Source organism: Phocoena sinus, chromosome 9 (genome assembly GCF_008692025.1).
Source record: "Phocoena sinus isolate mPhoSin1 chromosome 9, mPhoSin1.pri, whole genome shotgun sequence".
In the NCBI taxonomy this organism is placed as follows: Eukaryota; Metazoa; Chordata; class Mammalia; order Artiodactyla; family Phocoenidae; genus Phocoena; species Phocoena sinus.
The window spans coordinates 61,300-183,195 of NC_045771.1; the positions used below are offsets into that span (position 1 = coordinate 61,300).

A 121,896-nucleotide genomic window follows, 5' to 3' on the forward strand; every position below is an offset into this window, starting at 1 on the left:
TCCCAGCTACCTTTCAGTCAAACGTATTAATATGGAAGCTGATAAATGGCTTAAGGTATTATTCTTTCTTGGAGTTCATGGATTTGAAATATGAATTTTTAAACACAAAATATCTTAAAGTTCAAAAGGAACAAATTTATAATAATCGATAACAGTATAATTTCAGAATGTGTATTACTAGTACATGTATTTGTTGAAGGTCCTGGGGATTATTTTCTAAATATACCTTAGCTAATGCCCTCATTGTGTGCATACCTGCCCCAGGTACATAGTAGAAGCCCTAAAAAGAAGCAGACTTGCTAGGAAACGGGTGCAGAGTGACTCCACAACAAAGAAATGAGGGCTCTGAGCCCCGGGTCCCCCCAAAGTCACTGTCGGCTGCTGGTAACACCTAAACTCACGCTCCAAGATACCTCAGTACCTGGGCATTGCAGAAGGGAGAAAGCGGAGCTAATAGGAGGAAAGGTCCAGAGAATGGAAAGTTTATGACCATAAAAAAGCAATTTTGGGGCTTCCCTGGTGGCGCAGTGGTTGGGAGTCCGCCTGCCGATGCAGGGGACGCGGGTTCGTGCCCCGGTCCGGGAAGATCCCACATGCCGCGGAGCGGCTAGGCCCGTTAGCCATGGCCGCTGGGCCTGCGCGTCCGGAGCCTGTGCTCCGCGACGGGACTGGCCACGACAGTGAGAGGCCCGCGTACCGCAAAAAAAAAAAAAGTGAGTTATGTAAGGAGCTGACCTCAAAATAGTAAGGTAGTTCATTACACAGTGTTTGGGGCTTGTTGACATCAGTGGGCGAGGAAGCACGTGTGCTGAGGAAGAGAAGAGACACTTTGGTTCCTCTTTAGAAGCTCCGTTAAGAAGCCGAGGAGAAAGAGCTTGAAGGCAGCTAGGCTGAGAGTACATTTGAGAATGTTTTACACTTGTTTGATGTCTTATTTATTCCCCCTGGGATGTAAATTATTTGAGAACATTAACAGCCTGAGGTAAAGAGCTAAGAGAAAGAAACGCTGACGCCTCAAGAGAGAAGAATAAAATGAAAATGATGCCAGTAGGCAGGGGAGGTTATGGAAAAGTCAAGATTCCCGAACGAGCTCTGCACACCCCCATCCTCCACGGGCCTCTGAGAGACTCGCTCATCAGCCAACTGTAAATCCTGGGAGTTTACAGCCCTTTTGAGAATTGTAAAAATGGGGAAACTTGGAAAATAGAAAGAACTGTAAAAATGGCTGTTCTTCCAAGTTTGGTATCTGTGACCTCTTTCATGTTTACCATTGCTCATGAGATGGGACGGGTTAGCATAGGTAAATAGCAATTCATATATTAATCTGGTTTGCCTGGAAAAATTCAAAAGTCAGTGAGAACTTTATGAAAATCCTCCTATTTCAAAACCAAATCAGGGACTTCCCTGGTCCAGTGGTAAAGAATCTGCCTTCCAATGCAGGGGACGTAGGTTTGATCCCTGGTCAGGGAACTAAGATCCCATATGCCACGGAGCAACTAAGCCCGTGCGCCACAACCGCTGAGTTCACGAGCTTCAACTAGAGAGAAGCCCGCGCACCACAACGAAAGATCCTGCATGTCTCAACAAAGATCCCGCGTGCCGCGACTAAGACCCGATGCAGCGAAAAACATAAATAAAATAAATTTTTTAAAAAAGCAAATCAATACTTGCTCTATGTGTCCCTTTTTAGGGGATGGCAGCTTGGACACCCTCTACCACAGAGAGTCGACAAAGAAGGGGATGTGGTTGGAAGATACAGTGGAGGCAATACTGAAAGAACATCAGGATCTAAACTACAACCCAGGTTAGTCTCCTTCTGAATCTAGTTGGCTGAACAGCCCTTGCATTTCATTCAATTTTCCTATAACATAAATTTGCCAGGCCGTCTGTTCTCATTTTATTTCAGCGCATATGGCTTAAATAGAAATAGGATTCTCCTTTTTTCCTACATTTCCATCTAAATGAAATTCTATTTTTATTCAAGTGAAAATTCATTGGTGATCAGAGTATGTCTGTTCTAAAGATAGAGTTCATTGCCTAGCGATTCCTTAGGTGGCCTCACCTCGGAGTGGAGCCTTCAGCCGCTATGCATGTGCGACAGTGGGTTTCTGCTGCGGGTCTCTGAGCCATCCAGTGCTACTCCTGAGGCAGACTTCATGGGTCGTTTCATTTTAACAACTGGAAAACAAGAGGTCCTGATTAACAAAACAAAATATTGGGACCACCTGCTTCGTTAAATTTATGTTAACATTGTCTCTATTTTCTGATTCAGCTGTACAGTTTTTCCTTTCAGCAAACATGCTTTCTGTTTGCTACACAACATTGTATGGGGGATTCTCTGGTGGCGCAGTGGTTAAGAATCCACCTGCCAATGCAGGGGACACGGGTTCAAGCCCTGGTCCGGGAAGATCCCACATGCCGCAGAGCAGCTAAGCCCGTGTGCCACAACTACTGAGCCTGCGCTCTAGAGCCCACGAGCCACAACTATTGAAGCCCGTGCTCCGCAACAGAAGAAGCCACCGCAATGAGAAACCCACGCACCGCAAGGAAGAGTAGCCCCTGCTTGCTACAACTAGAATAAGCCCACGCCCAGCAACGAAGACCCAACGCAGCCGAAAATAAACAAATAAAATCTATATTTAAAAAGTCGCACATATAGTCAACAATAACGTCTTGTGCACTTAAAATTTTCTTAAGAGGGTAAGTCTCATGCTAAGTATTCTTACCGCAATAAAATTTAAAACTTTAAATGCTATTTTTTTCAACTCAACAGGAATTTCTACCCTTCTCTGGCTTTAAATTTGTTCAGAGTAAACTCAGGAGCAACACATAGTTTTAGCTATTTTTTTTTTTATGTTCTCAAATCTAAATTTTTAACTCTATCCTATGAAAGTGAGATTTTGTACAATATCTTAATATGACAATTTCTTTAGTTAAGAAACAAGACCTTATTATCATCATTATTAATTTTATAAAATCACTAGGTTTCCTTATCTGCAAGTGAACATGCATTTGTTTGGCGATTCCATGACGAGTGCCTTAAAGAAAAGCAACTGAAATGTTATGCCAGATTGGTAGGAAAGAAGAGTTACTTAAATATAAACTGTGCCTTTGGGGCCCATTATTCCTGCAGTATTTTCTATTTTACAAGCTCCATAGAATGCCGAGCTGTGAAAGTGGCTGAAATGGGTTAACACAGGCTGAGGACACTGTCCTCTCATTGTCCTGCAAAAGCCCTGATGCTTCCTACCCTCCAGGAAGCATCAGCATAGGTGTACGTGTGCGGAATAGGTAACTGGACCGCAGGAGATGTTTCAATATTGGGGGGAAATCTATTGGTCCTCCCAAATCCCAATATTACTTATTAAAATCGTTTTTTGGTTAATGACACATAGCCTAATGACAACTTACATTTATTCAATTTACTCTGTGCCAGACAAGTTAAAGTTCTTTCACAAGTTCTGACTTATTAGTTCTAGTTGAACAGGTAGAGTCCTGATGCCACAGAGTTCTCAAGTGTAGAGACGGAGACAAGGGCAGAGGTCTTTCATGCTCTGCATGAAAAATGAGAGAAATGTAGAGAGACCTGAGGTGTTGGGACTGGATGGTGGGAGGGGCCAGGGGAGATGAAGATGGCGCCCTGTGGGGCAGTGCAGACACAAAGCTCAGCAAAGGGTTTTTCACTCTCCACCTGTGAAATCAGGTTTATTTATGTTAATGGAATGATCTCAAGGTCTTGTTGGGGGGTGCACCTCGTGCTCACAAGGACCAGAAGTCACCTGTTGTCCAAGGAAGCTGGAGTGGCAGATGGTGGACCACTTTGAGTTTTAAATGCTCTGGGCTCTTTACTGTGCATCTCATATAATAAGCACCTAACAATTATATGCAGATTGAATAAATAAAAAGTAAACAAATCTATGAAAAGACTTAGGAAAATGTATATCAAAACATTGCAGATACGATCCCTGAAAGATAGAAATGTAGACAGTTTTAATTTTCTTTGAGTCTACCAAGTTTTCTACAATGAACGTTTATTATTTTCATGATTAGAAAAAAAAAAGATTTAAAAACAGCATCAACAACAAACTCATCAAGTGAAAGTAGCATCAGGGTAAGAAATGATGGCAGGCAGGGGGACAGAGGAGGCACCGAACACACCAGACTCTTGAGCACAGGTGTCCTGGGTGTGCGGGGCTCTCAGGGCAGAAACTCGGTGCTGTGAGGTAACTGCTCCTGGCCAGGTGCAGTTGCTGGGCACTTGAAAATGCAGATGTGCTGTACGTGCAAATTACACACCAGCCTTCAAAGAAAAAATGTAAAGTATTTTATTATGATAATTCCATGCACTTATGGCTTCTTTAATTCTCTCTGCACGTTTTGTAGTTTTCACGATACAAGTCTTTCACCTCCTTGATTAATTCCTAAGTATTTTATTCTTTGTGATGCTATTGTAAATGGATTATTTTGTAATTTCCTTTTCAGATTGTTCATGGTTACTGTATAGAAATGTAACTGATTTTTGTATGTTGACTTTGTGTCCTGCTACTTTGTCGAGTTCATTAATTCGAACATGGGTTTTTTTGGTGGAATCTTTAGGATTTTCTACATATAACAGCATATCATCTGTGAACAGAGATAATTCATTTCTTTTTTTATCTTCTTTTTTTAAATATATATAGCAGGTTCTTATCAGTTATCTGTTTTATATATATTAGTGTATACATGTCGATCCCAATCTCCCAATTCATCCCACCACCACCACCACCCTGGCCACTTTCCCCCCTTGCTGTCCATACGTTTGTTCTCTACATCTGTGTCTCTATTTCTGTCTTGCACACCGGTTCATCTGTACCATTTTTCTAGATTCCACATATATGCGTTAATATACGATATTTGTTTTTTTCTTTCTGATTTACTTCACTCTGTATGACAGTCTCTAGGTCCATCCATATCTCTACAAATGACCCAGTTTTGTTCCTTTTTATGGCTGAGTAATATTCCATTGTATATATGTACCACACCTTCTTTATCCATTCATCTGTTGATGGGCAGTTACGTTGCTTCCATGACCTGGCTTATTGTAAATAGTGCTGCAATGAACGTTGGGGTGCATGTGTCTTTTTGAATTATGGTTTTCTCTGGATATATGCCCAGTAGTGGGATTGCTGGGTCATATGGTAATTCTATTTTTAGTTTTTTTAAGGAACCTCCATACTGTTCTCCATAGTGGCTGTATCAACTTACATTCCCACCAACAGAACAAGAGCGTTCCCTTTTCTCCACACCCTCTCCAGCATTTGTTGTTTGTAGATTTTCTGATGATGCCCATTCTATCCTGTGTGAGGTGACACCTCATTGTAGTTCTGATTTGCATTTCTCTAATAATTAGTGATGTTGAGCAGCTTTTCATGTGCCCCTTGCCCATCTGTATGTTTTCTTTGGAGAAATGTCCATTTATGTCTTCTGCCCATTTTTTGACTGGGTTTTTTTTTTTTTTATATTGAGCTGCATGAGCTGTTTATATATTTTGGAGATTAATCCTTTGTTCATTGATTCGTTTGCAAATATTTTCTCCCACTCTGAGGGCTGTCTTTTTGTCTTGTTTATAGTTTCCTTTGCTATGCAAAAGCTTTTACGTTTCATTAGGTCCCATTTGGTTATATTTGGTTTTATTTCCATTACTCTAGGAGGTGGGTCAAATAAGATCTTGCTGTGATTTATGTCAAAGAGTGTTCTGCCTATGTTTTCCACTAAGAGTTTTATAGTGTCCGGTCTTACATTTAGGTCTTTAATCCATTTTGAGTTTATTTTTGTGTATGGTGTTAGCGAGTGTTCTAATTTCATTCTTTTACATGTAGCTGTCCAGTTTTCCCAGCACCACTTATTGAAGACACTGTTTTTTCTCCATTGTATACCTTTGCATCCTTTGTCATAGATTAGTTGACCATAGGTGCGTTGGTTTATCTCTGGGCTTTCTATCCTGTTCCATTGACCTATATTTCTGTTTTTGTGCCAGTACCATATTGTCTTGATGACTGTAGCTTAGTCTGTAAGCTTAGACTGTAGTATAGTCTGAAGTCAGGGAGTCTCATTACTTCAGCTCCGTTTTTTCACTCAAGATTGCTTTGGCTATTCAGGGTCTTTTGTGTCTCCATACAAATTTTAAGATTTTTTGTTCTAGTTCTGTAAAAAACGCCATTGATAATTTGACAGGGATTGCATTGAATCTATAGATTGCTTTAGGTAGTATAGCCATTTTCACAATATTGATTCTTCCAATCAAGAACATGGTATATCTCTCCATCTATTTGTGTCATCTTTGATTTCTTTCATCAGCGTCTTATAGTTTTCTGAGTACAGGTCTTTTACCACCTTAGGTAGGTTTATTCCTAGGTATTTTATTGGTTTCGTTGCAATGGTGAATGGGATTGTTTCCTTAATTTCTCTTTCTGATCTTTTGTTGTTAGTGTATAGGAATGCAAGATATTTCCGTGCATTAATTTTGTATCCTGCAACTTTACCAAATTCATTGATTAGCTCTAGTAGTTTTCTGGTGGCATCTTTAGGATTATCTATGTATCGTATCATGTCATCTGCAAACAGTGACAGTTTTACTTCTTCTCTCCCAGAAAAAGTAAAAGAAAATCTTTTAGGATTTTCCACATATAACATTATATCATCTGCAAACAGAGATAATTTATTTCTTCGTTTCCAGTTTGGATGCCTTTTTTTTTTTCCCCCTTGTATAATTGCTGTGGCTAGAACTTCCAGTACTGTTTTCCTCACACATTCTTTTCTTGACTTTCTTCACATCTTCTTTTAGTTCTTTGAGCACCTTTAAGGCAGTTGTTTTAAAGTCTTTTTCTGGTGTATCTGCCATCAGGTAAAGGTACAGTACATTCAGGGATGGTTTCTGTTGAATTTTTTTCCCTTTGAATGAACCATACTTTCTTGTTTCTTTGTACGTCTTGTGATTATTTTGTTGAAAATTAATTTGAATCTAATAATCTTGTAACTCTGGAAATCAGATTGTTTTCCCCTTCCCTAAGGTTTGCTTTTTTGTTACTGTTTTTGTATATTGCTTTTGTTTGGTTTGCTTTGGTTATTATAGGCTGTCTCAGTGCCAAAGATCAGCCTGAGGTGTAAACGTAAGATGCTCTCAGGTCTCTTCTGAGCCTGCACCTTTCCCAGGCATGTGTGGTCACTTTCTAACTTACCCTGTATATGCAAGTGTTTTTGAATGCCCTAGTCTTAATGTCTGGCTCCCAAAAAGTGAAAAAGAGAAAACTGCTCAAGCCTTCAATAGGCCCAAGACAGTTACATCAGACAGATTCTGCCAGTTCAGCTGTGGTCTAGATGGGGGACAGCCTCCTGCTGCTCCTGCTTCACCAGTTTCCTGGAACCCCCCTGCAGTCAGCTCTGATGCTATCTGCCTTTCCAGGAACGTGTTCATTTCACCCGAGTTATCAGTTGCTCTTAGTACTTCCTTGTACCGCCTTTCATTTCATGAGGTCAGTAGTGATGTCCCCTCTTTCTTTCTTGGTTTCAGTAACTGGAGTCATCTTTCTTATTCCCCTAGTCAGTCTAGCTAAAGGCTTGTCATATTGATATTTTCAAAGAACTGACTTTTTGGTGTCACTGCTGTTTCTATTGTTGTCCTATTTTCCATTTCACCTGGTACTGCCTTAATCTCTGTCATTTCTTTCCTTCTGCTTCCTTTGGGTTTATTTTCTCTTATTTTCCCAGTGCCTAATGGTGAAAGTCAAGGTTATTGATCTAAGATCCTTCTTCTTTTTTAATATAGACATTTAGTGCTATAAACTTCCTTCTAAGAAGCATTTTAGCGGCATCTCATAAATTTTGGTGTCTTGTGTTTTCATTTCCATTAATCTCAAAGTATTTCCGAATTAACCCTCTGACTTCTTTCTTGATCCATTGGTTATTTAGAAGTGTGCTGTTTCATTTCCACACATTTGTGTGTTTCCCAAATTTCCTTCTGTTAATGATTTCTAATTTGATTCTGTTGTGGTTGGCAAAGATACTTTGTATAATTCAATACTTTTAAATCCATTGAGGCTTGGTTTGTGGCTGAGCATGTGGTCTATCCTGGAGAATGTTCCATGTTCTCTTGAGAAGAATGTGTATTCTGCCGAGGTAAGGTGGAGTGTCTTAAAGATGCTACTAGGACCCATTCGTTTACATTGTTGTTCAAGTTGTCTGTTTCCTTGTTGATCTTCTGCCCAGGAATTCTATCTAGTATTTAATGTGGAATTCTGAAGTTTCCAACTATTATCCTTGAATTGTCTATTTCTCCCTTTAATTCTAACAGTTTTTGTTTCATGTATGTTTGGAGACATGTTGCTAGGTGCATATATGTTATAATATCTTCCTGGCTGGTTGACACGTTAATCGTTATGCAACATCCCTTTTTAATCTCTAGTAACTAGTTTTGTTTGTTTTAAAGTTTATTTCATCTAATATTAGTGTAGCTACTCCAGCTCCTTTATGTTTGTTCTTTGCCTGGTATGGTTTTTCCCATTCTTTTACTCCCAATTTGTTTGTATTTTTCAATCTAATGTGTGTTCTTTTGGACAGTATATAATTGGATCTTGTTTGTTTTTTTTTAATCTAATCTGACAAATTTTGCCTTTCAACTGGATTATTTAATCAATTCAGTTTGAATGCTGTCATAATATTGTTGAACTGACATATGCCATTTTGTTTTTTGTTTTTATATGTTTCATATTTTTTGTTCAAGTATTCCTCCCTTATTGCCTTCTTTGCATTTAGAGAATATAGTGTAACATTTAAATTGTTTTTATTATTTTTAAATATAATTTTTGTGTTATCGTCTTAGTGTTTGCTCTAGGGCTTACAGAATACATCTTAACTCATCGAAATCTACTTCAGATTTATACTAATTTATTCCAATGATGTATAGAAACTTCATTCCTATTTAGCTCCTTTCCCTCCCCTTTTTGTGATATTACTGTTATATATGTTCCAAGTCCAATGATACATTTTATTAATTATTGCTTTATATAATCTTATATCTTTTATCAAAGCTAAGAAAAGAAAGGAGCATAAGTATGCATTTGTAGCATCTGTCATATTAACCTTTTTAATTAATTCTTTTTGGTTTTCTTAAGTTATTTCTGTGGATTTGAGTTAGCCTGGTGTCATTTCCTTACTCCAATGCACTTTGTTCCCTCCCAGTCCATTGTACAGTTATTGGCCAATATATTACATTTCAGTATGTTATTGGCCCCCAAATTTATTATATACATATTGTTTTATGCAATTATTTTTAATCAGTCAAAAGAAAAATGGAGAAGAAATGTGCAGTGTTGCTGTATTTTGTAATTGGCTACATAATGATCTTTTCTGGTGTCCCTTTCATGTGTGCATGGATTTGAATTACTGTTTTGTGTCCCTTGTTTTCAGCCTGAAGAACTTACTTCTTGCAGGCAGGTGTTCTAGCAAAAAAGTCCCTCAGTTTTTCTTTATCCAACAATGTCCTTGTCCTGACTTTATTTTGAAAGATAGTTTTGCTGGACTTTTTTTAGTTTCCACACTTTGAATATGCCATTTTGCCTCCTCTGACCTCAACTGTTTCGGATGAGAAGTCGGCTGTTAATCTGAATGTTTTGGGATGAGTCGGCTTTCTCCTGCTGCTTTCAAGCTTGTGGCTGTCTTCAGCTGTCAACATTTCAGCCATCATGTATCTATTTGTGGATTTCTTGGCTTTTATGCTTCTTTCTTTTCCTTTAATTTTTTTGATGGGTAGATTAATAGTTTTCCTCATGTTTGGGAGGTTACCAGTTATCGTTTCTTTGAATAGTTTTTCATTTTCTTTCTCTTTTCCTCAATTACCTCCTTTGCACATATGTTGTGCACCTAATGGAGCCTCGAATTTGTCTTCAGTTTCCCCCCTCTGTTCTGCAGTGTGTGATCTCTACTGATCTTTCTTCAAGTGTGCTGATTCTTTCTTCTGCCAGCTCAGATCTACTGTTGAGCCTCTCCAGTGAAGGTCTGATTTTGCTTATTGTCATTTTCATCTCCAGAATTTTTACTTTATTCTTTTCAGTAATTTCTCTCTTTATTAATATTCATATCCTCTGTTTAATGAGACACTGTCCTCCGACTTGCCTTGAGTTCTGTAGGCATTTAGTTCTTTGAACATCTTTATTATCGCTGCGTTGAAGTCTCTGCTAAGTCTACCATTTGGGACCCTTCAAAGGCAGTTTCTCTTGCCTGCTTTTCTCCCTGTTTATGGATCACACTTTCTTGTTTCTTTGCATATCTCAGAATTTTTGGTTAAAAACAGGATATTTCAGATAATACATTGTAGCAACTCTGGATACTGATTTTCCCTCCCTGGTGTTGTTGTTTGCTTGCTTGTTTATTTGTTTAGTGCCTTGGCTGACCCAGTTCTCTGAAGTCTATCTCCCCACCAGTTTGCCCCGCTGATATCAGGTGCAACCTCTAATATCTCCAACCAGATTTTCCCCTCATTTATTTTTATTTCTTCTAGTCTGGCTACCTAAGTTTCACCTCTGGGTCAGCACAAGTCACTTTTTTTGTCAAAGGCCGTGTTTAGGCCCCCTTAGGGAGATTTTTCACCCTTTCACATGCTATGTGTGTGGGGCTTGGAAGCAGCTAACACAGCTCAGAAAGTTTACCTTCTTTACCTCCTGTTCATCCAGACAGCGGTAGCTTGTGCTTTCCCTTTCTGACCTCTCCTAAGAGACACTGCATGAGGCTTGAATACAGTCTTTCTACTGCCAGGGTTGACTCACTATTACTTACAGGCCTGGCTCCCTAGGAATTACCACTGGGTCAGAACAGCTTACTGTTTGCAAAGTTTTGGTCACAAGTCCCTTGTGCCTGTGTGACTTTGCCACGTGCTGATGGTCTGTGTGTGGCTGGGAAGTGTTTTCAAGTCTGCTGTTCTTGAGGTGTGCACAGCCTCATCAATGCCCAGAATTGATGTGAGCCCAGCAGAGCCCTTGCTGTCCCTGGTTGTCTCCACGAAACTTCTGGCTGCTCTGCCACTTTGCTTACAGCGTGGAGCTACCAGCCCTCTTCTTAGTTTCTCTCTACCAAGATGTCTATAATTGTTGACAAGGCGCTTGGGCAAGGGGCTCCCGGTGAAGTCAGGCCATCACGCAGGCTGCAGAGCTCCTCCAGGTTATGTCCTGCCTTCCTTCTGCACCACTGCCGCAGAGTGGTGTGGGGAGGGGGCCCTCTTCTCCTGGAGTGACACCCCTGCTCTACAAGTGGGTGCCAGGAGGGGAGAGGGGGCAGCCCTGATCTTCTTGCTTGGTTGCCCTCCCAGCATGGAGTCTCTGCCCTCGAGTGGGCTGGGGTGCAGATCATGGGGCTCAGCTGCTGGGGAAGAGCTTCCCTCCTACAGATGGGAACTGAGGAGAGGAGAGACTGGTCCCTTCGGCTGCACCTGCTTCGGCCACGTGGTGCAGGGGGAGGATGAGAAATGGCGGCAGCTCGTCCTTCCTAGGATGAAACCACAGCCCCAGCCCGGGAGCTGGAGGAGAGGGAGCCCATGTGCTCAGCTGAATCTGCCCAGGATGAAGCCTCTGCAACGCAGAGCCTGGGGGATGGGAGGAATCGGCCAGGTCGTGGCTCAGATGTCTCTACATTAACATGGTAAGAAGCAGGCGGAGAAGTTTTAAATCATCGTGGCCAATGCCAGTTGAGGCTCAATCAGAAATCATGATATTAAGTCACTATAGACGCTTGTACCTCAGCAACGAGTGCTTTTGCAGAGCTTTAGTAAGCTAGTCTCAATTTCCTAAGCAGATGAGAGTTTTTGACAGGCCTCCCAAGAGGCAAGAGGAAACATGCAGGGCAGGGTGGGCTTCCCTCTGGGACAACCCAAGGCCCCCAGGCAGCTCGGTGTGCACAGGAGTCCCAGACAGCTCGGACAGGAAAGGCAACAGAGCCAGAAGTCACGATGACCTGCTCAAAACTGTGCCCACAATTGACTCGAATAAATCAAGAGTCTCCTGCATTCCTGGATGAAAAATCTGCAAACTTTAAGAAGGTAGAATTTCTTCTGTCTGGAAAATAAAATCATAAATCCTGGTCAGGCAGGTCAGTCCACCCACAGGAAGTTCAGAAGCACTTTCTCTGGCTTGGTGTGTAGGAGTTTCTGGCTTAGATGAGGCACCCAGTAACGTACTGCTTTTCAGGGAACATGGAAACTAGCAGGGCCCAGGCCCCTTGTTGTATTAATGAGGCCCAGAGAGGTGAAATGATTTGCTGATGATCCCCCAGGCGTGGGGGCCAGTTCCAGCTGCAGTCCCTCTCTCTGATAGAGGAGCTTGAGAACACAGCATCCCTCCAGCAGCAATGGGCCAACAGGCTTGAAAGTGGAGACGTCTGCTCTCCAGCAGAGACTGTGTTGGACTCAGGAGGGCTGGTTGGTAAGAGAGGCTTTCCAAGATTAAAGTGAAATTTTAAAGCTTAACACATTAGCAAGTCTAGCCTCTCCCATCTCCACTTACTTTCTTCCTTCAGCTTTAATTTTTTAAAACTCACTTCTTTGGGTTAAAGTCTTGGAAGCTGGTATGAAAAGCCAAAAGCAGGTCACCTGAGTGGCTTGCCATTGTGACCACCATTAACAGCTTGATGTTTAATACTTTGTTGGATTGAAGCTTGCCCAGTTGAGGAACATTTGGGAAAAAGCTCAGTGTGAGGAAGACCCAGGCTGGTCAGTCCACATGGGAGCCCCCGGGCAGGTGGGGAGGACGCAGGTGGGGAGATAGACCAGGGCCGTTAACAGAAGCAAGACCACCACGAGCAACTGCTAACTCCTGCCAGGTCCTTACTCTGTGCCTGGCACCGTTCTTATTTATGTTTCATCTTATTTAGTCTTCACAGCAACCTATGTCAGTGATATTATTATTATCTTCATTTTGCAGCCCAGTACCTCTACTGCCTTGTACACAGTGATAGCACTGGGATAAACTCAGGTTACGTTCTGGGTCAAAAGCTATGCTCCGCTCCACTGCCAAAGCAAAGCAAACACGATGATTTTCCCTAACACCATCTCCATGGATTATTGTCTCCCGGGGGTAATCTTTATAAATGACTCTCAATGACATCCCAAGTTACATCCAATGCCATAGGAAAGGCAAGGTGAAGGAGTATTTGACAATGTGCAAATCCATCTCCACCACTAGAAAAGTATACCTAAGTACCAGGCTTAGCATCAGATCCCTGGTTTCATTTAGTAAAGGGTATGGAGCTTTATATGTTCCCTCAAAGTTTATTCCAGGATGTGACAATGTCAGTTTTGAAATAGGCAACGGTAAATCTCCCAGGGCCAACAACTGCATCTCTACAGTTTCCAACCACCCAAACAACTTCTGGAAATTGGCCTGAAAGATGTAAACTTCAGAGCAGTTGCTTGTATTTCCTGGTCTTTTGCTGTTGCTCCGGCTCCCTGCCAGACCTCCTGCGATGAGGGCTGTGGTCTACACACAGCAGGTTTTTGTGGACTGAACTGAATTCTGGCTGTAAGAGTAAATAGAAAAAATTTTTGAAGTGTTGCTCTCTCCTGGAAATAAATAAAACTTGAGCTTTGGAGGTCTTCACGGAGTCCTAACGGCTTCACCTTGTTGTGCGAAGCACTGGGGACTCTGTATGGAAGGAAGACCCTGAGAGAAGCGGCAGACGCGCTCTACACCCCCCACACACACCCCGTAAATGAGACATTCAGGAAAGGACTTCATCTGCACCAAAATCTCTTAATTTTTTACATCAGGAGTAGGGAGATATTACCTGAAATACCTGAGTAATTATCTCCACTTCATTTTAGTTTTAAACCACAAATTTGTGACTTAAGAAAAAGTGACAAAGGTAAAAAGAGGTTTTTTTTGTTTTGGTTTGGTTTTCATGTGGGCCATTTTTAATGTCTTTATTGAATCTGTTACAATACATCTTCTGTTTTATGTTTGGGTTTTTTGGCTGCGAGGCATGTGGGATCTTAGCTCCCCGACTAGGGATTGAACCCGCACCCCCTGCATTGGAAGGTGAAGTCTGCACCACTGGACCGCCAGGGAAGTCCCAAAGGGAGTTTATTTTTATTTTCAGCTGTAACTTAGAAGCAATTCTGATGTCTGAGCACAGGGTGCATTGGAAATTCTTTCACGACCTCAGCATCCCCATCTCCAGGACATGTCCACCTCAGGCAACCCCAAGCCTCCACCTGGGACCTGGGGCAGGGGGAGCCCCAGTGGCACATGAGAACTGGAGGAGAAAGGCCTTGGCATTGGTGTTCCTTGGATGGGACGACCCTGGGGCCTCTCCCAGTCATCCACAGTGATACTCCGCTTATTAGTGACCTTCTCCCCACGGCCCCACCAGTGACTTGGGGGCCACCTCCCAAATAAACCACTTGCTCAGAGTTAGCTGCAGAGTCATTTGTGACATAGAGAAAAAGCTATAGTTTCCTACTGATGGAACCGAGAAGGGCATTGTTAAGAAATAGTGCCTGCTATTTGCTTCAAGAACTGTTTTTGATTGGCTTTTGTAGTATTTTCACTGTCTCTCAAAGCCATGTGAATGTAAAAAAATATTAAAATATTCTTAAAATCCAACTAACTGGCTGAAAAGTATGCAAAAAGTTAAATGTTAGAGTCCTCAGTCCTTCTCCAAGTGGACTTGAGTGGACGCCATGATCTGGGCAATGAAGCCACTTCCCTGTGACGATAAAAATTGCTGCTTCAGGGGCTTCCCTGGTGTTGCAGTGGTTGAGAGTCCACCTGCCGATGCAGGGGACACGGGTTCGTGCCCCAGTCCGGGAAGATTCCACATGCCATGGAGCGGCTAGGCCCATAAGCCATGGCCACTGAGCCTGCACGTCCGGAGCCTGTGCTCCACAACGGGAGAGGCTGCAACAGTGAGAGGCCCGCATACCACCAAAAAAAAAAAAAAAAAAAAAAAAAATTGCTGCTTCAAATTTCTGGAAAAAAGCACATAAAATGAGCAAATCGTAAGTACATAAGTCAATGAATTTTACACACACATACAACCCCATGTATCCAACCCCCAGATCAACATATAGAATCTTTCTGACACCCTCGCCACTCATGACTCTGACCTCTATCACCATAGTTAGGATCTTCTGTTCTCAAACCTGGTATCGTTGGGCTCACCCTTTCTAGACTCTTGTATCTGGTTTCCTTCCCTTTCTGGTTTTCCTTTACTGAAAATTCTTAGGGTGATAAGCTGACAATGATCTGTCCTGTGCCTAAATGATCACAGATGCTGAGCCACTGAGTCCCATCCACGAGAGTTTGCATGAAAATGACACATACGGGGCTCAGCCTGGTCCTACAGCTGTAGAGTCCTTGGTCCTGTCATCTGCGTGACTGCGGTGGGTCACGTGGACATGCAGGCACAGGTTCTGCCTTGTTGAAAGTTCACAGTTCGTGGCTACTGCACTTCACCTACAGACACGAGCTGGGCATCCAGGTGCCCCCCGCTCCCCTCCCGTCCCTTCTGTCTTCTCAGAAAACAGCCTCGACTCCCATTTCCATAGCACCGTGCTGTCCAAATGCAGCCCCATCATGATTTGATTTGTTCCCGTGGTGACCTTTGAGACGGATGATGGGCATGACACGGCTGATCTCCATGATGAAGCCGAGTCAGAAGAAGAGCAGGTTCCTGGCCGACGTGAGGCTGCGGGGCCTGGAGGCAGGGCTGCGGAAGGGCCATGTCTCTAACCCTGGCAGCTCTTCCCTGCCCCACGCGTCACCAGGTGGCACCCACTCCTCCGGGCACCGCCCACCAGGTCACAAGCAATGGAGCCCCGATGCCACCTCCCCTGCTGCTCAGGGGCTGGGAGAGGCCCCAGGTAGGAGAGGTCACGTGGAGAGACAGGGAGGCGGACACACGAGTGAGAAGCCGCGTGAGGAGTGGCTCCTCCGGCCTCAGCCAAGAGGGTCAGACAGCGGCCCCGTCCTTCCTGCACTCCTGACCCAGAGTCATGTGCAAAAGAAAACGGGTGTTTTAACCCCCTAAGTTTTGCAATAGCTTGTTACAGAGCAATAAGTAACCAAACACACCCTGGTGGGGAGGGGTGCTGCCCACCTACGTGCTCTTCTGAGCACCCGATGCAGCAGGGAGCAAACACCCAACCACTGATTTCATCCCAGAAAAGGCACTAAGATCTCTGCCTGGGGCTCAGCGACATCGTGTCTTCTGCGCTCTTCCCGTCTCGTCTTCAGTGACGTAAACCTCAGGAGTGGACATCGTGGAAGCTGAGAGGGGCCTCCGGTCAGGGACCTGTGGGCTCTGTCAGCTCCTCCAGCAAAGTGAAGACAGAGGCTCGAGCCTCCTTCCTTAGGAACAGCCGTGCACGTGTGCAGTGAAGGGCTTGGTAAATGACACCCTGGTAACCAATGGCTCTAATTACGAGCGGGTGAGTCTTCTCTTTTAAGGACTTCTAGCTTGAGGCCTAAGGATAACATCCCTGGGGCTGCGTCTGAATCAGAGGCTGACTGGAAGCCTTCAAGGAAGGTGCTGGGTTTGTGGTCCCCGCTCACCTGGAGGCCCTGTGTTTGAGGCCCGAGCAGGACCCCTCCCTGAGGATCAGGTGAGGAAAGGGATCATCTGTCAAGTTCCTTTTGCAGCTGCAAGATGTTCGACATCACTAGGACCTGTTTCGGCTACTTCTGCAGAACAAATCACTTCACAACTTAGTGCCTTCAAACAAGCACTTTATTTTGCTTTTACACAAATCTGGGGAGCCAGGAATTTGGCAAGAACGTGGCTGTGCCGTTTTCACTTGGGGCCTTTCACGTAGTTGTGGCCCAATGTCAGCAGAGGCCGCAGTTGTCCAAGAGCCCTGGGGCAGGACACCCAGGGGGGCGGGGAGCTCACTTCTGGGAGCACGGCTGGGCACGGAGCAGAGACCCTCATCCACACGGGTAACTCCTCACACAGCCTCCCACACTGGCTCCCCCACTGAGTGTCCCAGGAGAACCAGGTGGAAACCATGGTGACCCAGCTTTTAAAAAGTGAAAAATTCAGAGTTTATTTTTAAGGACAAATTGGAAGACTATATAAAAATACAGTAAATAAAATAAATTTAAAGAGCAAAATATTTCATGAACTTTAACTTCAAAAATAAGTTACAATTTCATTGGTTATTAAATTTACTGTGAAATTATTTCTTCTTGTGTGGAGCTTTGCCAAGCTCATCCAGACCTGCCGGAGGTGCGTCACTTTGCTGGGCTATAACTGCCTGGGGTGCAGAGGGAGGGCAGACGAGAGCAGAAGCAACGGGGCCAGGTGGGCTTGGTCACTACAGGGTGATTCTGAGTATTACTAAGGAAGGAACAGAGAGGAAGGAATGCCAGCATGGGAAATGGCTCCAGAGAAGTTGTGCCGGGTGGGAGTTCACTACTTTTACTTGGACTGAGCAGAGGGTCGGAGTGAGAAGGTAACAAAAATGCGTAGTGTAGTGGAGAAGTCAGGAGAAGAGGGAAGAGGCCAGCTCTTGGCACTGAGCCATGTGGCTTTGGGGAAACACTCAAGGAAGAGCCAGCAGGGCTCCCCAACCCCCGTCCCTCCACCATCACCACACCGACCCCGTGAGTCCCCAGCCTTGGTCTCCAGCTCGAGACATGGCACTTTATTTTTCTATTTTCCTAGGAATTAAATTCTAAGAAGATGGCATTAAAATTGCATTTTCAAAAGAGCATTTCATAAACAGAACTGTAAGGAAATGGGAAATTAAAAGAAACATTTTCTTATTCAAAGGGAAGAGAATGAGAGCAGTGAAACTGCATTAATAAAGGTCACATGGGCCTGTTTCTCATGGATTCTTCAATCTCTTTAATTTGTCCTAACTTACTCTGATTCCCTGTCCAGAAATTAAAGGCTTGCTACAAGCCTTCTGGGTGACTATACACTTTGGCAGCGAAATAAATAATTAAAACTATATATATAGGGCTTCCCTGGTGGCGCAGTGGTTGAGAGTCCGCCTGCCGATGCAGGGGACACGGGTTCGTGCCCAGGTCTGGGAAGATCCCACATGCCGCGGAGCGGCTGGGCCCGTGAGCCATGGCCGCTGAGCCTGCGTGTCCGGAGCCTGTGCTCCGCAACGGGAGAGGCCACAACAGTGAGAGGACCGCATACCGCAAAAAAACAAAAAAACAAAAAAAACAAACAAAAATAACTATATATATATATATTCCTTTTCCACCTAAAAAACAACGAAAGAAAACGGGTCTACAGTATCTGCATCAGTGGCTGGCCTGGGCCTTGTCTCCAGCTGCGCAAGTCACGCGGCTTCTAAACAATAATGACCGTTTCTGGATAACTGAGGTTTTCTTCTTCAACGAACAAGCAAGCGCCCGAGCGTGGAGCCGGGGAACCCTCTCTTCTCCAGGACGAGGCGAGGTCGGCGGCGCGGTGGGCAGCGCGGGGTCCCTCCGCCCCAGCCCGCCTGCTGGCTGCGCAGGCCGGATGCGGCTCCCCACCCCGGGCCGGGCTTCACTCCGGTCCGTGAAGGGCAGAGGCCCAGCTGGTGCCAAGTTAAATCGCCAGGTCCTCCTTTCTGAACCCCAGAAACGAGGGGCCTCAGGAGGAGGAAGCATGAGGCAGACGTTAGTTACAGCCCGAAAATCAGACGCTGGGCCTCCACATGGGGCTCGCCTACCTCCCTTTTGTTTCCTTGTCACTGAAACGGGGCCACTGACGTGGGGCTGAGGGCGTTTCCTAAGACAGTCACCGAAAGTGCCTCACAGTAAATACTAGCTGCGGGCCTCTCGGGCGGGACCAAGGACGGAGCCCTCCCTCGGGAGGGGCCGCCCCCGCCCGGCTCCAGCATCTCCCAGAAGCCGGAGCCGGACTGAACGCCAGCCCTGGGCGCCCGAGGCCTCTCCCTTCTTCCTGCCCTGACAGAGGCTGGTCATCCAGCGCCGTCCTGCCCTCCGGGCTTGGCCCCCAAATCCTTGCAACGTGCGTGGCCTTCCAAGAAGGTTCGACCAGCGGGTCACAGACAGCCACGGCCTAGGAGGCGGCCTGGGGGGCTGCGAGGCCGCTAAGCATCCCCGCCCGCGGGTGAGGCAGGCAGCCCTGCAGCAGGCCGCCCTCCGCCGGCCCCGGGCTGCACACCAGGGCTATCAACACCCTGGTGGTGCCGAGAAAACACCAGCTGCTGCGGAACCCGCGGGTACGCTTACCCGGTGACGACATCACGACGTCCGCCGGTCGCACACAAGCCGGTTACAGCCGCCCACACGCAGTGCGGAAATCGCCTTTCGCGGTCTTCCACGCAGGCGGAGGCGGGCGATGAACCGTCCTGCCCGCATCGTGCCTCTCCGTCTCCTCTTCCGGTTCCCAGCGTTCTCGTACTTTACAAGCTGCAGAGAGAGCGCACTGCAGAAAGAAACGAAGCAGGATGTGAACCTCTGAGAGATGAACACCTTAAAGCAATCAGCTAAAGTGCCCTCAGTTACAACAAGGCCCATTCTCAGGAGAAGCGTGGGTTGCTTTGTGGGTTTAACGCAGCTTCGTTTTCTGCAGTCACATCGCGTCCAACTTGGTTGTTGACTCATAAAGGCATATGAGTTAAAGCTCAGTGTTTACTTCATGTATAATCATCTGAGTTCTCTGTGACGGGCTGGTTGAGTGTACCGGAACAAAGCACAAGGACCGCACAGCTTTTCCCGTCTCCCAGCAGACGGTAAACCCTCCGAGGCCCGTGATAAGTCTCCAGTTCTCAGGGTTGCTTCTCCTCAAAGGTCGAGCGCTGCCTTGCATGCCCTGGGCTGGTTGCTAACCAGGTGGACATTCAGGTTTTCTAAGTTGCATGATCCTCCGAAGATGGGCTGGGGGCAGAAAGTTGCCCATCAATATGCAGCAAATACTGCAACTGAAGGCTTGCCCCTCACCGTGGGGGGTGGCAGAAATGTGGGCCACGGCCCGCCCCTGATGGCTTTTCAGCCCGGCTGAGAGGGGCGGACCTGAAGCAATCAGACAGCTGCGCAGATCGGCGTGTGATTAACTGCCAAAATGAGTGGGACAGACTCCAGCCATCATCTCTGCTGGACGGTCAGTCAGACCAGGTCCTAGCAGTGTTCTCCCTGCTGCCTTGCAGCTTCTGCACAGCTATATGGGGCGGTGAGATGGGACAGTGATGGGAGGGGGACAGCGGAGCCCCTGGGTTCTGGAAATGCCCTTGATCTGGTTCCCCAGGTGTTTACATACGCAAAACTCGTCAGCTGGACACTTGTGCGTTGTGCCCGTAGCTGTGTGTGATTTATGCCTCAATTTTTAAAAGTAAAGAGGGAAATGGTGTTTTTAAAGTACGGCCACGTGCACCATTTAGTTCATTCTGGAAACCTGTATATTCCTGCCACACAAAAGCCTTGCTGGCACCTGGCAGTATCCCCGGGGAAGTGACTGGCCACTGCCATACTTTTTCTCTCAGGTGAAGGGCTGACACCAGATTGCAGGTTGTAGGTCACATCGCACAGTGAGGGTAAGACCCTGCTTTGATAACAGGCTGCTTTCTCTGCTTCCAGGTGTGAAAACAGCCCTGAGCTTTTGTCTTTTAAAGATGCATAATAAAATAAATTATAGTAAAGGAAATTTTTTCCAGCTTTGAAAGCAAAGAAGGTAAAAAGCCTCATTCTGTTCCATTAAAGACTTTAAATAAATAAGAAAATGCAGCTGAATCTAATTTTAAGTATTGGTTTAGCTCACTTCCAGAGTGTTGGAGGTATTCAGAATAACCTATGAGCCTGTCTACCAGCTCGCTGTACAAGTGGGAAGGCTTCTGTCCAAGAGGTAAAATGATGATACCATGGTCACGTGGCAGGACTGAGACAAAATTCCTGGATTCCAAGGCCCTTTTTTCTCAGCTACCACAGCTTACTTAGGGATTGGGCAGCTTTGTCCTTAGTGAGAGGGAAGCTCTAAGTAGCCACTAGCAGTACGAGGTCTCGGGAAAGCCTTATGTAGCTGTGGACAGTGACTGAGAAAATATTCTGTGTTCAGCGCATGACTCGCAGGACCCTCTCCCCTCCCTTTGCCAAAGTGCATCTGGAATTATGGAAAGGACCTCATAACAGGAATTAGAGAATAGGAAAAAAGACTAAACAACAGCAAATATACAGCAATATTTTAATGAAAGGAAGTAGGACCAAACTTTCCGATATTTTTATTAATACCTCTGGTTTTGTGTGTAAAAGGAGTCAGGGATGGAGAACCATTAGGCAAGAACATCCTGCACTTTCATGTGGTGCTTCAGCTGCTCCTGGGGGAACATTTGTAACCATCCAAAGGGGCCTTGAGTCATTAATTACCCTCCACTCTTCACTTTAGAAGCAAACTTTTAAATTTAGTCCCATTTGCCAGTTTACTCCCCAGAGTCTCATTTCTGCTGAATATGCCGTTAAAAACATTTCTTTATTTCGTCTTCCTTTAAACTTACTCATGTTCTTCTCTTCTCCCTAAAAAAAGACGGAAACAAGTCATTCGAAAGGCAGCACCATCTCTCAGATCCTGTGCGTGTGAGGTCTGTCCACGCCACGGTCAGAGCTGCCCCTGTGAAAGAAACACCAGACGGGGCCCTTCTCAAAACCTTGCAGCCCTTTGCCCATGGGGCTCAGCAAATCCCACCCCGCGGTGTGTCCCCCGGGTCCTCCAGATCTGCTCTCCGGTCCCAGCCCCATGCTCCACCGCCCCCGGCCCTTCACTGCCCAGTCCCTCATCTCTGCCCTCCCCATCTCTCCCTTTTCTCCTTCTGGCCCTCCTCTCTGGACCTGTCACCTCGTCGGTGCCCTCTGGGTACCCCCACCTGTCTCCCCGCCAGCCAGCTCTAAGGGAAGGACCCCGCTCTTGCACAAAGCAGACACGTGACAAGCCAAGGCTCCGCCATGGACGTGGATGGAGTGATGAGCATCCCCCCTCCCCACCCCCCAGGGCCCTGCGGCAGGGCGCTCGCTGCCCAGGCTTCTCCTCTCAGAGAGGAAGGGTCTGAGTTACCAATTCATGTTAGACATGGGTGCTTTAACATCTGTCACCTGTGCCCCAAGGCCGGGGCCTGGCGTAGACCACAGCTTCTCCTCGCAAGAGCTGCCAGCTATGCCTCTGCAGGTCCCACCCAGCCTGGTGAGGGAAAGCTGGCACAGGGGACACTCCCCTGGGCCCCCTCGTGCCCAGCTCCCCGCTCTGTTGAGTGAGGACCCCGGCCTGGCCTGGCACTAAACTCTGCTTAGATGGGTGGAGGGTCTCCATTTTTCCCTCAGCAAGGAAAAACAAGATTACTTGCCAAGCCTGGGGGTCGGGGCAGCCTCTCCTGTAGCAGGGACCCTGGAGCTGAGAAGGGAGGAAGGCGAGGTGCTCACCTGGGGCTCGGTGGGACCTCAGATGGCCCAGTCAGAAGGAGCAGCTGTTAGGGGAGCAGTGGAGAAGGGGGTGAGGGTAGGGAGGGGCCAGATCACCTGTGGCCTTAAAGGTAGGGTGACTGTGGAGTAAGTGCAAACCAGGACAGGCCTGAGAATGCAAGGGGCACTGGTAACGGTGGTGCTGGGGCAGCGGGAGGGGCAGGCATGGGCTCAGCTTGCGGTGCTGAAAGGCGTGTAGGTGGGCAGTGTAGAAGGGTGCTGGGCTGGGAGGTGTCGTGCGTGGTCACTGTGCATTTTGAAAGTGGGTTTGGCGGGTGTTCAGCAGCGCCTGTGTCTGCAGACCTCCCCCCGCCCTCCGCCCCATCCCTGCAAGGAGCTCATCATCAGGGCTGTCCTTCGAGCTCTGCAGGGACTCCGGTCTCACGCGCTCTCCTGTCATGGCCCCGACCACCTGCGTGCCCTGCACGGTGCCTCCCCCGGGTCACACCATCAGCACCTCTCACGGTGGCCTCGGGTAAGGTCCCCACGTCACTAGATCTTAGCTTTCTAAGCCGATGATGAGTTTCCGTCGAAGGCTGTGCCTCTCCAGTGGCTTTGTTGACGGTTTTGGAGGGTAGGTCTTTACGGTGAGGAACTGTTTGCTACATCTCAGGGTGCTGTGCCCCGGCCTCACTGCGCTGAGGCTCACAAGCCCCGCCCTTGCTGCACACAGCCTGGCGGGGACGGCTCCACCCGAGACAGCCAGTGGTCTGAGGCCTGCGCCCCCTCCCTCACAGTTCGTCTTCCTGGCGGCCAGCGAAAGCGAATCTGCCTCCCAGGTGGACCCTAGAGCTGGGGCTGAGGAAGAGGGTGCGGGGAGGACGGTGGGCGCGCAGGGCAAGTTCTGCCTGTCAGGACGTCAGCTTCGCAAAGGCTGCCCCGCCCCCGACCCAGCGTCCTGGGTAGAAGCGGCCCTGAGCCCTCGCCGGTCCCTTTACAGAAATATGTGTGACTCAGGCACCGGAGACGCTAACCGCCACGGAGAGGCTTGTGAAAGAAGAGCTGAGGAGATGACAGCTTAACGTGGAAGCAGCTGCCTCGTGTGGCAGTGACCGGCAGGCAGGAGAGGCCCTCGGAGCCCCCGGGGCCCCTCTGACGGTTGACCAGCCTAGGCAGCTCGGGCACGAGCAGGCAGCTGCGGGGCAGTCACGGCACCGTTCGGGGTCATTTAGAGCAAGAGGTGACAAGCACACGTCCAGACTGCAGAGCCTGCGTGGGGAAACCAAAGAGACTTAGAAGGTGCGTTGGAAGCTTTGCTCTGCTCTCCCCCTTCCCTCCCGCTGGGAGCGATGCACAGTCTGCGCTAAGTCCTGAGGATTCGACCAAACGGAGTCAGTGGAGCGGATGCAAAGGGCACTGTTCAGTCGAGGTCCCTACACTCTCCAGGCTCTTAATCTTCAGCTTTTTTCTTTAATTCATCAGCTCTGGAAAGTCAGCCTGCCATGTAAAACGTTAAAGCTACAGCTACCAAGGCTTTCCTGGTCTTAAAAAAGTACAGAATATCTCATCGCTTTGTCACTTAATCTGCTGATTGGTTAATCAGTTGATCCGTTTTCTCTGAACTTAACCAAATGTTGAGTAAATGTTGGAGTCCATCTGAGTTATACTCTGGAAAGCACTTTGAAAGGTAATCCAGTACATTTATGAAAATATCGTGCTATATTCCACCCACCTCTGGCTTCCATAGGCTTCCAGTTTCTAATTCGGGGTGTGGGGAGCTTGGAAGCCATTGCTCCCGCCTGCATAGCAAGAAAGAGCTGAACAACCTGGACATCAAAAACTCATCTTAGACACATCAGAAAATTGAGGTCAGAGGGCAACCACTGGCCCCCCCAGACGAGAGACAGACCTGCTGGTACAGAGAACCACAGCTAACCAGACAAAAGCTCAGGTGCAGACACCTTCGTGGGAACCAGGGCTGGGGTGGGAAAACCTAATCTGTAATTTATTAATTGATGAAGGTTCACTGTGGACAAAGGTGAGAGTTAAAAACTCCAGGGGGGGCCCGGTACCGGGGGGCCTCACACTTTTGTGACTTTTAACTTCAGCAGTGGACCAGGTACTCACAGTGAAAATCCCTTCGTGCTTCCAGCAGCAGGTGGAAAGAAGGGATCATTTTTCAGTACTCCAGAGCACCCTGTTCCTAACAAGGCCTGCCTCTGGGGGAGCTGGTTAACCAGAGCCTGACCTACCTGCAGGCAGGGAAATACTCAACTCCAGCCCCCTCTGGCCGCCCCATCCTGCTTAAGGGGAAGAAGAAAACTGAGAAACACTTGTGAAGTTCAGTCCAGGGACGTGGGCTTCTGTAAAGACTGAGGCCTCTCACAGGCCTGTAAGCCCCCTCCCCACACCTCACCTCTGCGTCATCAGTAGGACCCCTGTACAACAGCGGGGAAGTACACGGAAAGACCTGCACACCTCAGACCTTTTTAAAAAAAGAGATTTCTAAGGAAAACCAGAGACAACAGAGGAGGAGAAAACCAAGGGCACAAGAGGAAATTTTAGCCTCCAATACCTACAGCTATAGCAAACAGTAAACATAGCCCAACTTTTAGCCAGATGATCCTAAAAGCTAACACCAAAGACCAGTTTACCTTAGTTGTTTTTTTGGGTTTTTTTGCGGTACTTGGAACTCTCACTGTTGTGGCCTCTGCTGTTGCGGAGCGGACGCACAGGCTCAGCGGCTATGGCTCACGGGCCCAGCCGCTCCGCGACATGTGGGATCCTCCCGGACCGGGGCACGAACCCGTGTCCCCTGCATCGGCAGGCGGACTCCCAACCACTGTGCCACCGGGGAAGCCCTACCTTAGTTTTTTAACCGAGTACATCATGTCCAACTTTTAACCAAAAAATTACAGGACAAACTATAAGACAAAACTCAAAGTTTGAAGAGGCAAAGTAAGCGTCACTGGAATTATCAAACGTGGAAATTAAGACAACTGTGATTAATATGCTAAGGACTCTAAGAGAGAAGAGGACGACATGCAAGAACACACAGTAATACGAGCAGAGCGTGGAAGCCTGTGAAAGAATCAAAAGGAAAGTCTGGAGAGTTAAACACCATTAACAGAAATGGATGTCTTTGATGGGCTCATCAGTAGTCTGGACATGGCTGAGGGAATCAGTGAGCTTGAAGAAATGTCCATAACAATGTCCCCAACTGAAATGCAATGAAGAAAAAGAATGAAAGAGCTGGAACAGAAGCTCCAAGGACTGTGGGGCAATTACAGCATGTGTAACATGCACATGACGGGAAGAGCAGAAGAGGAAGAAAAGGAAAGAGAGAAATCAACAGGAAATATTTGAAGCAGTTAGGACTGAGAATTTTTCAAAACTAATGATGGACACCAAAGATCCAGGAAGCTCAAGAACAGCAAGCAGAGTGTGTACCAAGAACGTCTGCACACAGACTTATCACATTCAATTGCAGAAAATCAGAGACAAAGAAAAAAGTCTTGAAAGAAGCCACAGGCAAAAACTCTCTTACATATAGAGCAGCAAAGACAAGAATTACACCTGACACATCTTCAGAAACCATGCAAGGGAAAAAGCTTCCATTGTGGACTCAAATCAAGATGGCCGAGTAGGAGGACACGGAACTCACCTCCCCCTACAAACACACCAAAAATGCATCTATGTGTGGAACAATTCTCCGTAAAAACTAACTGGAAACCGTACAACCAAGGCTGCAAGAAAGATCCTCATGGAATCAGGTAGGAAGGGAAGAGAAGCGATCAGGCCAGGACCTATGCCCCTAGAGAGGCTCAGAGGGAAGGGCAATTACTCAGGCAGAGACCCTCCCTGGGGCATGAGCAGATCAAGCCACATATTGAGCACCTCAGTCCTGGGGTCCGACTAAGGAAAGACAGCCCCCTTGGCTAGTTGGAAGACCAGTGGGACAAACAGGAGGGCTGTGGGAAGCCTGGACTCTTGTGAGGAGCTTGTGGCGGGGGGGGGGACATATGAGTGCTGGCTCCTGAAGCTGGGGCCGGGGGGTGGGCAGAGAGGGTGGGTTGAAACAGTGGCTAGCTGACTGCCCAGGCGTGTGCCCCAGCCCGAGCCCAGCAAACACTCCAGCACCGCTTGCCTCACATGGCAGTTCCACACAGCAAGGGCCGCCATGACCAAGGAAGAAGCCTGGCTGAAAGATGCAGGGGAAGCTCAAACCCTATGCGGCGTCTGGGCAGGAAGGGCACAGCCATTGCTGGTGTTGGCACAGGCAGTGACCAGAAGCAGACCAGATCAGTGGGCAGACCGCCACAGCCCATGCCCAGACCCTCGCGGAAAACCCACAGCAGCCCCTCTTGCTCCAGCACTGCCCACCCTGGGCTCCCCTCTGGTGCCAGTGCTGGGAGGGGGAAGAGCATACATTTAAAGGAAACTGAGCCAGCTCAGACCTGAACCTCAGGGCTCCTATGCCAGCAACCTGGAACCTGACCCTAGCCCTGATAGAGTGGCGATGCCCCTGAGCAGAGGGAGAACGCTGCCTCACAGCTGGCCCCAGCCCTAGCCCCTCCTCCCCAGCCCCACCTCCTACCAAGGGAACAGCTGCCAGCACACCCTGAGGAAAGACATGACGTGTTCACATCAAATCCAGCTCTCCCACCGAAGCCACTGGGCACACGCAGACTCTATAGGGATGCTCCCACATAAGGACACCCTTCAAGACTGCCAGAGGAAACTGTTTCACCTAATTTCATAGAGAGAGAAAGATAAGCAAAATGAGAAGAGTGAGGAATTTGCCTCAACTGAAAGGACAAAAAAAAAACTCTGAAGAAACAACAAATGAAACAGAAATAAACAATTTACTAGATAAAGAATTCAAAGCATTAGTAAGAAGAATGTTAACTGAATTAGGGAAAAGACTAGATAAACACAGTGAGAATTTTAACAGGAACTAGAAAATATTGGGTTGGCCAAAATGTTTGTTCGAGCTTTTCCATAAGATGTTAAAACCCAAACGAACTTTTTAGCTAACACAATATTAAAAAGAACCAATCAGAAGTGAGGAATACAATAACTGAAATGAAAAACACACTAGAAGGAATGAACAGCAGATTGGGTGATACAGAAGACCATATAAGTGATCTGGAAGAGAGAATAATGAAAATCCCACAATCAGAACAGCAGAAAGAAAAACAAGTTTTAAAAAATTAAAAGTTTAAGGGATCATTGGGATAGTATCAAGCATACCAAAGTTCACATTATAGGGGTCCCAGAAGGAGAAGAAAGAAGGAGGTCAAAAATTTATCCAGTGAAATTATGGCTGGAACCTTCCCAAGCTGGAAGGAGGAAACAAATATCCAGGTACAGGAAGCACAGAGGGTCCCAAACAAGATGAACCAAAACAGACCCACACCAAGACATATCATAATTAAAATGGCAAAAGTTAAAGAGAGAATTCTAAAGGCAGCAAGAGAAAAACAAAGAGATATACAAGGGAACCCCCATAAGGCTATCAGCTGATTTTTCTGCAGAAACTTTGCAGCCCGAAGGGAGTGGCATGATATACTTAAAGTGCTGAAAGGGAAAAATCTGCAGCCTAAGATACTCTACCCAGCGTGATTATCATTTAGAAAGGAAGGAGAGATAAAGAACTTTTCAGACAATAAAAAATCTAAAAGATTTCATCAATACCAAATCTATCCTGAGAGAAATGTTAAAGAGTCTTCTCTAGGTGGAAAAGAAAAGGCTATAGGAAGAAGTGTCTACAGGAAAGGAAAAAATCCCACCAGTAAAGGCAAGTATATAGTAAAGGCTGAGAATCAACCACTTAAATAAGTTAGTATGAAGATCAAAAGACAAAAAAATGTAAAATCAAGAATAACTACAGGGACTTCCCTGGTGGTCCAGTGGCTAAGGCTCCATGCTCCCAATGAAGGGGGCCTAGGTTCGACCCCTGGTCAGGGAACTAGATCCCACGTGCATGCCGCAACTAAAAGCTCACATGCCGCAACTAAGAGTTCACATGCTGCAACAGAATCCTGCACGCAGCAATGAAGATACCACGTGCCACAACTAAGACCCGATGCAGCCAAATAAATTAAAAAATAATAATAATAACTATCAACTGTAAAGGGATAAACATGAAGATGTATCAAATGACATCAAAAACACAAAGTGTGGGGGAAGGGAGTAAAATATATAGAACTTTCAGAATGTGTTTGAACTTAAAGGATGACCTGTTTAAAACAAATTGTTATAGGTCAGGATATATGAACCCCATGATAACCACAAATCAAAAACCTATAATAGATACACAAAAACAAGGCAAAAAGGAACACAAGCATACCACTTCACCACCAAACCACAAGAATAAAAACAAAAAAAGAAGAAAAGAAAAGGGAAAAACAAAAACAACTAACAAAATGGTAATAAGCATATACCTAGAAATAATTACTTTAAATGTTGTCAACTTAAAAAAAATGCACAACGTGAGAGGTGCGAGTTAAGTATTATTTGGGGCAAAATGAGGACTGCAGCCCGGAAGACAGCATCCCAGATAGCTCTGAGAAACCGCTCCAAAGTGGCAGGGAGAAGGTCAGTATATACGTGATTTTGGTGAAGGGGGAATACATGCAATCAAGCACATATTTTTTACAGAACATTTCTGTTAGTCTCGTGCAGGTTACTGCTAGTCACGAGGACCAGGCATCACCATGAAGGATTTTAGTGCTTTTCTAGATATGAGGAGATACAAGAACTGGGCTCATAAAATTGGCTCCTGAAAATATCTAACTATCTGAAGGCCTGTTCTGCCAGTTTTTCCCAAGCACAGAGGGCCTCATTTCAGCTGTCCACACTGAACTCCTTTCAGGGGGTGTTGGAAGTCAGCAGCTGCAGCAGCACACGATTTAATCCTTGTAGATGAAGGTGGCAAATGCCAATGGAAAATGCCAGTTTGTAGTTGACAATGTCAATGGACTAAAGGCACAAATCAAAAGAGATAGGGTGGCTGATTGGATAATTATTAGAGAAATGCAAGTCAAAACTAAAACGAGGTACCATCTCACACCAGTCAGAATGGCCATCATCAAAAAGTCTACAAGTAATAAGTACTGGAGACTGTGTGGAGAAAAGGGAACCCTCCTACACTGCTGGTGGGAATGTGAACTGGTGCAGCCATTATGGGGAACAGTATGGAGGTCCCTTAAAAAACTAAAAATAGAACTATTGTATGATCCAGCAATTCTCCTCCTGGGCATATATCCAAAGAAAATGAAAACACTAATTCGAAAAGATACAAGCACCCCAATCTTCATAGTAGCATTATTTACAATAGCCAAGATATGAAAGCAACCTAAGTGCCCATCAACAGATGAATGGATAAAGAAGATGTGGTATATATATGCAATGGACTATTACTCAGTTATAAAAAAAAAATGAAATTCTGCCATTTATAACAACGTTGATGGACCTGGAGGGTATTATGCTTAGTGAAATATGTCAGACAGAGAAAGACAAATATCATATAATATCACTTATATGTGGAACCTAAAAAAGTAAAGCAAATGAATTAAAAAAAAAAAAAAACAGAAACAGACTCACAGAGATAGAGAACAAACTAGTGGTTACCAGTGGGGAAAGGGAAGTGGGGAGGGGCAATATAGGGGTGGGGATTAGGAGACACAAACTACTAGGTATAAATTATGATAAGCAACAAAGATATATTGTACAGCACAGGGAAATATAGCAATTATTTTGTAATAACTTTAAATGAAGTATAATTTATAAAAATATTGAATCACTATATTGTACACCTGAAACTAATATGATATTTTAACTATACTTCAATTACAAGAAGAAACCATGCAAGCAAAAAGAAAGTAGAGGGAAATATTTAAAGTTTTGAAAGAAAAAAAAAACCCCACCAATCTAGAATTCTGTTTCCAGCAAATTAACTTTCAAAAGTAAAGGAGAAATAAAGACTTTCTCAGACAAGCAAAATTGAGGGAGTTTGTTGGAAACAGTCCTGCCTTGCAAGAAATGTTAAAATAAATTCTTCAGAAAAAAGACAAATTATAGGTTAGAAATCTGAATCTCCATAAAGAAAAGAATAGTGTTAAAGAAGGAACAACTGAAGGTAAAATAAAATCTTTTAGTTATTTTTATTTATAATTGATCTAACAGGTAACAATTTGCTCAAAATAGTAAAAGAAACAGTGAATTTTGTTATAGCTGATGGATGAGTAAATTGAATGACAAATTATAAAGGACAGAAGGATTTATGTGGGATACTTCGTTATAAGGTACTTGTGTTATTTTTGGTTTACTGTTGGATTTTTTTATATATATATAACTTTGTGAAATAAAACTTACTCAGAAGGACACTTCTATACTTTAACAGTTTCCCCCAAAAGACTTGTTAAAATTTCAAAGTGTTAGAACCAGAGTAGGGCTTGAGAGGTTGTCTTGGCCAACTTTCTTATTTTACAGATGGAGACTCCCAGGCCTGAGAGAGAAGGGCCACACAGTAATGCCAGTCCCCATCTGGGATGCAAACCCAAAGCTCTTGACTTCAGTGAGTTTTCTTTCCCTGTGTGTTGACCATCTTGTGGTTACACCTATGCAGGGATGTGTCCTCTTTCATAATATAGCATTATTTGAAAGTGGACTTGAATAGTTGTAAATGTACATTATATACTCAGGGCTATCACTAAAAAGTAATTTTAAAAATGTATAATTGACATGCTAAGAGAGGATAAAATGAAACCACATAAAATGCTAAAATAAAACCAGAGAAGAAGAGCGTGGAAGACCAAAAAACAAAAACAAAAAAAACACCCAAAAAAGGCAAGGAATAGAAAACAGTAACAAAAATGGTAGATTAACCCAACTATATCAATAACCACTTTAAATATCAATGATCTTAATATACACCAATTAGAAGGCAGAGATTGTCAGAGTTGATTAAAAAACAAGGCCCAACTATAGGTTGTGTACAAGAAACTCCCTGGTGGCACAATGCTTAAGAATCCGCCTGCCAATGATGGGTTCAAGCTCTCGTCCGGGTAGACCCCCCGGGTAGACCTCAGAGCAGCTAAGCCCGTGCGCCACAACTACTGAGCCTGCGCTGTAGAGTCCGTGAGCCACAACGACTGAAGCCTGCGCACCTAGATCCCGTGCTCCGCAACAAGAGAAGCCACTGCAGTGAGAAGCCTGCGCACCGCAACAAAGAGCAGCCCCTGCTTGCCGCAACCAGAGAAAGCCCATGTGCAGCAATGAAGACCCAACGCAGCCAAAAATAAATAAATTTAAAATAAATAAATACATAAAGATACAGCTAGATTAAAAGGAAAAGAAAGGAGAAAGATACATCTTGCTAACACTAATCAAAAGAAAGTTTGAGTAGTTATTTTAATTTCAGACAAAGCAGACTTCAGAGCATGGAAAATTATCAAGAATAAAGAGGGCCATTACATAGTCATTAAAGGGTAAATTCTGAGAGAATATATAACAATCCTGAATGTGTATGTGCATAGCAACAAACCACCAAAATACATCAGGCAAAAACTGATAGAACTGCAAGGCGAAGTAGCTGAATCTGCTATTTCTGTTGGACTTCAGTACTCCTCAGTGAGTGGTTGGCAGATCAAGCAGGCAGGTAATCAGTAGAGACATAGTTGAACTGAACAACACCATCCATCAACTGGATCTAATTGACATTTATAGAATATGCCATTCAACAACAACAGAATACACATTCTTCTCCAGGTTACCTGGAACATTCACCAAGATAGATCACATTCTGGGCCATAAAACACACGTTAACAAATTTAAAATAATAGAAATCATACAATGTGTGCTCTCAGACCACAGTGAAATTAAACTAGAAATCAGTAACAAAAAGATAGTTGGAAAACCCCAAAATCTGGGGAGATTATACAACATACTTCTAAATAACATGTGGATCTAACAGAAGTTTTGTGAGAAATTTAAAAATATTTTGACCTAAATGAACATAAAATCCAACTAATGAAGTTTTCAAGATACAGAGAAAACAGTGCTTAGAGGGAAATTTACAGCATTGAATGCATGCATTAGGAAAGAAGAAAGCTCTAAAACCGGTCATCTAAGCCTGCACTTTAGGAAACTGGAAAAAGAAGTGCAAATTAAACCCAAAATAAGCACAAGAAAATAAGTATAAAATTTAGAGCAAAAATCAAAGAAATGGAATACAGGAAATTGATAGAAAAAAAATCAGTGAAACCCCAATGCTTTTTTTTGCAAAGATCAATAAAATTGATAAACTTCTAGGCAAGTTAACTCTGTGAGTTAACTAAGGAGAGAAGACACAAATTACTAATATCAGAAATGAAAGAGGGGCTATCATTATTGATTCCATGGACATTAAAAGGATAACAAATATTATGAACAACTCTGTGCCCACAAGTTTGATAACTTAGGTGAGATTAACCAGTTTCTATCAAAACTCATATAAAGAGAAATGGACAGGGCTTCCCTGGTGGCACAGTGGTTGAGAGTTCGCCTGCCGATGCAGGAGACACGGGTTCGTGCCCCGGTCCTGGAAGATCCCACGTGTCGCGGAGCGGCTGGGCCCATGAGCCATGGCCGCTGAGCCTGTGCCTCCGGAGCCTGTGCTCCGCAACGGGAGAGGCCACAGCAGTGAGAGGCCCATGTATCGCAAAAAAAAAAAAAAAAGAGAGAGAGAAATGGATAATCTGAATAGGTCTATAACTATTAAAGAAACTGAATCAATAATTAATACGCTTCCAATACAAAAGCACCAGGTCCAAATGGATTGATTGGTAAATTCTACCTATCATTTAAGGAAGACAGTATACAAATATTCTACAACCTCTTCCAGAAAATAGAAGTAGAGGAAATATTGCTAACTCATTCTATGAGGCCATCATTACCCTAATAACAAAACTAGACAAAGACATCGTAAGTAAAGAGAATTACAGACTAATATCGCTCATGAACACAAATGCAAAAATATTCAGCAAAATATTAGCAAATCAAATTCAACAGTGTATAAAAAGAATTATGCACCACAAACAAATGAGATTTATTCCAGGTATGCAAAGCTGGTTCAACATTTGAAAATCAATTAATATAACCTTTCACATCAACAGGCCAAAGTAGAAAAATTATATTCTCACATAAAGTAGATGCCGAAAAAGCATTTAACAAACCCAACTCCCATTCATGATGAAAACTCTTAACAAAGTAGGAATTGAGGAGATCTTCCTCAATTTAATAAAGAATATCTAGGAAAAAAATAAAAACCTACAGCTAATATTATACTTAATGGTCAGAAACTAGATGCTTTCTTGCTAAGCTCAGAAAAAAGGTAAGGATGTCCCCTCTCACCACTCTTATTTAACATCATACTGGAAGTCCTAGCTAATGCAACAAGACAAGAAAAGGTATACAGATTAGGAATGAGGAAATAAAACTGTCTTTTTCACAAGTGACATCATTGTCTATGTAGAAAATCCCAAAGAACCAACAAGAAGAAAAGATCACTTGAAACCAATAAGTGATTACAGCAAAGTTACAGGAAAGAAGCTTAGTATATAGAAGTCAATTGCTTTCTTATATACCAGTAACAAACAATTGAGACTTGAAATTAAAAACACAAAATACCAGTAACATTAGCACAAAAAGTCTTGAACTACTTAGATATAAATCTGTAAATCAAGCAAAATATGTAAAAGATTATATATAAGGAAAACTACTGAATTCGGATGAATGAAACCAAAGGAGAACTAAATATCAGCAAATGGAGTGGTAGCCTATGTCCCTGGGTAGAAAGACTCAATATTGTCAAAACGTCAGTTCTTCCCCACTTGATCTGTAGATTCACTGCAATCCCAATTTAAATCCCAGCAAATTATTTTGTGGATATGGACAAACCGATTCTAACGTGTATATGGAGAAGCAAAAGACCCAGAATAGCCAACACAATACTGAAAGAGAAGAACCAAATCAGAGGACTAATGCCACCAGACTTCACAACTTACGATAAAGCTACAGTGATCAAGACCAGATGATATTGACAAATAATTATCAAATAGATCAGTGGAACAGAATAGAGAACCCAGAAATAGACCCTCACAAACACAGTCAACTGATCTTTGACAGAGGAGCAAAAGCAATTCATGTTAGTCTTTTCAGCAAATGTTGCTCGAACAACTGGACATCCATGTGCAAAAAAGTGATTCTAGACACAAATCTTATACCTTTCACAAAAATTAACTCAAAATGGATCATAGACCTAAATGTAAAATGCAAATCTATAAACTCCTAGGAGATAACATAGGAGAAAATCTTGGTGACCTTGGGTTTGGTGATGACTTTTTAGATGTAACACCAAAAGCACAATTCAGGAAAGAAAAAATTGGTAAGTGGAATTTTATTAAAATTAAAAACTTCTGCTCTGAGAAAGACACTGTTAAGAAAATGAGAAGATAAGCCACAGACTAGGAGACAATATTTGCAAACCACTTATCTGATAAAAGACTAGAATCCAAAATATACAAAAAATTCTTAAAACTCAGCAATAAGAAAACAAATGACACAATTTTTAGAAATCAGTAAAAGATCTGAATAAACATTTCACCAAATTAGATAGACAGATAGCAAATAAGCATATGAAAAAATGTTCCACCTCATATGTCATCAGGGAAATGCAAATTAAAAGAATGAGACGCCACTATACAAACATTAGAATGTCCAAAATCCAGAGCACTGACAACACCAACTGCAGGCGAGGATGTGGGGCAGCCGGAACTCTCATCCACTGCTGGTGGGAACGCAAAGCGGTGCAGCCACTTTTGAAGTTTGGCAGGTCCTTACAAAACGAAACGTACTCTTTGGGGCTTCCCTGGTGGCGCAGTGGTTGAGAGTCCGCCTGCCGATGTGCGGGCCGCAGGTTCGTGACCCGGTCTGGGAGGATCCCGCATGCCGCGGAGCGGCTGGGCCTGTGAGCCATGGCCGCTGAGCCTGCGCGTCCGGAGCCTATGCTCCGCTACGTGAGAGGCCCGCGTACCGAAAAAAAAAACAACTAAACGTACTCTTACCATACGATCCCGCGGTTACACCCCCTAGGTTTTACCCACCCAAATGAATTGAAAACTTTTGTCCACGTAAAAACATGGTCACAAATGTTTTTAGCAGCTTTATCTTTTTTTTTTTTTTTTTTTTTTTGCAGTATAGTTAATGTACAATGTTGTGTTTGTTTCTGGTGTACAGCACAGTGATTCAGTTATACATACATATATATATATTCTTTTTCATATTCTTTTCCATTATACTGATAGTTTATTACAAGATATTGACTATAGTTCCCTGTGCTCTACTGTAGGACTCTGTTGTTTATCTTAGCAGCTTTATTCACAATTGGAAGAAACCCAGACGTCCTTCAGTAGGGGAGTGGATAAATAGACTGTGGTCCATCCAGATACTAGACTATTATTCAGTGCTAAAAATAAATGAGCTGTGAAGCCTCCAAAAGACATGGAGAAAACTTAAATGTATTTTATTAAGTGTAAGTAGCCAATGTGAAAAGGCGACACGCTGAGTCCAGCTTCATGCCATTGTGGAAAAGGCAAACCTATGGCGACGGTAACCACAGACTTTAGTTAATAATAACATTGGCTCATCAGTTTTAACAACGTGCCATGGTAGAGCAAGATGTTAATAAAGGGAAAATGTGTGTGGAAGGGTGAGGGATATGGGAACTCGGTACTTTCCACTTAGTTTTACTGTGAACATGTAATGCTCTAAAAATTAAAGTCTATTTACAAAACCACAACTTGCCAGATGCGTGTCATACACCACCTTGCTTCCTTTCCTCTTGGGAACCCCTGAGGACAGGTCTCTCTCCAGATGTCTCTGAAGGCCTCCGGGCCGCAGGCCTGAGAGTTAATGTAACAGACGTAGGGACAGCTCAGCCAGTTATGTCAGCGTTCAAGCCCAAAGGCCAACACAGTTATGATCAAGTCCCCCACATCCAAGTTGAGGGGCTAGACCATCAACAGAGTATTGCCAGGGGCGTGAGCCCGAGGGTCTGTGAGCTCCAGTTCGGGACCCACCTCCAGGCTGGTTAGAGAAGGCTCTGGCAGGGGGGGATTCTCGGCAGCAGGTGTCCACTGGGCTCAGCATCTCCCTTCTCCATAAAGGTGCTGGGGGTACTTTCCCGCCCTCAAACCAAGTGGAGGGGTCTCAAGATCCATTTGGGGAGCTCGGCCTGAGTCCTCTGCAGGCGGAAGGGATGGCTCTGACTCTGGCCTGGGGGTCAGAAGGAGAGGCCACAGCTGGCGGGCTGCCTAGCTGCCGCAGCCCGCTTCTCGTTTGGCAAAGCAAAGGATACGCTTTTCTTCTCATTAGCCAGATGCCGGCACCGGGGACCATCTGAAAGTCTTCTCCTGAGAGGACTGTCTGGGGAGGGAGGCTGATCCCGACGGAAGGGAAACTCTGGGGGCAGCAGGCGTCCTCCCTCTGCATTGAGGGGCTGCAGGACGCTGGGTCAGGAGAGGCCTGAGGAACTCACAAAAGCAACCCCAGCTGTACCAGTAAGTAGGGCGTTCTGACGCCTCCCACCCTCCCTCTGACCCTGGAGGACGCCCAGCCTGCGGCAGTGGAGGGGGCAGAGGAGAGATGCCCCACCTCACGCTCACACCGCTGTCCACAGCTCCTAACCGCAGTTTCAGGGCCTGCTGCAGGACTGGGTTGTGGGGAGAGACTTTTCACCTTTAAGGAAGTCAAGAGCTTTGCCATCCCTAGTACTGGGCTTTTTCATGTCTGGAAGAAAGACTATCACTAGAAAAGGGCCCAGGACCACTGGGATCTTGCAGGGATGCAGCTGTAAGGGAGCTTTGCCCTAATGAATCCGTCTCACTGGACAGGTCGGTTAGAGTTGAAAACAGAAGGGGCTGGAAACCACACAGGGCAGATGAGCAGGTCAAGCGGGTTGCTGACCTGTCCTGAGGCCAGAGCCCGGGCTCGGCCTGTGAGCGCCGAGGCGGGCACAGAGCAGCAGCGGGCCAAGAGGGGCCCATCCCCAAGGCAGCACTTCACATCTGTATACTTTAAAAACTGTTTGTGAAGGCTTTCCATGGCTGGTATTTGATTTTATCTTCATAATCATCTTGAGAAGTAGGCCAAGCACGTATTAGGAATTCTGCTCCAAGGCCTGGGCATCTAATTCAGTCTTATGTGACAAGCACGCGTGGGACACCAGCTCGGTGCCACAGTGTAGCGCGAGTGCTGGGGCCACCGAGGGGCCAGGATGCCCTGTGCCTATAGGAACCAGGACACAGCCAAAGAAGACATGCTCTAAGCTTTCTTCCAGGAACCCACGAGGCACAAGGCCAGAGTCCAAGCTCAGAAGAGTGCTCCCCCGACCGCCTGCACATCCCCTCAATCACAGCTGTGAGTGGGCAAAGGACTTAAAGCTCCAACTCCCCTGTCTTTTTTAGGGGGAGGAAGAAGAAAATTTTTCATTGAAGTCTGGTCTCCCAGCTTTCAAAAGACACGGAAAGAGGGACACAGGCAAATGCTGCGTTTCTTCATAGGTACAAGTTAAAGATGTACCTGGGGGTTGTGGGCATGTCCCCTCCCTCCAAGCTGATGTGGTCCCAGAATTACTCATACAGACAGAGCAGAGGGACCAGGCGAACCTCAGAGAGTCATGTGAGGCTTCCATCCTCTTTTGGACAAAGTATAAAGTCCCAGCATGGCATTTATTTCTGAAGCGATTTCACTCTCTCCTGATCACGAAGGCCCAAGGCTTCTCTCACTGAATCCATAGGTTTCCAGGCTTCTGACATGTGGGGTCAGCTTCCACCATCAGAGATTTGTTCTCTCCCCTCAAAGCTCAGCCTGGAAACCCGGGGAAGCCGCAGGTGTGGGAGCGGAGAGGGGCGAGGGTGCCCAGGCAGGAGGGTGAGGAGGGCAACTGACAAGTGCCTCACAGGGTCCGCCCCACCTGGGGCCTCAGAACACAGGCAGGCAGGTGCTGGTGTCCAGGGCCGCGTGGTCCAGGTCAGAAGAGGCCGCAGGAGCAGGAGCCAGAAGTGGGGTCCTTGTGACCAGAGAGGGGGCAGGGACCCACGCTTCCGCAGGCATCAGCACAGCACAGCCAGGGGGCTGCCACACCTTAGGGGGCCAGTGACAGAGGTCCAGAGACAAGACCACCAGTCCCACCACATCAGGTACCCACAGAGGAGCCCTTCTCCCAGAAGCCCTGAGTACACACAGACCACACCCCCTGCAAGGGGAAGTGGAAAAATTCTTGGAAGAATGGCCATTTACCCAAAAGAAACAGAGTAACCTTTAATTGACAAATATAAGTACCATCCATCCTAACATCCATTCCGAACAAGGAAAGAACAGTCAGACTATAAAGAACCTTGTGCTGTGCATTCACAGTGTTTAAAAATTTCTACTCTCATATGATCCAGATTTTGCTCTCCACTGAGTGAAGATTGTCTTTCAGGGCCCCAGGCCACCGGAGTTGACCATCTTTCTTACTCTGATGCTCCCAGCACAATCCTTGCCCCTTGGGCTTCTGTCCAGGTGCTCCATCTGATTGAGATGCCTTCTCCCTCCATTCTGATCTCTCACTCTTAACCCTTTTTCAGTCCCATTTAGACATTCACTCCACCAAGCTCCTCCCAGGAAAAATGGACTTCTCCTCCCCTCCCCTCCCCCTCCCCCCTCTCCTCTCCCTTCCCCTCCTCCTCCTCTCCCTCCACCCCTCCTCCTCCCTACCCCCTCCCCTCCTCCCCACCCATTTGCCTGTATCTTGTTCTTACCACACTTTTTCTCGCAATCACACACCCCCATCTGCTGGACTAGAGCACAGTATTTACACACACATAAAGAATCTAGATTCTCACTGCAACCTGACCCTCGAGGCGAGGAGCAGGTATCACCACTCTCATTTACACAGGCACTTGGCTCAAAGTTCATTGCTTGTCCGGCTTCAAATAGTGAGTAAAAGAAATATTTGTCAAATTGGATCCAGAGTCAATAAGCTTCCAGATCCCAAGCTGCATACCCAGAGTCCAGATCTCAGCCCGAGTCCAAATCCTGTCTCTACTACTGTTCCCCACCAGACAGAAAGACAGATGATAGGTGATAGATAGATGATTAATGGCTGATAGATAGAGAGATGACAGACAAAAGTTATTGATGGATCTATTGGGGGATGAGTGTGGTCAGAGAGAATACAAATGACAAAGCCAGTGAGGTAAAACTTTAATAGCTGAATCTAAATAAAGGGTGAAAAGATGTCCTTTGTCCTAGTCTTACTTTTCTGTTAGTTTGAAATTATTTTCAAATAAAAAGTTAAAACCACAACAAAATTTCCTGTTTTATTTTTCATTTCCAGCGCTTCTCCTTGTGCTGGATAACAACTGGCTTTTACGCCACACTATCCTTCCGGAGGTTCCGAGGCAGGTGTGGGATGAGGCCGGGTCCAAGGCCCCTGCAGCCAGCGCCACCCATGGCCCACCTCTGCAGCAGGGGGAGACACGGGCAGGACTGAAGACCAGCCACCGCGCCAAGTCTGCCCCCACTAAGATGCACTCCACGCGTCTTTTTCTAAGTTTTCGGTTGCCCCAACCAACTCCAGTGGCTTCCAAGGCAGCCCACATGCTCTTCCTGCCACCTTCTTGGGGGTCTTTAGGTTGTTTAACAAGGACACAAGTAAGGGCCGGTCTCTGACCCCAAAGTGGGTCCCTCCCGAGTCGCTCTCCCGTCCACCTCTTCCTCCGAGTTGTGCTGGCCCAGCACGCCCCCCCCTGTGCGCAACCCTCACCCGCTGCTGAACTGTCGGGGGGAGCGAGCCCAGCACGGGGGTTACGAGGGAGGGGCCAGGGGCACGGGGAGGGGGATACCGACGGAGGGGGTGCGGTAAGGGAGCGGGGCGGGACGTGGGGCGGATACCCGGCGCCGGGACGGAAGGGAGCTCGGGGGCGTGGGGCGCCGGGAGCGCGGGGCGGGGACGGGGTACCGCGGGGGCGGAGCGGCAGCCTCGGGGCACAACCCGGGCAGGGGACTTGTCGGCAGCCGCCGGGCGCCGCGCAAGGACCTCGGGAGGCGGGAGCCGCGTCGCTGCGCACGGGCTGCCCGGCCCAGGTCCGTGCCGCGGAGCCGGGATGAGGGCGCCCGCGCTGCTGCCGCCCGCGCTGCTGACCTGCTGCGGCTGGCTGCTCGCCCCAGTGAGTGCGACCCCGGCCCCGCCCGCCCTGCCCTGCGCGCCGCCCTCCCCGGAGGGAGCGCCCCCGCGCCCGGCTGCACTGCGCTCCCGAGTCCAGCTGCGGGCTGGGCTGGGGGCGCGGGGAGCGGGGCTGGTCTCGGGGTCCCCACCCGCCCGCCGGGCTCGCGGGAGGGAGCAGGGCCGCCGGGGACGCTCTGGACCCTCCCCGCCGAGCGCGAAGAACCGAGCTCCCCGCCCGGCCGGGTTGGAGATGGGCTGGGAGGATGCGTTTGCTGTGTCCCCTCCGCCGTCCCGGGTTCGCTGGGAATAAGATCCAGTTTCTTGCTCGACGCCCTTCCCAGCGGAGCGGGTCCGGCCGCGTCCTCCCGGAGGCTGTGGCCGGCGAGGACGGTTCGCGGGTCCGGGGACGCCCGAGTCGGGTGGTGGGTAGGGCTTGGTCACCTCCTTAGGCCTCACGTTTCCGAGGGAAATTGCAGTTAGATTTGTCTTTAACTACTTCCCCTTCCGTCTCCTAGTACTGTTGCTGCTTTTTGTCTTGCTTCAGTGTGTGTCAGGGAGACGCGATGTAGCTACAGAAAGTTGATTTTTTTAATCATTATTTAAGAGCACCGGAAGAAACGATATGCTGAATAGAAATTTGTTAAATGAGTGTATCTGTAGATTATTTAATTCTCAGCAATTCTTCCTTTTATTTGAAGACCCTTGAAAAAAAACCACAAAAACTGTGAACCCTATTTCTTGCTTCCCTCTCTGACAGACTGGAGTCAGTGTTGGCGTGTGTACACATTCGCATTTTATATCGCGGCCAGATCACTGTCTGTCTTGACTCATATCCCCCTTAAGGTTGTGGAGCCAAGGATGGAGCTATTTAGAGAAAGTTGTCATTGCTGAGGATCTTTCGGGTTCCAGGAGGGCATGAACCTAGCCCACCCCTCAGGGTTGCCAAACTCCCTTGTCTAGTGTGAAGGCAAACCAAGTCTTTCCTCCCTCAGAGGGATGCTGTGAGGATAAGAACCTCCCTACTAATTTTAGTGCTTTGAAAGAGCTAGTTAAAAGTACCAGGAATTATTACGGTTAATGCTGCTTTAACGTCTAGGATGTCCCCAAATAAGTCATTGCTGTGCATATTCCAAGAATGTCAGATATCATGGTGTCTTTTAATATCTTAACAGAAATCCATTTTTCTTTTTAAGGCAAAATAATTTCCCTAATTCTGAAATTTAAGCTGTTGACTTGTTCAGGTGTGAAAAATACAGCCTGAAACCAGGAGTTCGTACAGTGGTGGCTGCCCAGTGATGAGCCGGTGTTGGTGGGGGGGGACCCAAGCTTCAGGTCTTTTTAAAAATGAGGGTAAATGTGGCAAAAGTATTCAGCATTAAGTGTCTTCTCTTCATTTTGTTAGGAAATGTTGTTCCTGGTTAGAATTCTGCTGACTTATTTCAATAGTAGGATAATTAAACATAGATGGCCATAATATACGCAAGGGTATGGTTTTCTTTAGTAAAAAGTTTGTTCTTACATGAGACCCGGGGGGGGGGGGGCACAGCTCCAGCCTACAGCGTATTTGTGGGCAGTGGGAGGTGGCCAAAAAAAAAAAGAGGAAGTTGGACCTTTGTGAAAATAGAGACCAGAGAATATTACCTTCCAAGACTGAAACAGTATGTGGCTTTATCTTTTGCGCACATTGATGGACAACGTTGTTCACCGTTTGTGTCACATCTTTAGTTCCCGTGATGGAGCCTGACGGGAAGTCCCCCACGTCTTGCTCAGTGGAAACCGCAGTGCTGTGACTCTCACCCAGGCCTCTCCCTACTCACCCCTTATCTTTTTGAAAAGCTCCTTCACACCAAATTCTAAAGTTCAGTTTTGAATGTGGCCTGCAGCCTCTAAAAATAAAGTTATCCTATTAGGGCTTTCCAGGGAACGCAGAGCCTGGCCTTAGATGAAGCACTCTGGCGTCTGGGGTTGTGTGCAGTCATTGAGAATGGGCTTAGGAGTAAACATGTATTTACTTTGATTAAATCAAGGGCTATGAAGTGGAGGACTCGAATATTGAAAGCTTATTGGATTAAAGAGCTCTATTGCCACCAAATTAGTACTAACAATATAAAATGTATTACGTTAGTAAGTTTGCTTTCCTGCCCAGAAAAAGAATTCTATCAGGTTTTATATTTGTTTACTAATTCCTTTACAAAGTAAATAGTGAAGCTTTTTTTCAAATAACCATGCCAAAATATGAACGTGATTGCTTTTAAATGAGTGTTAGTTTGGAAGCAGTTTAGAACTGTGAAGTTTTGAGGGCTTTTATGTAGAAATTTTACTTGACTTGCCCATTATAGTGGAATTTTCAGTTATTTCTATTTCTTTTAACCTTGAGCAGGTGAACAGCATTCACCCGGAATGCCGATTTCATCTGGAAATACAGGAGGAAGAAACAAGATGTGCAGAGATTCTAAGGGCTCAAACAGAAACATTCAAAGGTAAGGCAGATCCCTGGCGAATGAGACTGTGCCCTGGATGGTGTGTGTGAGCTGACATGCAAGTAGCTTTCACCTCACTCGGAAAACTGGTATTTAAGGTCACCTGTGTGTTTTTAAAAAAGTCTGCTCCCACTGTTTTTTAATGAACTGCTGGCAAAACTCATAGCATTGTGAGTAATGGGCAGCGGGGTGTGTTTGGGGCGGGGGGATCATTCACACAAACCTTTTAAAAGAAGGCCTCACCCTTAACAGTGATAGTTTCCATGGTCTGAGATAATAGCAGCAGTTACTAAAGTAATTTAATGGGCGTTGTTGCACTTTGCAAAAGCAACTCCATTTTCCATGGAATGAGTATTCATGCGATTTCTTGCATTTAAAATTCTTAAGTTACATCACAGATGATTTTGATCCCGTTAAAATGGTGGGAATTTATCAGAAATCAAACAGGAAAATGAGACTTTTGCTTTCCTGAAGGACAGACCGGTTATGAGCACAGTGGGCTTGCAGACTTTACTTCTCTACGTCCCAGAGCAATGCCAGGACAACGTGCCCTCACCCGGGCACCATCTCGTACCTGTAAACTTTGAAGGCTCTGGGGTAACATCCAGATCATAAACAATAGCAAAAACCTTTTGTCCTTCCGTTTTCTTTTTCTCTGTTCTGTGTCATCATTTTGTTCTCCTCAAGAAAAAAAAATTAAAATCAAAGTACAGCCATGTGTTCAAAGTCTGGTGTCCGGCGGAGGCCTCAGATGGGAGTCACAGACATGGGCGTGTTCAGACCTGTGCTGCCCAGTAGAAGCAGGGTGCAAGCCTCACGGGTGATCTTGAACTTTCTAGTAGCCACGTTAAAATAAGTGAAAAGAAACGTGATTTTAATTTTTAAAATATATTTTATTTATCCAAATATATCCGAATCATGATCATTTTAACTTGTAATCAATATAAAACATTGATGAGAAATTTTACTTTTTTTTTTTTTTTGCGGTACGCGGGCCTCTCACTGTTGTGGCCTCTCCCGTTGCGGAGCACAGGCTCCGGACGCGCAGGCCCAGCGGCCATGGCTTACGGCCCCAGCTGCTCCGCGGCATGTGGGATCCTCCCGGACTGGGGCACGAACCCGTGTCCCCTGCCTCGGCAGGCGGACTCTCAACCACTACGCCACCAGGGAAGCCCAAATTTTACTTTTTTGTACATTAAGTCTTGGAAACTCAGTGTGCATTTTGCACTCACGGTGTATCACAATTCGGACCACACATTTCAGGTATTCATAGGTGACCAGCAGCTCTGGTGTGCCCCTTCCTGTGCCCCTGGAGCCTCCAGTCCCTCGGCTGAAAAATGAAGACTCTGGCCGTAGGGTTCCTTCCAGCCTTCAAGACCTGTGATTCTGCAGTGCACACGAGATCCCGAGAGCCATGTGTTCCAAAAGGTCTGCTCGAACTCTGTCCAGAGGAAGGCAAGCAAGGTGGCTCAAACATGGCCTGAGGATCTACCCTGTACAAAGCCACGTGTGACCACTAGCCAGCTACTAGGATCCATGAGGCCAGGTCTTGCCAACCAGGGTCTCAGGACAAGACGGTTGTCATGGCCACTGAGGTCTGTTCCCTCAGAGAAATTTAAGAGACTTAGGGGAGCTAAAGGCCGAGAGGAGACAGGCTGAAACCCTTGGGAGCACCTAGTCGGTGGCAGGGACCAGGTCCAGTCAGAACAGCACACTGTCCATGAGGCCTCCTGAATGGGGGGGGCACTGTCTGCCACATCCGCAGTGGGTGACCCTTGGCCTCTGTTGGGAGACTCCCGAGGGAGGGGCCTCTGCCCCCTCACGCCATTATTGGGCAGTCTAGTTCTTGGGCTCTGAGGCTGCCCATAAGCGGCGTCCGCGCACTGGCATGAATTGGGGGCAGCCATGAACAGAACCCCTTCTTCACGTGGGGCATCTGCGGGCACTGAGTGGGCTCACAGCTCTGCTTCCTCTTCCCGGGGCTGAGTACCTCCAGTTCCTACGGCTGTCACCAGACACGCTGCCGGGCCCTCGGCCACAGGCTCCGGACACATGCAGACACTCTCGGAGCAGGAAGGGAGGAGAACTTTCCCACTGACGTAATGGAAGGCAGACTGAATTGTAGTCAGTTGATGACTGTTGATAAATTCTCTGCCCACAGCCCACCTGTCCCTCACGTTCACCTGGGGACTGCTCCCCTCCCCTCGCCCCTCCCATAACTGCTGTTTTGGGGGAAGTACCGTCTCCCGAAGTACCATCTTAGTGTTTCTTTCTTGTCACTCTTCACTTCCCATACTCACCAAGAACATTTTGTTAACAAGACAAAACTGGCACAGCAGGCGGCAGGGAACACTTAACTCTTAAGGAATGGAGTTTGGCCGTGACTCTCCCTTGGAGGAGACGCCCTTGCGCTGGGTCAGGGTTGGCCCTGCACGTTTGTGTCCACAACTCACCTTGACAGACGTGGCACCTGGGGGAACAGGGCGAGTCCAAGGAGGCTAGTTCTGTCCATTGTGCAGTAGGGTGTGTGGTCCTTGATCAGGTTTCTTTAATAAAAGGACTCTTCATCTCTGGTTGGCTCCGGTAGATGGAGTGTGGCCTTAATTAGCTCAAAACAGTGTCCTTTTAGTTCTGCTCCTTCCAAGGGCTCGGGTCTGTCCCTGTTCCCTGGCCAGCGGTGCCCGAGTGTGAGCCGTGGCGTGTGGCCGGGCAGGGTGACGTTTGGCCTCGGGGATGTGGGGAATGTCCCTCACCACCTACTTCTTGCTCTGGAGAAATGCAAGCGCCGAATTGCCCAGCTTCCTATTTTCACAGGACGTCAGAAATGCAAACTCTAGGTAAAATGTTCCAGTTCTTAAAGTTTGCAACGAGTACTTTTTAAAAAGTTCCTCAGGAGCAGGCAGACCTCCTGTGTGGTCGCTGCCTGAGCTGCCAGGTAGCTCTCTGCGTGGCAGCTGGGCCAGGCGGGCCCCAGTTGGGGAGCCCCTCGTGGTGCAAGATGGGCCGGGACGTTTAAAACACTCAACAGGGCTCCCTCGCGGGCCCTGCTGCCTGGTTCAGCGTTCCTCAGGGTGAGCTGTGTGTGACCCACACAGACGTGCTAGACAGTGGACGGCACAGCCTGTGAAGATCTTGGTATCAGCTTGAGCAGAAAGAACGTCTTAGGTAAAGGCCATAAAACATCTCCCCTGTCTGGAGCCATAGGGAAAGGTGTCATTCACTCTTTGCAATGACAAGTATCAGTCCTTGGACATTTTCTTATATTGAAGGCTCTTATTTTAATAATAGCTCGACAGCAAAAATACCTGCCCCTGAGCCCTTTCACCTTTGACCCGTGGCAAGAGCTCGCGGATGGCAGCCGCCCTCGGGAAGGAGGTGGCGCCACGGGAGCCGGCCTGGTGCCCTCGGCTTTCTGTAGAAAGGCAACTCGTGTTCTAAATTCCCGTTTTTCTTTTTGCTCTTTGAAATCTGCATGGCTCGAATACCAAGGATATAAATAGTACTGAGTTACCAGAACGAAGACACTATAGATGAAGCAAGCTGGGAGCTGAGTGAAGGCCTTGCAGCTGGATGGGGTGCGGGCGATTCCAGGGCCAGCAATGTACACCTGCTTCACGAAATTGAAAGTGAGATGAGACATTGAGGGTCTGTAGGAGCTCCAAGCCATGGGTGTGAAAGAGCACCAAAGACGCAAGAAAACGAGTTGTCAGTTCCACTGAGATAATTTGTGTAAGTCTAACAAGGAATCCTTTTTATTACATGTTGAATCCAAATTCAAACAAACCAACACATAAATCTAGACAAAACCAATTTTAATTCTAAACCCCTTTAAGGGATTCACTTTGTAAAAAAGAAAAGCTTAGGAGGTATTTAGAGCTTTGTGAGTTAATACTGATTCATCGCTAAGACTAACTTAATCCTGCCAATGAGGCAGTCAGGCCACGGATGCCTGAGAATATAGCTCAAGGCAGCTCTGTCCGCGCACGGGGGTTGCTGACCGCGGTGCTAAGCAGTGACTCAGCTCTCCAGCTCTGCCCGGTATTCCTGCCTGTGCGTGGGTCACATGGGAACTTTCCTGTGACTTCACATCATTTTTGCCCAGATCGGGGCGGGGAGGGGCCGCGGTGGTGGTGGTGGTGGAGGAATGTGACCTATATTTCGGAAGGACAAGGAGGTACCTATGTTTCTTGACAGCTCTACAGTCTGGGCCAGGTCCTGAAGGACCCACGGTCCTGGGCCGTGGCTGAGGTGGGTATGACAGTGAACATGAGCTCAAGACCGGGGCCCCGGGAGGTGCTAGACTAAAGAACTTACTTTTCTCTGACGTTTCTCAAACAAAGAATGCTGGACTAACTTTGATCCACTTGTCAAGGAGCCGTGGCGGGTATGGATACTGCCCCCTCAGGCTAACAAGTTACCCTGCCACGGTTTCCCGGATGCCCTCAGAAGGCACGGGCCCTGTCAGACAGCACCATCAGAGGCAACCTGCTCCTGGCAGCGCAGGCAGTGTGGGCGCCACGTTCCCACTCCTGTGGCTTCCCTTTTCCCCAAGCCCATCAGGACCTGTGTGGAGAGGCCCATGGTGCGTTTCTGTCCTGGCTGAGGAGCCTGAACTTGGGAGACCCCAGCGTCACAAGGAGGCTGCTGGTGTCCTGCCCAAACTTCACTCCAGAGAAAGATGCATTCTTGGTTATTGAGATCAGCCTGAGGGCCGCACTCTCTGTCTGCCAAGGCTGTTGCTCTACAGACGTCCTCAAAAAGAGTCCGGAGCAAAGCTGCCAGTGCCTTTTCCCAAGACACGCCCATGCAGTGTCCCCAGCTCCAGGAGGGCGACTCTCAGTAGGCGTGGACGTCCTGCTTCTCTTCTCCAGGGCGTGCTGTGGCCTCTGGGCCATAACTCCCCACTCTGTGCTGTTGGTCCCTCTACGGCGTTGTCCACCGTCCTTGCAGCCACAAGACCCTGCACAGCACTTGGCACTTAAAAAGGTGTCGAATAAGCTTTTGCTGAACAAATTAATGAAAAACTTCATATTAAAAATTGTGATATATGCACGTAGAAAAAATGCCATAATACACAGCCTGTGCGTCCATCCCGCTTAGAACTCACGTGTGCACAGTGTATGTGCATCCCTCCCCGTTCCACTGTGCAGATGGAAGCCAGCTCTGGTCTGTACTTTGTTTTTCTTTGTTTTTTTTTTTAACTTTAGCAATGTATTTGGCAACCGTTCTGAATTGGTTTATACTTTCCTTTTAAGAGCTACGTAGTATTCTAACAGATTTCCTTAGTCTGTCCCAGGCTCCTGGACTTTGAGGTAGCTTACAAGCAATACTCTAGTGACTGCATTTCTTCATGACAGTAAAATATTTCACCAGCAATTGAGGGTTGACTTCAAGCCACTATGCATGAAATGAGAACGTCCTTCTCATATGATTAAATAACATCATTTTAAGAGACTTGCTTATTTCTGTGACGGTTGTGTCACACAGAACACAATTAATTACATCCCACTTTTCATCTCGTCTTTCCTTCCTGCATCTCTTTGTCACAGAGGAAACTAGGCAGCTTCATGAGCGTGTTCTCTTCAGAAAGTCCCGTGGGGGAGTGACCCTTGTCTGCAACTCTTCTCTGACCCCCCGGCCCCGCACCGAGGCAGCGCTGCCTCTGGCCCAAGGGCAGGTGGTGGTTGCCCCTCTCCCTGACGAGCGTCTGGTCCTGGTCCTTAGCTGACCTGCAAGTGGGACTTGTGAGCAGACTTCCCTCCATCTCACCTCCTTACATCCATGTGGGTCAGAGGGCGCCTGCTGCCCTTCTGAGGTCAGCGTGATGTGAGGCCCATCGTTCCCTTTCAGTTTTCTCTCTGATGTAGTACTTCTTGTTCTCATCCAAATAGCTCTTTGAGCTGGTAAGGCAAACAGGCTGATCTGTTTTTTTCCTTAGGGTGGGTCTTTTTGTATGCAATTTCTTCTAACTTCTAAACTCAGTAAGATCAGCTACCAGCCTTGGATATTTAAATAATAATTACGCATTGGTTTGATTTTCTGAAAGTAATGGCTTTAACTTTACTTTTTATAGGAAACAAATCTCGCTGAAAACAATTCTACTCTGAGTTAAACTTTTATGCTTCAACCCATGAAAGGAATCATGCGCGAGAAGTCAGTTACTAGCAGGTAGAGCTTCAGCGCACCTGGAAGCCACAGGTGAGGAGGCTGTAACCCGTGCTCCGCGGGGCCACAGGAAGGGGCTTCGTGCCACTTGGCATTGCTGCTGTTGGGGACCAAGCTACTTCTCCCACGCATCTTTCTAAGGTGCTGGTGACCCCAAGACACAGCTCAGCCAGCTGCTCGCGGCCGCCTCCCCCGCGAGCACCTCTCCGCCTTCCATGCCCCCACTTAGTGTCACGCAGGCCGCGTCCTGAAAAGGTCCCGTCACTCTTCCCGCCAGTGGGGCTGGTTCTGAGGCTGCGGCTCCCCCTCCAGAGGAGCCTGCAGTGCAGGTTCCAGCCTGTTGAGTGGTTTCCTGTGGTCCACTGTCTCACATCCTGTGATATGAAAGCGCAGGGTCCCTCTCTGGGGTGGAAGAGCCTGCTGGAGGCTCCTCGGCACACTGCACTTCAGTCACAAGTGGCCAGTGAAGCTGCTGTCCCTGCTGCAGCCCCCGCCGTCTGGCGCTGGCTCATGGGTGCACGGCTGGTGCTGCCACGATGGGGGCAGAGTTACACGTGTCAGCCACGCGCCCCCCCCCCCAGGTTCCCGGGGCTTCAGTTGTGCATGTTTTGGTTGCTTGGGCCGGTCGCAGCCCTTCCCGGGCACCCATTCACTTGCGAGTTTTTGTAGAGTTTTCTGGGTCAAGCATCCATTCCAGTGGTTGTCTCTGAGCCCTCGTAGCTGGGCCTGTTCTTGGGGGGTCGCCCTGGATCATGGAGTGGACTGTCATTGCTGGAGCCTTGGCTGGCTCTGTCGTTCACTGATTTTTCCAGCATGTTCTTATTGAGAAGATACCAGGCTAGAAGGGTGATGAGAAATTGGGCAGGACACGTCATCCCCTCTGGGAACTCCAAATCAAGCCCCCGATGGCGATGCACAGGGCGGGGAGCAGGGATAACGGGGCTTCGAGTCAAAGGACTGAAGGGTTTCTGGGGGGAAATCGGAGAATCTGAACATGGAATAACGTCAGTCTACTCTGAACGAGAAACTGACAGTGACAGAAAAATGGCTAAGGGCTTATTTTATCTTTACTCGGAGATTAAGGCAGAAAAAAGGTGAGTGGGGAAACTACCAAGAAGAATGGAAGCTTTTTGATCATAATCTAATTGGTGGTCGGTACTTTGGTAATTGACTATATAAACTTGCTGTGTGTTCAGGGACGGTGGTCTCGGCTTCCATGTGTGTCCTGTGCTCGGCCCTGGAGTGGATTCACTCCATGCAGCCCTGTCCCACCTGCAGCTGATCACCACCACCCAACCCCGGCCGCCACCTGGCCAAGACCCCCAGCCTCCTTGGCCTCTGCACTTGGTGTGGCCTTCCTCATGACGATGAGCGCACCCTCTTGTATTCCAGGGTAGGGGCCCATCTTGGTACTCCTCAGCCTCTTGGCACCAAGGCGTCTGCCAAGGACCCTCCTGTCCGGCGTCTGTTGACCCAGGAGCAGACATACGGACCCTTCCCGGTGCCCAGGACGGAGGGAAGGCTCCAAGTGTCCACTCTCAGGACAAGGACGGGAGATGTCCACAGAGCAGGCGTTGGGGGGTCCCAATCTTGATGCTGGAAGGTGGTCGTCAGCCCATCAAGGTGAGGAAATGGGAGTGGACTTTCTAGTCTCTCATCCAAGCTGGTGGCAGAGCCCAGCTCCCTGGACCCTAAGTCAAGCGCTCTTTTCACAAAGCCATACTTGGCATCTTAGAAAGAGAGGCATGCTTTAGATGAAGGTCTTCCTCTCTAAAGCCTGCTTCAAAGGTGAGGGACCTCCTCTGAACCGCCATGGCTACAGGGAGATTGGCCTCATGTCCATCTAATTGTCTGCACCTTCCACTGAAGCTTCCCCTTGGGGTGAGGATCCCCACCAGTTCACTCACTTTGTGACATCAGCCCCTTCTCTCCTCCGGCCATGGCGAGGGCTTTGGGGCAGCACGTTCATTTGGTGAGTCCTCCTTGACTTCCTGGCCGTCAGCTTCCTCATGGCACGCCTGGTTCTCTGTGTATCAACAGGAACCGTCAGAGGCGGCCGGGGTTCAGCTGCAGGCGGAGGCCCCGCAGTGCAGGACGTTGAATCAGGGCCCAGAGCGCCCCAGATGTCTGCACCTTAAACATCGCCCGGGCTATGACCTGCCCTGGGTAGGGCTCCCGCAGCTCAAGAACTGACACTTTCAAGGCACCTCTTATCCACCCCAGGGGAGGGTTACTACTGCTTTGCAAGCAGTCTCTGACTTACAGCTACTTCCTTCTCTGCAAGGGAAGGACTGAGGCCTGTGTGAGGGGACACTGAGGGTGAGGCCAGGCCTCCTGGGTGCCCACTGGGCCCCGGCGATAAGGACAGCACGTGCCTCCTGTGTCCCCCCGGCAAGCGCTGTCGCTCTGCTCCTGTGTGGCCCCGTGCAAGGCACCCAAGCTCACCAAGTTCGGGGGGGGTGGGGAGCGTTTGCTCCTGGGGCTTGTTGCAGAGCTTGGAGCTGGTGGGCTGGCCGCGCGGGCAGGTAGGAGAGGTGTGTGTCGGCACCCAGAGTAGCCGGGTCCAGCCGCCGGGAGGGCTGGGGGCGCACACACGGGATGTGTGGGTGAAGGAAGGAGCACAGCGTTGACCCGCAGCCTGGAGCTGGCCCCAGGGGAATTCTGAAAAGCGCGCTGTCTGCTATGAGCTGTTTTGGGACGGTTCACGGAGCAGACACTTCTGAGAGGAGCTGGGGGGTGCCTCGCAGGCGGGTCACGTTTCAGGTGGAGGTGACGCAGGCGTGCTCCACGGCAGAGGACGGGAGGCTGGGGGAGCAGAGGCCAGGCCGCAGGGAGAGGGTGGCTGAGAAGGTGCCGCGGCCCCATGGTGGTGAGGGCAGCCGCCCCAGGAGCGCAGGAGAAAGGAAAGCACACAGGAGGAGCTGGGGCCCGGGGAGGGCGCCTTCGGGGCTGTGGTGAGCAGAGGCCGCTTCTGGGGAGCCTAAGCAGAGGCAGAAGGAAGGGCTGGGAGGGAGGCTGGAGCCTGCTCACCAGTGGGACCATTTGGGGCAGCAGGTCCTGGAGGCAGGGGGAGTGGCCAAGGGCGGACCTGAGGGGCTCGGCCCAGAAGGAGGGGGAGGGAGGGGCCTGAGCGCCCAGCACAGCTCCCAGGGTGGACGGGGCTGGAGGGGCCAGCAGGATGGGACCCAGGGCACTGAGCTGTGGATGTGCCAGGGGCCCCTGGCCCCCAGCCCTCGCACACAGCCTGGGAGGATGGTCCCGCACGAGGCCGGTCTCGGCCGGGAGCTGTAGACGCCACGGCCAGGCGTCCTGCCCTGGGGGCACGCGCAGCTGTGTGGCTGCTGTACTGTATGAGGGCGATCTGGCTTCGCGCTGGTAGATGGGTGTCCCGGCTCGATCCCAAGACATCGCCCAAGTCCTGCTCATAAATCCACGCAAGATTACCCTGGGAATCCAGTCCCAGGACTCCCCACGCATCCAGTCCCAGCCTGTCAGCTGAGTCCAGACGTCCCCTCTCGGACGCGGCTCGGCTCTGCTTGCCTGGGAGCTCATGTGGCACCACCAACAATGCCCCAAGTGGTCACAGACATTGGAGGGAAGGTTGAGAATTTGTACAAAAGACAACAGCAGACATCTCGATGGTGAGAGGCCCAGCATCTGCAAAAATTTACCTCCCCATCAGTTTTCCTAAACTGACTCCGTAGCAGGACCTCACCGGGACTCCCGAGGGCCCCCGTTGTACGGATGTCGGAAGAGAGGCGTGAAGGTGCTGGGCCCATCTCGGAGGGATCTGCAGTCAGTCCTCGGGCAGCCGTGCTGGCCGGGACCCCGACCACAGGCACTAGGTTCACCCAGTTTGGAGGACGTTTTGATGTTTGGGGTTTATTGGATTCAGCGTATTCTTTAGACAGGTTCAAACTGGATCTCCGGATGTTCCTTTGAAAAACTCTTTTGTTCAGTTAACAGCTTTGGTTAGTTCTGGGTTTTGAGTCTTGGTTTAACGTTAGTTCAAGTCCCAAAATACGACTCCAACTAATGGAATCCATCTGAACTGAAGTTAAACTTTGCTACTTCCATATTCAAAGTTCCAAAGTGATTTGATCGAGGTGCCATCTGGTGGCATTGTCCCCCCAGATGGTCTTTCCCAGGCCTTGGTTCATAGGTCGCCTCTAGCCCACCAAGGGTGGGATCATTGTAGCACCCTAGTTAGAATATTGGGGTGTCCAGGAGTTGTCTGAAGAATGAGTTCCCGGTAAAATACTCCTTGCAGCCCTCTAAAGGCACTTGGAGTTGGAGCTCTGTCGTGGCGCCTGGGTTTGCCCCTGTGTAAAATCCAGGCTCTCATACAGGGGGCCTAGGGAGCAGCATGGCCCTGGGCCTCGGTCCACACCCGAAGGCTTGACCTGCTGTGTGGACTCAGTTATAAGCAGGGGGATGTTGAAGAGCCAGCCCGCCTTGGTGCCCTGGTCGGCTTGTGAACTTGCAGTGTTCCTGCTGCAGGAAGACCTGGTGAGGCCCTCCTGGCCCAGGTGCCTCCATCAGGTACCTCGGGCAGCCTCAGACCAGTGGGCGCTCGGTGAACATTTGCTGGATAGACGAATGCTCGTCACTGCAAGTTTTAAGAGAGCATGGCTGCAGCTGGTCCAAACAATGTGCCGAGTCGTGAAGAAAGGATGGTCTGCTGTTTGGAAGATGAACTGTTCCATCTCTGTCTGCACGGGCAGGGGTTTGTTATCAAAGGCCCTGAGCTTGTTCTGTAAGTTGCTTTTGAGTCCTGATTGCAGCAGCTCCCCTCCCAGCACGTGGCCAGATTTCACCTGCACTGACTGTCTCTGAGAAGCGTGCAGCCCAGACATAGGCTGTGATTAGTTCTGGTGGGTTGTCACTCGGGGCGTTTCCCCTCAAAAGGCTCCTTTCCACTCTGCTTCTGCCACTCTCAAGTACTGTCATCATGCCTGACTGCAGCATTACTAGAAAGGCGTTTGGCTCGGTACCCAGCATGGATGTAGCTCTCCTTATCTCACTACATGTATTTTAGGAATAAATGATGTAGATATGCATCCTTAGAGCAACAGAAAGAGAGACTCCTCCATTTGGTAGAGTTTGGTCATCACTGTTAGTGGAGAGATTAGCTGGACTCTGTAGGACACAGAGAAACAGGATATTTGTAATTGGACCCCTGAACAGGAAGCATCAAAGGTGCCCAAAGAGCAAATCCAAAGCTGAGGGCGGGGCTGATGGGGATGTGGGCCAGTGTTGCAGAGCTTCCAGGTCCAGGGCAGGGTTCGCAGCGATCGCGTCACCATCCACAGGGCCGGGGGTCTGGACCCGCTCAGCATCATGTCTGCTTCCGCGGTGAGCGCTGAGACGCCAGGATGCAGCAGGTGGAACAGCGGGGCGCCGCCGCTGCGGGGATAACGTCCACATCTCAACCCTGCCAACCCTGAGGTCAGGAAACAGACCCCCGGGGTCCTTCTTGTGCTGTATGGCCAGCTCACACCGCTGGGGAACAGGGACTTGAGTGTCCAGGAATGGGAGTATTTGGAGGGGTGGTCTCAGCAGAAAGTCAAAGCAAGGTGTGGTGAGGATATGGCGAGATTTCTGCCGGTCATGACTGCAGCTGCCCTTTGAAGGATCCAAACGCAGGACCAGGGCTGAGAGTAGAAGTTGCACACAGCCCCATTTTGGCCGTGGGGCATAGGACAAATCTGACAGTGACCGGAGGCCCCAAGGGGATGGCTGCTCATGGCCGCGCTGCTCTCGCAGCCCTGGGACAAGTGAGAGGGTCGGGGCCGCCCCGGGCCACCTCTGTGGCCTTTTGAATGCGGGGCGCCCACTGGTCTGGGAAAGCACGTTTGTTGGTCAGAGTCCTCCTGGCCCCGGGGGCCTCAAAGACTGGCTTGTGTACTTACCTGCAGAAAACAGTAACTCACGTCCCCCTCCATAAGCCTGAAGCAGGGCCCTCAGACAGGCAGGCGGGCAGGAGGCAGCCTGTCCGGTGATTCGGGTCAGAAAAAATGGCTGGGTTCACAGAGAAGCACCCTTTTAAAAAAGGATTTTTCCCAACTCAGTTGGTGAGTCTGTCCATCAAGTTTTCAGTCCTTTAAAGTGATACTAGGCATGGGGGCGCTGGGAACAGGAGATGGATCAACGGCTTCGAGGGCCACAGTGAAGATAATTCCTCCCTATAGAACTGTTAAAGCAGAGTTTTAGCGCTCAGAGGATCCATGGAAATCTCCTGGATCAGCACGGTCCCCTTACGGGAGGAGAGGCAGGCGGCTGCCTGAATGTCAGCATTCTGGTGCCCGTTATGGCCCTCAGCATCCCATTATGCTGTTTGGTCACTGCTTAAAAGTGACTCCAGAATCTTGAAAATGAAATTCTTTTTTCCCTTTGCAGTTGGCAGGTGGTCTGTGGGGCTGCTGGGCTTTCCCAGGCTTTCCCACCTCCTGGCTTTCGTGCCCTGTGGATGATTCACGCTTGGTCAGCCAGTATTTAAGGTCCAAAATGTCAGCTTTTAAAATTCTAACCATTCTTTACATGTATTAATTAGCGTTCTCTTGAAAGAAGAGCTTTTCCTCATCATTTGGGGAAGAACTACAGTTCCTTCTGAAAGAGTGGGATAAAAGTCCAAGCACCTTGGGGGCACCTATTAAGTACTTAATAACTAGAATTCTGATCAGACAATTATTTCGTCTCTGCTATTTATAGCACAAGTAAAGTGGGTGTTGGAACATGTAGCCATTAAAAAAGATGGCACACGTCACAAATGACATGAAAAATACGAGATGTATATTGTTAAGTGAGAAAGCAAGGAATACTCCAGCATATAGGATATCCTGTGTTTGTGAGAAGAACATACGTGAGGTCTCTGTGTATGTGGTGTATGGGCAGGTGTATAGGATGTCATCGGGCCCTGTAGGGGCAGGAGCCAGACGCCCATGAGGGGCCAGGAGGAGGCTGCTAGGAGGGGGTGTTTCCCCAACACAAAGGGGGCGGGGGCAGGACTGTTTGGGGAGAGGGTTTCTTTGGGGAGAGTCCTTGGAATGCTCTGTGATGTCTGCTCTCCTGTGGAGGGGAGGGAGGTCCCCCACCGGTGAGAGGACTTTCATGTTGCTGGGGGACACAGGGATGAGAGGTGGCTGGCAGCCGTCTTGGTGCAGCTGGGCAGAGAGGTCCACTGGGTCTCTAGTTGTCCTCTACTCAGGAGGACAGCCACCAGGGCGAGGGCCAAGAGGGGTCAGGGGCCACAGCTGGGGGGAGGCGGCCCCTGGTCCATGGGAGAGGAGGTGCTGGCTTCCACCACGAGCACCTGTGCCAAGACCCCTGAGTGCCTCCAAGCCCCCTGGAGCCCCGAAAACCACCACCAGCAGATCCGAGCCCCAGTCTGCCCTCCACTCCCACTAGCCTGAAATAAGTCAGGTAGAGAAGGCATGTTAACTAAGCAGACCAGGCTGTGCCTTAGACCAGGGTGCTCAGAAACACGAGGGGCCTCACCTGAGTTTCCTGCAGGACAGAGACTGTGCCCTGAGCCAGTGGGAAGGGCCCAGCTCCACCTGCAGCACAGACGTCTGTCCAGGTAGTCCATAAACATGAGCGGGTTCACCCGCCACTGCAGGCTGCACATGGGCTCGCAGCACGGGCCACACCTCCTCGTGCCTGGACTGACGTGCTGTGTGATTGCACGGTCCAGGGCGTGTGCTGCTTTCGTAATTTAAAATCGCACGCCTGGAAGAGTCTGTCGAATTTTAAGGGTGTCTCAGTGAGGGGTTCGTATTGTCCCCTTAGGTACTGAGAAGTCCTTAGTGGACAGAGGCTGGTGTAACAGGATGTGGCGAAGGCTCTGATGTGCATGTAATGGGTCTCAAGACCTCGGGGGGTCACTGAGCCTCTTTAGGTGTGGACCCCTGCTGTGAAGCAGCATGTTTGCCGAGAGCCAGAAGGTCCTTCCCGACTCTGAAGTTCTGTGGTCCTTTTTTTTTTTTTAACTTTTTTTATTTTATTTTTTATTTTTGGCTGCGTTGGGGCTTTGTTGCTGTGCACGGGCTTTCTCTAGTTGCGGTGAGCGGGGGCTACCCTTCGTTGCGGCGCGCAGGCTCTAGGCGCGCGGGCTCAGTGGTTGTGGCCCACGGGCTTAGTTGCTCTGTGGCATGTGGGATCTTCCCAGACGAGGGCTCGAACCCGTGTCCCCTGCATTGGCAGGCGGATTCTTAACCACTGAGCCGCCAGGGAAGCCCCTCTGTGGTCTTCTGGATGACCCCCCAGCTGGCCCTCTGCCCCGAAGTTCTTGTTCACCAGGCAGAGCCCCGGCACTTATTTAAGGGGTTCACGAGGAGGATGACAGATGGAGTGAGGAAACGTGACATTGCTTCCTAAAGTGCTTTCTTCCTGTTCAGAGATGTCCAGCAGTTAGTGTGGCCTGAATCAGCGCAGACGGAAGCACAGGAAACAAGAACAGCCCTGACAACAGCCCCTGCCCCCGAGGCACCGCCCAGCCGGCACGTGGCCTCTGCGTCCTTGGCCCAGCAGTGCGCTCTCGGACCCCACAGCGGGGAGAGCAGCCCTCACCAGGGGCTCCAGCGTCAGGAGCCCCTTGGGGCCACACTCCACCCAGGAGGTGCAGGTGGGTCGGCGACGTTCCATGCTGCCCACCCCCAGGCCAGGCTCAGTGCTGCCAGGGACGGCCAAGGGAGAAAGCGGCCTGGCTGGGCTGGGCCCCCGCTGTATGTCTGTGCCCCACCCAGCCCGGCCCACAGCACAGAGGCGCTGTGGGCAGGGCTGGGGAGCCTCCGGAGCTCAGCCAAGCTCCGTTCAATGCCTCGTTTACTCGTCTGTGCGATGAGACTGGGGACACCCCAGGCCTGTGAGTTTGGGGGATGAAATGAGCTCATGAGGGCGGGACCCGGCCCCGCTGCTGCTGTCACTGCCCGTCCCGAGAGCAGTGCTTTCCTCAGTGGGCTCGCGGGATGCGCTGGTCGTCGGCACTGCCTTCTGGGGGAGGTGCTGGGGGCCGTCAGGTGGAGCGTCCAGGGACGCCCGGCCCTTCGGCGGCAGCGTGAGACCGGGAGTCACCCCGCCGGCCGGACAGGCCTCCCTGTGCCGAGCAGGCCCCTGATGAGCCGCCCGGTTGGCTCACCAGCACTCACCCGCCCTGCACGGGAGGAAGCCAGGCTTAGCGAGGTTGGGGCTGTGGCCTGGCGAGCTGTGGGCTCCGAGCCCACCCTCCTTCCCGTGCCAGGTAGGGCGTGGCTGCCATGAGCCCCTGAGCGGTTCAGCACCACCGCAGGGACGGGGGTCAGCCTGGGTCTCTGGCGCAATGGCCTAGGGTGGAGCACGGGAGCTTTCTAACCACTCACCAGGGGCTGCTGCTCTGGGGCCCCGTCAGCACCCGCACTCGTAGTCCTTGAGGTCCCGTCTAGCACCTGCACCCCAGGACTGTGGGTCTCAGCCCTGGGTACACGTTGGAACCTCCAAGAATCTTAAAAACCGAGAAGTGCTGTCCGGGGGAATCAAACCAGAACCCTGGGTGCGGGTACTAACAGCGGGCCCCGGGGGCGTGTAGGAAGGACCCGGGCACACCCTCCACTGCCGCTTGGCTGCCGCATCACCAGCCTGGGCTGAGGGGCACTGACCTGCCCTCTGACGGGGTCGTCCACGGGGCACACGAGGTGCTGCCGGTCAGGTGAGCCTTGGAGACCGCGTCGTTCTGGCCACGGCAAATTCTATACAAGGAGTGACCAGGGAGCAAGAAGTGCCATTTCTCTGCTTTCTCTCAAGCAAGGTTAAGACAATAAAAAGCAAATAAAAATCTCTGTAATGAAGGGACTTGGCCTGGAGGGTGTGCTCATCATGGCGGGGGAGGCCAGTCGAGCTGAGCTGACCCCAAGCTGAGGCCTCTGCGTGGCTCTTCCTGCCGTCGAGCAGCAGCCACTCTTCAGTGTCCCTCGCCGTCTCCCCTTGTGTCGTCTTCACACTGACACCCGTGCTCGGCCGCCTGCCCACCGGGGTCGGGGCCAGGAGACAGGAGAGGAGGTGATGGGCCCTTCTTCCCATCTCGCTGCGCCTGTTCTCACCTGTTCACCGACACCGGCGTGACTGATGTACAGAAGCGCCTGGAGACAAGTAAACGGTGTCCAGTGCTGTGTCCACCACAACCAGGCAGTTGAAAGTCCTCTGACGGGACTGGACTGGGCTTCCCTGGGGCTCCGGCTTCATCACTGGGGGCAGAGGAAGTGGGATTGTGAGACCTCCACCCCAGGAGCTGCGGCTTGAGGGGTGTTTACCCGCCCGGTGATGAGGTCCCACCAGCCCATCCCAGAGAAGGACGGGTGGGCCAGGTCAGCACCTGCTGTCTGCGGGCTGGGGATCCAGTGACCAGCACGGCTCTGGCCTCGGGGCCCAAGAGCACTTCCTGGACTTCCCTGCAGCTTCTGATTCTGGAAGAAGCTTTGCCACTTAAGACTTCAAATTTAAACTAAACTTTTGAATGGAAGGTGTTATTGGTAATGTTAGCTGTCACCTGGCCTCACACGTTAGTGCCAGAAGCGGTTTTCTGTCTCCTTTTCCTTTGCCCGTGCCTGCTCCTGTGGCACTCCCCCTGTGCTCCGTCTTGAGCAAGGTGACCCAGGGGACGAGGCCTCCCGCCACTGGATGCCCGGGTGCTGGCCCGCCCACCCTCTCCTCACAGGCCGGGCCGCAGGAGTGGAGACCCCTCCCTGGAGTTCCTGGTCACGGTGGGAAGCACCTCCATCACACGGTGGCCGCCGTCGAGAGTCAAGCCTGCCTGGGTACCTCCGCTGTCCCACTGCTGTGCTGTCTCTCTCTGTGCGTCGGTGCTGGTAGGGGACTGGATTTCTCTCTCGGTAGAAATGTGGACAGATCGGAGCACGGCCACTGCTGGGGATGCCCCAGGAGCCTCACCCAGAGAGGGCGGGAGACCACGTCAGCCGTGGTCACAGCCTCGCCTGAGACATTAGCCCTGCATTCGCTGGACGAGTGCTCAGAGCCGTCTTAGTCTGCTCGCGCACCTGGACTCAGTTCATGCCTCTGGCTCTGTGTCCAGGGCTTTCGTCATAAAACACCTTGAACGTGGAAGACTGGAGTGGTAGGAGCACATCTCCCCAGGTCCCAGGAGGTCACAGAGGGCCAGTGGGGACAGTGGTCTTCAGGGAGAGGGCAGTGACAGCAAGACGGGTTCTGGCCCCAACCTTGCTCTGCGAACCCATGAGCAGGAAACACAGTGTTTGTAAAAGCTCTGCCCTAGACGAAGTGTAACACCTAAGTAGTGACTCACCTGATTTTCTTGAAAACGAATTGCTGTTTATATCATTGAAATAATGAGAAAATAAACCCGGGACTCAAAACAACACGTGTACCATCATCTGTGAGAGTATGACTTGCCCGGGGATATTTTGGAGAGAGAGTTGGTTTTTCGGGTACAAGTTTCTTTTCCATGGTGGTCGGTTCCTCCCCCTTCATAAGACTGCTTCAGGGGCTTCCCTGGTGATGCAGTGGTTGAGAGTCCCCCTGCCGATGCAGGGGACGCGGGTTCGTGCCCCGGTCCGGGAGGATCCCACATGCCGCGGAGCGGCTGGGCCCGTGAGCCGTGGCCGCTGAGCCTGCGCGTCCGGAGCTTGTGCTCCGCAACGGGACAGGCCACAGCAGTGAGAGGCCCACGTACCACAAAAAAAAAAAAAGACTGCTTCGGGCCAGGTGAACTGCAGCTGTCTCCTCTGAGTTCCAGAACACAGGCACGTGTTCTAATAGCAGCCTTTCCTGAGCACAACTCATCCATGTCCCGAGTATGTTCCGTTCAAGTTGCCATGAAGTTTAAGAAATTTCTGGAGGCTGCACCGTGCATAAGACCAGTTTTTCTGAACCTCTTGATCTAGAATGTTCCTTTCAGGGGACTAAGCTGCCTTCCCAAGAGGAACTTAGGAAGCCACCCCCGCCGGCTTACGCTGGGCTCCTGTGCGCGCTTTTCCTGCGAAACCTGGCAGTTGGTTCACGGAGGCACCTCGGTCAGGCCCTGGTCGGGGCTCCTCCACCACCTCCTCTTTGCAGCTTCTGGGACACTTTGCCAAGTTTACAACGTGTCAGTGCCTCCCGAGTCTGTTACTCACCCAGGTGCTAAATTAAACAGTATGGAAGCTGAGGAGTACAAAAAAAAGCACTTGTTTCTGGGAAAATCAATTTGTGTGCTTTGGAAAAACTAAAAAATTGAGTTGCTAAGCAGCCATAGGGTTGGAGGTGAGCATGACGGCTAGGATCGAGTCTGGAAACCTAGCTTTGCAGGAGCCTAAGTCAGCCCACTTTCAGTGCTCTGAAGTTGGACATCACCAAGGACAGGTCAGAGTATGATTTACACAAGAAAAGCAAAGAGGAGCCCAGTCAATAAGCCCACTCGCAAAGGAAAGGCTTTGGCTGTGTGTTCTATGTTGAAGGAATAGAAACACACTTTGTGTTTCAATCAATGGAAGATACTTAAGGTATTAAGCACCTACCGTGCTTTTCGGTTCCCCAAGCCACTGACCCCCACTTTGGATAAGAGACCTCCTCCTCCTTGTTTTGGGTTTTGAAAGACGGAGAAGATTTGTGTGATAAGTGATAAATTTTTACCAAAAAATTCTCATTCTCATTTATAATTTATTCATAAAATATTTCAGGTAATTTATATGGCCATTTTTAGTTGAAAAACCATGACCTGAAGAAAGTTGCATCTGTTTGGGCTAATTTACCCCCAGCAATAGCTTATGTACAGTAATGATGAGTTTGTTATTTTCTCTCTTTGCTTTGTTTCTTGATCGTTTGTAGGAGTGGCTTTTTAGTTTTATTTTTTGCTCGTTTTAGCTACAGCTCGAGGGTGACGCTGTCCTGGGATGATGGAAATGTGTGTCTGAGCTGTGAGATGAGAGCCACCAGCCACATGTGGCCACTGCAGCTGAGGGGCTGAATTTTCAATTGCATTTAATTTCAGTCGATTTAGGCTTAAACGGTCACATGTGGTAACCACGTTGCGAAGTGCAGTTCTGGGGTTTCTTCTCTTCTTTATTTTAGCGAATCTGTTCAGTTCATTTTATCTATTGTTTTAGCTAAAGCGCTAATGTATCGTTGAAGCATGATGGTGACAGCAAGTGCCCAGTAGGGTCCTGGTTTGGGTTGTACACTGTGCTTAACCGTTTCTAATAATAGCTACTTCTTTTAACAAATGGTCTTTGCTACGTTAAGGCAGTCTCAGTATTTCGTTATTCTATTTAGAGCTTTTAAAAATTAGCAATGGCTGCTGAATTTCGTCAAGTAACTTTTCAGTCTATTGATATGAGCAAAATTTTCCTCTTTTCAGACTGAGCCTTGATTTTATTATCACCATCTCAAATATCTAGGTTGCTACGAGAGTGTAACAAAAATAAATTCTCACGCAGACCCTGCTTGCCTCACCCACGCCACTTTTTCTCATGCAGTCTGGACTATTCAGCACTTTTCAAACAAGACTCCTCTCCCCAGTTTGTCTTGGGTCCGGCTGAACTCTGCTGGGAGTCACCCCTGCCTGGCAGCTCTCTCCCCTTTCTCCAAGCTGCGCCCCACCACCCCCCCCCCCGCCACCCCGCCTGCCGAGTCCCTTCACGGTTGTGGTTTACGTTATTATGACCACAGTTGACCCTGTAACAGTCCCAGGCTCCTTTCCGGTGTAGCTCTATGTTATTCCTGGAACTATAAGTTAGTTTTCCACCTCTCTATCAATAATTAGCATCAAACTTTGTACCAGAACAATGGCAAGACACTCTCGCGATAATCTAGTACACAGGGTGGTCACCAAGTGCTGTTCTCGGAGCCATTCCTGTGCCCTCCATCCCATGCCAGGCGGCCTGGTTGGTCCAGGGCTCCCTGGTGCTCCTCCAGCAGAGCTTCCAGAAACACCCAGCAGGGCAGGGAAGTCTGGAGTTCTCAGAGTTCAGAATTCAAACTCGATGTGATTCTCCCAAACGTAGGCCACCTGTGCCCTTTAAGGGCACCCCCATTGCTCACCTCCTGCGGGCTGGGCTGCCGCCCCCTTTGCTCCATCTGAATCTTTAACACACATACATGCTGTCTGTCTTCAGTTTTATGACATCTCTAGGAACTGCCATTTCAAATTTCTCAACTGCCATTTTCATGAGACTTGGGAAATGGAGCGAGAAGCTCGTATGTCCCCAGTTGTCTGTCTCTTGCCCTCACCGCGTAGGCACATCCCTCCTTACCACCCTGCTCATCCGTATACTCCAGGTCTGCAGGCTGCACTGCCCACTGGCCAGAGGTGTGTTTCTAGTGATGTCTTTGTCCTTGATGATGTGTCCTAAGTAATTTTTCAAAAAGCAACGTTTTCTTTAGATATGTAAGAATGTTAATATAGTATGAATTTATGTACTCAATCTTCGGTAGGTAACTCAGTTTTTAGGATGAATGTATTTTCATTTTATTTTAAAAAGCCTTTAGAAAGTATTTTCATGGGTTTTTTGTTTGTGTTTTTAGCCGCACCGCGCGGCATGCAGGATCTTAGTTCCCCAACCAGGAAACGAACCCAATCCCCCTGCAGTGGAAGTGCGGAGTCTTAACCACTGGACCACCAGGGAAGTCCCTATTTTCATCTCTTTTTTTGCAAAACTTGGTTTGTAGCCAACTTTTCATTACCTCTGTTCTTAGAAGTAAAACATTCCCGTGGTCAAACCAAAAATGCATAACCCCATTGATGCGTTTGCGCAGTTATCGTACAGGTGTGGGTGGCGTGTCAGAGAGCAGAACTGTTGTTTCTTTCTTTGTTTTAATTGAGGCTAGCACCCTGCTCCTCCAATACTGAAGTTTAAATGAAGTATAAAAGTTTAGAGGTCACAAAATACAGTAGAAACACCTTGGACTTGTGATAAAAATTTCCTGGGTTCAAACGTGGATTCACTCACTGTCTGTTTAATGTTGAGAGGCCCCTGGACCATTCAAACCTCAGCGCTCCTTGTCAGTGAGATGATTGATACACTGTTGGTATGAATTACTGTCGTGGGGTGGTTATTAAACCAAATAAGAGATCTGAAAAGTGTTTTAAGCTATAACATAATGCAAATTAAGTTTTGATAACTCCATGAGGGTAACCTAAGATTTCACCGCTAATATGTCATCTTGACTGCTGAAATCAACTAAATCTTTTCAAATATTTAAATTTGCAAATTGTCCTTGAAGTCAGAATCCATAAACGCACAAGTATATGTGCATCTAGGGGACCCTAACCTCCAAGACTTACACAATACTCAGTGTTGCCCATTTTATCACATGGGGGGTGGGCGGGAAGCACTTCAGCAGGAAAAAGTAATGATTCTACTACAATTCGAAAGTGCGCAGTGCATGCTGGGTTCTTCAGAAACGTTCTACCGCAGATCTGCTTATTCCTCCAAAGCTGATTACAATGAACCCATGCCAAGTATATTCTCAATAATATCGTGGTGTGAGTTTCACAGAAAAATAATTTGCAAGATAATTACCTAATTAACAGGCTTTCTATTTGAAAAGCTTCTGAGCAGATCCGGTCCCACCACCCTGGGCACCCCACACGTGGCCTGAGGGTGCTGCCCTAGTGCTGGGCAGAGGGCCCTGCTCACCCACGTCTCCCCTCCAGCCTGCAGCGGCGTCTGGGACAACATCACGTGCTGGCTCCCCGCGGATGTCGGCGAGACTGTCACGGTGCCCTGTCCAAAACTGTTCAGCAACTTTTATAGCAAACCAGGTACTGTCGTCTGTGTTGTTTCTGAGCCGTGCGGGGGTGGGGGGGGGGGTGCATACGAGGGGCCGGCTTCTCCATGGAGGCACAAGAAGCAGGGCGTCAGTTTCCTTGGCCCAGTGAGTCAGGGAGCAGCTGTGCTGAGCTGGCCTTAGAGACTGGGAGCACAGAAGGCTTCCTGCCAGGTCATCCACCCTACAGCACACACGGTGGGGCAGACAGGAGACCCTGGGCAGGAGCCAGACACACAGGTGCCCAGCGCAGACGAGGGGCCGCAGCACCAGGCAGGGAGAGAATAGAAACACCTGCCGCACTTGGGCACCCGTAACCCCCAGAGAGCGTCCTCCAGGGTGTCCCTTCTTGGCCGGGAACGCACGTTCTGCTTCACGGGAATCCTCTCCTTTCCTGGACCGACTCTCTGGGTTCTCAGCCCCACCCTTGACCCGGCCCCCTGTCACCTGAACACCTGCAGTCGCGTAGCTTCCAGCCTCAGAAGGTGCTGACCGAGATGTGCCGACCCCTCCTTCCGGGGCTTGCTCTGCACACAGGCCCAGGAAACCCAGATGTTCGAGAAATAGACCCGTTTTTTTATAAAAAGTTGTAAGTGGGAAACTGGGGGGTGTCTCTACACATCAGTGTATGTTGTCATGGCAACCAGCACGTTGCTCTGCTCTCCCCGTGCGGGTGAGCCCTGGGGCCCACGCGAGGCCCCTGAGCCGGGCTAGGAAAGGGGGTGTGAACAGGCGGGTGGGAGACTCTACTTCTGTGGGAGGGGAGAGCTGGGGGACTGGGCACAGTTCCGAGAGCAGGTCTTTGCAAGGGACAATAGCAAACCATCAGGTGGAGGAGGGCCAGGTTCCAGGACTCGAGGTTTATTCTGACGAATTGGAACCTTAGGGCATCATGGATACCGTCAAGTATTAGTGTTCTCTCAGCTGGGGAGAAGGCGCCTATGCTCTGCGTCCAACAACGACACAGCCAGGAGCCCGTGCCCTCGGCCAGGCAGCCCAGTTCTGAGTTCTGCTCCCCATCTTCTCCAGAAGCCACGTGGCCAGTCCCCAGAGGGCTGCGAGGGCCCTGGCCCGCCGTGGGAGCACATCCGGTGGACTGGCCGCAACCTGGAGCCTGCCCATCACTCCTGCCTTGGCCCAAGGCAGGACCCTCCTGACAGGGTCTGAGCCCAGATGGCCGTGCTCAGGGCCAGACGTGTGACTGTGGCCTTTTCAGGACAGTCACACTCAAACACACACTTAAGGACTGAGGACAGGAGTGTGCAATCAGCTTTAGGGAGCTGGGCTGGGGCTACCTACACCACTGTGCTGAGGCCCCAACACTTCAGCTAAATTGGGGACACAGTGGGGAGAGGCATGGAGATTGCGGGGGTCCTCACAACAGGTGACCAGACTTCTGAGTCCTAAGCTGTGCCCCACTTTCGTTCTCAGGTCCCTCTCTCGCCTCCCCTCACCCTCTCCCTGAGCTTCCCCTCACTTCCCTGCCCTCACCCCCCGCCCCCTCTCCCTCACCTCCCACACCCTTCTCCCTGAGCTCCTTGGCCCCGCTCTCACCCCTTTGTCCATCTCTCTCCCCCGATGCCTCTCTCACATCCGTGACCCATCCCTCACCTCTCTGCCCCTCTCTCATCTCACCTCCCTGACCCCTCCATCACCTCCCCAGCCCCTCTCTTTACTTTACCATCTCAGGCATTTCCTGGAAGCCCACCTTCCACTTTTGCCCAAGGTTCCACTGAGGAGTGTGAAGCCAGGCAAGGTGACAACCCTGTGGGCGAATCTCGACTTCGTACGATGAGGTTTATTTAAGTGTCCTCTTTAGTGTTTGCCATATTATAAGTGAGGAATGGCTAGCTCAGCACTCCTTGCCCTCCCACAGAGCTTAGGGTACAGGTCCCAGGAGCAGGTAGGTAGCAGGTGTGCTGTGCAGGCGAGGAGCTGACTGCCCAGGTCTGAAACGGGCACCTAGCTTGTAATCTGGTAGCTTTGGGCAGGTGACCCAGCTTCTTTAAGCCTCAGGTTTCTCACCTGTAAAATGGGATCATCAAAGGGCCTCCTCGTGTAGCTGTCAGGATTGCATGAGTTAAATACGGAAGAGCCGGGAGGAGCCGGTGAGCCCTACGCTGCCGACACCACTGTTGTTCTTGTCCTTTCTTGTTCCCGACTCTGACGGGCAGGTCATTCCCTTATGTGGGCCTCGGTCTCCCCTCTGTAACGTGGGGCAGGGGAGCCAGACCTCAGCAACCTTGCCCCTTTCAGGTCTCTGTCTGGCCCACAGCACTGCATCCCTGTGCCCGAGCTGCCCGCAGGCCCCCCGGGAGCTGGAGCAGGAGGTTTCGGGTCTGGAATCGGAGGACCCAGGGGATGGCGGTGTTGGAGTGAGGCCGGGCCGGGAGAGCCTAGGTGCTCTTTTCCAGGGGCTTTGCTGAAGCCGACCCAAGCCACTTCCTCTCCAGCGGGTTGGGGTCTGGACTCCTCCGGCCTCTCTCCCCACGGGGAGCAGAGTGGCTTATGCTTATCTCCTCCCCAGGGCGGACGCACCGCACTCTTGGTCCCACCTGATTCATCAGCCAGAGCAGGTGAACCGCTGCGCTGCCCTGGGGTAGAAGAAATGAGGGATCTTTAAGCACAAAACTCAGTTGTTACTGACCCTCAGAGCCTCACTTTTCCATCTATAAAATGGGAACAGTGATGCCACCAAGTGTGCAAATAAAAAGAGATGGTGTGAGGAAACGTTTGCTATTCTGAAAGCCCTGGGCCTGTGGTCCCAGCAGGAAGCAGAGAAAGCAGGGCCAAAGTCGCCACGCCAGCCTGGGTCTGAGCTCTCGAAGCCCAGCCAGCAGGTCCATCCCCTTCCCCTCACCACCCTGTGTGTCATCTGCTAAAGACGCCTCTTCCTGTGCAGGGGACCCTGCATTGCTGAGTCTGACGTGCACATCAGGTTCCTAGGAGCAAACAGTGGGGCTGTAAAATCAAAGCTGTCTCTTTCGTGCCACGCGAACCTGACGTCCACGGCCTTTCCTGCAACCACAGCGGCCAGTGGTGCCTGCCCTGGCTGCTCCGGTCACTGTGCCTCGGGGCCGCGAGGTGAGGACTGGCCCAGGGGAGCAGGAAAGCGCAGGGCAGAGCAGGGCAGAACGGCCAGGGTCTGCCCACGACGCCTCTCAGTGGACGGAACAGCCTGTTCGCTTCCACCCTGCTCCGTAGTGAGTAGAACACACCGGCACCTCTGTCCCATCGTAATTGCCCCAGACGTCGCGCCCGTGCTTTGGCGCCGAATCCGCTCCCTCCAGCCGCCGAGGCCCCGGGGATGCAGGGGCCGCTGCCCAGGCTTCGTGGGCGAGGATGCCAAAGAGGGGGACGCACCCTGAGCAGGTGCCCCGGGTTCAGGCCCGGGCCCCTAGCCGGCCCCGAGGGAGAGGGAGCCTCTCAAGCCAGCGTAGGTGCAGGCGGGGGCCCTGGCCACCAGGCCAGTCCTGACGTGCAGATCAGACACTTAGCCTTTACCTTCCAGGAAACATAAGCAAGAACTGCACCAGGGACGGGTGGTCAGAGACGTTCCCGGATTTCATGGACGCGTGCGGCTACAATGACCCCGAGGATGAGAGCAAGGTAAGGGCTGCGCGGGCCTCCCTTTCTGGTCGTTTTTCCGAGGTGCCTGGTAAACCGCGACCATTTGCTGCTCCAAGCCTAACTCAGGTGTTCTTTCACTTCTGGCCAAATCCCGCCAGTGAGGTCCCTGGTTTCAGTTCAGCCACCCAGCCTTTGGAATTATGTGCTGGTTCCATAGTCTTGGAGCTGGGAAAGGCTGGTTTTCTCCACCTGCTGTGGTGTATCTGGAAGGTGACACCGAGAGTGGCTCTACCTGCCGAACTGAGCTTAGCCAGTGTCCCTTCTGCCATGAGGGTTTCTTTGTTCCCTTTAGGGTGTTGCCACCCGTGGGCTGTCGAGAAACCACGTAGTTGTTCTCTTAGCCCTGAGCCGGCAGCGGGGATGGAACCAAACTTGGAGCATCTCTGCAGACTTAGAGCCCGCGTTGCTGGTGTGGGCTGCCCAGGCTCAGCTGGCCGCTGGTGCCTCTCTCAGGCCGTGGTGGAGACTCGGTGTGGGGCAGGCATACTGTGAGGAGAGCCTTTCTCTGGGAATGCGGTCCTTTAAGCGGTGGGTACCCTCAGCCCGGCACCCGCACCCGGCCGTGCCCCACGGTGGGGTCTGTTTTGTTTGCCACCGGGAATTCATGTCAGTGTCTCCCCTTGAAGCCCATCGCTCGCCCTGTGACCCCGTGTGGACGGGTAAGGGCCTTGGGAGCCGGGAGCCGGGCTGTTTCAGACGTGCTCCCTGACGACGGGTATGAGGCCCTGGCGAGTGCCTGCCCCCGACGCCTGAGCCCACACGGTGCGGGCAGACCGTGTCTGTGCCGCCGAGGCCCATCTCCTGCCCTCCGCCCATGCCACCTCACCTCCGCTGTCCCTGGGTCCTGCCCCCAAGTGAGGCCCTTAGGGATGTGGCTGTCCCATGACTTTTCTTGGGTAACGGAGGGGCTTTCTTTGCTCTCCTCACTAAGAGTTACAATTTAAAGCCTGTTCTTTTCCTACCAAATTAGTAAACCTAGGAAAGGAAGTTCATTGTATTTTAGCTGGTACCCCTCTAACTGGATGACAAGTGACCTGTCACCAGTGGTCAGTGAGGGTAATCATGGTGGTGCAGCTCTGAGCCCTGCGTCATGTGCTTCTTACTGATGGACGTGGTATATATTTAACGTACACGATGTGATGTTCTCACATCTATACAATATGAGATGATTCCCCAGTCCATCGCCTCACAGATTCCCTTTGCTTTTATATATATATATATATATATATATTATTTATTTATTTTTGGCTGCGTTGGGTCTTTGTTGCTGCGCGCGGGCTTTTGCTAGTTGCGGCAAACGGGGGCTACTCTTCACTGCGGCGCACGGGCTCCTCATGGCGGTGGCTTCTCTTGTTGTGGAGCATGGGCTCTATGTGCGAGGTCTTCAGTAGTTGTGGCGCACAGGCTTAGTTGCTCCGCAGCATGTGGGATCTTCCAGGACCAGGGCTTGAACCCGTGTCCCCTGCATTGACAGGCGGATCCTTAACCACTATGCTACCAGGGAAGCCCCTCCATTTGCTTTTGGTGAGACACAGAACCTATTCATCTTATCACTGCAGGTTTGTGCTTGTTGACCGATGCCCCCGCATTTGCCCACCCCTCATCTCATTTAGTCTGGGTGACAACCCACTTTACAGATGGAGAAACTGAGGTTTAGAGAAATGATGTGATGTGGCCAAGGGCCCCACCATTCTGACGAGAGCCAGCCTCTTTGACCCCCTCCTCAGGGACCACTCCCGGGCCCCCCGCTCTCCCTACACAGGTGGAAGCAACAGCAATGGTCCTGGGACACACCTGGGCGGGCAGCCAGGCCAGGGCTGTGCTGACCCTTCCCAGCCATTGTCCCGCCCGCACCCGTGGACTTGTGCCCCTGGGGCATTCTGCACGAACCCCTTTTGTTCTACAGGATCCCACAGAGAAGGCCCAGCCTTTCCCCATGGGCGTGGCCAAGAGGCAGGTCTCGCGGGGCCCCCATGACAGCAGCACAAATGGTGAAGCCCCCCAACGCTGGGCCCGAGGCTTGGGCAGCGTTTAGCCTCTCCCGCCATCAGCCGTTCCCCACCCCCACCCCACTCCCTGGAGGATGGGGGTAAATGCCACTGCCCACGTGCTTGCCGGTGGCCGGGTGCACAGCCAGGTCAGAGGCCACTCGTGGAATCAGGGTCCAAGCACGTTTTCATTGGACAGTGAGGGGATCTCAGTTTCCAGACTCGTAGCAAACTGCTGTTCAGCTACTTAAATGTGTCCAAACCAGGAAGCCGTCCTATTGGTGTCTAAGAATAAGACCTTAACTCGTGTAGAATTTAACCCTAGTTTCAGGGCTGTTTCCGTAGAGAAAAGCGTCCCAGGCCCTGTTCTGAAGACCCTGAACTCTGACCAGGGGTGATGACAGCCCCATGGTGGCCGGGACCCTGTCACGTCCCACCTGCCTCCCAGGTGGCCCTGCAGGACGGGGGCAGCAGCTGGAGAGTGTTCAGACTTCTGTAGGGGTGGATGGGGTGGGGCCTCAGCAGCCGCCTTCCATCACCCACGTCTCCCTTCTACCTCGGCAGCCAGCCCAGCGTTCGTAACTCCGAGGCCTCAGGACACACGTCAGGGTGAAGAACACAGCGTCCTGAGGCCTCGCCAGCAGCATTTATTCAGAGCCTGTACTTGTTCCACAAGTAAACATTTCCCGGAACCGCAACGTTCCGACTCTGGCCTTGGGTTACAGAGAGCCCAAGGTGGTTGTAAAGGACATCGTCGTGGGAACCATGTCAGCTCAGAGCCCACGAGGACAGAGCACCTGTGATCTCCTAATGCTTTTCTGTCCAGTGCCAAGAGCTATTTTTCTTCTCAATTAAACATTTCAGAGATTCTGCAGTTATCATGAATGCATATTCTCTGCCAATGGATTAGAAACTCAAAATATTTTAACATGCGAAGGTGAAGAGAATAATGGCACAAGACCAAAATGAAAAATGTTCTTCCTGATTGCAGCTTCCACTGCTCTCATGCTTCGAATTCTCGGTTGTTTAAGGAGTCACTTGGAAGATGAAAACCGCAGCCCAGAGTGAGGCGGGGACGGTCTTCCCCGGGGGGAGGGAGGGAGCGGCCCCTCGATCCACGGGGCCTCCTGCTTCCACGTCACTCTTCATCTCATCAGCCACTCTCTTTCTTCCCAGTTTTACGATTTTAATTGGATTTCCTGTGCTTGTGCAGCCAAACTCTGCCCTGGGCGCTGTGTGTGCAACCTTTGTTGGTTTCAAAATTAATTAAATTCAAGGGAAAAAATTAGCTTCCACAAAAGCCACATACAGTGAGGGAACTGAGAGACAAAGCAGTTGGGAATGGGAGTCCCGTGAAGGAAAAACGAGCTTGAAGACCCCAGAGGACCCCTTGGACGACGCGGGAGCCGTGATTGCGAAGCTGCTCCTCGTTTGGACCATGGGAGCCCGCAGAGTCATGGAGGGGGGGTGGCGGTGGTCCAGGCCTGCGTGTCCTGGTGCAGTGAAACCCTGACGCCAGCCAGGCTCGGCTCGGGGCGCCCCGTCACCACATCCCGCTTTCCATAAAGCAATGTCTCCCCAGTCTGTGTCGCTCTCCCAGCAAAACCTGCCTCAGGTGTGTGCATCTTCGTCTTAGGCCTTTTTTCTTTCAATCCTTGGATAAAGGGTTTAATCCCATTAAGAGGCTTTCAGGACCCCCTGCCAACCCCAGACCCACGGGGGCCACACCGGCAGCTCCTCTCCCCCTTTTGCCTTGTCCCAGCCTGCTGAAGCCTGCGGGGAGAGCAGGGCAGCCGAGACCACGAGCCCCTCTCGCTGCCCCCACCCTTATCATGGGAGCCTACGGGTCTCCCGAGCCAAAGAGGCTTTCCTGGCATCAAGGTCTCAGCCTCAGGCGGGCGGTCGTTCCACCTGGTGCCGTCTGCCTGGTCACCTGCCCCCCCAGGCCCCCCGACCCATCATGCCCCAGACCCGGGGACTCTCCTGACCCGGTGGCTCCTACTGCGGCCCGTCGGGTGGACCCTGGTATCCTGACCTCCTTCCTCCACCGACGGCTGTCTGGAGGCTTCTGGTCAGAGCACTCCCTGGCCAGCCTCCCTGCCTCAGTGTGCCACCCGCTGCCCAGTGTTCCCGTCTCTCTGATCTCCCAGGGATGCTGAGAGTTGGCAAAACATGAAAAGCGCTAGAAATGAGCACCCATGACAAGTCTCGTGGGCCCAGGGTGGTCTCCTTTTCCCTGTTATTGGGAGTCTCCCAGATGAATCTAGAAGGACCCCAGGGCTGTCCCCACTCCATGGCCACCACCCGCGACTCAGTCACCACATAAGATTCTGCGCCCGGCCTGCTGCCACGCCGCCCTGCCAAAGAACAGCAGCGTCAGTGACACGCAGGCACCCTGTGCTGGGTGGACACACCAAGCAAAGCGGTCCATACGTCTCCTGCATTATATATTTGCTACTATAGTTCTTAAATAAAGAGCACTTCTGCTAAATTTAGCCAAGAGAACTGTTTGGCATTTCAGCCTTCCCGTGCTCCGAGTGCACACATCTCCTCCACGTTCTGCCATACTTTCCTAAAAATAGTCTTGCAGTCTCTTCTCAGCTTTCAGACCGTTGCAGTAACTCTTTGCCACTGACCGCTAACGTCACCCCCCCAAGGGTCCCCATCCCTGGCGTGCTCAGTCCTTCCATGTCAGGCACCCTCGAGCTCTCACTCCCAGGCCCTGCAGGACCCCTGATGTACCCATGTCAGAGGACGGTCGGGCGGAGACATGCTGAGCAGCCTGTGGGAGGTGGAGGCCAGGACTGGAGCACCTGGAGGTGCAGGAGGGCCTCACACTCGCTTCCGTTACGGTGGCCGATTGCGTTCCGCTTCCGAACAAGCACCAAGGGCGGTGGCTTCGCTTCATTCTGCATCAAAGGGCGGGAAGGAGCTTCGCCGTGGCTTTCAGGGGCACGTGAGGGCCACACTCCCGCGTGGACAACTCGTCGAACGATGGCGAAAATCCATTTTCCTCTGACCCGTCCGCACCAACAAAGGAGCGCTCCCCACAGTGACTGAAGACAGGGGCGGGTTGGGTCAGCGGCAGCGAGGCAGGCAGGGCAGGACCTGGGGGTTCAGGACGGGGGAAGCGGTGCCAGCGGGACTGGGCGGCAGCTGTAACCAGCACTACATACCACGCCGCCCGCTGACGGTCCAGGCAGAGATCTGACCGCCGGCAGAAGCGTGATCAGAACATTCACGAGACAGACGCGATTACTAGCCAGTTTCACCTGAACCTGTAAGCGTGATGCTTAACACTTGCCCGATAGAGAAGTGAGTCTTTCCAAGGCCAAAGGAGAACCAGGGCGAGGGAGAGGAGGTTAGCCAGGACATCTGCAGAAGCGGGGTAGGTGCCTGGCTCCGGGAGGTTCTCCTACAAGAAAGGAGAGGAGGGCACAGAAATTGGGGTCGAATAATGGAGAAGAAGCTCAGGAGCGCGTAGGAAGCAATGCAGGTGTCCAGGGAAGTACAGAGAAACAACCCGCCTTCGGGGAAGGAGATGCAGGGTGCCTGCGAGGCAGGCAGCCCCAGCCTTGCAGGGGTGAGGGGCCGAGCCAGGAGCCCACCCCACTGCGGACACCAGGCCATTTCTGTAAGACAACCAAGGAGGCCAGCCGTGTCCACAGTGCTGGGGCATCAGGCAGGACTCAGGGCTGGGGCCCCGGCACAGGGCTGGGGGCACCAGGCCGGTCTCAGCCAGGAACAGGTCTCTGAGGGAGGGTCCGATCTCCCTGATGACCCCCTCTTCATTGGGCTTGTACGTGACAGCCTTGCCTGGGGGAAACAGACATTTGGGGCCCAGGCAGCTGGCAGTCGGCGAAGCTGGGCGCACCGGCCGTCCCAGCCAGGCGCTTGAGGTGGGGACGGGAGGGAAGGCACCGTTTCTGGGGCAGGTTGGGGGCAACCAGGACATTCACTGGGCGATCCGGTCAGTTTCTCCACGTGACGTACAAGTTCAGGACTAAAAGTCTGTGGTCCGAAGAGATAATTGAAGAAAATATGGCAATTAGCAATATTTGCTTTACTGGGTACTCGCAATCTCTGTTAAAGACCTAGAAAAAAGAAGACAGAGTTTTGGAAAGGTTCACCTACCAATTGTCAAGTTGACACTACCTGTCACATGGGTGTCATTTGGGGAATTCGAGCGGCTGGACATGGGCCTGGAGAGGCCGCAAGCCAGGAAATGTGCTGATGAAGGACAGTGGCCTCGTTACTGCAGGTTCCCTTTAACAGTTTGCCTATATTTTCTACTTTCTCAAAAATCAGCAAATACTTAACTCTTGTGTTCAAATAAAATCAAATTTTAGCCCCCCCCCAAATCACTTAAATTTATGCTGTTTGACAAATCATTTCTCAGTGACATTTGCTTCCCACCAGGGACCCTGACAGGACAGCGAGGAAATTTCCCTCTGTCGTGCATTTCCTGAAACCTGTTTTGAAGCGATGTAGTAGCCGGGTTGGTGCAGGGCAGCCGACTTGCTGGGGCGCCCTGCAGCCTCCGCGATCAGTGCGCGGGTGCGCGGCGGGCGTGAACGCGGACATGGCGCCCGAGCTGCACACATGCACCTCCTCAGCTCGTGAACGGCGAGGCTGTCCTTCCTAAAGGGGCGTGTGCTGTGACGTAGCCTCAGCACCGGTACCAGACCTGGGAGCTTTCTAGTGTTACACAGCTGTCATCTAACCCGCCGTCTGGGTCCCAGGACGGCTCTCAGGGCACGTCTGCCAGCACAGGCGGCACTGGCGCACGTGACCCAGCCTCTTCCCACCCCTCAGCCTTGCTCTGTCTTTCATGTGTCGTGTTTGGAGAACATCGGCCTCGACCTCACAGACGTCACAGGCTCTCGGAGGGGTTTGTCTGATGTTCCTAGAATCAGATGCGGGTTATCTGCCAAAGGTGAGGACGCTTGGTAGCAAAACAAAGGCTCCCAATCTCTCTGTCGGTCGCCTTTTCTTTATCATAAACTCTGTGCTGTAAATAGGTCTCAGTGGGAGAAACTGCTGCAGAATATCTGGATGTTTCTTTGCCTCAGAAACATCGTATTTGGGTTTTTAAAAGAAAATCCATTTTCCTCTAACACGTTCACACCAGCAAAGGAGTGCTCCCCGTAGCGACTGAAAAGAGGGGCTCTTTGCCAGCCGGTCACACAGCCCTGGCGACTGTGCCGACAGCTCCAGCCCCGCATCCCCAGCGCCACCTCCTCTGAGATGTCACCGCCGGTGCCCTGCTCCCAGCTACACAGCAGTGCAGCTTCCATGGGAGATCAGCCCTGTGGCGAGTGGGCGTCAGTCACCATGAGCACCCGGACGCCCCCCTCTCCTGCCCCTCCACGAAGCATCAGACACCTTCCCGACATCTCCGCTCGTCCTCAGGAGAGAGGTGAGCTCGGGGACAAGGAGAGCAATGTCACCTGTGTGTCACCCAGACTGGCTGTGCCGGGTGCCTGGTCGCTTCCGCCCGGGGCACTGCTGTCCAGCGCCCTCTGACCTGAGAGCCCAGCGCCCCCCTGGGGTCGGTCCGCTTCCTCAGACGGCCCTGAGGGCTGCAGCGGGACTGGAGGAGGTCCCAGCGCGAAGCCAGCGTGCTTGCGTCTCCCCTTTGGGTTCCTGCAGTGCCTCTGACCGCCCACAGACTGAAGGGGGCGCCGCCGTCAGCAGGAGCCCTGCCCGTCCGCCTGTCCTTGCGTCCACCCGTCCCCTCACCCTCCACCGCAGCGCTGGTCAGGGCCGCGCGGGCGGCGGGAACCACGCTGAGCGTAGGGGCGGGGGACCCCAGGTCCTCTGCGAAGCCGACTGTGTACAAAGGAGGCTTGACTCAGGACTCGGGTCGTTGGGCTGAATAACCTTGAAGACCTCTTTCGTCATAAAAATGGTTTTCATTGTAAAATCAAACCCAGTCACATGAGTCACGTGGGGGCATTTACTAAGAGTGTTTACAAGCTCTTTACATGGATTATCTCGTTTAATCCCCCGACAAGTCCATGAGGTAATGCGCTGGTTTTCATCATCCTTTTATGGTTGAGGGAAACTAATGCACAGTCTCATCAGTGAATAGAATTTAGACCACAAGCCCCAGAGTCCTCACGCCCCTGTTCGCTGTGGATTTTACTCTTGGTTGCGTTAGACCAGCTTGATGATACCACGGTCTGTGCTTTGGTGTGGAGCACCTTTTCATTTGCCTGCTTGCCATCCGGTCTGTTCTGTGGCGAGGTGCCTGTTAAGGTTTTTGGCCCATTTTAAATTGGGTTGTTTGTTTTCTTATTGTTGAGTATTAAGAGTTCTTTGTATGTTTTTGGGTTTTTTGTGGTTTTTTTTGCGGTACACGGGCCTCTCACTGTTGTGGCCTCTCCCGTTGCGGAGCACAGGCTCCGGACGCGCAGGCTCAGCGGCCATGGCTCACGGGCCCAGCCGCTCCGCAGCACGTGGGATCTTCCCAGACCGGGGCACGAACCCGTGTCCCCTGCATCGGCAGGCGGACTCTCAACCACTGCGCCACCGGGGAATCCCTCTTTGTATGTTTTGAATAACAATCCTTATCAGATGTAACTTCTGCAGATATTTTCTCCCAGTCTGTGGCTTGTCTTCTCATCCTCTGCATTTCTTTCACAGGGCAGAATTTTTAAATTTTATTGAAGTCCACCTTATCAATGATTTCTTTCATGAATGGTGGTGCCTTCAGTGCTGTATTTTAAAAAGCATCATCAACTCAAGGTCATCTAGGTTTTCTCCTATGTTATCTTCTAGGAGTTTCATAGTTTTGCACTTTACATTTAGGTCTATGACCCATTTTGAGTTAATTTTTGTAAACGTGCAAGGTCTGTGTCTAGGTTCATTTTTTGCATGTGGATCCAGTTGTTCCAGCAACATGTGTTGAAGAGACTGTCTTTGCCCCATTGTATTACCTTTGCTTCTCTGTCAGAGACCAGTGACTACGTGAGTCTGTTTCTCGGCTCTATTCTGTCCTTTCAGCCACACCAGTGTCTTCACTCCCGCAGCTTAACAGTCAGTCTCATGACTCTGCTCTGGGAACCCCCAGCTCCTGCTGCCGCCTGTCCCCCCACTGTCCTGGGGCAGCTGTTCGTCCTGTGGACCCAAGGAGGTGGGTGATGTTCCAGTCCTTTCAGAGTTCTACTCATTGTTAGGATGTAGTGGTGACGTCCACGCTGCTTACACGCAGAACCGACCAATTCCTCTTAAAGGAAGAAAGCTGAAACAGACAAGCAACGTTCCCCAGGGAGGGCGCCCTCTGAGGGAGGGGACACTGGGGTACGGATGGACTCTCAGCCCTGCACCTTGGTGGCCTCGTGTTCTTAAACTGACCTGTCACCCCCAGACGCAGGTCCCCCATCTGCATAAGGGGAACGTGGCAAAAAGACTCCATCTGCTGCTTCACAGGCCGTTGGGAGAAGTGAATGGATTAACTTTTGTGATATATTTTGCAAATTGCAAAGCACCCAGCACTACTGGGTTATCATTACAGTCTCCTAAGCAGAATAAGCGGGTCTTAAAAGATATTTGCCAACGACTTTCAGGCAGAAAAATTCAACTCATAGCATTGTTGCAAATGTGACAGCGAGCCTCACTCATCCTGAATCTGAGATGGTGCCTGAGTCTGGGGAGTAGCTTGGATGACCTGCGTGCGCTTTGGACCACATTCCCATGAAAACAGGCTGTCATTTCTGCTGGTCTCTAAAACATCTGCTTGAAAACAAAGAAGCCTCAGCCTTCCATTTTTCAGGTGAGAACAGGCACCTCCTTGCACCCAAGACAGAGGCTGTCCCTTGGCCCTGGCGAAGGCTGCTGGTCCAGGGGCTCCGAGGTCCTTGCGCAGCCCTGCTCCAAAGCCGCCACGAGAAAAGGCCCCGGGCTGGCCGCTCCACTCGGCGTGCTCTTCTGAGTGAAGCAGACGCTGCCCGCTCGGCCCTCTGCCTGCTGCCACACGGGACATGGCGTGTGCGGGCCCCTGCAGCGCCTTCTCGGAGGAGCCCAAAGACCTGGCCGAGGAATCAGAGCTGAGGTGCTGCCCTGGGAAGCCAGGGAGCCGGGCAGAAGCAGAGTGAGCGTCACCCGTGACTAACGTCTCCACGGAGAGCCCAGACGACCCTGCCGCACCGGCCAGCGACGCTGCCCAGGTCCCCAGCCCTTGGCACGTCTCCTCCGGGCCACCCGCCCATCCATGCTGCCCTTCAGCTACTAGGTGCCCCTGCTCATGCCTCAGCCACTCGCTCTGAGTTCAGAGTAAGAGACGCGGGTCAGCGTTTTTCGGGGTCTGTGTTGGTCTTATTTACCCAACAAGACCTACATACCCTGGAGACAGGGGCTGTGCCTTCTGTTCCAGGGCGACCCGTCCTTAGACAGATGCTGGGTAGCAATGGTGGTTTCACTCGCATTCCCTCGGCCCTTCGTGCGAAGGTTAATCGTTACTAAAAGGTCTGGGAGGAGCCACTGTTTCCCAGACAGTGATGCACGTGGCATCAGCAGGTTCAGAAGAGAACACGTCAGGGGGTTTCACGTCAGCCGAAGAGTGAGGCGTCGGGCCAGGCAAGGTTCTAATCAGAAAGTTTCCTGAATCAGGAACCTCTGGTCTAGCCAAGGGGCTTTCAACTTTTTTTAATTAAAATCCACAGTTAGAAATGCATTTCACACTGTGACCCAACACAAACATTTCACAAAGCCACATTTTCTGTGCTACCTTCTTTAAATGTTGGTTGTTACCTAGGAAATTGATTGCATGGCCCACTACTGAGTTATAAATAGGGTCATCGTATAAAAGGTCAGCCAAACCTGGCCTCTCAAGAGAAAAAGGGGAGCTATTAATAGTCACTCCGGGACAGCAGACATAAACCAGGCCTGGCCCAGGCAAGCGAAGGCTTCAGTCACCTAGTTATGACTCAGTGTTTGGAAACACTGGCCGGCCTGCAGTGTTCCTTGAGGAGGGCTATGCGTGTAGCTCCAGGGCGATGTATGATTATGGAAAGTTAGAGCTGGAAGACGACTTGCACGTCACCCGGTCCCACACACTTGCTGGGGACTAGGAAGCCGCCCTGGGTGACAGCCAGTGGGGAAGGGCCGCCATCTCCTCCCAGGCAGGACCCCCAACGGAAGGCTCAGAGTGGCGGGTCCTGTGTTTGCCCACCGCAGGCCCCTCAGAAGCGTTGAGAAAGGGGAGCATTCCTGACCTGTTTTCCTCGCTGCCGGATCATGTGATGATGGTGACACATATTCAACTACTTTTTTACAAGTAAATCCAGTCTCAAACTTGCGATTGTAACGTGAGACTGTTTGAGAACATCTTCCCTGGTAAAACCTTGCGGTGACAGGAATCCTGGTACGTGTGCATCCGGTGTCAGTGGGGGGCTCATGCCGAAGCCCTGGAAATGTGTCCCCCGGCTGCCCCTCGGGCGTCCCACTGGCGACATTCTCAGGCCCACCAGTGCGGACCGGTGTTCGTGGACACCTGTCATTTAATCATCTTCGGGGGCAAGTGCCCCCGACCCCGGTTGTCTTCTGCTCTCCACACTGAGTGAGGCCACAAGCCCAGGAATCGTCCTGTGGGCCTCACGCTTAAACAGTATGAGGACTTTCTGTAAGAAAAAGAATACAACCTTAAATATAAAAGTGAATTTATTCAGGATAAGAAAGGAGATGGCAGGTTCCTTTTCATGGACCTCAAGCATAGTGGATGCCCAAAATACTTACAAAGAAAAGAGTTAAAAACTGCAGAGTGTCCTACATGTTCTTTGAGCACCTTTTGTTGGCTTAAGGAAAACAAGCCCTTATAGATGTCTAGTCCTAAGACTTCTATAAACTCATAAAGCTCATAAGAATGAGTGTTGGGAGGATGTCATCCTATCATCCTGATAGTGTCAAAAATGAATATTAAATTCACCAGACATTTGGAATAAATCTTTTGTGTATCAAAAAATTATCACAATGGAACATTTAAATAAGTTCCCCACCCTGACAGGGAGCAGCACATTCTAATCTCAAAGAAGTTACGAGGGGAGTGTGAGCCCTGGACTCACTGCGTTTCCCCCAAGGACTTGCGCCTTTAGTTCTGTTTTGTGAAGTTTGTGGTGCAGATTATGGATGTTACAGGTGGTAAAGAAAATAGGTATTTTCTCCCTTAGGGACTTGATAGTAATTTTACTAGGAACTGAAGACTGAAGGCCCTGCTACAAACCCGTGAACAGCGGACTGTTCTCGTGTGGTGCGTGCGTAACTGGTTCCCGTTTCTGCCCCTCTGGTCATACCTGCACGAGTGTGAACAGGAAAGGGGGGACCTTCCAAGAGGAACACATGAGCAGCACACCACCCCCGTCTCTTCCCCGTTTTTATGTATTTACTTCAAAATTACCATTGTACTTAATGTACACTCTGCTTGTTTTGTTTTATAAAATATATCATGAACACTTTCTTAAATCAGTCAGTATCCTTCGAAAACAAGGTTTTTAAGGGCAGTGTGATATTCTATTTTATGAATATGCTGAATTTACTCAATTGTTCACAAATTAGGTTTTGTCTAATATCTTGTTATTTTAATCAATAAACAAACCTGTGCACAAATCTCAAATTCCTGGTTAAAGGATGTGAAGTAAGACAAGGATATTTTTCATCTTTTTAATTATACTGTCAAACGGCTTTCCAAAAAATGTGCCAGTGCACCTTTCCACTAGGAACAGATGTGATGCCCATTTAGCTAATACCTTCACCAGCAGTTTCATATTTTTTCAGTTATCACCAATTTTATAAAACAAACAAAAATGCTCTCTTATTATTTTAGTTGCACCTGGTTCACTGCTGATGGGCTCAGGCTTTTCCTGGTCATGATTAACTTGTTTGCTTTGCCAGCTCCCCTGCTGAGGTGTCTTCCTTCCCATCTACCAGGCTTTCCCGAGAATCTGTCACGACAGGTGTGCCTTCCTCCAAGTTGGGTTTTCTTGTTATGCTGCCCAGTATGGAAACTCTGAGCTGAGACATCCAGATAGAGCGTTCATGAACTGGTAGCATTGGGGAGCCTGGCAGACGCAAACACGGGTTCTTCTGGAAGAAAATCCTTGCCCAGGCCTCCCAAATTCCCATAGATCAACCCCAAAGATGAGCTCACACCTAAATGTACAAACTACACAAAGAACCAGTCAGCAGATGACAAACAGTGAAATTACATCCTCGAAACTGGAGACGATGGATTCATCTGGCAAAGAATACAAATAAGTGCGTTTAAAATGTTTTGTTAGGGCTTCCCTGGTGGAGCAGTGGTTAAGAATCTGCCTGCCAATGCAGGGGACACGGGTTCAAGCTCTGGTCCAGGAAGATCCCACATGCCGTGGAGCAACTAAGCCCGTGCACCACAACTACTGAGCCTGGGCTCTAGAGCTCATGAGCCATAACTGCTGAGCTTGCAAGCCACAACTGCTGAAGCCCACACACCTAGAGCCTGTGCTCTGCAACAAGAGAAGCCACTGCAATGAGAAGCCCAGGCACCGCAACAAAGAGTAACCCCTGCTCGCCGCAACTAGAGAAAACCTGTGCACAGTGACAAAGACCCAACACAGCCAAAAATAAAAATAAACAAAATAAATAAATTTATTTTTAAAAAAAAGAGGAAATTGAAAATAACCAAAAATGAGATACTCTAAAAAGGACCTGATCTGGGGGGAAAAAATAGACCTTAAAAAAAAAAAAGAAAATTAAAACATACAGAAATCTGTTGCATTTCTTTACAGTAACAATGAAATATCGGAAAGGGAAAGTAAAAAAAAGATCCCTTTAAAAATTGCATCAAAAAGAAAAAAATACTGAGAAATAAGCCTGACCAAGGAGTTAAAAGACTTAAATGCTGAAAACTATAAAACATTGATAAAGGAAATTACAGATGATTTTAAAAATGGAAAGCTATCCCATACTCTTGCATTGGAAGAATTATTATTGTTGAAATGGCATATTACCCAAAGCAATCTACAGATTTAATGCCATCCCTATCAAATTTCCCATGACATTTTTCATAGAACTAGAACAAGTAACCCTAAAAATTATATGGAAGCATAAAAGACCCAGAATTGCCAAAGCAATCTTGAGGAAAAAGAACAAAGGGGAGGCATAACCCTCCCAGACTTCAGATGATGCTACAAAGCTACAGTAATCAAAACAGCATTGTATTGGCACAAAAACAGACACATGGATCAATGAAACAGAACAGAGAGCACAAAAATAAACCCACACACCTACAGTCAATTAATCTTCAGTAAAGGAGGCAAGAATATACAATGGAGAAAAGACAGTCTCTTCAGCAAGTAGTGTCGGGAAAGCTGGACAGCTGCATGTAAATCAATGAAGTTAGAACACTCCCTCACACCATACATAAAAATAAACTCAAAATAGCTTAAAGACTTAAATATAAGACGGGACACCATAAACCTCCTAGAAGAGAACATAGGCAAAACATTCTGTCACATAAATCAAAGCAGTGTTTTCTTAGGTCAGTCTCCCAAGGCAATAGAAATAAAAGCAAAGATAAACGAGTGGGACCTAATCAAGTTTATAAACTTTTGCACAGCAAAGGAAACCGTAAACAAAATGAAGAGACAACCTACGGAATGGGAGCAAATATTTGCAAAAAAAGCGCCCAGCAAAGGCTTACTTTCTAAAATATACTAACAGCTCATACAACTCAATAACAACAAAAAAACTCCAAACAACCCAATCAAAAAATGGGCAGGGACTTCCCTGGTGGCACAGTGGTTAAGAATCCGCCTGCCAATGCAGGGGAAATGGGTTCGAGCCCTGGTCCGGGAAGATCCCCCATGCCGCAGAGTAACTAAGCCCGTGTGCCACAACTACTGAGCCTATGCTCTAGAGTTCTTGAGCCACAACTACTGAGCCCCTGTGCCACAGCTACTGAAGCCCACGTGCCTAGAGCCCATGCTCCACAACAAGAGAAGCCACCACAATGAGAAGCCCGTGCATCACAACAAAGAGTAGCCCCTGCTCGCCACAACTAGAGGAAGCCCATGCGCAGCAATGAAGACCCAACATAGCCAAAAATTAATTAATTAATTAATTAAAAAAAAAAAACGGGCAGAAGACCTAAATAGACATTTCTCCAAAGAAGACATACAGATGGCCAATAGGCGTATGAAAATATGCTCAGCATTGCTAATTATCAAAGAAATGCAAATCAAAACTACAATGAGAGGGCTTCCCTGGTGGCGCAGTGGTTGAGGGTCCGCCTGCCGATGCAGGGGACACGGGTTCGTGCCCCGGTCTGGGAGGATCCCACGTGCCGCGGAGCGGCTGGGCCCGTGAGCCATGGCCGCTGAGCCTGCGCGTCCGGAGCCTGTCCTCCGCGACGGGAGAGGCCACAACAGTGAGAGGCCCGCGTAACGCATAAAAAAAAAAAAAAAAAAAAAAACTACAATGAGGTATCACCTCACACTGGTCAGAATGGTCATCATTAAAAAAAAATCTACAAATAATAAATGCTAGAGAAGGTGTGGAGAAAAGGGAGCCCTCCTACGCTGTTGGTAGGAATGTAAATTGATACAGCCACTATGGTAAACAGTATGGAGGGTCCTTAAAAAACTAAAAATAGAATTACCATACAATCCAGCAATCCCACTCCTGGGCATATATCCAAAGAAAACTATAATTTGAAAAGATACATGCACCCCTATGTTCATAGCAGCACTGTTTACAATAGCCAGGACATGGAAGCAACCTAAATGTCCATCGACAGATGAATGGATCAAGAAGATGTGGTACATATATATACAATGGAATATTACTCAGCCATAAAAAGAATGAAATAATTTGCAGCAACATGGATGGACCTAGAGATTCTCATACTAAGTGAAGTAAATCAGACAGAGAAAGACAAATATCGTATGATGTCACTTATATGTGGAATATAAAATATGATACAGATGAACTTATTTACAAAACAGAAACAGACTCACAGACATAGGAAACAAACTTATGGTTACCAAAGGGCAAAGTGGGGGAGGGATAAATTAGGAGTTTGGGACTAAGATATGCACACTGCTATATGTAAAATAGATAAACAACATCCTACTGTGTAGCACAGGGAACTATATTCCGTATCTTATAATAACCTATAATGGGAAAGAATCTGAAAAAGAAAATATACGTGTGTGTGTGTGTGTGTGTGTACACACACACACACATATATAACTGAATCACTTTGCTGTACACCTGAAACTAACACAACATTGTAAATCAACCTTAATTTTAAAAAATGAAAATCAAGTAGGTATATCAAACAGCAAATCAGATACAGATGAAAAGAGAATTCTGGAACAGGGAAGGTAGATCCAAAGAAACTGCCCGGATGCAGCAGAGGGACGAGGGGGTGGGAAATAGAGCAGTTTCTGGGCACCAGGTGGTGGCCCAGCATCAATCTGATCACAGTCTCAGCAGGAGAAACGGAGACCCTGACCACCGCAAGCACCGTGAATAAAAGAAAATGCACAGCCAGGCCACTGTGATGAAACTAGAACACACCAAATTGCGGAGGATCTTAAAGACAGACTGCGCGGACGCAGCCGCCTCCCAAGTGGGGGCCTCGTCCTTACCCAGAAGCCACCCGCTGAGCTGCTGCTCAGAATTGAAAGAGAAACAAAACCCGATGGGTCCACAACCAGCAGACCCCCACTAAACGTGCGTAGGGAGTGTGCTTCAGGGGAAAGAAGAAACCAGAAGGAAGAACTGAGAATCAAGAAAAATGTAAGAAAAAAAGGTAAATATGGGGAAACCCAGCAAAGACAATGTAAAGCAATACTAAAGGGCGGGCAGCTAAAAACAGGCAGAAGCGGCGCAGGACAGCAAGCAGCGCAGACACACGCGTGAAGGTGTAAAGGCTTACGGGGGGCGGGGTCGAGCCTCGGGGTCGGCAGTGGGCCCCCCGCAGTTTTACTCAATTGCCGGTTAGGTTCTGACGTCTGTCTGCAGGTGCGTGTGCGGTCATCACGTTGTTTTCTGTGCTTTCAGTGGGTTTGAAATATTTCATTTTGCAACTGTTTAACCTGAACTGTTGCCACAGGTGACGCGGTGGCAGCTGCCCCGAACACCCCAGTCCTGCCTGTAATCCTGCGTCAGGAGGCGAACAGGAGAGGGACAGAACCTGAAATCAGGGTTTCCAAGGACGGTTCAGAAGCCCAGCTCGCCCTCTGCTTTCTCCCCCGCAGGCTGGAAGCCACGAAGCGACAAATCCCACACGCCGACCTGCAAGGCCTCAGACGGGGTCGCTCGAGGCAGGATTTGCTGTTTCTTCACACTTGGCTCCGCCGTCTTCACTGCCTTAAGACACAGATCACACCAGGAATTCACTGGGGGAGGAAGAACGCACCCTGCGGGAGGCAGGCAGCAGCCCTAGGGCGGTGCCTTCCTGGTCCAGACCCGCTTGGTTCTAGCGGGAGCTGGCAGGGTGGCCTCGGGGAAGACCGCAGGGCTGGGCCAGCGCCCACCTCAGCGGGCTGCTCGCTCCTGGAGGTTAAGACGGGCTCAGTGGTTTTCCTCTCTCCCACCCGGAAGGCTGAGCGCGTCCAACCTGCTGCTTCGGGGCGGCGCCTCGAGGCCTCCTCCGAATGTGGTCCCCACGTCCTTGCTTCCTTTGCTTCCCCAGGCGGCTCCCTCCATGCAGGTTTGCTTTACGGAAACCATCCCAGGTTGTTCACAATGAATTATAGGGGAACAGGTTGGTGTTTAGAGTGCCGTTTTGGGCTCAGGATGGAAGTGGAACTCCAAGACAAGGCTGCCTCGTGTGTTCCAGCGTCAGCAGCCCATAGCCCGACCTGAAGGGAACGCACGGGGGGATCAGGAACCCGGCCCGTTGTCCAATGCCGGCCACCAGTAGCTTACAGATGCACTTTCCTCTCTTTCAGATCACGTTTTATATTCTGGTGAAGGCCATTTACACCCTGGGCTACAGTGTCTCTCTGATTTCCCTTACAACCGGAAGCATAATTCTTTGCCTCTTCAGGTAAGTGGCAGAAATGAGCGATCCTGCCAAAAACGTGAGACAGGAAATCATCCATGTAAGCCGTCTCGGCCCATCAGAGGAGGGCAGAAACCACTAGCTCCAAGCCCTCCTCTGTGCCGAGCCAACCACACTCCCTGGGGAAATGCCAGCATGAAATATGATGCTGACGTTGACATTTGTATTTAAATACTCTGCATTGCTCATATGAGGAGACAGTACTGACCATGGATAAGAATGCAGTTCAGGGGCTTCCCTGGTGGCGCGGTGGTTGGGAGTCCGCCTGCCGATGCAGGGGACATGGGTTCGTGCCCTGGTCCGGGAAGATCCCACGTGACGCGGAGCGGCTGGGCCCGTGAGCCATGGCCGCTGAGCCTGCGCGTCTGGAGCCTGTGCTCCGCAACGGGAGAGGCCGCAACAGTGAGAGGACCGCGTACCGCAAAAAAAAAAGAATGCAACTCAACTGTTACTTACTAAACAGCAATATGCAAATGCTTTGAAAATACAGAGGCACCCTGGCCTTCCCCTCCCACTCAGAAGCACCCACATCTGGGCCTCACAGTGGGTGCTGTGTTAAGAGACACTGTCATTTGTTCAGGAGCGTGAGGACAGGTTCAAATCCTGGGTCAGTCTCTTAGCAGCTGTGTGACCTTGGACAAATTGCTTAACCTCTCTGTGCATCTACATGGAGGCTGATGGAGCCTACATGGCATGTGGGAGGTGCTCTCTGAACGGCGCCTGTTTTTCCCCTGCTCCTGGACCCTCCTAGGCCTGTGCTAGGTCTCTGGGAGTTAATGACAGACGTTGTATGGCTGGTGGTCAGGGTTCAAGGATGGAGGTCGACGCTTCTATCTGGGAAAAGGTTCTAGTTTTTAGGATTAAATCTGTCTTAAACATCACTAGCCTTAAGTAAAATGGGTGATATCCAGCTTATTTTAACAGGGTTTTGATCACCTGTCAAAAAATAATCTGTAGAGAACAGAGAGCATTATTTGGGGTCTCAGGAATTGCAATTCGAGAAACACAGACTCAGGTAAAGCTGAGAGGGTTCCAGGGAAGAGAAGGAGTCGGGGCTTGTAAAGGCAAAAGCCACAGGTTGTTAAAGTTGTCTGGCAAGAGTTAGGATTGGCTCTGATGCAAAAGGAAATATTGTCCTTAAGGGACAGGCTGTCACAAGTTGTTCAGGGGGTGGGGTCTGATATGTATCTGAGTTTCTGGAACACTGTGCAGACCTTCTGGACGCCTCGTCAGGACAGTGAGTGGTCAGAGCTCAGATCCCGTCTGGCTGAGACGTGGTGGCCTCAGGCTCCATCTGGAGGTTCTCTTGGCAACACCAACTCCACTTTTATTTTCCTCCCACACACCACATATCTTATTTCCTTTTGCTAAAATATAGTTCAAATGTTAGCCGGTCTTCATATAAAATCAGTGATATAACAAATGGAGTGTTTTTAGAACATTAGGAGGTCCATACTTGGAAGGAAACTGAGTGAGTGGAGGTGATGGAGCAGGTAGCGGAGATCTCAGCAGTCGTTAAGTGGTGCTCCTCTAGTTTCAGGCATCTCGGCTGTGTGAGGTAGTTGATAATTCTCAGAAAGAATGAGTCAATGCCTTTAAACCAGAACTGCACTTTGAAAAGTGTGGGGAAGACCTATAATATTTTATATGATAAAAAAAGTTCTTAAAAAAACACTGGTATTATATTAATATTTGTTCTGCTATCTTCTGCATTTTATTGTACATTTTTAAATCTTGAAATTGTTAAATATAAAAAAGAAAGGAAACATTTAGGGAGGTAAGCCAGCACAGGGTAACTTGAATTAGAAAATTTTCAGTTTGTTTTTAAGGAGCTCCCATGTTGAGCAATCCATATTCTTGACACAGCAATTTCCCTCAGGTTTGCACTTCGTGATGTATTTAACAACTAGCCAGCAATAGCATTCTGGAATTATTGCAAATACGGTCATGATCCATTAAGAGAGTCTCAAATGCTTTTATGCATATCACAGTCTTCTTTACGTGGACATCATTCTTCAGCTGCGGGTGACACTTCTTAGTTAGAAAAAGGACGTGTCTGCATTGGCTGTCCTTCTGCTGGTTCAGTGTGTAATGATCCCAGGAAAAAGTGCCCAGAGCCCAGGGATGGAGTACAGTCCCAGGCTCTGCCTTCAACTCGGGCACCCTTCCCACTTCCGTCTGCTGATGCCACCTCCCTGGAGAGCTGAGAGACTGAGTTAATTCTAAAATCCATGTTATAAAAATAACACGCTCCATTGTCATGGTGAGTACACCCAGGAAACAGAATTCTTTGCAGTCATCGAACATTTATTCTCCAAAATATAGCCCATAAGCTACGAAAGCATCAAGCGACCATGTTCTTTTTTTTTTTAAACATCTTTATTGGAGTATAATTGCTTTACAATGTTGTGTTAGTTTCTGCTGTATAACAAAGTGAATCAGCTATATGTATACATATATCCCCATATCTCCTCCCTCTTGCATCTCCCTCCCACCCTCTCTACACCCATCTAGGTGGTCACAAAGCACTGAGCTGGTCTTCCTGTGCTATGCAGCTGCTTCCCACTAGCTATCTATTTTACATTTGGTAGTGTATATATGTCCATGCCACTCTCTCACTTCATCCCAGCTTACCCTTCCCCCTCCCTGCGTCCTCAAGTCCATTCTCTAGGTCTGTGTCTTTATTCCTGTCCTGCCCCTAGTTTCATCAGCTTTTTTTTTTTTTAGATTCCATACAGTGTTTGTCTTTCTCTTTCTGACTTACTTCACTCTGTATGACAGACTCTAGGTCCATCCACCTCACTACAAACAACTCAATTTCGTGTCTTTTCATGGCTGAGTAATATTCCATTGTATATATGTGCCACACCTTTATCCATTCATTTGTCAATGGACACTTAGGTTCTTACTTTACAGTGGAGAAATGGAACATCTCATTTCTTCATCTCTTTCTTTCCCGAAGGGCATGCAGACTTGGGTATCAAACGCGGGGCCTAGTTCTGTGTGGGAGTCATGGGTGGTCACTGTTGCTGGCATCCTCGAGTGCGGCCAGTGGTCCAGGCGCTGACGAGGCAGCCCCAGTCCTCACAGCCCCAGGAACAGCCGCAGTAATCGCTAACACACTGTACCATGCATTCCATAGGGGCTTGTTAATTTGGTCCTTATGACACCTCCACCAGGTAAGTGCTGTCACATCCCAGCTTTACCAGTTAGAGGAGGAGGCCTCGGAGGTGCCATGTGTCCCAGGCTGCTGAGCGGACGAGCGCAGGGCCCCAATCCACCACCACCTTCACCCCGTTCGCCTTCGGGAGTCCATTCATGCCACCATCAGGGGGCGAATTCCAGCCTGGCTCATCTGGAGACACACTTTCAGTTACATCCATCATCCGTTAGATCTGTACCTGGAAGTGAAACTTCAAATGTGTGGTGAAGGCGTCGCTGAGAGACCCGGCAACATGACTCGTTTGGACAGCTTGCTGACCTGGAGGGGCTGTGCTCACCTGGGGGACAGCAACAAACCCCAGCCCCACTCAGTGGAGAGACATGGGGAGAGGGAAAGGGAAGAGGAGTGGAGAAAAGAAGAAAAGAAAGAAAAGGGTTTGGAGAGATGAGAGCTCCCAGCACGAGGAACACACGAGGCCGAGGCAGCGTCGAGCCTGCAGCCGTCGGACCACAGCGCAGGGTCACTGAGCTTCAGAACTGCTCCTGTGTCGTATTTAATGTCGTCATTACTGAGGTCCGGGGTCATGCTGAATACACAGAAATAGACTTTTCTGAGTAAAGTGTGCATGCAGGGACGTGGGCAGGGCTCCACATGCAGCGTGATGCTTGTGCCCAGGGAGCACAGCGCCCAGGTCGCCGTCCAGCACGGTTAGCACCAGGAGCCGATCTCCAGGCCGCTGCGTGTCCGTCACCACCCACTTCCCAGAAGGTGACCGCTATTCAGAGTTCTGCCTATTTTAGAATCTTACAGAAGGAACGCCCCAGTCTCCCCAGTTCAGCGTTTTGCAGGGAGGTTCATCCGAATTGTTGCGTGCGGTTATCCTGTTCTTTTTTATTGCTGTGTGAAGATAACACAACTCATTTCTTCGTCCAGTGTCCACGGAGACGTGGGTGCCTCTCGGTTTGGGGCAGCCACAAGCAGGGCTGCTGTGGACATTCTTGTGAGTTCTCTCCTGCAGGCGCGTACACGGTTCTTCAGACGTGCGTGTGTGTGTGCACACTTGTTTTCACATTTATTTTACGTTTACATGTCTCTCCTGTCATAGGCCATGCACAGGTGTAGTCTCTCCAGGTACTGCACATGCTCGCCTGCCTTGCGGAGATTCCTTCCACTCCACCTCCCACCCCCACTGTCTATAATAATATAGAATTGTGGTTTTAATATGCATTTCCCTGGTGAATAATGATATAGTGTGTTTGGAAACTTTTTTTTCTGCAGGACCATTTCAAGTGTTTGCTCATTTTTATATTCAGCTGTCTCTCTTTTTTTTAAGTTAATTTTTAGGAGTCCTGTAAGAGCAGCCTTTCGTCAGATATGGGTATCACAGATTTTATCTCTAGCTCTGTGGTTGGACTTTACACCCCCCTAATGAGTCTTTTGATCAGAGAAAGTTCTTCATTTTAATGAAGCCTATTGACCATCTGTCTTTATAGTCAGAGCTTCCTGAACCTGTTTAAAATATCTCTGGCATGTTCTTCTTTGTTACCATCTAGAAATTTTTATTATTTTAACTTCTCATGTATAGGTTTATGATCCACTGGTGATTTATTTTTGTGTATGGTGTGAGGTAGGGGTTAAGGTTCATTCACTTTCTCTGTATTCAGTTTCTCCAGGACCATTACCTGGAAAGCCCACCTGTGCCGGTGCGTTGCAAAGGCATCTTTGTGACTGTGTATCAAGGGACTGGATGCCCTGCTCTGTCCTATTTCCCTCTTTATCTATCACGTGCCGTTTTTACATTGCTGTCGTTGCTGTGCCTTTATAATAAGCCCTGACTTCCAGCAGTGTAAATCTGTCAGCTCTTCTTTCTCACTAAGAAGAGGTTGGTCATCCGCACTTACGTGTGAATTGTTTTAATCAGCTTGTCAGTAGCCATTAAAAAAACTCTCCTGGGATTTCATTTTGGATTGCATTGAATCTGTAGATCAGCCTGGATAGACTGGACATCTTTACAGTTTTTAATCATCCAACCAGTGACTATAGTAGATCCTTCCATTGGTTTGGGCCTTCTTAATTTCTTTCAGTAATATTCTGTGGTTCTCTGAGTAAACATCATGGGCGTCTTTCGATAGTCACGCTGTTGTATATATTTGTGTACACGTAACGTTTAGAAAGGGATTGACGTTGATATATTGACCTTGCTTCAGCAGACTTGCCAAACTTATTTATGAATTTTATAATTATTCTGTAAACTCGTCTGGATTCTTCTTATATGCAACTCAAGTTTCTGTGAAGCACAGTATGAATGGAAGTGATGACAGAGGACTACCTTTTCTTATTTTTGAGCTCAGAGTGAAAGTTCTCAATATTTCACTTGTAAGCGTGACGTTTGCTGCAGACACTTTGAAGATACTCTTTACCAGATTAAGAGCATTCCTTTCAATTCCCAGTTTTCTGAGTTTTTAATCACAAATGGATGCCGAATTAATGATGATTTTTCTGCGTATATTGAGATGAGCAGATGGTTTTTATCATTTGTTCATTTAATGTGAAAAAATACATAGGTAGATTTTCTGATATTAAATCTACCTTTCGTTCCTAAAATTAACCCTAGTTGGTTGTGATATATTATCCTTTTACTATATAACTGGGTTTAGTTTACGAGTGTCTTGTTGAGGATTTTTGTGTCTACAGTCATGAATTTGATATAATTTTCCTTTCTCGTAAGATAGGCTTTGATATGACAGTTGTGCTGGTCCATAGGTGAATAAGAAAGTGCCCCCCTTTCCTATTCTGTGGAATAGTGTGGGTTAGATAAGGTGCTACTTCTTCCGTAGCGTTTGTGGAATTCACCAGTGAAGCCATCTGGGCGGAGAGTTGTCGTGTGGGAAGGTTTTCTTTTAAGGTTCAAGTTTTTAAAACAGACATACGACAATTCAGATTCTCTGTTTCTCCTATGTTAGTTATAAGTTGTATTTTTCAAGGAATCTATTCATTTCACCTACATTTCTATATCTCTTATTATATTTTTCACGTATGTAAGAGCTATACTTATATCTCCTTTCTCATTCCTGGTATTGGTCATTTTTATTTTCCTTCTTTGTATCTTGATGAATCTTACTGTATAAAGCTTTATCAGTTTTATCAGTGTTTTCCAAGAACCAACTTTGGACTTTAATTTTCTCCCCTGTATGCTTATTTATTAATTTACTGACTTGTGCTCTTATCTTTATTGTTTCCTTCCTTCTGTATTCTCTGGTTTCTATTTGGTATGCGTTCTCTAGCTTCTTAAATTAGGTGTATGTTCAGCCTTCCTTTGTTTAAAATGCGTTTATTTATACCTACGCATTTCCCTCTCAGACCTGCTTTAGTTCCATCTTTTACATTTAAATATGTGTTTTCCATTATCATTGAGTTCTAATTTTTCTAAACTCTTTTTTAAAATTATTTTTTAACTCATAGGCTACAGAAAACTATAGATTAATTTCTAAGCTGAATAGAAAATTAGTAACAAGTTGGATTGTGGCTTAATTCATGGTAATCTGGCTTAATTCATGGTAATCAGAGAGCATACCACATGAATTAAATCCTCTACAATTTGTTGAGACTTGATTTATGACTCAGAATGTGGTCTATTTTAGTAAGTTTCATTTTCATTTGAAGACAATATAATTTCCACAGTTATTGGTTTGTAGGCTACATGTCATTTACATAATTTTGTCGATCATGTTATTTAAATATTCTAAATTTTACTGTTTGTTTTAACTACTTGTTCTATCAGTTACTGACAGACATGTATTTAAGTTTCCAACTATAATTGTGGACTTGTCTATTTCTTCTTTTATTTCTTTCACTGTTTGCTTTATATATTTTAAGGTTATGCTATTAGGGGCATACCCATTTAATGTTTTATTTTCTTATTAAACTGTCCACGTTTAGTAATGTCCCTTGATTTTAAAAAAATCTACTTTTATATTAATGTAGTTATATTAGCTTTCTTTTATTTGATATTTGCAAGATATATTTTCTGTGCTTTTACTTTGAACTTCCCTGTTTTATATTTAATTTGAGTGTTTTACAAGCTCCATTTATTTTTTTTTACAAGCTCCATTTAATTGAGATTTGCTTTTTATTTCCAGTCTATTTTTATTTTTACATACAGTATTTTACACTCACATTTAGACTAGTTACTGACAACTTGGAGTTTCAGTCCGTCTTCTATCTCTTTGCTTTCAATTGTCTCAGCTGCTTCATTGCTCCTGCACTCACTTCGTGTTTCTTTTTAAATTGTCAAGTATTTTTATTATTCCAATTTTCCCCTTTCAGATTGTTAGTTATATATTCTATTATTCTTCTTCTGGTTTTCACCCCATATTAACAACATGCATCCTTGTCTCATAGGTGTTAACCTCCAGTTACTATTTTTACTGCTTCCCAGTCAACTCAAGACTTCACAGCATTTTATAAGTACCACAAGGCATGATTACGGTTGTTGTCTGGAAGTCAGTGTTTATTTACAGTTGCCTGTCTGTCTGTCCTGGTGCTCTTCATTCCTCCTTCAATTTTCATGTTTCCATCCAGGATCATTTTCCTCCTGCCTGAAGATCTCCTTTTAGTGTTTCCTTCAGCACAGGCCTCCCAGGAGTGAATTCTCATGATTTTTGATTTTTGATTGCCTGAGATCATCTTAATTTTGCATTTTTTTTTTTTTTTTTTTTTTTTTTTTTGCGATACACGGGCCTCTCACTGCTATGGCCTCTCCCGTTGCGGAGCACAGGCTCCGGACGCGCAGGTTCAGCGGCCATGGCTCACGGGCCCAGCCGCTCCGCGGCCTGTGGGACCTTCCCGGACCAGGGCACGAACCCGCGTCCCCTGCATCGGCAGGCAGACTCCCGAACGCTGCGCCACCAGGGAAGCCCTGCCTTCATTTTTGAGGATATTCTTGATAGTATTGAATTTTTTGTTGGCAGTTGTTTTCTTTCCTCACATTAAAGATGTGCATCATTAGTTCTTTTGAAAAAGTCAGCTGCCAGTCTCACCATTATTCCACTGAAGGATGAGTCTTTCTCTGGGTGCTTTGAAGACTTTTTTCTTTGTCTTTGGTTTTTAGCAGTTATACTATCATGGGCTTTAGTGTGGTTTTCTTTGTAATCCTCCTTCTTGGAGTTAGTGGAATTTCTTTAATCTGTTATTGTATTTTATCAATTTCAAAAATTCTTGGCTAGTATCTCTTCAAATATTGCTTCTACTTTATCCTCTCTCCTCTCCTTCTGAAGCTCCATTTTCAAGTATGTTTAACGTTTTCATCATTTCACATATATTTCCTATTTCTTTATATTTTACATTATTTTGTTTCTCTCTATTTTCGTCTAGACATATTCTACTGATCTATTTTCCAACTTATAATACTCTGATTTACAGTGTCTACTCTAATGTTAGACCCAGCTATTTAATTCTTAATTTCAGGGTTATTTTTTAAGTTTTCAATTTTCCATTTGATTTTTACAATTAATTCCATCCTCTAATAAGGTTCTCCATATCTTCACCAATTTTCTTGGCTATATTAATCAGAGTAATTTTACAGTCCATGTCTTAAAATGCCAGTGTCTGGATCTCCTTCTGTTCTCTGTTTATTTTTGTTTTTGTTTTTTCCTTTTTAACTGTATTTGATCACTTGGTACTTTAATTTATTGAAATTACATATAATTAAATTGTAGAGACTTTAGATGATCTCTTACTACAGAGAGGATTTAATTTTTCTAGCAAGATGGGCAGACCAGCCTGAGCCAGGCAGGGACTGAGTTGACTTGAGGCTGTATTTCAGGCTCTGTGAAGGCTGTTTTGTCATTATTCCTACGTCATAGCCTTTTAGGGGTTTCAGATGAAGGCCTGGGAATCTTTCTACTCATCCAACACATGAACACCTTAGGAAATGGAAAAAGGAAAGGAAAACCTCAGTAGATAACTGCGTGCTGAATTTTGGGCTCTCTGTGTTTTCCTTTTCTCCAGAATCATTGCTCCTGGAATCTGTTAACTTGAAAGCCCTTAACTTCCTTTGTTGTCCATTCCGTCCAGTGACGATGTTATAAGCTCTGGGCCCCTGTTCTCTAATTGGCTGCTGTGCCCTGAGACATAGGTTAACCAACAGCCCAGGAGACGAGAGAAGGTGGGTGCCCAAAGAGCCTCAGTGCCTCCCTCCTCACCAGCACCCGGTCCTTCGAGTCCTAGCTGCTTCCGCTGCTCTCCAAGTAGATAATTTTTTAAATCACATTGACCCCCTAGTGGGAGGGAAGTCAGATAAGCTTCCCTTCGAAGCCACAGGTGGAAGTCTATTTTAGTATACATTTTTTAATGTTCTTCAAAAATTGTAAACTTTACTTAACCCTAAAGAGTTAATGTTTAACAATGTTGGAAGTGCATCTGTGTGGAACAGCTTGTTTCTCAAAGACTCCAAACAATTAAAAGTCAGAGTTAAAGCAAATATCCAATTAAGTCTTCTCCAAAGCAGAATTTAAGTGTTGTAAAATAACTATAAACAAAATGTTCTGAGCATTTTTTAGAGAAGCAAAATATCACATAAAGTTAAGTTCAGAGACAGGTCCTTTGATGTGGGTCTTGCCGGAAATTTGCTGCAAAGATGGGTGGTCTGCACATCTGTGAAGTGGGGGCATGCCACTGCAGGCTCGACTGAGCACGGCTTTGCTTTATACTTTTATGCTGAACTCCTGTTTCTAGGACTCTGATCTAAGGCGCTAAGTCAGAAATAAGGGAAAAGGTTTATGCACAAAAATATTTATCATAATGCAAAGCTGTAAACATCTTAAATACATAATACGGAATAGTTAAATAAATGATTAACTTCCATAGAAAAAGAAGGCTTAAGGTTAAAGCCACACAGGCAGCTATGAAAGTGTGCCTCAAAGCAGTGTTATCTATTTCCTCTCCCTTCCCATCCCCCTCCAATTCCCCTCCAATTCCCTTCTGTCCCCATCCATGCCTCCCCCTCTCCCCCATCACCCTCTCCCCACCATTCTACTCCCCTCTGCCCTCCCACCACCGCCTCCCCCCTCCGCAGAAAGCTGCATTGCACCAGGAACTACATCCACCTGAACCTGTTCCTCTCCTTCATCCTGCGGGCCATCTCGGTGTTGGTCAAGGACGACGTTCTGTACTCCAGCTCAGGGACTCTGCACTGCCCCGACCAGCCGTCCTCCTGGGTAAGGCTGTCCCTATGGGCGGGGTCCTCTCATGGGGGGCGGGTGCCTGTGTGAACTCCAGCCCCACCGACCTCCCTCCCCACCGCCCATCGCTTTACTCCATTCCCACTTGGCGTCGGGAAGAAGTCCCAGAGCCGGTGGTCCCCGTCAGGGCGCGGGAGCGGGCCTGAGCTCGGAGCAGGCCCACGGTGGCCAGAGACACAAGGTGGGCACGTGGGCACCGCCCCGTGGGAGGTCACAGCCGGAGTGCTGACCTCAGGCAGAGCCGGCCTCCCAAGAGGCCGCTGCTCCGAAGCAGCAGCGGCAGCTCGAGCCGGACGTTCCTGGCACGGGTGGGCACGCACGACGCCGTTTTCTCCGCACGTGTCCGGGATTCTGAGCAGTAGATGCTTCCCCTGACTGCTGGGTGGAAATCACCTGCGCGGTGAGTGCGTCCCCGCAGCACCTGCTGGGAGCGCAATGCGTCCGTGACCCACGGGCCCAGCTCTTTGCAAGAGGATGAATCACCTTAACTGTTAGTTTCTGCAGTGCAGGCTTGGCTTGTGGTGGACATCAGTGGGCCTTTAAGGCATAGTTGAGTTTAGTGCGTTTATATTGAGCTCCTCTGAGATCAAGTCCTCCTACCCAGTCTTCCGACACCCAATCGCACCCTCCACCTGGGTTCTACACGTCACCCTAGTCCTGGTCACAGCTCTTCCACACTAGCCGGAATGCTGTTCTCCACCCGCATCCCAAGCGGATGGATTCACGTGCTGGCACCGTTGCTCTGGACTGAGCAGATTTGAGTCAATGTCGTTTTCACATAGTAAAGCCTTTATCACACCGAAGAACTTCAGCTGCTTCTTAGGTCTGCAGGTGCAATAAATATCAACATACGCCTGGGATGATCTTGACCAGGAGGCATGTGGACCGAATATAATAAAGAAATTAGCAACAAGATCCTCCACCTGGCAAGTCCCAGCCGCAGGTGGAAGTGCGGCCCCTGGGCTCTCGTCCCTAGATCGAGCCTCCGCTGCACAGCTGGGGGTGCACCCGCAGGCCTGGAGCAGGGGTGCCTGGCTGTCCTCCCGCTGAGGAGCCTTTGGTCCCGTCTCTGTGTCTCAAAGCTCTGCTCGAAGCAGCGCTCCGTACTTAGCTCTTCATTAAAGGACGTAGTGACCCTGACGGACCCACAGACAGCAGGCCCTTGACCTGGAGTGGTGCTCTCAGCTTTCTCCTGCTGTGTAGACGGAGGATCTGGCTGAGGGACGGGCAGCAACAGGGACCTGGGTATCCCTGCCCTGAGTCCCACCTGCCTAGGGGTAAGCTCGGAGGCCCTGAGCTCTGCAGTGAGGCTGAAGCATCTGAACAGGGATGCACCCGGCCCAAAGCTGAATGCTGACCAGCTGCTTGCTGTCCCGGGTGGATCGGGGGGAGGTGGAGAGCCAGAGACAAGGGCTGGAGGCTGGGCTGGGGGTCTGCACATTGCAGAGGGTCCTGGGCCCACTGAGCTGCCATGTAGGCCCACAGCCCGGGCCAGAATGGCAGAGGGGGCAGGAGAAGGGGAAGTGAGAAGAGCCCATCAACACACACGGGTGCACAAGTGCACACACACGCAGAACACATGCACACAGAGGTGCACGGGCACGCAGAAACACACAGGCATGCGGACGCTCACACAGAGACACAGGTGCACAGACCCAGGCACACACACACCCTTCAGACTCTGTCCCATCACGAGTCTGGCTCCGTCCCTGGAAAAGCCCTCAGGGGCTTTGCATGGTGCTGGGGGAGCCCATGTCCTCGAGTGTGGAGCAGCTGTGGACACAGGACGAGTGAAACTGCACACGTGGACATCACCACGGCCATCGCCTCTGCCGCTCACTGCGCACTGAGGGCTCCAGGCATGAGACCCACAGAGGCACCAAGGCCCATATCCCCAGCCCTGCAGCTGTCATCTTCACATGTTTAAACAAAATATCCTGTTGACTTGCTCTTAGCCAGCACCTACAGATGCTGTAAGTCTCCCCAGCACTCTAGGGAAATGCCATCTGGCCCCGTAGAGCCTGAGAGGACACGTATTTCCAGGTGTGACACCTGATTTTGCCTTTGACAACCCTCATGGTAGGTGCTGTTTTCTCGTCCTTTTCAAGGAGTTGGGCCTCAAAGAAGCCAGTGTCTTTATTGGATCAAAACGTGGACTGGGAGACAGAACCCCTGCCTCCGTCCCCACCTAGGCCAGCCCGCACATGTGTGGGCGCCTCGTTCTCTGCACTTGTTGGTCTGGGTTTGATCTAAACCTGTGGAAACCGTGCTCCAGTCTAGAGAAAATGAGCGCCCAGAGGGCCACCTGAAGCCGACCGTCAGGACCCCCACGGACAGTGGAGATCGGCCCCCTGGACATCTGGCCGTGTGCAGTGACGGAGGCTCTGAGACAGGGGAAGGGGCTGGCTGAGACCCTGCTGGGGTCTGTGCGGGGCGCTGTCCCGGCCGCATGGCCATCGGCCTCTCCACACCAAAGAAGATGAGGTCAGCCGACAGCCCGTCAACCCCCAAAACCTCCTGTCCTCAGAGTGTGTTGATGGTGGATGAGCAACAGGAAAGAAATGCAGACATGGCGTTTTAAACATTTTATCAAGAAAATGGAATTGGAATCATCTTAAACACGCTGTGTCCTCTTTCCTCCTCCAACAGGATATCCTGGAAATCCTCTGAGTCTAGCGGTGTCTCAGGGTCTGCTTTGAATCTACCGTGCAGGTGTGACGTAATCTGCACGACCGTCCCACCAATACCAGGCACACCCTGTTTTTGTATCTTCTGTCCCCACAAGCGTCAGTGTACGTGTATCTCCGTGCACCAGTGCTCTCACCTCGGTCAGGTGGGTCCGGAGAGAGACTGGAGGGACCAAAGGGCACATGTGTTTACATTGCAACAGATAAGCTTCCAGAGGCAGAGATGCCACAGGTGCTACAGGTGCAGGACGTGCCCTCCTGCGCGGCCAGCAGGGCGCACCACAGGTTCCCTCCACCCGTGGGTGTGGAGCTCTTCCCTCCTCGACACCCAGCACGCGCCTCTGTCACGTCCCAACGAGGTCTTGGGTCGCTTCTCCTGTCTCCACAGCAGTGTTGTCACGTGCGTCTTTCCACTTACGGCGGCCCAGCCCCGATGTCCAGTGGGCCGCCTCCACATGCAGACCCCCTCCCCGCCCTCAGCATCAGTAAACCGTAACCACCCTAGAAAGAGACGGAACCACACTCCACTTAGGCAAGAGAGACCTGGTGTGAGGTAAGGGGCTGGAGCATCCTGGAGAGGATGGAGCCGCTGTGAGTCAAAGTGCCTCATGACCCCGGGGAGCCAGCTTGAGAGGCTGCCGTGCATTGCCTGCAACTCTGTCCACCCCATACACGTGTATGAGTGTGTCCACATATATGGAAGTACATCCACCCATCCATCCACATACACATATTAGGGGAGGCGGCTGCAAAGATATAGAAGAAGAATAGAAGTAAAAGTACTGTTCTTTTTTTCAGCTCACTTATATAAGCTTAGTGATTTAAAGCCTCAATTTCATGTTTGCTCATGACGTGGAAATACCTGATATGTTCACTTATATGAAGGTCTGAGAGATTAAAAATGCATTTACTTTATGTAATACATAATTTTTCCCTTTCAAAACTCCTGGGGAAATAATTTATTTGGTGGGTTTCTCTTGTTTATTCCTTTATTTTTCCATCTCTTGTTAAGAGTGCACAGTGAGGAAGAACAGAGGAGAAAAAGTGGAAGTGAGTGGAGGGTAAGGATGCAGCGAGGAGAGGGGGATGCAGGGAGGAGAGGGGGATGCAGGGAGGAGAGGGGGATGCAGGGAGGAGAGGGGATGCAGGGAGGAGAGGAGGATGCAGGAGGAGAGGGGGATGCAGGGTGGATGAGGATGCAGGGAGGAGATGGGGATGCAGGGAGGAGGGGGGATGCAGGGAGGAGAGGGGATGCAGGGAGGAGAGGGGAATGCAGGGAGGAGAGGAGGATGCAGGAGGAGGGGGATGCAGGGTGGATGAGGATGCAGGGAGGAGATGGGGATGCAGGGAGGAGGGGGGATGCAGGGAAGAGAGGAGGATGCAGGGAGGAGAGGGGGATGCAGGAGGAGAGGGGGATGCAGGGAGGAGGGGGGATGCAGGGAGGAGGGGGGTCGGGAGGAAGGAGAGGGGTGTCAGGAGGAAGGAGAGGGAGGTCAGCCAAGCGTGCCAGGCCCCACGTGGTCACTCTCAAAGTTACATGTCACCCTCAGGGACACTGTGCATCTGCCTGGGCCCCAGGCTACCCTCCAGCGAGTTCCAGGGCCTCACCTGAACAGGCACACACCTCCAGGCGGCACCTCTGTGTTGGGTGTCCACGTGCCTCGTGCAGCATGGGCTCGCGTTGGGACCAGGAGCCGGCTGCCTGCCCCGAAAGTCCTCATCCAAACGCAGTGTGCTCTCTCTCACTCTGTCTGTGGCATCCAGGTGGGCTGCAAGCTGAGCCTGGTCTTCTTCCAGTACTGCATCATGGCCAACTTCTACTGGCTCCTGGTGGAGGGGCTGTACCTCCACACCCTCCTGGTGGCCATCTTCTCCCACAGCCGGCACTTTGTGGCCTATCTCCTGATTGGATGGGGTAAGGACTCCCCCCGACAGTCCACTGCCACCCCCAAACCCCCCAGGTTCCTGATTGCTGTCCTCTCTGACCTATAAATGCAGGTGCTTTCAGCTCAGAAAAATGCTGTGCCGCCCCTGTAGGAAGAGCTTTTCTAGAGCCAACAGCTTAGTATTTCTGGGAGCCAGGACCTGATTTAAAACTGCTCTGACTCTCATTCCTGGGGCAAACCCTGATGGTGGGCAAGTCAGAAGGAAGAGGCCTGGGAGGAGAAGAAGCAGGGAGACCATCCATCACGAGGTCCCACTAACGTGCCCATCAGCAGGGCTGTGTGTCAGCTGCGGGACCCCCACCTTCACAGCGAGGGACTCCCCTTCAGGTCTTTGCCAAGTCTGAACACAGCCTCCCCAGCACGTTGACACCGACACCCAGAAACACAGAGATGTGTTTCAGGACCGTGAAGCCTTCAGACACATACTCAGTTATCGTCACTGCTTAGTAAGGCATGAGCACAAGCCTGTATGTATTTATGAAGAGTTTCCACTTGATCTTTTCATCGGAAGGCCCTTGTCCTTGACCATCAGGCTAATGAAAGCTCCCACGTGTGCCCCTGCTGGGCCGGTCCAAGTAACCAGCACGGGGTTGTGGTCACCAGGTGTCTTTCTGCAGGCATCCCCACCGTCTGCACAGGTGCGTGGACTGCGGCCAGGCTTTCACTAGAAGACACAGGGTGAGTGCCATGCCTGTAAAGAGAGATCAAGCAGCACTGAGGTCCTGGCATCACTGGTCTCGGGAAACCAGAGAGAAGCTTCGTATCTGGTCAAAGGCAGCCTTTGGACACGGATGGGGAGGACGTTGAACTGCATGGGGAGGAACACGGGTTGGAGTGCTTGGAGAAGAGCCAAGGGACAGGTGGGGCTGAGCTGGGCCTGGCAGCGGAGCTCAGGTTGGGGTCAACCAGGCAGAGACGGAGCAGCCAGCGCAGCGAGGAGGCCGGGTTGAGAGGCCAGCTGGGGCGCAGCTCTCTGAGGTAGCGCGTCTGGACCAGGGCCCAGAGCACTTCTGCTTCGTGTGCAGTGAGCCAGACCGTGGCCCAGACCCAAGCACCAAGAGCTCCCACCGCCGGCACTGTGCCCCATGCAGGACCCAGGGTCTACCAGTTGTCCGCTACCAGTAACAAACCACCCAAAGCTGGGGGTTCACATAGTCCCGGTTGATTTGGTGTGTTTCTGTCCCTGGAACTTGGGGCAGTTCTCCTGGCCTCAGCCTGGCTCGCTCACACGCCACAGGCACCTGCAGGGGCAGCCAGGGCCATGGGGGTCTAGGCAACGTACGCTGGGTTCCAAGGACTCCACATCCTGCCGTCAACCAGCTAGGACCCAGGACGAGGGTGGGTCTCTGCCCCTGCTGGGAAGGGGTGTGGGTAACAGAGTGAGCTGGAGGCATTTTACAAGCCGCCCACCCCAGCTTCCTGCTGGAGAGAGCGCGTGGCAGTCAGGCGGGACCACCTAAGGAGCCGCGTGAGTGAGAGGGTTCATGGTGGGGGGCGCTTTGTTTCGCAAGCCCCCGGGGAAAGGGTGAGTCTGCAGTGTGCTTATCCTCCTGTGCTTGGTTTGCAGATGGAATTGGTGGTAACGTGATTTTCCTTCTCTCTTTTCAACAGTTGCTGGGATACCAATGACCACAGTGTTCCCTGGTGGGTTATACGAGCACCAATTTTAATTTCTATTATAGTAAGTCATTTCTGTATTGAAACGTGAGTTGCCTGCTGGGTTGCACCCTTGGGCAGAGAGCAAGCCCACTGTCTGGTAGTAACTATAAAGGGCCCGTTCTACTAGGTCTTCTGAGACAAGTACCCTGAGGCTGAGCTCTTGCATGGTGGGCTTGGCCCACCTTCAGGATGAATTCTCAGTGAAGCGGAGGGCGAGAAAGAGACAGTCCTCCAGGGGAACCTCGGGGTGGGGTGGGGGTCAGGGTCAGGTCCCCCAGGTACGCAGCCTTAGAGCAGAACTGGATTTCCACCTGCGGATTTCACGTCTCAAAATTAATTTTCTCAACTCAGCTGCCGCGCCCTGGGGTCGGAACGTATGTGATGCAGCAGAGAGACGCTGTCTGGCTCTGACTCAGGGGGGTGGGGCAGGGAAGAGCAGAACTAGGGGGCAGGGCCCTGGTGCTTCTGAAACAGCGGGGCCTGGAGCCCCGTTTAGGGCGGGGCTGAGCCACACACATCCCGGCCACACCACCTCCCTTGCAGGGGGACTTCACACACAAACGTGTCGTCTCTTTTTCGTGCAGGTCAATTTCATCCTTTTTGTTAGTATTATACGAATTTTAATGCAGAAGTTGACATCCCCAGATGTCGGCGGCAATGACCAGTCACAGTACAAGTGAGTATTTGTTTAGATCCAGCTCTGAGCCACCCTCACCAACCTCAGGCAGCCTGGAAACTTTGAGTATATGTGTGGAGAGCAGAAAAACTGGGGTGCAAGGACTCTGCAAATGACCCCAGCTTTTCTCCTTTAGTTGCAGGAGTGTGCTCTTGGCCACTTTACAGGGACCCCCGGAGATGGACTGTCTTGTCCAAAGGCCAGCGTTGCCATGGCAATTTTTCAAGCCGTGTTCCTCTCCTTCATTCCAGCGTGGATGTCCTCTAGATAGCAGCTTATTGAAGTGTTCTGCCTGCTCTCCTGCTTTGTAATCTGACTTTTCTCTCCTTGGCCACACGTTGTTTGTATTTTATATTTAGTTCTTTCTTCTGCATCAGACCACAGGGTCCAGGGGACACCTCATGTCGCACCTTGTACTTAATAATAACTCAAGGGATGTTTGTTGCCTGGATAATAACATGAACATGGCTGTCATCATCTCCCTCATGGGGAAGAGAAGTTAAGTAAATCACTCACCATCATCCAGCTAATTAATAAGGCTCTGAGAACTCTGTAAAGGAACTTGAGGGTCATATAAATTTCTATCAAGAATTTATAAAGAAAAGATAAAGCCCACAACTCGAGTATAAAATAAAGCTAGTTTAGTGTGGAGTGGTTGGTCCAGCTGATAGGAGCCTTGGGTACAGGCAGATTGGGGTTGGAATTGCAGCTGCAGAAGCTGTGTGACCCTGGGTGGGTTACCTGACTGCCCCTGCAGGGTGGGCCCCCCCCCTCAGCTGTCTCCTTCCCTCCCCTCCTTTAGACAGCAGGGTGGACCTGGGGAGACAGGTGGCATCCCCTGTGGTCAGCAGCCCAGTGCTGGGTTATGTACCAGCTGGAGGCCTGGGAGAGGTAACTGCACTGCTCTGCCTCGGTTTCCTCACCTGTGAAGTGGAAATAATAATAATACTTGTCACAAGGTTATAAGGACTGATAGAGTTAATATTCAAAAGACATTTAGTGGCTGGCACCAGTAAAGTGTTGCGATAGAGTTTGGTAAACATATACATATAACTGTGCCCTGAGGTGTGACAGTCTCTGCCCAGCCCACATTAGAGGTCAGGCCTTAGAGATAGGATTCCACGTCAGACCACAAAGGATAAAGTGGTTTCAGCCAAACCTTCCAAGTAGCATTTTTACTGCTCAGGTGAGAAGCCGGGCTGGTTCCTGGACTCACCCCATGCCTGCAGCTCAGGCTGCCCTTCAAACTGAACTTTCAGTTTCTGCACGTCTTATTCAGGGCCACGCTGACCTTCCCTTTGGGCTCTTTGGGAGTGTTCCTAAGTGGATCTTAGAGATGGATGCTTTTATTTTGGAAACAAAATAAAGCGGGGATGATAGAATCTGTTCTTCTTCCAGGATAACAAAAAGGCAGAGCACATCTTTTCTGTGTATCTGTCTCGTAACAGTAGTGGCAGATCTCCAGGCACAGGGCCCCAGGGGTCCAGCTTCTAAATCCCTTTTCTAGAGACTAGCACAACAGCAAATTCCAGATGGATCAATAGTGAGAATCCAGGCAGGTTCTCTCTAACATTTAACTAAAGGGCAGCTCCCTGCAGAATCCCAGCCTTCAGTCACTGGGCTGGCAGAGACCAGAGGTAGTGAAGGCAGCAAGTGCACCGTGGGTGTTGCAAAGTCAAATGTTCAAAGCTGCACGTGGCGGCAGCCGGGTGGTCAGTGAGGCCTTCCCTGCCCGCCAAGGCCCGGGGCACGCTCACACGTGGTGCAGAGCGGCTGGGATTCAGAGTTTGTGCAGATTGCCCAGTACAGAGGAAATCTTGTTGTAAGTGCCACAGTGCCTCAAAAATACGTAAAGCAAAGGGTGACTTTTTTCCAAGTGTGGGCTGGGGTCCACCAAGCAGAGGAGATGCGGGAGGAGCACGGAGGTGCCTCCCGCCTCGGTTCCCACAGCTCAGAGTTGCCAGGATGAGGCGGGTTGTTGGAGCAGCTGCTGGTTGCTGGGGTCACCCAGGGACCTAGACATGCACACGTACCACCTGGGGGCCCAGGCCCCTGCATTCCTGACCAGCCCCCCAGTGATCCCAAAGCTCCTGATCCTTAGAACATGCTGGGCTTGCTACACCACATGTGGCCAGGTGGAGCCACCTGGGAAGATGCTGGGCCACCTGCAGAGACCTGATGATTCTCATGTGCAGCCGTGAGAGTCAGAAGTGGCTTATAGAAGTGGCCCTCGAAGTGGGGTTCCAGGCAGCAGCCTCAGCATCTCCGGGCACCTGATAGAAGAATTCTCAGCTCTGCGTTTTAACATGACCTCCAGGTCGCTCTGGTGCAGGTGGGGCCTGAGAGCCCTGACTTAAAGAATGTGACCTGTACCTGCTCGGGGGAGTGGGAGGGGCTTCGAAGGCGGGGGGTGGGGGAGGATTGAGGTCAGGTATTTTATTTTCAACACCAATGCAGTGAGAAGAAAATCTGCTCTTTGATTAGGGAGGGTAAGAGCTCTTTGATAGGCAGAGAAATTAGATCTGGTCCAGGTTCCCCGATTCCTCAGACTCTGTGCGATCCAGAGCAGGGTCGCCTGCCAGGACCTATAAACAGCCGTCTGTGGGAACACTTTCTGTCACGCTTGTGCTCAGGGGGCCACCCCTGCTGCGTCTGCTCTTTTGATCTGAAAGTAAAACTTGCCCCCATCCTCCAAAGGCTGGGGATGGGTCTCGGCTATTAAAGGCAGTGGCACACGGGGCCGTCAGACCCGCTCAAAGCAATGTCATCCTTGGCAAACTCGTCAGGATTTCTTGGAAGAGCTTTGCTGCTTTATGAGGCAAAGTGGTGGCCATCATCGCGTTTGCACACTCAGTCCATACGGGGTGGGGTGGTGTCAAAGCTAGGGGGCCCCTGGGCTGGCCAGCAGGCGGCCGTCGGGTCACCTCGGGAGCTCGGGCCCCCCTCTGTGGTGCAGGAGGCTCACCAAGTCCACCCTGCTGCTCATCCCTCTCTTTGGAGTCCACTACATGCTGTTCGCCGTGTTTCCCATCGGCATCTCCTCCAAGTACCAGATACTCTTCGAACTGTGCATCGGATCCTTCCAGGTGCGTGGGAAGGGGCTGGGCGTCCCGGGGAGGGGAGGGTGGGAGTGAGCTCTGACCCACCCCCTTCTCGCTTGCTTGCAGGGCCTGGTGGTGGCAGTCCTCTACTGCTTTCTGAACAGTGAAGTAAGTCCTTTGACCTCCTCGGGAAGCACAGGTTCTCGGCTTGTGAGGGAGTCCCTGAAACGCCCCTGAAACCCCTGGGGAGGGCCCGCCCTGCTGTGGAGGTCAGTGCCGTTGCCCGGCGCCCGCGGCGCTCGGCTCCGTCTTCCCGCACACCTCGACCGCCCCCGCCGACCCGCAGCGTCCCAGAGCCCGTCCGCAGGCGAGCGCCCGGCCAGCCCCGCCCCCGGCCAGCCCCGCCCGCCAAGCCCCGCCCCCAGGCGGCCGCGCCCCCGGCCAGCCCCGCACCCCCAGCCAGCCCACACCCCCGGCGGCCGCGCCCCGCCCGCCCGCCGCTTTGCCTCTGCCGCGACCCGCATATAACCTCGCCTCACCTGGGCGGCGGCTGCCTCTCTAGCGGCTCGCCCGGCGCCTCGCGCGTCTTCCTTGTCGCCCCGCGCGGTCCTCAGGGTCCCCTCCCTCCATCGGTTTCCTCGCCTCTTTCGGGGCTGCCAAGCGGGAGGGCCAGCCAGCATCGGCGGCGGGAGTAGCAGGAAACTCCAGGCCGAGGAAAAGCGCCGGCTCTGCTCTGTAAACGTTTCCCATCCCCAAGCAGCACCTCCGCGCAGAGAGTCCTCAGATAGGGGAGGGGTCAGCCTGGAGACCCTTCCGCGCCCAGAACCCCGGCTCTGGACCGCGGGCGGCGGGGAGGCGGGCAGGGGACGCCTGGCTCCCAGCCGGCCCCGCCCCCTGCGCCGGGGCGTCCCAGGTCCCCCGTCCGGGCCCCACCCTGGCTGTGTCCAGCCCTCTCCGCTCCCCCGGCCGAGCCGGCGTCTGCTGCGTGCTCCGTGCCTCCCTGTCCCGTGTCGTCTGAGCGACTCCTGCACCTCCCTCCCCTCGTTCTTTCCGGACCCCCCTGACACCCCCGCCCCCCGGGAGCCAGGGAGCAGAACCAGGACTGTAGGGCAAAGCGCTGGGGCCCCGGCTTCCACGGGAGGTCTTTTCTGAAAAGGCGAATTAGCCCTCTCGGGTTCTGGGTGTAGCGGCCGCTGCCTCTGGATTGAAGCCTTGGGCTCCGTAGTCCGACCTCCTTTCTCTTGGTCCCTCGTCTGGTCCCGCATCCTTCTCCGCCTCTTCATTCCCAGGCCCGTCTGTCCCCGCCCCGCGCCCATGGATATCACACCCTCCACACCCAGAAAAGGGCCGAAGGGGAAGCGCTCATCCACGGGCATTCGCCCTAGGCGGAAGCTGGGGTCTCGGCTCCAGCTTGCCCACCGCCTGAGCCCCGCCTGCTCTCGCCCCCGCGCCAGGTGCAGAGCGAGCTGGGGAGGATGTGGCGGCCGACTCTGTGCCCCAGCCGGCCCTCCGGCCGGGACTGCAGGCTGCACAGCTTGTCCGGCTCGACGAACGGCTCGGAGGGCACCCTGCAGGTCCCCCGCGGCTCCCGCGCCCTGTCCTTCCTGCAGACAGAGACCTCGGTCGTCTAGAGGTGCCTCCACACCGCAGCCCGAGCCCCCAGCCAGGGGTGCCTGGGGTGAATCAGCTCGGATCCACTGGAGCGCGCTTGGCTTATCCCACCCGTGGAACCGGCTTACCTTGTAACCGCCCGGGGTTTAAACCTAACGATTGTCACACTCCAGCATTTCGGTAGTTTTGTGCTTTATGTTGTTTGGCCGTGCAGACAGACCCAGTTTCAAAGAGATCAGGAAAGATCAAGGTGGCAGTAGCCCAGGACTTGGGTCCAGCGACTGTGGAAGAAAACGGGGGATTTTCTGATCTCAGTGCCTGTTCTCAGGGGGCACAGGCCTGGGCTGGGATGCTGGCCCTGAGTGACGTGGTCCCCCTTCCTCTGCATGACCTACATCGCCGGCCTCAGCCCCCAGGTCCCCCAGGGCAGCCCCTTGTATGCAGGACACACAGGCGCCCGCTGAGGGCTTCCGTGGAACCCTCCCCCAAGCCCAGGTGGGCCCCGCCTGGCACAGTCATGCTCACACCGCCATCCGGGCTCTTCTTTCTGTGCCGCTGCACTCGGTTCTCCAACCCCTTTATGATACTGGTCCCCTTTAACAATGAGGCCACAGAGTCTTCGTTCTGAGGCATCACAGACCTGAGCGCAAGTGCCAGCCATCGGGATGACTGGCTCCAAGGAGCGGGGCCTGGCAGGCAGGGCCAGTGGGGCGGGGGGGGGGGGGGGGGGGGGGGGGGCCGGAGGGGGGCGGGGCGGACGTCCGGGGACAGGGGGTTGGGCGCCGCGAGGCTGTTGCCCTGCAGCGTCCCTCTGGGGTGTGCACCCAGGCCCCCTGTGAGGAGCCTGGTCAAAGAGTGGCAGCGTCCACCCGGAGCCCCCGGCAACCCGGCTCCCCAGCTCAGACGATTTGCTGCGACCAGATCTGCACGACCAACTGAAGAGCCAGCTCCCAGGGTGCCCGGGGCCGTTGGTGGAGCGCGGGAGTCAGATGTGCACCTGGACATCCGTCAGCTGCCGGGAGCCAAGGCCGCAGGCCTGGAACGGGGAGGCCTGGCCTGACTGACAGCAGAGGGGAGAGTGAATATCACTCACTGTTAGCAGAGGAGGGGGTGACCAAATAAAATGTTGTAAACGTGTGTGGAATGTCCTCAAGCCGCCATGTGTGACCACTTGAGTAAAACCCATTTCGTGTCTGTTCGCTGGGTGACCCTGACCAGCAAATGCTGAGGCCCCAGGATCTCAAACTGAGGACATTCGGAGGAAATCTTCCCGTGTCTAAAGCGGAGCCTGGATGGCGTACAGGGTGGGAAGCGGGGCACGTGGCAGCTTGCGGCCTTTGCAAGCAGCCACCTTCCCCAGGGCACTTACGCCGGCTGCCTGGACGTGCTCCTTGCAGCATCCGGTCAGCGGTGGGGGTGATGTGCGGGGCGCCCGGCAGCCCTGCAAGGGTTGGGGGGGGGACACCTGCGGCTCCCAACACACCCACCCCACAGCTCCACAGAACCTGAGAACCTGCTAACTAGGGCCAGGGCTGAGCACATGCGTGCTCGCATATGTGCACGTATGTGTGTGTGCCTTCTGGGAGCTAACCCCTAACTGCATTTGTGCCACAGACAGATAAAATCTATTTCTAGTAAGCTCCATGTTCAACCAAACTGCTTCATTCCAAGAGGAATACCGCACACTGCTAAAGGTCAAGTTCTCCAGAAGCTGACTTAGAAATGAGCAGACGGACCAGCCTCCTGTGAGTTTCTGAGAGCCCCAGGTGCCAGGTGATGGTACGTTGTCAGCTGTCCACTTGTGGAAAGAGCTTCATGAGAATTTGCTTAAGGTAGGAATGCGTTGCATTCGCAAAGAAGGGAAGTGAATAGGTGATGTCGGGACGGGCAACAAGCACCTTCCTTTCTTAGCAAGAATGGCGTTTTTTCAATGGTGCTTTTTATCAGGTTTTCAGGTTAGAGAAATTATACAGAGGAGTTACCAAACCTCAGATATTATAGGCAGATATTACCCAGAAGGTGAAAAAGCTCTGAATTTCGCCCTCCAGCTGGCTCTTACTGCTTGAGAAGTAAACATCAAGAGTGAATCATCTTGTTCCCAATAGTTTCCTCTACGTCTACGCAAACCTCTCCCTCCCGCACTTTCTTCTTTTTCTTCGTGGAAAGTAGGTCATATTGTATAGAAGTTTCTGCAACTTGCTTTTTTAGTTAAGACAGGCTCTGTGGATCTTGCCTGTCTGCACACAGATGTGCTTTACTTGTAACAGCTGCGTGATGTTCCGCGGCACGGACGCGCTTGGTTTATTCCACACCCCCTGTTGATGAATGTTTGAGCACTTCTGCATGTGCTGGAGCATCGCCACAGAACGATGTCCCAGAAGTGGGAATGGGTTCCGGGCCTGCGCTTTTGGCTCTGGGCGGGTACGGCCCTGGAAGAGGTGGCCCCAGCGCCGCTCTCACCAAGCTGCGGTAGACACCAGCATCACTGGGGTTCCCATCTCTCTTCACCCCAATCTGCTGTCTTTAGTCTTGGAGACAGTGAGCGTCTCTTCTTCACAGAAAGCTTTCTCTTTAGTTCTGAGCCTCAGCCTGACCCACGGACGTAGACGTCAGGTAGCCAGGCCCCTGCTTCTCCAGTCAGCTGCCCCACCTGAATGCAGGTCCTGCTGAAAGTTTACAGATTAACTTCCTTATTCGTGGAAACGGGGACAAGACTCCGCAGAGGTCGTGGGCGGTGTGTCATCGTCACCTGTTTGCATCGCCGACCACCGGGCCCTGTAAGAGGCCCTGCTTAGCTTGGGGACGTCACAAAGGATTTAGGGCATCGTTTATACTGAAGAGTGTTCTTTGCAAGATGGAGAGAAAAGGGCCTGTCACTTCCATTATCTTCTCTAAAGGTTTAATGAGCAAAGTGGAGCAGGCACAGGCGGTGGGGGCCCCCACTCGTGACAGCAGTCCCACCTCCCCCTGCCCAGGGGCGTCCCGGACTGAGCCCTGGATAGCAGGCCTCAGCGCCAACGATGACCCCAGAGCTGTCACTGGGATCTTGGTTAAAGCTACTTATATTCATTATATTCGACCCCTGACACCGAAGGACCAACAGGGGGAAATAAACTATTGGAATATAATCACAAAATAATGAGGTCAAGTAGCACCAATTTCTCTTCTGGAGATTTAGGACTTTACAAATCCTTATACGCTGAATGCTATAGATAAGCAAAGTGTAAGAAGCAGCAAGGGAACTCAACACACCCGAAAAACACAAGCTTTCCTGGTTTCAATCATTATAATCATGAATCTAGAATATGCAAAATCTGTGATTTTCGGTCACAACAAAAATAACTGCAATGCATTCAGGTTTAAAGGCACACAATACACTAAACCCCGTCACGACGTGACTCATCACTCTGCAGACTTCCACATGCACGGGCACATGCGTTCTCCCAAACCTCTCAGCCTGCTGTGAAAACCCACGTACCATCTGTTCTGGGCTCTGCAGGAGCCCCATCTCCGTAAGTTTAGTCCCAGTCTCTGTGCGCGCATGAAACACACTCATGAATGCTGGACTAGGCGTTTCCGGAAGCAGCCCCGGCCGCCTCCCCGGGGCCTTTGGAAAGGGTTTTGGCTGGCTTCCCTCCCCACCCACAACCGAAGAGAGTCCCTCCTTGTCAGACAGGCTTAAGGCTGGGGGATGGAGAAGCTGAAGGAAGAGGAGGGGGGCGGAGAGCGTTTACTCTTGGGGGGGCAATGGGGCAACTTAACAGAGCAGCGCTGCAGACAGCACATCCGTGTGCAGAGCAGGGGTGCGGGGAAAGGGAGCTCGGGAGTTACTGAACCCACCAGGCGCCCACTGGTACAGAAGGTAGAGAAGGGGCTTCCCTGGTGGCGCAGTGGCTGAGAGTCCACCTGCTGATGCAGGGGACGCGGGTTCGTGCCCCAGTCCGGGAAGATCCCACATGCCACGGAGCGGCTGGGCCCGTGAGCCATGGCCGCTGAACCTGCGTGTACAGAGCCTGTGCTCCGCAACGGGAGAGGCCACAACAGTGAGAGGCCCACATACAGCAAAAAAAAAAAAAAGAAAGAAAGTAGAGAGGGACCCAAGTTACTTAAATTTCCTTCGTGGACTTCACTGTGGCTCATGGTCCTCGACCGCAGCAGGTCTGCATTGTGTCTCCTTCTCCATCCCCCCATTTGTCCATCTGTCCGTCCATCTGGCTGTGAGACCATGCAGAGCTTTGCGGACAACAACGCCGAGTGCTCAGGAGGGGAAAGAAGGGTCACAGTGCAGGGCAGAGGCAGTAAGGGGCTTCAAGCCCACAGGCAGGAGAGGCGGCGGGTGGGGACAGCTGTGGCCTGAACAGCAGCTCCACACCCTGTGCCCAACTGGCCACTGCTGAGAAAATCTGTGAGGCTGGAGCCAGGCTCAGTGCTCAAGAACCATGACTGGGTGTCCACTCTGTGACCACCAGCCGGGCAGTTGGAAAGCGCATCCTGGGGCCACCTCTCCTGGCATTCACCTGCTGGCCCGTGCCCTTGCAGCGCTTGGAGCAGGGGTCAAAGCAGACTGTCGGTGATGGCACCGACCCCCACCCCACGTGGCCCCATGCCGCTCCCGGACCTTGGCTCCCAGCCTCGCCGGCCTGACGACAGCCTTGCAACGGCAGAGGGAGGCCACAGCCCAGGAGGGGGCGCCCTTGGCTGAAGCCACGGGGTAAACGGGCCGAGCTGGCCCAGGGCAGCCCCGCCCTCAGCAGCCCGCGGGCCGCGGCATGCCGGTCACTGCAAGCTGCCTAGGCTCTGTTTCAGGTGGGATATCCATAAAGCACCAGCCCCCCTGTGTGCCCAGCCCCTTGCTCTGGTCCCCAGGCCCTGCCCAGGGTGAAAACTCAGCAGGGAATGAGAAAGACAAGTGAGGGGACCTTGAGCTTCTTCAGAGTCTGTGCGGGGTCACCTTCGGGCAGACCTGAGATCAGATGACGTGAGTGGCCTCTGCCAACCTGCCTCTACAATGTCCCAGCTGCTCCAGAAATGCCAGGGCTCAGGACGCAGGGTGTCACCCTCCTCTGTGGCTTCGGGCAAATTTCTTGAATAATCTGGGCTTCAGCCGTCTTCCCTGCAGAACAGGAGCGGGGGAGGAGAGGACGCGGGGCTGGTTCCCCTAAATGCCCCAGCGCCTCCACCTGCCCCGCCTGCTTCCAGGGCCCTCCCATCCCTGCTCATGCCCCCCGGCCCTGTCCCCACAATGATGAGGCCCCCGTGGAGACCAGTGGGCAGCTTGCCCACCAGACCAGCGAGGGCTAGACCAAGCCCGGGCTGTCCTGCCGGCGACACTCGAGGCTGCCTGGTAACTGAACCTGGGGCAGCGAGAGGGCTGCTGGGAGGCGTCACGTGCCCCCCCCACTGATCCTGAAGGCACCGTGGTGGGCCGTCAAGAGGGTGATCAGGAAAGGAGGACGTTCCCCACGGCACCTGCTCAGTCCCGGGTCAGGGGGCACCTTTAGCCCTCGGAAGCGCAGGGTGACCCTGCGACAGGCGCCCTCCAGGAGCGGGAGGGCAGGTGACCTCATGTCTCCGTCTGCCCACCCGGGGCTGGAGAAGCATCTCCGAGAATGTTTTCTAAATAATGTTTAAGAGCAAGTTGAAAGGATGCTTGTTTGCAAAATATACCAGAAGAGTGAATGGTGTCCCAGTGGCGTTTGACTGTGATGTCATCTGAGCAAAGTTCCCGATGGGCTGGGACTCACCCAAGCCTCGGCCCCCTCTACGCCCCCTCCGGATGGTGCGGGGGTCCAGGCCATCATGGGGGGACGGCGTTTGCCCCCCGGCAGCCCCGTTCTGGCCCTTGGCTCTCGGAGGAGCCGGGATAGGACGGGTGCCCAAGCCCACTCCCTCCGTCATCCGGGGACCTCCCCCAGGCCCACCTCCCTCCAGCTGACCAGCAAGGGGCCAACGTAGGGAGCACTTCCTGACAGGCACGTGAGGGGCGCGCTCTGGCTCCTCCCACACGGGACGAGGACCGCTGTGCTCGTGCGCTGATGAGGTTCCCTCCGAGCCGCAGCCTGGGTGTGGTCGGACCGGCAGGCTGGGCCCCGAGCCCACGCCCAGCCTCACGACCTCTGTGGGGACAGACTGTGTCCACTGTGGACGCCCTAGAACCAGCCTGATGCCAGTAAGAGCTAAATAAGTGTCAGCCAGTCCCGACTTCTTCTTGTGGCAGAAACTCCATCTCGCCACAAGGAGCTTCTAAGTAAGAAAAGTATCAACACTCAGAAAACTAACAGAAACAGATAATCAATGGTCAAAAATTATAAAAGACAGAAAGGATGAGGAAAAGGTTACACTCCCCATAAGTAAAATAAAAAGCTGGATGCCGTAATTGCCTATAAAAATGGCACTGTTCAGAGGTTACAGCTGTATTATGTGGTATGACATTACAAACTATATCTAGTGGCTTTATTATACCATAGTATTATCATAATACAATACAACTCATATCATATAGCATGTTATTATTCCATATTTACTCTATAAACCTTAAAGATATTCTAACTTTAAAATGTTCATTTCACTTGGCCCAGTAATTCCATTTCTAGGAATTTTTCCAATTTAAGTATTCAGTTGTGCACACGATTTATGTGCAAGGATAGTCATCACGATGTTATTTATGATATCAAATGTCAAAGAGAAACAGTAGAAACATTCAGTCATTCCAGAGTGATTAGATGTTGCGACTGGACCACAGTGAGGAGACTGAGATGGAAGGCACGGGTGGGAAGCCTCACCAAGTCAGCCAGGAGCCGCTGGGTGCTCTTCAAAGAGGCCAAAATCCTGGGATGGAAACAGCTGCATAATCTGAGAGGCCATCAGAGGCAGCCCTCAGGGATGGCCAGCCTGCAGTTCCCACCACCGCGCACCCCTGCAGTAATTAACTCGATCAAGCAAACCATTAATAGTGCGACACAAATTGCATGGTCCAGTTACTCACCTAGCAAGGGTATTTAGGGATAAAGTTTACAACAGCCGTGTTTTGATCAAACAAACTGGGGAAAGGAAACGGCCAGCTCATCTCGCACAGGTGGGGTCACTTATAAAGCAGAGACGGGTGTGTCTTCCCTTATGGCTCGGTGTCTCTTCCTGAGATCCAAACTCAAATTTCCACTGGCACATCTGACATCATCCCCTGTACACCCACATCTTCTTCCCCTTCACGACGATGAAGGGTCGATTCATCAGGAAGACGTAACAGTCCTAAGTGTGCCAGCACCTGGGGACAGAGCTTCAGACACACGAGGCAATGGACAGAACAGAAGAAACAGACGCATCTATCACCGTAACTGGAGATTTAAACACACTTCTCTGTGACTGATAGAACAAGCCCGCCAAAAAGTCACTGATACAGAAAGTGTGAACAACATTAACCAAAAATATCACCCAACTTGGCCTAATCAGCATATATAGAACATATACATAGAGAGAACATATACATAACATACAAAACACATCGAGAACACGTGTAAAGAACACACATAGAACGTATCTACGTGTAGAACATATATACAGAACATATACACATGGAACATATATAGAACACGTCAGCCAACAACTGCAGACTGTGTATTTTTCAAGTGCACATGGAATGCTCACCAAATAGACCACGTGAAAGTCTAGACAAACTTCACAGAAATAAAACCATACAGAGCAGGTTCTCTGTACGAAATTAAGCTAGAAGTTGATAACAAAAGTTAACCAGAAAATATTCAGTATTAAAAGTTAAACAACACATGTCTAAATAGATCTGAGAAGAAATCACAAGGGAAATTATAAAATATTTTGAACTGAATGATAACAAAAATACAATGTATCAAAATTTGTAGGACTGAACTAAAGCAATCTTTGGCGGAAATTTTATAACTTGAAATACAGATAGAAAAAAAAGAAAATTAGGAAAATCAGTGACCTAAGCTTCTACTTCATGAGAAGAACAGATTAGCGTCTTCCTCCCAAATCGGTTTGTCCCCTTACACTTTCAAGCAGAAGCCCTGGAATCACCCCGTCCTCACAGCCAGGTCATCAGGGCGTCTCGTCGGCTCCACCCACCACCTACCCTACCCCATCCCCTCGTTTACTGTCTCATGTTGTGGGTGTTAACCCGCAGCTTCTTAGCTGGTCTCTCTGTGAACCTTCTCCCCCCATATTCTTCCCCAAACCAGCCGCAGGGTGACCTTCCAGAAGCGCAGCTCGGCTCACGCTGTGCCCGCCAGCACCTTCCAGGGCCTTCCCCCCCTTCGGGGGCTCCCGCCGTCACGAACACTCTAGTCCCGTTTTCCGCTGGACTCTAAGTCTCCTGGGACAAATGATGTCTTGGTCACCTCTGCACCCTCCGAACTGAGGCGTCACTGCAGAAAGCAGGCCCCTATTCACTTGCTCCCTGTTAATCTGCTGGGGGTGGCCGAGGCCGCATGCCGCCTACAGAAGTGTGTAGGGATCTGGCCCAAGTTAGAAGTCACCCCGCTCTGCCCATGTCATCAGGACTTGTAAACCCAGGAGGCAGATACTTTGGGACACAAAGAAACAAACGGGCCAAGGGTCTCCTACCCCTTCTATTTCCAGTGAAGGGCAACGTCCGAAGGATTCCTAGACGTTGACCTGCTAGCTTTCTCTCTGCTTGGAAGTAGAAAACCTTAACTCAGTCACAGAATTCCTAGAGATTGGCCCTATTAGATCTTTCCAGGGAATAAAGATCCGGGGGACTCTTAAGCCAGTTCCTTATAAATCTGTCAAAGTCACAGCACACACGGCACTGCTTGTCTGCACACAGTGGTGAGTAGATGAGGCACCTGAAGGCTTTGAAGGGCCAGAGTAGGGGCGGCCTGGCTGGAGGGGGGGAACAGAACCCTGAGGACTCGCCCTGGGGGCCGGGCTTGATCACCGCCTCTGCTTCTGCGTCCATGGAGTTCTGGGGCGGCGTCTCAGTTCATCTACAGGCGCCCCATCGGCCTTGGTCTCTCTGGCCCTGGACAAGTTGGTAAAAAAGATGCACTTTAACTGAGCATCATTTAAAATGAGGTGGAACATTCCCAGTTCGGCAGACTCTATATTTTAAAAGACGTCAACCAGAACCTAATAAATCTAATGGCGTAATTCCAAACAAAAGGCCAGAGGGGCACCACTCCTGCCAGGCTGGACAAAACAAATCTGACGCTCGCCTGCAAGAGTAAGTGCACGAAAGACTGGGACGCGGCTCCAGTTTGCAGACAAAGGAGCCAGATAATCAAGGGCAACGCACTTAGGTTAACAGCAGAGCTGCGTGAACGCTGTTTCCAGTGTTGACGGCTGAGTCACCCACCGCGCTCCTCTCCTCCCACCCCAGCGGTCGGGGCAGGATGCGGCCGCCTGAAACCTGCTCATCGGGGAGAACTCGCCCCAGAAATCAGCAAGCCCCACCCATCTCCCGCCGCCCGGTGACCCCTCCCTGCCCTGGGCCAGCCCGGGAGCCCCGGCGCCCCAGTCCCTCCGCGCCTGCACCCCAAGCCTCCAGGCCCTGACCCGCTTCCCAGGCCCAGCCCCTCCGCAGTCCTTCTCGAAGTGCCCTCCACCAGCACCTGTCAAGAGCCCACATCATCCACGATATTTGCAAAAAGATCCTAGGTTTGGGATTGGAAAACGTGACCTCCACAATATTTACATGGCTTATTTTGCAAGGAACTTCTCTAAACTTTCAGCGATGTAACGATGGTGTGGAAATACGCAGGTGCTCACCGTGCCCACGTCCTGGTCCCCGGCCCCAGGTCCACCTGCACCTCCGTCCTGTTCCCTGGGGGCGGCCCGGGGCTGTGCGGGAGGCGCCAAGGGCCCCCGGGAGGGCCTGCACCTCAGGCCCCTCGGAAGGCTCAGCCGAGGGCAGCAACTGGCCCTGCTGGGGGCTGACCCACTAAGTAACGCGGCCCGTTTGCATTTTATAAGCGAAGGGCCAGGGACAGAAATGCACACGGTAACAAGGGTTTGAGGAGAGGAACTTAGAGGAAAAGCCATTTCCAATAAACCTCTCAACCCGCCATCCACCTTCACCACCACCAACTCAGCCCCTGTGACTCTGATGGGGACCCAGGGACACAGACGTGCCCAGGGACCCGCCACTGTCTGCCCCCTGCCCTCCGAGCTGCTCCAGGAGGTTGGGGATAAAAGGACATTAGCACTGCACACACACAGACCCAACAGACATCACTGCTGTGGCGATAATGCGTAAAGCCAGGAACAAACTTACAAATAAACTTTCTTTCCCCTCAAAGACTAGGACCGAGCAGGCCTCCAGGGAGCCAGTAACTAAAGGAGCAGCACAGACCGGCTGGGCCTGCTCTGGGTCGTGCCCCAGCCTGAACAGCCGGCGGCCTGGAGCTCGGAGGGGAATGAGGCGCTGAGCTGGAGACGGCAGCCAGGGTCCTTGCTGGAGGGAAGCAGAGAGGCCGGGCTGCCCCCAGATGGAGACTGGGCCACCCTGTGGGCCGAGGGGGCATGTCCATCAGAGCAGCTCTGAAGCCACAAGGACCAGACTGGGGCCCCGGCCTCCCCCTCAGAGGCTACGCTGCTCGGGGCACATGACTTGGGCTCCCAGAGTCACGGCAATGGGGGAAACCCTGCCTCCTCTGTGGGAGCAGCAAGTGTTCAAATGGAGGGACCGGCACATCGCGGGGCCCAGTGCACATTGACTCCATGCTACCCCTCATGGCCACTCAGACTTCAACACAGAGAAGCTACAGAGGAAAAGATAAAAGTGCTTCAGTGATGAAACTGTAGCTGACAACTCAGGAAAGAACAGCCATCATCGCCCTTAGATGTGCACAAAACAATGTCCCATGGTTGAAGGAAACGATCACCCGCCTAGGGACCTCCAAGCCACCATGGGATCCACCTGTGTGAGTCCGCTCAGGACAGTGGGTGACAGACCACAGAAAGGCGTTTCCCGAGTTCTGGAGGCTGGAAGGCCAAGGCCAAGGCCCAGCAGACTCAGCATGTAGTGGGCCTCTTCCTGGTTCACAGATGCGACCTCACGGGGGGTGGCGGGTGAGGGACAGGGGTCTCTCTGGGGTCTCTTCCTATAGGAGCTCTAAGCCCATCATGGGGGCTCCACCCTCCTGACCTCACCACCTCCCCAAGGCCCACCTCCTGACACCATCGTATTGAGGGTTTGGTTTCAACATATGAATTTGGGGGCACAGACATTCAGCCCACAGCACCAACAAGTGTGTAGGGCTGTTAAAGAGAAGGTTCAGAGCAAGCGTGTAGTAAGAGGGAAATGTTTAAGTTGTGGTGTCAAGTGTGAAGACAGATCAGTGCACATGATCCTACAGGCGCCATCGTGAGAAGCCCAGAGGAGCTGTGCGGGACACAGCGGACACCATGCCCAGCTGCGAACCCAGCACTGTCAGGCCGCCTCTCCTGTGGCCTCTTCTCTTCTCTCTGCCGTTCTAAACCTTCTATACTTATGAGCATGAATTATTTTTATAACAGAAAAACAGATAGTAAACCATTTTAAAAATAAGTTACAATTATAAAGGAAAAAATCAGCTTAGTAAAGAAGTCTGGTTATATAATGAAATGGTAGGTTTCTCACCAAGAAAGTCAAATGGGGCTGTTGTAGAAGAGATTCCCCTTCCAATGTTAATATTCTGAAATTCTAACGTACTTTACTTCCCATAATCAGAAAGCTCTCCAACGCTTAAACAAACTACTGTGTAAATTAGACACCTCATTTCCAGGCCGCGGAAAAATTAACTGGGGACATCGTTTTTTAACATATGCTGCTAATCTGGGACACAAATGCCTTTACTTTGGCATTTCTCTTCCGGCAGCTAATCTGTTTCTCCCACAGTGAGAGTGGACGTTTGCCTTGTGGAGAGAGTTTACATTGACACCAGCTGACAGGGAAGCCTCACCTCAGGGCCAGGAGGTGCCAGAGCTGATGTAAGTGTTCGGTGCCGTTCTTAATACAGAAGTTTCTATTATTCTTAGTAGAAGGGGCATACTTTAAATATTAACAACAAAATTACCAACATTAGCATTTTCTCTTTGAGATTTACGCACGGTTGTCTTGGCCCTAAACAACGCATTGCTTTCCTCTTTCAAATCCCATTTCATTTCCTGCCTTTTTTCCCCACACTACTGCGTTTTCAGAATAAGTTCTCTGGTGTCTCAGGCCATCGAAGTGAAGAAACCAGTGTAATTGATTGGTCTGCCTCGAGAAATGATGGAGATCCCAACTTCCTGAACTGAGTCCCCAGACGCTGCCTCTGAGACATCGGAAGGTACGAGGAGGGACGGTCCTGTGTTTAAGGGATTTTCCTGCATCTCATATCAGTGGGTTATTCACACACAGTATCACACATGCCTGTGCACATACAGCGACATGCTGCTTCACTGTGGGGGTCCTGGACTCCCTCCTGAAGACTCGCTGTCCACACTAAGGCCGTAAAGTCCGGCAGTCAACGAGCGCTTTGTCTTTAGTCCAGTTTTTCCAAACGCACTGTATCTCATTGACTGTCAGAAGCCATTGCTGGAAAACCTGTGACCAGTTTATGTACTAAGTAAGTAAGAAAGAACAAGTAATCACTGCTGATAAACTACGACACGCTTGCTATGAATGATAAAACACATCATGGCTCTGAAAACGCTAAGACGTTCAAATGAGCATCTTAGGATCTACTGAACCACGTTCCCTCTAGGTGTATATCGCTTACCTACTGCTGCCAAGCACAGCACCCAAAAGTGGCTGGCGTAAACAGTTGCTTTACTTGCTCAGAGTCCATGGGTCTGCATCGTGGGCTCCGCAGGGTGGCTCCCTTGCCCTCTCCAGGCCCTTCTTACAGCCACGGACACGTGCAACCCCATGGGGACGGCTGGGCCCAGAATGCCCTCCCTCACGCGTCTGCTGGGTGGCCTGGAAGAGGCAAGCTCAGGGCCATTCCCGCTGTGGTCTCAGGGCTCCAAACAGCCGAAAGAGGGGGTCCCGGCGTGCAGGGAAGAGCCAGGATGAAGGGAACCCTGTCTAAAGGGCTTCCAAGGCCGATGGAAATTGAGGGGATTCTGGAGGAGAGAAGGGTGAGGAGCCCGCAAGTCTGAGTTTAGTTCCCTCAGACCCTTGCTGAGCCCTGACCTGCACAACAGGGAGGACCCCATGGGGCG

General features: G+C 50.3%; 2 protein-coding genes across 5 annotated transcripts; one reads left to right on the forward strand and one right to left on the reverse strand.

The window, feature by feature from the left end:
* The first annotated feature begins 40,424 nt into the window (after positions 1–40,424).
* On the forward strand, positions 40,425–109,420 carry VIPR2 (vasoactive intestinal peptide receptor 2). Of its 4 annotated transcripts, none has more exons than XM_032642281.1 (13): positions 40,425–40,627; positions 43,007–43,106; positions 64,912–65,019; positions 68,536–68,633; positions 86,581–86,678; positions 96,932–97,073; positions 101,549–101,699; positions 102,348–102,408; positions 103,342–103,411; positions 103,974–104,065; positions 107,022–107,151; positions 107,233–107,274; positions 108,561–109,420. In XM_032642281.1, exons 1-13 carry the CDS (start codon positions 40,565–40,567, stop codon positions 108,735–108,737), a joined length of 1,332 nt encoding a protein of 443 aa, XP_032498172.1. In that variant the 5' UTR covers positions 40,425–40,564; the 3' UTR covers positions 108,738–109,420. The 4 variants fall into 4 exon arrangements, with proteins under 4 accessions (XP_032498172.1, XP_032498173.1, XP_032498174.1 ...); XM_032642284.1 differs by lacking the exon at positions 40,425–40,627 and adding an exon at positions 49,180–49,304 and having other exon boundaries at positions 43,013–43,106; XM_032642282.1 differs by lacking the exons at positions 86,581–86,678; positions 102,348–102,408 and having other exon boundaries at positions 40,438–40,627.
* Positions 101,713–108,552, reverse strand: LOC116759039. The gene is made up of 2 exons (XM_032642285.1): positions 107,646–108,552; positions 101,713–102,421 (listed from the first exon to the last, which is right to left on the reverse strand). The coding sequence occupies exons 1-2, from the start codon at positions 108,480–108,482 to the stop codon at positions 102,395–102,397; spliced, it is 864 nt and encodes a 287-aa protein (XP_032498176.1). The 5' UTR covers positions 108,483–108,552; the 3' UTR covers positions 101,713–102,394.
* Positions 109,421–121,896: the final 12,476 nt, after the last annotated feature.

What these genes read in the sequence shown, in the direction of transcription:
- LOC116759039 (XM_032642285.1), bottom strand. Translation starts at nt 108,482, where the DNA reads ATGCCCGTGGATGAGCGCTTCCCCTTCGGCCCTTTTCTGGGTGTGGAG. An exon ending in GAGAGGCAGCCGCCGCCCAG is followed by an intron (nt 102,422 to 107,645) that starts GTGAGGCGAGGT and finishes CTCTCTTTACAG; the next exon opens with GCATGGCACTCACCCTGTGT.
- VIPR2 (XM_032642281.1), top strand. Translation starts at nt 40,565, where the DNA reads ATGAGGGCGCCCGCGCTGCTGCCGCCCGCGCTGCTGACCTGCTGCGGC. An exon ending in GCGGCTGGCTGCTCGCCCCA is followed by an intron (nt 40,628 to 43,006) that starts GTGAGTGCGACC and finishes AACCTTGAGCAG; the next exon opens with GTGAACAGCATTCACCCGGA. An exon ending in ACCCCGAGGATGAGAGCAAG is followed by an intron (nt 68,634 to 86,580) that starts GTAAGGGCTGCG and finishes CCTCTCTTTCAG; the next exon opens with ATCACGTTTTATATTCTGGT.